Raw genomic sequence first — 112,201 nt, forward strand, 5'->3', positions numbered from 1 at the left:
GGCCCTGGAAATGTGTGGGCGATGTCCACTCCCTGGAACTGCCAGGATGGAGAGCCCTGCCTCTGGTGGCCCAGGGAGAGACCGTGGGGGGGTGGGGAGGCAGCAGTGGAAACTGCTTTGGAAGGTCACCCTTTTTTGCTACACAAAGGTCAGTCACAGACTGTTGCCAAGGCAAAGGTCAGCTAAACATGGAGGCTGAAAGAGATCAGTCAGTGGCCCTGGGGAAGACACTGGGTGGGGGTGGGGGGGCAGGGACAGGACTGGGGCAGAGCGAGGCAGGCCCCTGGATTGCCTGGGGGCCTGGAAGGGAGCGTGGAGCCCGGAGGCTGTGAAATGGAAGGCCGCCCGCTCCACAGTGGGACCCAGGCGGGACCCAGGCTGGCGCGGGAACCACAGGTGTCGCAGGGAGACCTCTGGGCCCGCTGGGCCTACCACCGTGGACAAGCAGGGCCTGGGCTCGGCTTCTCCAGCCCCTCCCCGTAGGCTCCAGACTAGAACTCAGACTTGGAGACTGGGGATGGAGAAGACCCCTGGACCGGAAGGGAGGGACTGGGGCCCCCGGGTCAGTAGTGGCCACTCCTCCTACCAGAAATCGGGACTCTCGTGGCTGGCTGAGGCTGGACCCAGGCTCTCCGTGGATCTGGGGACCCGAGGCTCTTGCTGTGGGGACTGGCCAGCTGTCACCACCTGGGGCCACAAGTCAACGTGAGGAAGGCAGCTTTGGACGGGAGAGAACTCGCAGGCAACGGGGGCACCCGCCCCGTCAGGCAGGCAGCTGTGCACGTCCACCTGCAGAACATTCCGTCACCCAGGCCTGCTCCCACCAGTCCACTTCCTGTCCTGGAGTCACACTGAACAGGAGCCCTCAGGTCCGTCACCCCGCTCCTGCCCACAGCTTCAGGTGGACGTAGGGAGGCGTGTTGATGAGAACCTGTGCTGGACAGGCCTCCTCATCACCCTGGCCCCTGGTGAAGGGGGTCTTCCGGGGGCGGGAGGCCCCGGCTGCTGTCCTGGCCCTGCGGGTCTGGGTCCCCACCCGGGGGGTCAGGAGCCTCTCCGGCAGGCTGGCCCTGCCAGGGCCGGGGCTGAGGTGGGTGAATCAGAACCACGGCTGTCCCCAAGGTGGCTGAGCTCCTCTGGGAGCTGGTCTTCAGCTGGGCCCGGAAGGCCAGGGCAGGCAGGGCTGTCCCCTCCAAGGCTCCAGGGCCCTGCCCCTGTGCCAGCCCTGGGCTTGTGGCCCCTTGGCCTCAGCCTCTGCCCTGCTCCACAGTTCTTCCTGCTGTGTGCCTGACCGCCCTCTGGAGAGGAAGCAGAGCACCGGACTTCGACGCCCACTCCAGCATGACCTTGTCTGGACAGGTCACCCGGCAGCCCCTGTCCCCAAGCAGGCTTGAGCTCTGGCTCAGGGATTCAGGACATGGACAGGTCTTTGGCAGGACCATCAACCCAGGATAAGAAAACCCACACTCCCGAGAAGAGAACCAAGGTGTCAGTGTAGTGGGGGGTCTAGACCCGGACAGGAAGCTCTGGCTGTCCGACCCGGGGACGGCGCCCCGTGCCTCCTGGGCCGATGGCTTTCCTGCGGCTATGTCCCGCACGCGTCACCGGGGAGGTGCCAGCGGCCAGCACTCAGGGAGCTGCGTGCTGGGGAATCTCCCGCTGTGTCGGCAACTCCCTGTGACTTCAGAACACTTCCAGAATGAAGCATTCGTCAAGAGATTCTTGGGTGTTAACAGAATCACGAAATCCACAGAAGGGATTTCAGCCGTGTGTTTAGAGACATGGTCTCGCTGAGCTGCTTAGGGTCTCGAAAACTTGTGGAGGCTGGTTTTTTTTTTTAAATCTTTTTTTAGTTGTTGAAGGACCTTTTTATCTATCTGTTAATTTGAGATGCTGAGAATTGAACCCGGTGTGTCACACATACTAGGAAGCGCTCCACCACTGAGCCACACCCCAGCCCCTGGAGGCTGGTTGTGAACTCAGGATCCTCCCGCCTCACCCGCCCTGGTGGCTGGGACCCAGGCGTGTGCCACCGCACCAGCTGCCCAGGCCTTTGTAACAGGCCCCAGGGGCAGCTCAGAGACTGGACCACTGGAGTTTGCGGCAAGTGAAGCGTGTGTGATACTTGGGAGGCACAATTAATATTCTCAAAAGCGATCCTCACGCATTGAGCAGCTGCCCAGGGCAGGACGGGTGCAGGGCCTGCAGACACTCCCACCTCGACGTGGGGTGTCCAGGACCCTGAGGGAGCTCCATGCCCACTCCTGCCCGCTGCCCTCTCTAGTGTGAGGCTGACATCTCTGTGTGCTTTTGCAGTCAGTGCCAGGCTGGAGCCCAGGGCCTCTCCCAGGCCATGCAGGTCCAGCCCAGGGCCTCAGCAGCCCTGATGGATGCGTGCACCCACTGCCTGAGTGGACCTTCTGTACCAACTTCGTGTCGCGCCAAGGCCCCTGTGGTGTGCTGGAGTGTGGGGCGCCGAAGGTGCGTGGTCCCCCATGGCCACGTGGCTGTGTAGGTGGCCCAGCTGGCCAGTCCCCCCCCAGGTTTGCAGACAGGCCTGCACTAGAACCCCCACTGTGGGGGTCTGGCAGAGCGCTCCATGGGCAGGCGTCTAGCAGTCCCCGTCACAGTCCTGAATGTCCACTTCTGTTGACAGGGCACATGCCCCTGGACAAGTCCAGGGGAACAGCTGGCCACACAGCCTCAACACTCCTGGGGCACAGCCCAGACACTGCCTTTCTCCCCAGGAAGTGACATGGGTGTGTCCAGGTGAGATCTGCGCAGATACGATCATGGCAGACACGCACTGGACACTACCCGAGTGTCTCTCAGTCCATCAGTGGTGAGGCAACCCGAAGGAGCTCGATGTGGCCTCGGGCACCAGTGGGATGTCCGTGTGAACATTGCTGGGAGCTCAGAGCGGCCCTCCAGGGCAGCCATGGTAGGCGCAGCTATGGGGTGCCATGGATGCTCTGCAGAGGCCTATGCTGTGTCCAGCACCTGGGTTTGAGGCTGTGCCCAGCTATGGCCAAGGGAGCCCCAGGGAAATTCATTGATGGCCTGTGTCTGCATGTCCTGCGGATCCTCCTTGGGACCAGTCAGTTTTCTAAATTAAACCAGCACAGGGGCTGGGGCTGGGGCTCAGACACATGCAAGGCCCGGGGTTCGATCCTCAGCACCGCATCTAAGTAAGAAGATCGGAGGCCGTTCCCAGGACCCTGGCGTGGGAAGAGCTCACCACGGGCTGGGCAGGGCCAGTCCACCGTGCGGCTCTCCCAAGTCAGATGACGCGGCAGCGCAGCAGCGGGGCCTCTCCCGTGGCAAAGCGTGGGCGCATAATGCGGCTGTCGGCCCGCGTTTTCTGCTGTTCCTGCCTCTGCCGCCCACCACCCCGGGCAGCTGCGGAGGCTGGGGGTGAGGCTCTCGAGGGCAGCCTGCCTTTGTGGGCAACAGCAGGGGACGCTTTCTTTCCACCCTCTGAACAAGGCCAGGGTGACAGCGCGTATCTGAGGGCTGTCACATCAGACCCGCATGCATCCAGAGGCCGAGGAAGCCGGGCAGGGGAGGCCTGTGCCTGGTCCTGGGTCCCCCGAAGCTCCCACTGCCTGCCGCGGCACCAGCCGTTCTCCTGCCCAGGAGACAGGTCAGCTGGCTGCGTCCTGAGCTGTGACCTGGCATTCATTTCCCCCAAGCCAACGGAGCATGGTGTGCCCAGTGCCCGGGGGGCTGTGTGGTGCTGGCAGCCCCAGCTGGGGGCAGATCACTGCTCCACGGCACGAGGCTCTGCTGGGACCCACGTGCAGCACGACGCGGCCGGACGGTGAGTATGGGAAGGCTGTGTGCAGCCCCCGAGTGGTGCTGAGAGGAGCTGGCAGGACCTCCAGGCTCCTGCCCAGCAGTGGCGACTTCCAAGGATGCTGTCGGAGGTGCGTGTGGCCTCATCGGGGGTCCGGGGCCTTCCCAGTGAGCCTGTGGGGGTGACAGCACCCTGGACCTCAGGCCACAGGAGGCATCTCCTCCCCAGGTGACCGCTGGCCGCATCCACCTGGTGTCGGCCTGGCCTCCCTGCTAATACCTGCTGGTCGCAGGAGCGGAGGCCTGGGAGTGAAGCCCGAGGCCTGGGGTCAGCCCTCCTGTCCTGCTGCGAGCGCCTAGTCAGGCCACACTGCAGGGATGGACGAGGTGCCACCAGGCCTGCAGCAGCCCCGGGCCTCCAGCGTCAGTTTCCTCCCTGGGGACAGCAGAATGTTGGTAGAGCTTGCTAACTAGGGAGTTTGTGGGGACAACTGGCTCCTGAATCAACACTTGACCCGGGGCCTTGAAGGCCCTGCAGAGCATGGCTGTTTCCTGCCCGTGGTCTGCAACGGCGGACTGGCACAGCCGGCCCGGGGCCAGGGTCCCCTGCCTGCTCCTGTGCAGCCCTGGATTGAGGAAGAGCTTTGAGGTTAAGTGACTGGGGGTGTGGCACCAGGGTGGAGCACCAGTGCGTGCCAGGGCACGGAGAAGGAGGAGGGAGAAGAAGAAGGGCGGGAGACCAATTTGTGACAGGGAAATTACATGATATGAAATTCAAGTTCCTGTGCCCTTCCATGAAGATTTTATGGGACTGCAGCCATGCCCACGGGTTCATGTGGTGACAGAGGCCATCTGGTGTGGCTGAAATATGGATTATCTGGCCCTTTGCAGAGACGTCTGGTGACGATGTCAGCAGCCCCTGCTGCCTGGAGGCCATAGATGCCCGCTGACTCTGAACTCCAGGCAGGAGGCTTCTGGTTCCCTCCTTCCCTCAGCGCCCCCTCACCCCGTCAGCCTCTGACTCACGGCTGGCAGGGCCTTCATGTTCTGCGTGCCGTGAGCACCGCACCCGTCTGCACCCACAGAGGCTCACCCTGCCTGTGGGGCCGGTCGGGCGCGGGCTCCCTGTCTGGGGGTGAGGCGTGTCCGAGGGCTGCCCGCTGGGTGCAGACACCATTTCTGTGTGTTCTGTTTTTTATTCCAAACACTTCCCATCGGTAGGTTGTCGGCTCAGCTGGGGACCCGGTGGCCCGGCCGCTGTGGCCGAGTCCCGCAGCCTGTGGCTCTGGAGTGGTTTCTCAGGAGAGGCAGTTTCCGCAGGGACCAGCGCCACGGCGTGTGGTATCAGCTGATGTGGAATTCAGTGTCCTGCTCGTGCTGCGCTCCCCTCGGCCCTGCTGGTGGCCTGTCCACGCCTGGGGTGCAGGCCTCTGACTGTGCTGGTTGGGGGCTGGTCCTGGCAGTCGCCCTGGGTGAGCGAGGGGGGCCACCCGTGTCTGTGGCACCAGGCTGGGCTGCTGGGAATGTCCTCTGCGCACTGACCGGAAGGGGCTGGTGGCACCTGACGTCCCTGCCAGGGGGAGCCAACCGCCAGGTGGCAGGGCCTCTGGAGGAGCTGCAGACTCGTGAGCCTTGGGATTTATACAGTGTGACATCGGCCATGCCTGGGCGCTGGCCCAGAGGGGAAAATGGGGCTCCCTCACCAGGAGCTCCTCAGGTTCTCAAATAGCTCCGGAGAAACCTGCTTCCCACAACAAACGCTGAGCAGAACCCATCATTTGCTTGGAGGTGAAAATGTAAATAGTTTCAAAATAGATGTGGGGTCAGCCTCAGGGACAGACACACATGGCGGCTGCAGGCTGGGGTGCAACGCTGTTGCCATGGTCACAGAGGGTCCTTGACTCAGGCCTGCCGGTCACTGCAGGGGAAGGGAAGGGAAGCCCAGAGTGGGGCTTTCAGAAGCCTCCCCGGCGGGGCCACCTCTCTGGGCTGGCCGGCAGGGACCTGGCCTGGGTAAGGCTTCCCTGGGAGAGGCTCCTCCCTTTGTGTTTGGTACCAGGAGATTGGACCCCGGGCCCTTAACTGCTGAGCCACGTCCCCAGACTTTTTTTTATTTCTATTTCAGAGACAGGGCCTCACTAGGTCGCTGAGGTGGGCTTCAGTCTCTGGTCCTCTTACCTCGGCCTCCCAAGTGGCCGGGAGGACAGGCGTGGTGGCCGCACCCAGCACCTTTTCTTTTTGTTGTCAAGTGACTGTTTGTTAAAAAGGGTTTCAGGGCAGAGGAGAGCTGCTGCCCTGGTCCCAGTGCTCGCTGCACCCTGTGCCTGTCACACGAGTGACCCCCACAGATGCGCTGTAGGGTTGATGACTAGAGCCACTCCTAGCTCGGGCTCCTCTGCTTCCCCTGAGTCCTTCACCTGCCTTGGACCCCTCAGGACGCTGAGTGATGGTGGTCATCACACCCCCCAGGGCTCCCCAGACGGTGTGAGAGGCCTGGAGGGGCTCCCAGGACGGAGGCCCCTCTCCCTTCCCTAGGCGTGGAGGATCTGAAGGCGTCTAATTGTGGCGATGGTTCACGGCTGGGCCTGGGCCAGGGGCACTCCTCGCGCCTCTGTTGGCTGAGGGGCTGGGGCCCCGCGGGCTCCAGTGTGAGAATCGACTTGGAGATATAAAGCCTGTATCTAGAAATCATATAAAACAAAATGTGCCATCTCAACCAGTCCCGGGCACGCGTGGCCACCCTGGTATCAGCCCCGCGAAATCCCACCTGAACCTGCTTCTCACTTGCTTCCGTGGCCTCCTCCTGGCCTCTGCCACGCGTCCTGACGCTCTGGAAAGACTCAGTCCTCGGGACCCAGTCACCGGCTCCTTCCTGGCAAGGGCTGCAGATGCCCCACAGAGGACCTGACCCTCTGCCACTCTCCCTCAGAGCGGCTGGGGCTTGACCCAAGGCTTCCAGGGACACTTGCAGCCAGGGGACAGGTCAGTACCTTAGACCAGCAGCCTTGCTCGCTGCATGAGGACTCAAGATAGAGGGGACGGCTCAGCGGCTGCTCTGACCCCCCTGTGCTGCTGGGAGCCTGGGGACCTTGAGGGGCCGCAGTCCCGGTGACGGCTCCCTCCAGGAGCGGGGGCTGCCTGCGCGCCTCGCTGCAGGTCCCCAGCGGGGCCGCGGGGCTGATTTCCTGCAGCTGCAGTGAAAAAATTACCACCGGCTCGTGGCTTGAACACCACAGATTTATCAAACTTATTTTTTTTTAAACTTTTTTTTTTTGAGAAAGAGAGAGAATTTTTTTAATATTTATTTTTCAGTTTTTGGTGGACACAATATCTTTACTTCATGTGGTGCAGAGGATCGAACCGCGTACGCCAGGCGAGCACGTACCGCTTGAGCCACCTCCCCAGCCCTGCCATCCTTATGATTTAGTTCTGGAGTCCGTAGTCCTAAAGTCCAGGTGCGGCAGGGTCAGGGAGGGTCCGCGGCCCCTTCCTCCAGCTCACGGCCAGCAGCGCAGCGTCTTCCCGGCTCTCTGACTCTGGCCCTCCCGTCTCCTCTCAGGAGGACCCGGTGGTGACCCTGGGCCCCCATGACCGGAGTGACCCATGCAGGGTCCTTGACTGATCTCACCAGCAGAGTCCCTCCTGCCACAGCAGGTACCATGTCCACAGGCCCCAGGGTTAGGGCAGGGCCCTCTCTGGGGACCATCTGTCATAGGGTGCCTGCTAAGTGTGATGGGGAACAGGTTCTTCTCCCTTTCTCTTTCCTGGTGCCTATCTCGCTGGGGGCAGGGGACAGGAACACACGGCCCAGGACAGACCATGTCACCAGGCGTTGACAGGCCGCACGGCCAGGGGCCTGGTGGATGCTGGCTCTGGGCACGAAGCAAACACAGGGCTGCAACTGGTTCCTCACCCTCCTTCAGGGACGCCCCCAGCCTGGACAGGGCCCTGGGCCCCTCAAAGAGGAGATCCTGTTTCCCGTTGGTGCTGTTGGACAGGCCCACAGTGAGGGTAGACGGGCATAGGAAGCCCCTCCTGGGCCTCCGTCCGCACCACCACTGCGCTAGAAACCCACTGCGCAGAGGGAACCCAGGAGAACCGAGGAGAGGCCGGGCCTCCCCAGGAGAAGGAGGCCCTGGGCTGCTGGGCTCCAGGTGGCCATCAGGGCTGAGCGGGGGCTCGGGTCCTTGTCAGTCTGCACAGAAACGGGGGGGGGGGGCACTGGGAGGAAGGGGTAGAACCCTACAGCAGCCTGGAATCCTCTAGTGGAAGACAGCCCCGTGCAGCAACCTGCCGGTCAGGGAGCCGCGAGCGGCAGGCGCGGCCAGGCCAGGGCGGGAGGTCCGAGAGGGATGCTGAGGAGTACCCTGAGAAGCGGTGTGGCCACGTGGAGCTGGGTGGCCGTGGGAGCTAGGCTGGAGAAGGGAGGAGCCCAGGCCCTGTGGCAGCTGCCCGGGTCCCGGCGTGTGTGCAGATGGGACCCCAGAGCCTGTGTTTCTAGGTGGGGGCAGCACTTCCAGATGGCCCCCGAGGGTGGGCCTTTCCTCGAGGACCCTTTCTTTTTTGGGGGTGGTACTGGAGACTGGGCCAGGGGGCTTCACCACTGAGCGGCACCCCTAGTCCTTTTTTATTTTGAGACAGGGTCTCACTGAATGACCAGGCTGGCCTTGAACTTGTGACTCTCCTGCCTCGGCCTCCCAAGTCACTGGGATGACAGGGTGCCCCGCCACTATTTCCGGTTCCCCCAGTCCCCCCTGTTCCGTGCACGGTGCTACTGAAAGCAAGCATCAGTTTAGGATTTTCATACGACAGAGGAAGGGAAGAGCGCGTCCCCTGAGACGCTGGAGCCCTGCCTATCAGCAGAAGCCCAGCCACCCAGGCGGGACTTGCGCCGAAGAGCACGCTGCTGGCGGCTGGGGCAGGCGCTGTGGCCAGGGCCAGCTCCAGGACGGGGCAGCTCCCAGATGGGGCCAGCTCAGGGACAGGGCAGCTCAGGACAGGGCCAGCTGAGGGACAGGGCAGCTCCCGAGGGGCAGCTGTTCGCCGAGATGCCTGCTGCCCGCGGCTCCCCGTGCCCGAGCCCAGCCTGCTTCTCTGGAGCTTGGGCTTTGACGTGGAAGCACCTTCTCCATCGGTTCAGACTCACAGCAGAGAATTCTGGATAGCAAGAGAAGGCGCCTCCTTAGGTTGTGTCCCTGGCTCCTGCAGGACAGCCCCACGGACTCACTGGGCCTTAGGAAGAGGTTGGGGAGCAGGACCCTGCGGTCCCAGGCATCGCCGTGCCCTCCTGATGGCTGCAGGAAGAGCTGCAGGTCTCACCCTCAGCAGGTCTGCAGGGAGCTGACCGGCAGCCCAGAGGACAGGACAGGTGCGCAGTCCTAGGAGCTGTGAGGCCCCAAGTCGGAGGGCGTGGCGAAGCCTGGAGGCTGAGACAGCAGGAGGCAGAGCCCGGAAGCGAGCTGCACAGGGGGTGAGTCCTGTATCTGAGTCTGTATTCAGTGCGGAAGGTGGCCAAAGGGGACATCTGTGGTGGGAACTTGACCACATTTTTAGAAAGTCTGATATCCAGACATGATTCCCTTCAGCAGTAAGATGAACTGTTTCATCAGGCCAAGGAAAGACGAGTGGAAGTGGGAGTGCGAATGCAAGGTGCACGTCTCAGAGCCTGTGTGCTGGACGGCCACCAGCAGCCCCATCCTGGAGGAGGCCGGACCCAGGAGCCAGGGAGGATCTGTCGCTGGGGTTGGGGGCAGGGCCGCCTGGGCCGGCAAAGCACAGGCCATTCCAGGGTTAGGGACCCTCAGGAGGAGGCCTGAGGCCTGTGTGGCCTGGAGGTGTTGGGGGCTGTGGGGGTGGGGCGGGGGGATCACCATCCCTTCCTCTCCACTGGACTTGGCCCACTGAGGCCCGGCTTCCTCACCGAAGTCCTCATGGGCGCTCTTTGTCTGGCGATGGAAATGGAGTGGGCTCGGGGTGACCCTGAGTGTTTGGGGTTCTGCAGTGATCCTTGGGCCGTGGGGGGAGACGCAGGAGTGGGCAGCTGCTTCTGGCAGGAGTTTCAGACCAACCAGAAAGTTATTCCTGAAACAGTGAGAGGACCTTGAAGAAACCCACAGAGGGGGTAGACCACAGTGTCTGGGGCAGAAGAGGAGCAGGGAAACAGAGAGAGCTGTTTTGAAATGCAGATGCACCGGGAAGCAGCCCTGAAATGCCCCATAGTTAAAATGAAAGGCTTTTAACAAATCAAAGGCTAACAGGGGCCTAATCCTTGACTCTTTGTGGCAGAGAGACCAGTGGAGGCCACTGCCCAGGAGCCTGGGGACAGAGACTGGCTCTCCAGGACTGAGGCCATGGTGGGGACACCCAAAGGGGGACACACCAGCGGGGTCACTTTCTGAGCCAGAGCCTCATCCCCAGCCCCTCTGCTCTCACAGTGAGGACCCCTGACTGGGGGCCCTGTGGTTTGAATGTGTTCTTACCAAACTGCTCAGTGTGTTCTGTATTTAATAAACAAGGATCAGAGATACACACCACAGGGACCATAGAAAGCTGGGGTATTCGTCCTCTGATTCCGTCGTCCACATGGATCATTACTTCATTGATTTTTGCGCTGTTGGGGAGGGAACCCAGGGCCTGCCGGTACGAGGCCAGTGCTCTGCCACTGGGCTGCACCCACGGCCTCGTGTGATCATGTTTTAGTGGTTTCAGATCACGGGCCTTGGGGATCTGACCTGGCCTCCTGGGCTCATGCAGGCAGAGTCTGCCCATGGCTCTTCACGTTCCCCGGATCCCTGCTGTGGATCCCCGTGTCTGCAGGGTCAGTGCTGATGGGTCTGGACACAATTTTGTTTCTGATTTCTCCTTTGAGATGGGATCTTGCAGTTGGTCAGGTTGGTCTCAAGCTCCTGCTGAAGCCATCCTCCTGCCCCCGCCTCCTGATGGCTGGGACGGCAGGCTGTCGGCACCACTGTGCCCATCCTGCCATACAGCCCTGTGGACAGCTGTGCTGACTGGGTGGACTCCTGGGGGTGCGCAGCCCCCTGACCTGGCCACCCCGCATCTGTTTCTGCTCTGGAGCCTCCTCCCCTCTGCTGCTGTCACCTGGCCATGCAGCCGCCTGTGGACGGCTCTTTCCCTCCTACCCCTGGTGGCCTCTGACCTCTCACAGGGCAGGAACAGGCAGGATCCAGTGGAGGGTGGAGGGTTCAGGGCCAAGTGACAGAGGCAGGTTACACTGTCCCTGCTCCTCCGGTCCTCCCCGGGCAGAAATGACCTTGAAGGGGGCCTGCAAGCACCTGCTAGGACACAGCAGGGCTTTCAGGGTGGCCCCCTGGACTGGAGGGTGATCCCAGAAAACAGGGCTGCACCTTTGGGAGGATTTGGGAAGGAGGTCCACTTGCTGCTATTTGCCTGCTAGGGCCGCCATCCCCAGGCAGCACATTGGGGGTCCATGCCACAGAGATCTACTGCCCCACGACCCTGGGGGCCAAAACCCAGAGTCCAGGAGTCCCAGGCTGCCTCCCCCAGGCCTCTCCTTGGCGTGCAGAGTGCATCTTCTCCCTAGGTCCGCACGTGGCCATCCCTCTGGTCGGTGTCCTGGTCATCCTCCAGATGGGAGCCCGCCCATGACCTTGTTGTACCTGAATCACCACCGGCCACCGTCTCCAAGCACAGCTACACGCTCAGGCATCAGGGCTGGGACTCAGCGTGGCAGCTTCAGGGGACCCTGATTCACCCCACAATAGTGGCTGCAGCCAGGTGCCACAAACTCGGTTGCTGAAGCCACAGAAGGTCATTCTTCTGCAGTTCTGAAGCCTGAGGCCTGGGTTTGTGCAGGGCCTGCTCCCTCTGGAGGCACCAGAGAGGGACTTCGTCCTCTCCCAGCTTCTGGGACTCCAGGTGCCCCTTGGCTTGTGGCCGTGTCACCCCAGTTTATGACTCCAACTTCACATCACCTTCTGCTCTTCTCTGAGCCAAATCTCCTGTTTCCCTCTTATGAGAACCCTGCGGTGACATTGAAGGCCCCCCCCAGATAACTCCCCATCTCAGGATCCCTAACTCAGCCCATCTGCAAGATCTTCTTTTCACATAAACAACATTCAGGGGCTGGGGGTGTGGCTCCAGCGGTAGCGCGCTCGCCTGGCAGGCGTGTGGCCCGGGTTCGATCCTCAGCACCACTTACCAACAAAGATGTTGTGTCCGCCGATAACTGAAAAATAAATATTAAAAAATTCTCTCTCTCTCTCTCTAATAATAATAATAAAAAAAGAATGCTTCTCCTCCCTCCAAATCTTACAATCACCATTAATAATGAAAGGTCTTTTTTTTTTTTTTTAGCTTAAACAATAGACATTTATTTCTTCCAGTTGGGAGGCTAGAAGTCCAAGACCAAGGTGTCAGCAGGATTGGTTTCTCTCTTTTTTTTTTTTTTTTTTAAAGGGAGAGTGAGGGGCTGGGGATGTAGCTCAAGTGGTAGCGCGCTCGCCTGGCGTGCGTGCGGCCCGGGTTCGATCCTCAGCACCACATACCAACAAAAGATGTTGTGTCCGCCGAGAACTAAAAATAAATATTAAAAATTCTCTCTCTCCTCTCTCTCCTCTCTCACTCTCTCTTCAAAAAAAATATTTCTCTCTTTATTAAAAAAAAGAGAGAGTGAGAGAGATTTTTTTTTAATATTTATTTTTTAGTTTTCAGCGGACACAACATCTTTTTTTTTTTATTGGATGTTCACAACATTACAAAGCTCTTGACAAATCATATTTCATACCTTAGAATCAAGTGGGTTATGAACTCCCATTTTTACCCCAAATACAGATTGCAGAATCACATCGGTTACACATCACATTTTTACATACTGCCATATTAGTGACTGTTGTATTCTGCTACCTTTCCTATCCTCTACTATCCCCCCTCCCCGACACAACATCTTTGTTGGTACGTGGTGCTGAGGATTGAACCCGGGCCGCACGCATGCCAGGCGAGCGCGCTACCGCTTGAGCCACATCCCCAGCCCAATGAAAGGTCTTTGTATAAAAAAAACCAAAAAACCCCAACGTTCCCCAGTTCCAGGGATTGAAGCGTGGATGTCGGGGGTGCTGCTCAGCCTCCCACCCTATCCCAGGAAGCGCCACTCCATCACGGGCAGGAGCAAGGTGACAGCTGCTGTGTGGAGGGACCCCAGGACCTGGCGCTCAGTGGCGGCCAAACAGGCCACAGTGTGTGGCCCAGTGACAGGAGGATCCAGACAGCAGGGTCCAGACCCAGGATGTGGGCCTGTAGGAGCAGGGCTGGGGTGCATTGGCTGGAGAGTACAGGATTTCTTTGTGGGGTAATGAGAATGTTCTAGACTTCAGTGCCTTGAGAGCTGGACAACTCTGAGCACACCGTTTGTCAGCCAACTGCATACTTTAAGGGGGTAGGCTGTATGGTGCCTGATTTACATGTCGGTCAAGCTGTGGGGGTAAATAAAAGGAGACGCGGGTAGCTAGCGCAGGGGACGGAGCGGCGAGCTTCGCAGGTCTCGCTCGTTTTCAGCATAAGCCTAGGTAACATCATCACAACTTTAACACCGTCGGTGGAAATTTTTGAAATACAAAACAAACAAACAAACAAACAAACAGAGATTGGCTTTAAATGTCTTCCTCTTCTTCACCTTGGTGACTGAACTCAGGGGTGCCTGATCGCTGAGCCACATCCCCTTTCATTTGATTTTGAGACAAGGCCTCACTAAGTCGCCGAGGCTGGCTTTGAACTTGTGACCCGCTGCCTCGGCCTCCGGAGCAGCCCCGGGCTCCTTTCTCACAGCACCAGCAACACAGGCCCAGGCCGTCAGTGAAACTAGGGAAGTCAGGGGAAGGCGGGTGCTGTCCCCCGGGCCGGCCGCCTCACTCTCCGGGCATCGGTGCTGTCAGGATCTGGTTGTTTCAGTTGCGAGCTGGGTGCTCCTGGAGCCCCTGGTGAACGCCGGGGACCTTCCCTAGTCACATCAGTGTCTTCTTGGGGACAGGCGTGGGGTGCACACCCACGATGCTGACTGGGGTTTGCCTGGTGTCACAGGCTCTGGTGGCTGGGCTTTGGGGTTGGCAAGCTCCCTGCCCCCGTCCATGCTCAGGTTCTGCTGTCCCTGCAATGCAGCCCAGAGGCCCACACAGGTGATGCGGAGGTCGCGAGGCCTGTCCCCAGGGTGCCTGGTCTTAACCTCGCAGGTCGCCACTCCTCACGCTGGCTGGCTCTTCCCTGGGCAGAAGAGGCTGCTGTCTCTGCGGACCCCCAGGGTTAACCAAGAAGAGTGTTCTCCTCAACAGCCCAGTGCATCTCTAAGGCGGGTCCTGCCGCAGCTGGTAAAGTGGGCCCCTGGCTGCCTCCCGGTGCGGTTCTGTGGGTGGCAGCAGTGACGAAGATCAGGGGTCACCTCTTACTCACAACATGTCCCCCTTCATGTCACTTAGCACCTCAGAATGCCACCTTATTTGGCAACAAAGTCTTTGCAGACGTAGGTAGGATGAGGTGGCCTAACCCAGCGACCATGTCCTTCTAAAAGGCCTCCAGAAGGCAGCCCCCGCACCTCCACCCCAGACGTCAGGCTCTAAGGCTGTAGGAGCGCGTGTGTGCCTCAAGCCCCCAGGTTGAGGCCCAGGAAAGGCCTCTGCCCACCACACCTGCTGGCTCTGGAACCTAGGCAATGGGGCAGCCACCCGCAGGAGCGGAATTGGGTCCCTTGCAGGAGGGCTGGGGGGAGCCGTGGGTGGCCATGGACTTTGCTCACACCTCCTGGCCAGAGCAAGTGCTCCGCCAGGCCAAGCACAGTGGGACAAGGACTGCCCCCAGGTGCCCGAGAAGAGATGACACAGAGGGGAATGGCCCAAGGGTCACCAACCATAGGTGTGAGCCAGGTGGGGGTTCAGAGGGATACCACAGCATCCAAAGCTGCACTCTCGGGGAAGGTCCCCTGAGTTGTGACTTGTGCTGGGCCACCAGAGGGGTGAGGTGTCCTAGAGAGAGAGGTGAAGGACAGAAGCTCTTCTGGGCAGGTCCAATCTGATTAGGTCAGGCCCACCCAAGTTAGTCTCCCTAATGAAAGGTCAACTGAAAGGAACCAAAGTCACATCTGGAAAGTTTCTTTGCAACCAGGGCAGGGATATTCACAGGGTCACCCATATTCCAGGACAGAGAGAACACAAGGCTGTGGGCACTGTGGACCTCGGTAGAGTTCTGCCTGCCACCGCCTCCAGAGGCACTGAGGAGGAGGGAGACGGCAGCAGGGGCGGCTGGTGCTTGCTGACAGCGCAGCCTGGCAGGCCTTGGCCGAGCAACTCGGGCACAGGGGCCTTCCTCCCGGGGCCTGTCCCTGCCTCCTGCGTCAGGGCACCAGACTTCCCCATTTCACAGGCCCAGCAACGCACCCAGGAATTGCAGCCTGGATCCTCGGGGCAGCCAGGCAGGGAGGCACCAGTGCCCAGTGGCCTCCTGACTCCTGTGCACAGGGCCCTGGCGGGGAGGGCTACTATCCGCCATGGCCACAGCACCAGCCTGCCCACTGTCCCTGACATCAAGAGTGGCTCTGGGAGCAGATTCAGCTACTGCCACAGCTTGATGTCCTGGGCTATCATCCCCAACTGATGGTAACAAGAGACTCAGGTGAGAAGTCCAAGGAGTGGGCAGTCACTGGCTGGGACCACTGGAGGCCCGAGATGTGACACACTTGCAGGGCAAGGTACAGACGGGTCTGGATGTGACACGGTTGCTGCTGTCCCCTGATATTCCTTCTCACAGCCCTATTCACATGTGGCCCTACAGATAGACAACCCTCTCAACCACCTGTCTCCAGGAAAAGCTGTGTGGATGTTTGACCCCCAGGTGTGGGGCAGGAGGGACCTGCCCAGATTTCTCTGAAGCCCCAGGCAGTGGGCAGAATGAATCCAATCCCTGGAGACTGCATACATCCCATTACATGGCAAAAGGGCCTCTGCAGAGGCAATTAAGGTCAGGGATCTTAAGATGGGAAGGTTGTCCCGGTGTATCCAAACCATGGGAGACTACTCAGTAATAAAAAGGAACCAACAGGCTAGGACTGTGAGGGATGTTATCTCAATCTGCTTGTGTTACTGAAACAAAACACCTAAGACTGGGTAATTTACAGAAGAAAAAATTATTTTCTCAGTTCTGGAGGCTGGGAAGTCCAAACAATGGGATAATTATATGCCAACATTTCAGGGGTTAACATTGCATTAAACAAGTTAATACTCATGTTGAGCCAGCATGAAGCACTTAAATGTCAGTATTTTATGAGATGTCTTCTCCACCAGGCTGTGAGCTCCCCAAGTACTGTCTTCCTCACTACTGCATGTCTAGCCCCTGTCACCAGGCACCGTCGTTCGAATGCTGTTTAAAGACTTGCGGCTTTGGGCTGGGGATGTGGCTCAAGCGATGGCGCGCTCGCCTGGCATGCGTGCGGCCCGGGTTCGATCCTCAGCACCACATACCAACAAGGATGTTGTGTCCGCCGAGAACTAAAAAATAGATATTAAAAATTCTTTAAAAAAAAAAAAAAAAAGACTTGCGGCTGCACTGAAGGGTCTTGTAAAGCAGCACCGGTGACGGGCAGCACTGCTGAGAATACACTTTCATGGGCTCCGTCCTGCCTGCCAGTCAGCCACAGCCTAAATTAAAACTCTACTCTTCCCTGGAAACAGCCAAGACACCCTGCTCCTGTTGCTTCCGTTGTCCTGCAACGAGCTCTACAGCACATTCAGGTAGCTGACCCTCTGCTGTTGGAAATCTTTCCCGGGATGTAAGCAATGCTGCAGGAAGTGTCCCTGCAGGAACATCTCTGGGTGCAGCTGACCGTGTGCTCAGGTAAACCCCTGGAGTGAAGACTTCGGGGTCCCAGGGTCTGCATTTAGTGGAGGCATTTGACAGATGTCCAGGTGCAGAAACTCCCATGCCCAGTTGCCTGCACTCCACAGCCTGTCTCACTGCACAAGGCCACTCCTCTCATCTTTGTTAATCTGATGAGGGGTGAAAAATGTATTAAGTGTGTACTGAACCATGAACGAAATCAAAGATTAAAGCCTACGTGCAAACCCACACCTAGCAAGATGGTCTGAGCCAGAAGTGCAAGTGTATTTTCAAACGATTGAGGTGGAACATCAAAATGACCTCTGAGCTGAGACTCGACCCCTGCTCCGATTCATCCAAGGCCCTAATTAGGCCGGAAGGGGATGGCTGTCCCTCGACCTTGTTAACACTGAGCTACATCACCAGCTTTCACGGCCTGTGTGTCCCCACTTGAGCCTTACAGATAGATGTCCAATTACAGGTCCTCCTTTGTCGCCAGCCCTGTGGGAAACTCAGAAAAACGGGAGGGAGGATGGCCACTTGGTGTCACTTTGCATTTCTGGAACCCAAAGAGACCCAAACCGAAATAGTGCCAGGGACCTGGCCAGCAAAAAGCTGCGGTGAACTAGCTCTCACCACTTCAGTGTGTGCCAAGTACCGGGTGATGGTTACTCACCCTCACCAGCACACGGGGGCTGTGAGTTGCCTGGGCCCCCAGCTGGGTCAGACCGCCTGGAAAGGAGATCCAGGGAGACCTGCAGGAACGCCTTGACCTCTCCATCCCTCGTCTCTCTTTAGACCCTAGTGACCTGGGCACAACCTGGGAGCCAGGCACACCTGGAGCACTGGCCACACTAGCAGACCAAAGGCCGGGGGCGGGACCTGGCCAGGGCTCCCCAGAGGGTCAGCGCCTGGACCCTGGGGCACAGGCCCAGGTGGAGCGCCTGGGCCTGCAGGACCCTCTGCGTGGCCAGATGGCCGTGTCGCCAGCAGTGGACGTCACTCAACTTCCCCCACGGCTGGCTGGGGGCCCAGTCGTGGGCACATGCGGGTGTGCTGGCTTTGGGGTGTGGACCGGATTGGCTGGGCAGCACTCCGAACTGGAAGGTTCTGTCGGGATCATCGCGAGCGCGGCGGTGACCCGTCCGTCTTCCCGCAGGGACCTGGGGTCGGCGACCGCGGCCGGACCGAAACACAAAGGCACGCGACGCGGGAAGGCGGGCGCCGCGCGCAGCGACCCGAGGGGCGCCCGAAGACGACCTACGCATGCGCGACGGCGTGGGCGTGGCCTGCGCCGGGCCGCGGCGGCTGGTGCGGGGGCGGGTTGGGGAGGCGGTGTCGGCGTCCCATTGGACAGCGGCGGACCTGGGGCGGGGCTTGGCTCAGCCGCGAGGCAGACTCCGCCTCCAGCCCGCGGGGAGCTGCGCGGCGGCGGAGGCGGTGAGCGCGGGGGCGCGGGCGGCGGCGGTTGGCGGGCGGGCCTTCCGCCGTTGGGGCCGCCGTGGCCTCCTCGCCTGGGCTGGGGCGCTGTGCTAGGCAGGCCGAGGCGCCTGGTGAGCGCGGCCCGCTGCGCCTCTCGCGTCGGCCGGGCGGGGCTGAGGCGGCGAGGCCCAGGCGGGCCTGGGGTAGGGGGCGGCCGGGCCCGGAGGCTCGTCCGCGGCGTGCGCCCGGCGCTTGCGGCCCGAGGCCCCTCCGGTGCCGGGTCTCTGCTGCCTGCACCCCACCTTTCCCTGAGCCTTGGCCTCTCCTGCCGGTACCGCCTCCTCTCTGCCTGCGCCCCACCCTCCCTCTCCTTCCCGAGCCCCCACTGCTGCCTACGCCCCCGCCGGCCTGCAGGCCGTGTGCGCAGCGACCCCCTTCCTGCTGCCCCTGGAACCTGCTGCCTGAACCGCCATCCCTCCACCTGAGCCCCGCTCCTGCTGCTTCCTGAGTCTCCCCTGCTGCCTGAGCCTTCTTCTCTGCTGGGTCCCCTCCTTTCCTCACTGATACGAACCCCCTCTTCTGCTTCCTGAAACCCTTCTGTCCTGCTTGAACGTCTGCTGTGAACTCCCTTCCTGCTTGGACCCCCTCCCTAGTGACCCCTTTTTTCTGCCAGAGCCCCCCCCTTGTGAAATAGCACCCCCCAAAAAAAACCAAAACAACTTTCCATTTCTTGTCAACAGCCAAGGCATCTCATCTCTTCCGTGGGTGGAGGGAACGGTCTGCAGCTGTCCCCGTCCTTTTGGGGATACAGCAGCTGAAAGAACATTCATTCTCTCTGGATTTTGTGTGCTGTGGTCAACTGTTAGCTCCCATACCCAGGCAGGGCTTTACGCATTTATTGCCTAAACCGTCCCTGTGTGGAGGTCATAGGCTGGGCTTCAGTGTAGAGATGATTTATTGAGAAGTTTTTTCAAAATGGTATGGGAAGAACTGCTGGGAGGGAATCTGCTGTATTTATGGAAAAAAAAAAACAACCCACAGGCACCTGCCTGGTGACTGAGGCCAGTTTGTGGGTGTGTGCTCAGTGCCAGGTTAGGGAACCCAGTGGTCTAGTGGAAGATAAGCTGAGCTAACCTGTGCCCTTGAGGATGGTGTCTGCATGAAAATTGCCAGCAAATGCCTTTATAAACCACCCTGCAAATTCTGTTGCAGGGCACGTGGGCATCAGACCTTGAAGCACTTTGTGCCAAATCACCACTAACCACATGAGCCTAAATCATGATGGATGCCAAGTACGTCCTCTGCAGATGGGAAAGGCGATTGTGGCCTGCAAAGGTGACAGCAGTTACTCTATAATTGCAGGAATTGGAAATGACTTTCAGGTGACAAGTAAAATCTTCATTAGGCACCAATACCTAGGAGTGCTTCCGTGAAATAATTGAACCTGAACAGTTGGCGCCTGGGTCTGTTGGCACGGATTCTCGTTCCCCATATAATGGGGTTTTGGTCTAATGCTTACAAGGTTCTACTTCCAGAAGTGTCATTTATTCACACACACACACAAAGGAAAGGAAAAGGAAAATAACAGCTTTAAAAATGCATACAGGGCTCCGACTCGGAATTCCTGGCAAGAGGCTCGTGGTGGTAATGCGCGGGGTGGTGTTTGGGGTGCCTTCCTGCCGCAGCATGAAAGGCACTGTGGATGGGAGCCTGAATCTTGGGCTGGGAAGCCCACTGGTCTCCTTGTCTGAATTAGAGGAAATTGGACTGGCATTTGAAATCTTTGGTTGCATACGTGAGAAGTACTTGGTCTCTTTGTAACCCTGTTACCTCTGTGTCTCATTTTGTCTTAATAACCAAGGATTGTTATTTTTTTCAAACATAGGTTTTGGCCAGAACTGAGACTTCAACAAAAAATAAGAGAAAAAAGGAATTCTTTCTAGATGTTCAAATACTCTCTCTAGAGGAAAAGTTAAGTGTTGTATGTTTTAAGTCTTCTTTTTTCTGTGTGGGCTTTCTGATCCCTACTGACAGTGAAGTCTGCTCTTGAGAGCTCATGAACTCCTCCCTCAGTCAGTATTAACCTTGTGAAGGAGTGTTCCTAATAACCTTGGAGGACAACTGGTTTTATTATATGCCTGTTGGGAAGCTTAAGTCTAAATGAGACCATGTGTGCCGTTTAGAAAGAGACGGCACAAAACTTGCGAGAACGTGAGCAATGTGCAGGGTCAGCTCTCCTGGGGGTCCACACGGGTATTTGTTTCCCACAGATCAGTGGGTCTTGTTGCAAACTCCAGAATTTTGGGTTTTGAACCTGTCACACCAATAGGAAACTTATTTTTCTGCATTGAAAAAGCAAATAAACGGTTGTGGGGCAGTGTGTTGCTTGTTGTGCTCTTGGTTACCTGCGGGTAGAGCAGTGTGGACCACCTTCAGGACGATGGCAGAGTCCGAGAGTCCTCTTCCTCTTCTCTGGGGAGGCCTCCCTGCCCTCTCCTTCCTGTGTCTGCAGAGCTGCCTCCTGAGTCTGCCTGGCCCCCAGCTCGCTCTGCCTGCGGCTGGGCAGTAATTGAATACTCCGACTTACAAGGAAAGCACATCCTTTTAAACTGAAGCGTGCCTGCTGGGCTGTAAACAGCTGTCAGTGACATTACCTACTCTGAAAACCTAACAAAGGAGTTATTTGTGCAGTTGAAAGTAGGATTTGCCTCATAAAAGTCACAATTTGAATTCATTTTTACTCTTAACTCCAGCCAACCTTTCTATCTTAAAAGATGGGGGGAAAAAAAAAAGCAAAAAAAAAAAAAAAAAACCTATCCACCAGGGTCCTCGCTGCCTCTAACCTCAGGCAGAGGAATTCCTAGTTGGCTGTTACTATTGGTGTAAGTGGGAGGTTGAGGAGGAAAATGAATTTAATTCTTTTGTCATCTGAAGAGAAGCATGTTTGAAAATGTCTTTGTGGCCTTGGCTGGTAGCGTGTAGCCGTCCCTTCTGTCTCTGCAGAATTCAGGTGAAGAGCACGGAAGTGGAAGCCCTGCAGAAGTCTCAGATTGAGAACATTGCCTCTTTCTTAGGTAAGCGCACATTTCAAGGGATGGTCAGCCTTAGTAAATGAGAGCATTTGGAGGACGCGAAGACCACTTGGAGTAAAAGCTCACCCCGGGCCTGTTCTCACAAGGCGGAGTATGAATGAAAGAGGGGAGACGTGGATCTGCTTTCTTTTCTTTTTTTTTTTTTAAAGAGAGAGAGAGGGGGGGACAGAGAGAGAGAATTTTAACATTTATTTATTTTTTCTTAGTTCTCGGCGGACACAACATCTTTGTTGGTATGTGGTGCTGAGGATCAAACTCAGGCCGCACGCCTGCCAGACGAGCGCGCTACCGCTTGAGCCACATCCCCAGCCCCTGGATCTGCTTTCTTAAACCTTTTCAGAATTTAACCCTAGGATCAGTTCTGTTCTTTCTTGTGTGTGATTTTTTTTTTTTTTTTAAAAACAAGTTGTGGTGCTGGGTTGGAACCAGAGCTTCACACAAGCCAGGTGAATGCACTGCTTCTGCGCCTCACCTGGCCTGGAGTCCTGTTCTTGACCCAGCTCAAGGCCCTCTCCATACAATGAGGTCTCCAGAGCTCAAGGACATAGTGGGCTTACTCCCACGAGGGGAGGGTCTTTTTCTTTGCCCATCCCATGACTGTGAGATGACTAAGTTACCACCTAGTCTGGTTTCAGCCTGGGTCTTGAAAAGTGGTCATTTGTGTGCTTAGAAATCTAGGACAGAGTCCAGGGGAGGAAGCACGGGCTGGCCTTCTCTACAGAGCCTCTGCAGCGTGGTGAGGCAGGCCGAGGCAGGAGTGGATGGGGGCTCTGCCCCTGCTCTCTCAGCATGAGCCTTTCGTGGCTGGGAAAGACTGCCTGAGCCTGGTGGAACTGGGACCTGTCGGCACATAGCTCGGGAGCATTGGCCTCTGTGCTCACCGAGTCACAGATCAAAAAAACAAATTTTTTTCTACCTAGAAATGCCAGTATTTAACCCAGTGGCAAAAGATTGTTTTGTGAAAAGATTGACCAGAATCCTTCCCATGGTGTTTGTAAAATAAGGCCTGGTTTCCTGGACAGCTGCTGTCACTGGAGCAGGGTGTGTGCCTGCCTGCCCCAAAATGCTGACCACGTCCTTGGGTGGCATCCTGATGGCTGGTTCAGGCTGTGTTGCAGGGCAGGTTACTTGTGGGTGCTTTTAATATTAAACAGGGCGGGGCTGGGGATGTGGCTCAAGCGGTAGCGTGCTTGCCTGGCATGCCTGCAGCCCAGGTTTGATCCTCAGCACCACATACAAACAATGATGTTGTGTCTGCCGAAAACTAAAAAATAAATATATTCTCTCTCTCTCTCTCTCTCTCTCTCTCTCTCAAAAAAAAAAAAAAATATATATATGTATATATATATATATTAAACAGGGGCAAAATGTGGTTTTGATTGAGGCATTACACCTGCTGAGCTGCGGCATTGCCTCCCTCGTCCTGTTCAAATAGCAGCGCTGGGTCTGTATGTTGGAATGAATAAGTAAAACCGTTGCCCGGGAGGATGGGCTAGAGTCGAAGGGCCCTCGGATAGCTTTCCTGGCTTTGAAATGCCCTTGTGAAGAAGTGAGGGAAATTTGGGGCTGGGTTTGGGGCTCGGTGGTAGAGCACTCACTAGCACGGGGAAGGTACTGGGTTTGACCCTCAGCACCACATAAAGGTAAATAAGGTATTGTGTCCATCTACAGCTAAAAAAAAAAAAAAAAAAAAGAAAAGTGAGGGACATTTACCAGCCCACAATGAGATTTCAGAGGGCTTCCTCACTGCCCCTCGCCCCACCCAAGAGTAGCTGCCAGTGATTTCTTTCTTTAGTTGGCATTGGTTTTTATTGACCCTGATTGAATTTGAAATTGTATGGTTGAGAGGATTTGCAAAACATTTGAATACATTTTGCTCACAGTATTGTTTTGTAACTTGGAAGAATTTATCTTGGTAGCGAATCAGGTTGAGGTCAGTGAATTTTTCTTTCTTTTTTTTCTTTTTCCTTTTTTAAAGATTGCAGCCCTGAATGAATAGCTGTCTTGTAGCTTTGTCCCCTTTTCAGGGAATCGTGGGTGAAGAACGTTAGGCCTGCTCTTGCCTCATTTAGGGCGAGTGCTAGCGACCACGGTGACTGTGGATGTGTGGCCGTCGAAGCCCCTGGGCACCTGAGCGTGACATTTGCTCTCTCTTGCCCCTGTAGCCTCACAGGAGGAGGTTCCTGCTGCACCCCTGGAGGAGCTGACCTACAGACGGTCACTGCGGGTGGCTCTGGATGTTCTGAATGAGAGAGACCGCATCTGTCAAGAAGGCCCTTCCCGGAGAGAGCAGCTGCCCACGGGCGTGGCTTCCCTGCCCCGTGATATTCTCTCTCCATCTTTTCTGCCTGAGAGGAGGTGGGAATATGCACAACATGACTTGTCAGGTTTGTTCACTTGTGAAAAGGCCCCCAACTGCAAAGTGGACCACAAGAAGGAGCTCAGGAAAAGTGAAAACCCAAGAGCCCAGTCGGTCAGTCCAACCAGCGATGGTTGTCAGGACGGTAGTAGGTCAAGGAACCACCGAAGCAGTCGAATGCGGGCAAGTAAAAGAAGAAGGAATTCAGCCCCGAAGTCCACCTGGTGCCAGGGGGTGCCTGCACTTCCAGGGGCAGGGCTGGAAGAGGAAAGCCAGGGAGAGCCTGGCTGCTGGATGGCCCTGTCCTCACCTTCCCGAGCCAGGGAGGACGATCCGTGTGCCAGGGCTGAAGGACGTGATCCAGGCTTGCCATCAGGCAGCCTCACAGTGCCCCCAGCCCAGGAGGGGGCCGGGGGATGCCTGATGAAGAGGCTGTGCCTAGATGGAGGCCGGAGGCTGCAGACTGCACAGCTGGAGCCTGCGGCCTCAGGGGCAGCGCTGCCTCCGCCCAGCACTCCTGCAGAGGAAGCGAGACACCCTGGTCTGCAGGCCCATGGCCAGCTGGAGCAAGGTAACCCCCGCTGCTGGCCCTGGGAGGCAGCACTCGGGCTCTGCCAGGATGGAGCAGTTGGCAGGCACTTGGTGTTTCTAACCAGATCTTACTGAGACTGTTACCAAAATAGATTCAGAGCAGAATTTCTCTTTCCTTTGTGTTTGTCTTCCCACTGAGTTATAATTGCTTTAGATTCTCCCAGATACCATGTCTGTACTACTGTTGGGGATGGGAGTAAGTGGGACCTGTGGCCCTGGTGGAGCGTGGCTGAGCAGCTGCGCCACGTCTCAGACACACAGGCTGGGAAGCGTGGTGCCCAAGGCTCTCGGCACCTCTTTATTCTTAACCTTGTAGAGCCAGTTGTCCTCCCATTCGGTGAGACAGGACTCATCTGGGGAATCGCTGTGTAGACAGCTACATGTAGTTCAGGCCCGTGCTGGAATCCCCATCCCAGCCTCCAGCACCTCACTTGCTTTTGAAATGTCGATTCAGGAACCCTCACTACCACAGGGTCCAGTGTCAGGAGTGACCTCCCTGCAGACGGCTGCACAGCTCTGGGTCTCCATTCTTACAGCCCACCTCTCACCCTGTAAAGGCTGAGGAGCCAGTTTGTGCCTCGGCACCATTTCCTGAAGTAACCATGCCTGCACCCTGCCTTGTCTCAAGTCAATTCTCAGGCTGGCAGGGGACAGTGCAGCAGGACAAAAGAAGCAAGTCCCTCTGAGTCCGCTCGGTGCCTGGCAACTTAGCCTGCTGCTGCCTGGAAAGGCATCTCCCTCCCTCTTGTGTTTACTTTTCTTTGAAATGAACCTGGGCTCCATGTGGTTGGGCGAGGAGCTGCCTAGCTCGCAGGGGCCCTGCGCTGACCCCTGTGCCGAGAGGAGTCGTGGTGACAGTCTAATCTCGCTATTGGCAGACCCTCCATCTTCTGAAGAGTCCATGGAGTGTGGTTCCATCAATTCCATCCTGGATGCAGATGAGGAGGACGAGGAGCCACCGAGGATCCTTCTGTATCACGGTAAGAAACAAGCACAGAGCTTGCTTTTGGGTGTAACAGGACACTCGGAAGAAATTGGGCCATGTTCCGAGACCGCTTCTGACATCTCCCCGAAAGGTCTCTTGCCATTGGATTTTTCTTCTACTAAACCAAGACCTGAGAGGGACCCTGAGAATTGCCTTTTTCTGTGTTCTTAAGAGTAACCAAATGGAGGAGGGGGTCTGACAAAGAGACCTTCGGCCCTCCCTGTCAGCATGGCTTCTGTCTGCTTGAAGCTCTTGTCCTGTTCCTTGTGGGAACCGGGTGGCTGAGTGAGTGGATGGGTCATATTGCCCTCCTTTGGGTGTAGCCGCATACTGCCTCCTGGGGGCACACCTCTGGCTGTGGTGTGGGGATGTTGGTCCTGGTGGGCAGTGTGTCCAACCCAAGGGAGCAGTGTGCACCCCCAACCTGTTTGCACCAGAAGTGATGTATGTTTTGTTGCCTCTGCATGCGGGGATAGAGGAGCTTAGCAAGAAAAGGATTTGATTTGAACCAGCAACAGGTGGCTTTGCTTCCGGAACCAGCTAGAACCTGCTGCATCTTAGATTCCTTGCCGCCCTGCACCTTTGCTCAGGCTTGTTTGTCATTGCTGGTTTGCAGACAGATGCTCAAGATGGTTCAGACACGGTGCAGGGAGGTCTGTGGGGCCTGCCACGGGACCCTGCAGGCCAGGGCCGGGAGGTCCTACAGGCGCCCACTTACCGGTTGTGCAAGCATGTGTGCACTCATGTGTTCAGGCACTCTTGGTATGTCACTCTTTTGATATTTATTTATTTATTTAGTTATCGGCAGACACAACATCTTTGTTTGTGGTGCTGAGGATCGAACCCGGGCCGCACGCATGCCAGGCAAGCGCGCTACCGCTTGAGCCACATCCCCAGCCCCTGTCACTCTTTTTTGGAAGGGTCCAAGAGTAGAGTCCAGGGTGCTTTAGCACTGGGGCACACCCCAGCCCTTTTATTTTTTGAAACAGGGTCTCACTAAGTGGCTCAGGCTAGCCTTGAACTTGCAGTCCTTCTGCCTTGGCCTTCTGGGTTGCTGGGCTCACTGGTGTGCACCACCATGTCCAGCTGTGCAGCTCTTTTTTTGTCCAAACTGCTTAGAGCTTTTTGTCATTAAGTAAGCATAATTGCAACCTTGAATTTTCTGTTTTCCCCCACATGATGCCAACTCAGACTTTCATGTCTCCACGTGATCTTCTGAGTGTTGGTGGCAACTAGCTATCATTCCCTAGGGGTGATGAGAGGTGGATATGGTGCCAAGGCAAAGCGCTTGCATGACATGCGTAAGGCCCTGGGTTCCAGACCCATTTCTGCAAAATGAAGGAAGGAAGGCAGCCCATGTGTGGAGTGATGACTCATGTCACCTGAACTGCCAGAGTGTCTGGTGGCCTCCAGCTCCCACGAGCAGGTTTGCTGGCTGGGAGGAGAGAGCTGTGCCTTCCTGGAGGGCCCGTCCCTGCACCTCCGCCAGCCAGAGCTGGGCTGGCCCCGGCCACACAACTTTTGGGGTACTCCTTTCTCTCAGGAGCTTGCACAGGTCTGTTTTGTTTTGCCTTTTTAAACCTTGTTACTTATTTGTTGATTGGCGGTGCTGAGGATGGATCCCATTCCTCAGCTGTGTGAGGCCAGCCCATCACAGCCCAACCACTGGGTCTCACCCAGCCCTTGAGTGGGCTTTTGTCCCCCATTGGTTTGGGTTTTCATGCGTCAGACTCTTGGCAGGGCGAGGTGTGCGTCCCTGACCCCAAAGTCTCTGGGTAGCTGATGAATGCCTCGTTTGGGTGGGGAGCTGTCGCCTCCTGACCATAGAAAGTGCCCCTGGCCTGTTACCCCAGCCTGGTTTCTGCCAAGCGGGCCCTGGTGTGTGCCGTGAGCTGCGGTAGCAGCCTTCCGGTCGTTGCCAGCCTGTGTGCCACGGTGTTCCTGGCACTGGTACTCTCACGTTTCTAATTGTTCACTCATTCTGGGAATTTCTTGGGATGGGGTAGCCGATGTAGTTGGGTTTTGTTCATAAACAGCTTATTAGTTATCTCATGATTTAAAGATCTTCTCCCCATTTTAAGACCTTGGTTTCTCAGGTAGGCGCCTTGAAAATCTCATTCTCCCGTGTACCTCCCTGTGGGCCGTTGGCCCCATTCCTGCTTTGTGCCATGGGCTGTATTTTGTGGTCCTGGGGCTGGGATGGAGCTGCACCCAGCCTGAACCACTGCTTTAGGGAAAAGTTCTCTTTTTGTTGTTGTTGTTACCGGGGATTGAACTCAGGGGCACTCGACCGCCGAGCCACATCCCCAGCCTGTTTTTGTTTTTTATTTAGAGACAGAGTCTCACTGAGTTGCTTAGGGCCTTGCTAAGTTGCTGAGGCTGCCTTTGACCTCACAATCTCCTGCCTCAGCCTCCTGAAGCACTGGGATTACAGGCAGGTGCCACATGCCTGGAGGGAAAAAGGTCTCAGTGTAGGAGACCTTAGGTGTACAGAAATTGCCAACACAGGACAGAACCCCCACTTGCCCCTGCTGCTGGTGCCTTCCCTGACCACAGTGTCTGTCCACTCTGAAGCATGGGCGTTGTGTTGCATGGTTCGTGGTGGTTCCTTGTGCCTGTGTTCACCTTGCCGGGCCCCTGGCACAGTTGGGTGGCATTGAGATGGCGGGTGCATGCTGACGGCTAGTGTCTCTGGAGTTGCTGCTCTGGCCGCTCCATCTGCCTGACTCTTTTTTTTTCTTTTTTCTAGAACCAAGTTCATTTGAAGTAGGAATGCTTGTCTGGCTTAAATACCAAAAATACCCCTTCTGGCCAGCGGTGGTAAGCACGACCCTGCCCCTTGTTGGCAGCCAGGCATGCATCCTGGGCGGTCAGCCCTTGACCTGGTTCTGCTGCTGGGGAGCTCCAGTGGGTTTGAGAAGCTGGAGGTGCCTTTACCTAATGGAAGGGACTAGTTATTTTGGCACAATTTAGTGTGGTTCATGGGTCAAAGTTCTATCAAGCAGAATTAGAAAAACCTTCTCAAAAGAAAGCGCTAGTAGAGCCGGGGTGGTGGCTCAGTGGTAGAGTGCCCGCCTAGCATGTGTGAGATACTGCATTCGATCCTCAGCACCACAAACAAAGATATTGTGTTCACCTACAACTAAAAAACAGATGTTTAAAAAAAAAAATGAGGCGCTAGTGCTTGCCCCCTAGTGTGTCACTTTGAGCTTGTCCCCATTAAAGCGCAGGGGTCAGGTTTCAGCTGGGGCCTTCGCAGTGTTGGGGGGTGTTTGCAGTAATGTGACTCCAAGTGGCCTGGGCGCCGCCCCCTGCCTTCTCCCGCCTCAGGCTGGGTGCTCATGGGCCCTAGGAGTTCTGACTCTTGTAGCTGTAGTTGTTCAGTTTTGTTTTGTTTTCTTTTTCTTTTCAAATACTTGTGTGGTCCTGGGGATGAAAGCCAGGGCCTTGGGTGCGCTAGGCAAGCACTCTGCCACCCAGCCACACCCAGCCCTGGCTGTTTCTTATCAAGAGACAGCAGTGTTTGAACTCACCAGGTGTTTGCTCTGCTGTTTTAATGACTCTGAGCTCACCCTTGCCAGCAAGACCGCCCTGCGCACGGCTGACCGTGGTCACAGGAAAACGGTCGCAGTCTGAGCAGTGTCTGCTAGGTGAAATAGGGCCTGAGCGAAGGCAGAGACTCGGGGTGGGGGCCTCAACCCCTTGCCCTGCTGTGCAGGGCAGTGTGGGGGTCCTCCTCCCTCCAGGCCCTGCCCCCACACCTCCTGGCACCTCCTAGGCCCTGCTGGGCTGACTGGTCTCCGGCAGGAGAGCTTCCTGGGCACAAGGGCAGGCGGCCATGGCCTTGTTTCCAGGTCTCCTGGAGATCCTAGGGTGGTTTGGGTCAGGTCCACATGGCGGTTCCTCTGCTGTCCTGAGCTGGCTCCTAGCCTCTCTGAGCTGCCTTTGCTTGTCCCGAGAGTGAGGACGGGAACCCGTGAGCTAGTGAGAGGAGCCACCCAATGCTCCTGGGTGGGGGGGGGGCTGCAGTGGTGGGTGCTGGTGTTCTCAGAATCCCAAGCAGAAGACCACCCAACCTGCCTCAGAGGGGACACGGTGGAGAGCAGTGGTGTGGCTGCCTTCTTGGCCTCTGTCTGGGCCTGTGCTGGCTCTCCCCACCTGGTGGCACCGCTCACGGGCAGTGTTGGAGCCACCACTTCTTGTCTGTTCCTGATGCCATTTCCTTGGCTTTGCCCACAGGTCAAAAGCATCAGACGGAGAGATAAGAAGGCGAGCGTGCTCTTCATCGAAGGGGACATGAACCCGAAAGGCAGAGGGTAAGGCTGCTGTTCTTGGCTGTCTGAGTGGTCAGGAGGCGTGCTGGCGGCCCTCGGAGGGAAGCATGGCCAGGGCCCAGGCAGGGTGCAAGAAGGAGCATGGAGGCTGTAATGGAAGAAACGGTTTTCAGAACTTCCCCTGCTAGCTGTGAAAGGTGGCTTGAGTGACAGGGCCCACCTGCCCAAACCGGTCAGAGCCTGCCTTGTGCAGACAGCATCCTGCCTCCACCCAGGCCTTGCTGGCTGCCTGAGGCGGGTCCCTTGGCCTTTTCCTCCCTGCTGGATCCTCACTTGTGAGCCAATAGCACAAGAGCATGGGATCTGCCCTCCGCTGGTGCTCAGAAGCCTCATGCTCCTCTGGTGGCACTCTGGGGCTCCTGGGTCCTCCAAGTCCCTTTTGGGGTCCGCTCTGGAGCACACGGCATCAGCGGTGTCCGGTCCCTTGGGCCTAGCTCTGCGCTATCGTGGGCAGCTGGAAGAGCAGTCACTGGTGGGGCTGAGGCCTGAGGAAGCTGGGGGCGGTAGTTCCTGAGGTGCTGGCTGCCCTGCTGACCGTCCCTCTCCCCATCCAGCATCACCGTGCCCCTTAGGAGACTGAAGCACTTCGACTGTGAGGAGAAGCAGGCACTGCTGGTGAGGGACGTGTCGCCTGCTTGCTTCCTGAGGGTGGTTCTGTGGCTGATCAGCGTGGCCTTTGTGGCTTTGGGGTCCCTGGCTCCTGTGTGTGTGTCTGCCACCTGGGTTGGGAGCAGGGCTTAGAGCCCTGGGTTCCTGGGACCCCAGGCCTTGCCTGGTGCCAGGAGCCAGCTGGTCAGAGGGGCTCCCCTCCCTGAGCTTTGCTGTCACGGCTGGGCCACCTGGGAACCTCACCTGCATGTCCTGTGCACTGTGCCTTGGCTGTGAGGGGTTGAGGGCCTGGGCTGTGTCCTGGTCACCTGCCTGGGCGCTTCTTTTCCCTTTTTCTATTCATGCTGGGACTGGAACCCAGGGCCTCCTGTGTGCTAGGCATGCGCTAGCCACCGATCCCCATTTCCTTTTCCTGATTTCCAGTCCTTTAGAAGGTGGGCACTGTACCCCGTGCCCGAGCCTGGCTTTCTTGGGAGTCGGCAGCCCCAGGTGGTGAGCTCGCCTCCCTGCAGCGTGGAAACCACGCCCTGTCCAACACCTGGAATGCTGGTGGGCAGGTGCTATTGACAGAGGGTGGGCCGGCACCAGGGGCCACGTTGAGCCCTCTGGCCTCCCAAGAGAGAAACCCAGGCCCTGACTCCCAAGAGCGGAACCAACACTTCTGAATGCAGGCGGCCTCCCTGGAGGAGTGCAGGGCACTCAGGAGGGCGGTGGGGGGTCTTCTTACCTTCATCCCTGGAGCACACAGGAATTGTTTCTCCAACTGGATTCCTGGTCATGGGTCAGTGGAGGCCTGGGCCCTTGGTGAGCAGCGCCACCTACGTCCTTTGCTCTGAGGAGAGTGGGTTTGGTGCCCCGTGTGGGTGGGTGGCAGGGAATGCTCATGGACCATTTAAGTGGGTGGGGCTGGTGTGACCCTGAGTAGAGGGGGCTTCATGCTTCAGGCTGAGAAGTGTCAAGAGGCATGGCTCCTGAAGAGCAGTTTGGGGCAGCGCTTTGTGAGGCAGGTACTGGGGGCTCCCCAGGGGCCAGCAGATTGCAGGTCTTCCACCTCCAACCTTAGGACATGCGGGTGGTACTCCTCTGTGGCTCTGGAGTCTTCTGTAGGCTGTCATGTGACCACCTGGCTTTGTGGGGCCTGTGGAGCTGCAGCTGCCTGCTCTCTATGACCCTTGCTGCTTGGCTGTCACCAGGAGTGTCTCCTGCTGCCCTGGAGGTGGCATGCAGGGCAGCAGATCACAGGCTGGTCCAGGGCACCCATCCTCCTGGGTGTGTCGGGGCCACTCTCACAGAGGGCATTGGCCTTGCATCCCACGAGGACCCTGAGGCCTGGTGAGACCTGGCACTGGTGGCTGGCATCCCTCCCTCCTGGGGGGCAGCATGTCCTCCAGCAGTCCTGCTGGTTCTGAGCAGTGTGTGGGCGGGCACACACACACACAGACATCCGATGACATTGGTGGGCACTGCAGGTGGCTGTCCACCTCTACTCCTGAGCACTGGCCCAAGACCTGGGCCCCTTACTTAGTGAATGAGGAGACTGAGGCTCCAAGGGACTATGGGCTGCCCAGGGCTGCCGGGCAGGTGCAAGGCTCTGCAGAGTGTCCTCTGGACGGAGGGCATGTGTGAGGTGGTCCTGCTGCCCTGCTAACATAACACCCTGCCATCCGGGTCTCGCAGGACAAAGCCAAAGAGGACTTCGACCGGGATATTGGCTCCTGCGTCTCCCTCATCACCGACTACCGGGTACGGTTAGGTATGTGGGGCCACAGCCTGGAAGTGCCTGCTGTGGGCAGAGCAGAGGGCAGGGCTGGCACTGGAACTTAACTCAACCCTGAGGGCTGGCTTGAGGCCTGGAGGCAGACACGCACTGCTCCTGGTCTGTCCCCCAGCCTGGCTGGGTGTGCCATGTAAGCAGAAGGCGAGGTCTCCAGGGGGAGAAGCGGTCTTGGGGCTCCTGCCTGGGGCAGGTCGAGCTGTGGGCTGTTCTGCAGCACCCTCTTGGGTAGGCTGGGGAGGCCCCAGAGGAGGCACGCAGGATGGGATGCCGAAGGTGCTGGGAGGACCCACTCTCACCCTCTCTCCCCCCTGCAGGCTGCGGCTCTTTTGCGGGCTCCTTCCTGGAGTACTATGCTGCTGACATAAGTGAGTCCTGTGGCAGTGTCGAAGTGCCAGCTGGCTGGGAGGGCGTGGCTCAGTTGGTGGAGCACTTGCCCCGCACGTGAGAGCCCTGGGTGCACCCTGGCACCACATGTCACACACATAAGCACACACGTGCTCCCATACTCACACATGTGTTTACACACTCACATGTGCACATACTCACATGTGCACACAGTGGAATGAAAACATGGAAGTGGGATATGCTTTTAGCCCAAGGCAAGCTGTGAGACCCCCCCACCAGATGCAGCCATGCTGCCCCTGTCTGCCGTGGGGCCTGCGTGGCTATTGGGTTCAGCTCGTCTGTCCTGGTGCCCCTCATCCCACAGACTGTGTTCGCACTCTTCCATGGGGGCGGGTACTATGTGTGGCAGGGACTTGGGGAATGCAGCCCGGGCACTGGAAGGCTGGACAGTGCTTTGCAGAGACTGTCCTGAATTTCCTTTAGGACAGGAGCAGGGTTTCCATTCATAATGGTTGCGAAAGGAGTGGAAAGAAGCTGGTTCTCTTTTAGCAGAGCTGCTGGGGGGTTGGGGATCTCTTCTCTGCTTGGGTTAAACATGGCTGAAGGGCCCAGTTAATAGAGGATAACCAGGATCCCATCAATATGAGGGTCCTCAGGAACCTTAAAACAAAACCGCCGTTCAGCCGCTTCCTGGGATCTGGAGGCGCCTGGTCTGCCTCCCCGTCCTGGCCACGGCTCCAGTTTGGCAAGGCCCGTGCTCCCTGGGCTGGGCGCACAGCAGTGTGGTCCACATGTGGCCCTCAAGGAGGCAGGGATCCTGCCCAGGCCCAGGAGGGGCCCCACAACATGTGCTTCTGTTGCAGGCTATCCCGTCCGGAAATCCATCCAGCAGGATATTTTGGGGACCAGGTTCCCTCAGCTGAACAAGGGAGACCTGGAGGAGCCCGTGGAGGGCAGCACTGCGGGGCGCAGGCAGCCCTGCAGGAAGGTGCTGCCTGACCGCTCTCGGGCTGCGCGGGACCGCGCCAACCAGAGGCTGGTAGAGTACATCGTGAAGACCAGGGGTGCAGAGAGCCACCTGCAGGCCATCCTGAGGAGCAGGCGGCCTTCGAGGTGGCTGAAGACGTTCCTGAGCTCCAGCCAGTACGTGACCTGCGTGGAGACCTACCTGGAGGACGAGGAGCAGCTGGACCTCGTGGTGAAGTACCTGCAGGGCCTCTACCAGCAGATGGACGGTGAGGTGCTGGCGGGAGTCAATGGCGACAGCATCAGGTTCATCCTGGACGTGCTGCTGCCCGAGGTGAGCCCTGGGGGCAGGCCGCATCTGGGATGGGGTGGGAGGAGCAGCTCCTCAGAGGCCCCTGCTAGGCAGGCGTGTGCACTGACCTCGCAGTCCTGACACGCTCAGGTAGTGTGGTAAGGCTGTGTGCCTGTACCCGTGGGAGGTGGGGAGACTATACTCACTTGACCTGTAGATACTCAGTTGTGTCCTCTGGAACTGGGTGAGGTCTGGGATATTTGTGCTTGTCATGACAGGGAACTCTCCTGGGACACCCGTCCCAGGGGACGATTCATCCCCCACACACTGGGGATTGAATCCAAGGGCGCTGATGGCTGAGCTGTGTCTTGAGCTCAGCAGGGTCTCGCTGGCCTTTAAGCCTGCAGTCCTGTGGCCTCACTCCGCCTCCCAAATGGCTGGGGTGACAGGCGTGCATGACCGTGCCCTGCCCGTAGGACTTTTAGATGCTATTGTTCTGCTTAGAGGAATTAACACTGTGGTCAAGGTCAGACACCCACTGCAGATCTCAGTGGCTCTCCTAGTCGTCAGCTCTTTTTTTTTTTAAGTTGTCAACGGACACAATGTCTTCTTTTATTTATGTTTGTGTGGTGCTGAGGATGGAACCTAGGGCCTCACACGTCCAAGCCCAGCTCTCTACATACAGCCCCGGCCCTCGTTTTGATGGTTGACTTAACAAATCTCCTGAGTGCGCGTGTGGTCTGGGCCTGCCTTTTACTTTTACCGTGTTTGGTGACCTGGCCTCTTATCTCTGGGCTAGAAGATGCTGTCGCTGACTGGGCTCAGTGCCTCCTGCAGAGATGCTTGGACTTCGGGCTGGCTGGAAACATGGGCAGTCTGGAGGGGAGGGGAGGGGCGGGGCGGTTGCCAGGGCTCTCTGCAGCTTTTCCAGCCTGGTGTGGGTTCCGTGGCTGCCCCGGCACTTGCTGCCCGGGTCCAGCTTACTCTGCCCTCTTACAGGCCATCATCTGTGCCATCTCTGCAGTGGACGCGGTGGATTACAAGACGGCTGAAGAAAAGTACATAAAGGGACCTTCACTCAGCTACCGGTAGGCGCCGGGTCCTGCTCCTTGTGCTACGCAGCTCCTGGGCCACCTCTTCCTCACAGGCAGCCTGGCAGGGGCACCCAGCCTGTCACTAGACGGAAGGCAATCAGCGGGTGGCCCTGGAGTCCCCGCCTGAGCCAGACTGCCCGGGGACCTGGGTGCTGCAGGAGGCTCTGGGCTGAGCGAGCATTCTGGCTGCGCTCCTCCCTGACCTCCTTGGGCAGAGCCTGTGTGCGCACGTGCCCCCCCCCCCACACACACACACACTGCACTCTCCCCACCTGCTCCCACCCCATGGCTCTTTGAGAAAAGAGATGAAGATGAAGCAGCAGCATGGCCCTGATCAAGATGTCTCCCTCTGGTTGGGATGTCTGGCCACCCTGGGACTTTTGGCTCCGAGAGCCCCTAATCCTCCTCTGGGCATTCTGCCAGGCCTTGCTGGGAGCCAGGCGGGCTGTGGGCAGTGACAAGCTGAAGGCTCAATGGAGTCACAGGCAGGGTCTCTGTCCAGGTCTTGCAGGTCGGCCTCCCAGGCCCCCTGTCCTGCACCCTGGAGGCGGCTGGAGCTGCAGCTGCTGGGGAGTCCAGGGAAGGAGCCTGGGCTTGGCTGTCGCGAAGGCCCAGAAGCCTCCTAGAGGAGGTCAGGTTGGGTTCCGTTGGCGGGAATTGTGACCCTGGGCAGACAGAATGTGGTTGTCACTGGCTCCTAGCGCCTGGCCCGTTTCAGTCAAAGCAAGTAGAAATGACAGTCTGGGAGTGAGGCAGGAGCCACAGCGACTCCGCGCCAGCCCGGCTCCTCCTTTGTCCTGCCTCCTGTCTTAGAGCCTTCGTGGCGGTCCAGGCGGGTAGGGCCTCCCTCACTCCCACGGCTCCCTTCTGAGGAGCTTCTGCCCTGCTGTGCCAGTATCAAAAAGTGCTACAAGCCGCACAGTGGGCACACCTGTCCTCCCAGCCACCTGAAAGGCAGAGGCAGGAGGATGCAAGTCCAGGCCAGCCTCAGCAAAGCCCTGTCTCAAAATAAAATGGTCTGAGGGTGTGGCTCAGCAGTGGAGCACCCCTAGATCGGCTCCCAGGGCCTCAGGGGGAGAAAAGTGTTGAGTCCACAGCTGGACTGACCGGGAGCCCCTCAGCTGAGCTGCGTAGAAAGGGATGCCAGTGCCGTGCGGGGGCATCTTGGGTGTCTGGCGAGCAGGGTCCAGGTTTTCCTTTGGCCTCCAGGGTGTTTTCTGCTGAGCGCCCCTCCCAGCACCATCTGCCCCATGTCTGCATGTCAGTGCTCCTGTCCCGTGGCTCTTCTCCTCTGTAGTCCTGTGGTGGAACCCGGGGGCTTCCCTGAGCTGCCACATCCCCTTCTATTCTGCTCTGAGGCGGGTCTTGCAGAGTGGCCAGGCTGGCCTGGACCTCACAGCCTCTCGCCCCAGCCTCCTGCGTCGCTGCACAAGGGTGCCCTCACTTGGCTTCAGGGCCCTCTGGGGCTCGCGGTCACCTTCGTGCAGCGGTGTTTCAAGAAGTGCCTGCCGTGGCAGCAGTACCCTCTTCCCACCTGAGGTTCTTTCCCGTGCTCTACCGTGCGCTGCAGAAACGTGAAGACCGTGTGGCCTGTTAACCCCACATTTGCGTTCTGTCCGAGATGCCCTTACTCTTGGCCTGTGAGGGTTGTTGCCTCAGAGGTGTGACTGAGGACACTTGCCACAATGTGTCACCTCGAAGTGTAGTTTATAGCCTGGAATGGTGCCACAGCTGGGTCTCAGCTCCTCAGGAGGCTGAGGCAGGAGGATGGCAAGTTCCAGGCCTAGGCAGCATAGCAAGACCCTGTGCAATTTGGTATTTCACAATTTTTTTTTAAGATGATTATTTTAAAAAATTATGCTGGGCTGGGACTATAGCTCAGTGGCAGAGCACCTGCCTTGCACGTGTGAAGCACTGGGTTCCATCCTCAGCACCACATAAAAAGTCAGGCTGTTCACCCACAACTACAAAAAAATGTCTTAAAAAATTATGCAGAAAATGTCCCTGGGCTGGGTGTGTAGCTCCGTGGTGGAGTGCAAAGCCCTGGGTTTAACCCCCAGCACTGCCAGAAACGTCCGGCTGCAGCAGGGTGCAGCGGCGCATGCCTGCGATCCCTGTGTGATCCCAGAGCCTGGGAGGCCGAGGCCAGGGGACAGCAAGTCCCAGCCTCTGCAGCCTGGCCCCATGTCCAGCTCTTTGAGTGTGTGTGTGTGTGCGTGCGTGCACGCAGGCGCGCACACACACACACACAGTGACTGGTTGCTGAAATGATGGACCCTTTTGTTTTCTGAAGGGAAAAAGAAATATTCGATAACCAGCTCCTAGAAGAACGGAACCGGCGCCGCTGAGGATGGTGCCGCTGCCAGGCCACTGTGGTCTGCGCGGCCTGGCACAGGGTGACACGTCTCCCTGCGGTGCACCCCAGTGTTCTGGAGGGTCAGGACCCCGAGTGGGGCGCAGGGCGGGTCCCCCTCCCTGAGGCAGCTCCTTCCCTGGTGTCTGGGGAGGGTGTGTCTCCCCACGGGTGCTGCCAGCAGGCGTGCCCTGTGCTGGGCTGCTCCCATGCTGGGCTGCTCCCGTGCTGTGCTGTGCTGTGCTGTGCTGTGCTGTGCTGGTGCGAGTTTGTCGTTTATATGACATTGCATCTAGTATTAAACGTGTTTTTAAAAGAGGCTTGTGTGATGTGTTTCCAGAAGCACCGCGAGTTGGGTCTGGTTCTCTTCTGTTCCTCTCTCTGGTCTCCTCCCCGCCCAGCTCTGGCATTTGCTCAGCGGCCCTGGGTGTTGTGCTGGAGAAGCCAGCACCAGAGAGGAGCTGTTCCCACGTGCCACAGCCTGTGTGGGAGGAGGGGCAAGCCCTGGCAGTGGCCACCCCTGAGGTCCTCTGCTTGTGTGCACCCCACAGCAACCTCTAAGAGCTGGGAATGACTGTCCACAGGGTCCAACATGGCCACCACCCCACCTGGTGGCCACTGCAGGAGCGTGCAGAAAAACCAGCTCTGTCCTGGGTTGGCCCTGGGAGGCTGGCTTCTGCAGAGTCCTTCCCACACGTGCCCAACAGCCCTGCAAGACGACCTGGTGGGGAGGGCAGCACCCCTCCTGGCCGTGGCAGTCACACACCCTGGGTCCCAGCAGACAGTCTGGGAGACAGTGACATCCTACAGAGGCAGAGCATGGGTGGTGGACAGCGACCCTCCCAGAGAGCCCTCAAACCCATGTCTGTGTCCCCTCCCCTGCAGCCTCAGCCTCACAGGGCATCCCATGATGATCATAAAGGTGGCAGTGGGTGCCATGACACCCGTTCCTGAGCCTCGGTGACCTGCACACCGAGGACCCTTCCTGGTGGGCCTGCCTGGAGGGTGTCCCTGGGGAGTCAGGGAGGCTCTTCTTCAATTCTGTGGACCTGGGGAGCAGCCAGCCTCGCTCCTGCACCTATTCCCCTGGGCTGCACCCAGGCCCCTCTTTTTTAACTTTTGGTACTGGGGTGGAAACTCGGGGTGCTTTGCGACTGAGTTCAACCCCAGTCTTTTTTGAAGACAGGATCTTGTGAGTTGCTGAGGCTGGTCTCAACCTTGTAATCCTCCTGCCTCAACCTCTGGTCTCTGGGATAACATTGTCATCCAGAGGAGAGCATCCAGCACTCCTCTTACGAATCCATCAAATGCCATCCAGGGCTTCTGGGACCAGCCCTGGTCATGGTCAAAGCTTGCCTCCAAACTCACCAGGGAGTAAGTTTCTCTTTGGTGACACGCCAACCTAGTAGGGGCTTGGGAACAAAGAGCAAGTCCAGTAGTACACTCTTCAGAAATGAACATGTCCCCGTTGTGACAAACTGCTGCATTAACACAAACCTGAATTGAAGAGCTGGGTGTGGCCTTCAGAGGATCTCTGAACTATCACCATAACTTGTATGACTCTGAAATGATTCTACAAGTTTCAAATACGACTTTTATAACAGCACTGCCTGTGTACAAGAGAGGAAAAGGCTTTTGTTCCAGCCAGTGCTGCAGATTCTGGTCAAGTCTACCTGTCCTTTTCCCCACCTCAGCCTGGATGCCAGGCTTGGGTGACAGCCCCTGCCCTGCCAGTGCACCTGCCCTGCCAGTGCACCTGCCCTTGCCTCTCATCCCCAGGGACCAGGAGGGTCTGCTGAGCACTGGGGCCCCAGCCCCTCAGAACTCAATCAGGTCCTGCGCGGTCCTCAGTAGGCGGCAGGCCTGCTGGAGCCCCAGTCTCCCACTAGGGAAAGGGGCGGAAAAGGTGGAGCAGGGATGCAGCAGGATTTGTGTGCAGCAAATGATGTGCACGTGGGAAGCGTTTTCCAAACTCGAGTTTGGTTATTTGTTTTATAATCTGTACTGACTGTAGCCCTACAAAGTGGAAAGTGTTGGGTGGATTTACAGCACTGCCAATTTTTTAAAAAATCTAAAATACTTACGAAGGTAGGTAAGTTTGGGAAGCAGTGGGAGAACTGGCGGTTGCTGGTGGAGTCAGCGCCAACTTCCTGGATCCCGGGCTGCACGACGGGGTGACGTGCCGGGGAGCAAACCGAGAGTCCGGGGTTGGGTGCCAAAACTTCTGCCGAAACCCGGGATCGAACCAGGGACCTTTAGATCTTCAGTCTAACGCTCTCCCAACTGAGCTATTTCGGCAGAGCGCGAGGCGGTCTCTTTTTGCCGGAACTCCGCCCCGCGCCGCTGCCGCTGCCGCCGCTGCTGCCGCCGTCGCCGTGCGCAGAGCGCGCATGCCTCGTAGGACGCCACTGGGCACCCGGCTACAGCGCTGTCTCTGTGGCGCAATCGGTTAGCGCGTTCGGCTGTTAACCGAAAGGTTGGTGGTTCGAGCCCACCCAGGGACGCGCAGGGTGACCTTTTGTTTGTTTCCAAGGGTACAAAGGCGTCGCGTTTCCTTTTGTCACCCTCGCCCCGAAGGCCCCGCACCCGGAGCCATCCTCCCGAAGCGCCCGGTGTTGGCACGAGCAAGCCGGAGGAAGCGCAGCGGAACGACGCGGACGGGGTTCCGGTTTCCGCCCGCACGCGGAGGCTTTTTGTTCACGGCCCAGGGGACCCGGAACGTTGAGGAGGACGAACCGCAAAGGTTGTCTGAAGGCCGAGGCCAAGATGGTGGCGCTAGCGGGTGAGCGCGCGGTGGGCGCCGGGGTGGGCCGGCCGGGGCTGGGCCGGGTGGGGCGCGGCCAGTCTGCGGTCGGCGAGGCCGAGGCCCGGGCAGAGGGCGAGGGTCGCCCTGTTCAGGCCGCAGTGCGGGCCGGCGCGCCGCGCTCTGCTGCCCGGGCTCGGAATAGGATGAAAGGCTAACTCCCAGGGAGACGCTGCGACCGCCGAGCCGCGCCGCGCCGAGTGTCTGCGCGCTCACCCTGCCCGGTGTGGTGGGAGGAGGCCGAGATGGGAGGATTCCCCGAGCCCGGGGTCCGAGGCCAGTCCAGGAAACGTGGAGAGACTCCGTCGCCAGAAAATAGTAACAGGGGCAGAGAGAGTAGCAGGGACAGTAACAGGGACAGAGTAACAGGGACAGAGAGAGTAGCAGGGACAGTAACAGGGACAGAGTAACAGGGGCAGAGAGAGTAACAGGGACAGCAGAGGCGGTGGGGGAGTTCCTGGGGGAGATGCCTGAGGCTGGACCCTGTTACTGAGCCCCTGGCACCTGAGCTAGTGGCCCTGGGTACTCACTGTCTGTGACCCGTGGCTCTCTCCACAGCTCTCAGCCCGCTCTGTGTCCGGATGCTCGGCCTGCGGTGAGTGCCTGACCACGCTGACTGACTGGACAGAGTTGTTGCAGGGCCTCAGAGTGGGAAGGGGCCTTCAGCATCAACAAGGGAGCCCCTTGGTGAAGGTCACCCACCAGGTCGGGGCAGGACAGGACCTGCTTCCTGTCCTGGGCATGTGGAGTGTGGGGCCCTGTGTGGACCAGAGCTTCCCTCACCCTCGTCTGCCTGGGGTGGCACCTCAGCACTCCTTGCTGCCTGCCGCAGGTGTTCTGTGGCAACTCAGGCAGGGCCAGGGGCTGTCCATCCCTTGGTCAGGGACACAGGACCTGTCCTCAGAGCGTCCTTCTGCAGATGACACAATACTGTCCTTCCTTCAACATTTGGGCCTGTTGACCAGCTGGGTGCATCCCTGAAGAAGCACTCCAAAAGTCTGGGTCATGGTCAGGCTGCTGGGTGATGGCCACAGGACCCCAGAGGCTCTGTCAGGGCTCTGAGTGAGAGGGCGGGAAGCCACTGGGTGGAAGAGCAGGAGGTCCCTGTGGGGAGGGAAGGGCAGGTCCACAGGGACAGGAAGTAGGCTCTTGCCCAGGGTCCTGGGTTCACCCAGTAGGGCCTCAGGTGATCACTGACCCTCGCTCCTCTCCTGGGCAGCTCCAATGTGGGTTCAGCCATGCAGGCACGAGGCGTCCATCGGAGCCTGGCCAGAGAGGGCCCCAGCAGGTGAGGCTGGCTTCTGGAGGAGGTCATATACCCCACATTCCTTGTCCTGCCTGCCCCCCTGCTGCCTGCACTGTGCTGCCTGGTGGTGTCTGCTGGGCTTCATTCTGTGTCCCTGCCCTGAGAGCTCTGCCAGGACCTGGCCTGTGGGTCCCAGCCCCACCTCCATGTCCCCACTGTCCTCCGAGGTGGCCTTCTTGTGTTTCTCTGCTTATTAGATTCTGTGGCCTCAGGCTTCAACCAGTGTGATCCCAGGACTGTGCCTGTGACTGTCTTTGTCCTTCCCTCCGAGAGACTGCTCTGGGCCAGGTCCTCCAGGCAGGGGTGCAGGGTGGCCACACCTGCCTCCCTGGGGCTCTACCAGGCTGATGCCTTCTCATGCCAGTGTGTCCTGTGCTCAGCACCCAGCCTGCTGTGTCCAAGGCCAGAGCCATGGTTCCTAAACCCACCGAGCTTCCCAGGAGCCGCGGCGAGTTTGTGGTGACCAAGCTGGATGACCTAATCAACTGGGCCCGCCGAGTGAGTCCCCATTGCACTCCAAACCCCCCCCCAGGTGCACACTCACACAGCGCTGCACACGGTGGACACGAGTGCACGCCTGTGTCCCAGCTGTCCTTGAACCCACCCTCCTCACTTCCACCCCGGCCTTCACAGTTCCCTGGGCCTCCGCCTTCCTGGGGTCTCTTGACAGAGCTGTGTGGGTGGTGCTGGGGGCTGAACCGGCCTGGTGCCTGTGGGGCAGCACTGGACCAGCTGGGCTACATCCCAGCCCCCAGAGGAGTTTTGCAAATGAGAACAGGCACACATACTGAGAGCAGTAGGTCCTTTCCCCTGCTGTGTGCAGGTCAGGACCAGGAAGCCTGCTCAGTGTCCAGACCAGCCCTGACCCCCAAGGCTGACTGTCGCCACTGGCGTGTTCCTGTGAGCACCCTGCCAGAGCTGCAGCTTCCAAGACGCAGGTGCCCTCTGCAGGGCCTCGCATTACCACAGAAATCGGGGGCTCAGGGTCTGTCCAGCCACAGAGGCCAGCCAGGTGGACATGGCCATCCATGCGCTCTAGTTTGGGCCTGGCCACCTTTGTTGACACACCTGCTGGGCATGGGGGACACTTTGAGATCTCCTACCCAGGGGGGGGCCAGCAAGAGCCACAGAGGAACAAAGCCAACAGTTTGAGGAAATGGCCAGGCCCAGGGCTCAAGGATGGCTCCTGGGGAGTCAGCCAGGCTGTGCAGGAGCTGCTGGGCTGCAGATCCTGGGGACGTGTGGGACAGGCCTGGAGATTCAGACCTGTGTTCTCACTGGTGCCTGCAGGATGTGCTGGGCCGGATGGGCTGACCCACGGGCAGTTCCTCTGATGTGTCTGGCAGCAAGTGCGCTCTGAGAGGGCCCCGGCCCGGAGCTCACTTGGTGTGAGGGGCAGCCCTCCCTCCTGGCCACTGCTCTTGGGATGGGAACCAGGGTAGTCTCAAGTGGGGCTGGCCATCTAGACATTTCCCCTGTGGACCCCACAGTGGCTGTGTGTGACCCTGCCCCCCGCCCCCCGCCCCCTAGAGCTCGCTGTGGCCCATGACCTTCGGCCTAGCCTGCTGCGCAGTGGAGATGATGCACATGGCTGCACCCCGCTACGACATGGACCGCTTTGGTGTTGTCTTCCGCGCCAGCCCCCGCCAGGCCGACGTGATGATTGTGGCTGGCACGCTCACCAACAAGATGGCCCCAGCACTCCGCAAGGTATGCCTTGTCCCCTGCCCGGCCAGCCGGGGGCCTGCCAGGGGCCACAGAGACGGCAGACCTATGTCTCTTTCAGGTGTATGACCAGATGCCAGAGCCCCGCTACGTGGTGTCCATGGGGAGGTGAGTGCCCACGGCTGCAGCCCCCTCCCTGCCCCCTGGTCTCATTTCTGGGGGCGGGGGAGCAGAGGCAGGCCACACCTCCCCAGCGGCCCAGCCTGCAGCAAGCACCTCCGTAGCACTCCGCTTCTTGAACTTGGGAGCAGTGGGTTAGTAGCCTGGCACTCACACTCCTGGGCATCGCCCTTGGTCCTCCCTACCAGAGCTGTCTAGTCACTTTTAGTTTTTTCCAGATAGAATTTGCGTACCATGAAGTTGACCATTTAAAGTGGGCAGCTCAGTAGCTTGTAGTTACACAGAGGCATGAGAATCTGTAGTTCCAGAACATCCTGTCACCCCAAAAGGAGACCCCATCACCATGAGTAGCCCCCGTCCCCCCAGCCCTGCACCCACGAGTCCACATCCCGTCTGTGGACTCCCCTGTCCTGGACTCTCCTGTCACTGGTCATATGCTGTGGCCTTGTGTGTCTTGATCTCATTAAGCATCAGGCGCTCAGGTCTGTCCACACTGCAGCTGTGTCAGCTCGCTCCTGCTGGTGGCCAAGGACGCCTCAGCATGTGGACAGCCCAGTAACCTCATTCGGAGCAATTGAGATACACCCTAGAGCTCACTTAGCCAGTCACCGTCGCCAGGCGTGGCTGTTCCTGTTCCCACAGCCCTGGGGCCAGTGGCCCGGAGTCAGGGGCGTTCCTGGCTTGCCCTGGGGTGGAGGCAGCAGGTTGTGGGTTTTGGCATGGCCTTGGCGACCTGTGCTCCTCCAGGGGCTTTCTGCCAGTCTTCTGACCCCACGCTGGCCGCCCTCGGGAATTGGCCATCAGCAGACCTGGGCTGTTGCCCCTGTGCTGCAGAGGGGCCCTGGAGGCTGCCGTCAGCTGGTGGGGGGAGGTGGGGGGAGGTGGGAGGAGGTGGGTGCTGCCCGCAGCCCTGTGCAGAGTTGCCCCTCCCCCAGCTGCGCCAACGGAGGCGGCTACTACCACTACTCCTACTCCGTGGTGAGAGGCTGTGACCGCATCGTGCCCGTGGACATTTATGTGCCAGGTGAGGACATGCTCCAGAGACAGACTTGTCCAAGGTAGCCCAGCCCCTGGTCAGCGAAGGGACTCCTGCAGGGAAGGTCCAGACACTGGACTGGCCTATGCTGGGACCACATGGAGCCATGTATAGTTACAGAAATGGGAAAATGTTCCTGGAAGCCAAGGAACACTCCTGGTCCTCACAGGAAGGCCCGTAAGACCCCCTCAGATCCAGGGGTGGCCAGGTGGCCATACTTAGCAAATAGAGTGCAGGGCAGGCTGGTGTGGCCCAGTGGTGCTGCGCTTGTTTGGCACTCGTGAGGCCTGAGTTCTGTCCCAGCACCACAGGAACCAGAAAGCGCAGGGCCAGGAGCGACAGCCAGTGCTTCCTCGGTGTGTGTGTCCCATGGGGGCTCAGGGCCTACTGAGCGCTGGCTGGCTGACAGCATGCCGACCTGGACGTCCTGTTTCACATGCAGGCCCACGGTGTCCCCTTCCTTGGGCAGTCCCAGTGAGTGGCAGATGGGCACTGTGGGGTGGCTTCCTGGGCATTTGTTCTGATTACAACCAGTAGTCATCAAGGTCTGGAAGCAAAGCTCCCTCTGGACATGGGGGACAACCATGCCCAGCTCTAGGCTGTCTCATGCTGTAGCCTGGGCCTCCAGCAAGCAAGGGATGTCCCTGGTCAGGAATGCTGGAGGCTGGTGCCAGGGGACTACCTCCCTGTTCTTGGCTCAAGCTGTCTGCCCTGGGCTCCCTGGCCCCAGGTCCCATGCCTGTGAATGTGGGCCCCCGTACCCAGAGGGCAGTGGCTTCTCCCTCTTGGGAGTGCCCGAGGGCCAGACCAGGCAGCGCAGGCACTGCCTGGGTCCTGTCTCAGGCCTGCAGAGTCCAGGAAGGAGTAGCAGGAGGGGAAGATGAGTCAGCCCGGCCCACTCTGCATAGGGCTTCTACCTGTCCTGCCCACCTGCCTGGGCCCAGCAATGTGCATTTGGTAGACCTTTGTGGGGCTGGACTGCAGAGGGAAGGGCAGGCTGGAGTGGCCTTACTGCTCTGGCCAGAGGTCACCCACAGGAGGGAGCTGAGCTCGTGTCCCCCACAGGCTGCCCGCCCACAGCGGAGGCCCTGCTGTACGGCATCCTGCAGCTTCAGAGGAAGATCAAACGGGAGAAGAGACTCAAGATCTGGTACCGCAGGTAGTGCCTCTGCAGCCACTGGAGCCCTGTGCACCCTGCCCCCAAGAGGGAATAAACTTCAGTCCTCGTGCTATGTCGAGTGTGGAGTGCGAGGTGCCCTGGGGTGAGGGATAGCAGCCCCCAGACAGATGGACAGTGTGGGACAGAGCTGAGGAGTGGGTAAGCTTGGTGTCCTGTGCCTGCTCAGTAGGGCCTCTGCCAGGCAGGGTCTCTTACTACTCTGTGGATGAAGGTGCCAGGGTGTGAACTGCCTGGCCCATCACCCAGATGACCCCTGCTGGGAGGCTCTGGCCTGGGGCCCCTGACCCTGTCCCTCTCAGGCCCCCTTGGTTTAAACAGCTGCTGGCCTTTTGGGTGGCTCAAGTGGCCACTGTCTCCTGAGCCCATGTCTGAGTAGTTTGGACCTGTAAGGACACTGAGAGGCTGAAGAGAAAGAGTCATATCCCCACCAGCTGACCCCTACCCTGGAGACACCAGGCACAGGCACCCCCTTTGGGGACCATCCCTGGAGCACCCCTGGGTGCGCAGTCTCCAGCCCGGTGGCCTCAGGAAGGCCTTCACCAGAGGCTGCCTTCCTCAGGTGTGTGTTCTCAACCATGTTTGGATGTCCCATGTTCTGCTGACCCCAGCTCTGCAAGTCCATAGCGAGTGCCACCATGGGCCAGGGATGGTTTTGGGACAGGCAGTTCCCATCAATCAGGGATAGGATGGCGGACCCAGATCACTAGGGTGGAGGCAGTGGATGCCTGGCCCAGTCAAAGGACAGCTTTTTTTGGTACTGGGGACTGAACCCAAGTGTGCTTTACCTCTGAGCCACATCTCCACCCCTTTCATTTTGAGACAGGGTCTTGCTAAATTGGTCCCCAAATTGCAGACGCTGACTTTGACCCTGCAGTCCTCCTGCTTCACAGCCTGTCACTGGGATTGCAGTGTTGGCCATGTGCCCAGCCCAAGAACAGCTTTTGGGACAAGACCATGCTAAAGTGGCAGCTGTTCCAGTCAAAGGGAGTGTCCTGCACTGAGCCCTCGGCCTGGCCTTTATGCTCAGCGTGTGGAGGGAGCTGGCAGGAGTGTCCCTGCAGAGGGCACAGCAGCACTGAGGGCCTGCATGTGAATGGACAGGCCCAAGAGCTGCGTGGGTAAGGCCAACAGCTGGGGTGACCAGTTGGGCCCAGAACAAGCTGAGCCAGTTTGTCCCCTGGGCGGTGGGGTCCCGGTCAAGACCCTGGACAACGGGAGCTCTGCAGTGGTGGAGCCGTACTCAGGATGACACTGCTCACTGGGGTGGGCAGGGCAGGGGCCATCCCCCCACCCTGTGAGGCCCTAACTAGCCCCTCAAGACCTTCTGCTGCCATCAGAGTAGTGGTCTCGCCTCCTGCCACCTTGGTTGGCAGAAGCTGCTACAGGCATCAGGCATGGACAGGGGACATCCACCATGGGCAGGCTTCTGACCTGGGGCTGCTGGGAAGCTGGGCTGCACACACCACTGTACACAGGCCCACTGGCCAGGCCCAGTGGCCGCCTTTATTTCACTCTCAGCCCAGCAGGTTACCTGGCAGTGGTCAGGAGAGCTGTGACCACTGCTGGGTCAGGCCCAGCAGAGGCACCAGGTGGGGCACAGAGGCCTAGTGGGCGGGCCGTGGCCCACAAAGGCACAGAGTGTGTGCAGATCTGGAGGCGGGTGGCTCAGTGCTTGGTGACCAGGGGTATGATCATCTGCGGGAAGGTGTAGTAGCGGCAGTCGGCTGGCGGGACCAGAGCCATCACCTCCGTACGGATGTCTTCCCTGCGGAAGCCCGCCTCCTGCAGCGCAAGCACCTGTGTCTCCTGGTGGGGGGGGGGGGGTTTGGTCATAGCCCTGCCCCTCAGGCCCCAGGTGTGTGCCCAGGTGGGTAGAGTGCAGCTGTCCACATGCCCTGGGTGTCCTCCCAGCAATCCCCCAGCCAGCATCCCAGGGCCAGCAAGGCACTAAGGCCCTCGGTGGCCCCACCTGGGGTGGTTCTCCATGTCCTTAGGAGTGCACCCCAGAGCAGAAGGACGGACGTGTGGGCTGCGGACACACGTCTCATGAGGAGACCTGCCTTTTGGCCCTGTGGTGGGCAGAGGCTCTGATAGGAACAGCTGGACAGGCAACAGGGGGACATAGGGCCAGGCTGTATCCTCAGGACACTGGGGAGCCATGGCAGACGGCTGACCCAGTGAGGGGTCTGGATGGACAGCCAGTACAGTCTAGCCCATCCAGGACCTCAGCCCTGAGGCCTGCAGGAGGGGAGCCCTCCCAGAGGTCCCCAGGGCCTCTGCCTGGGAGAGTCGCCACCCATGCCCTCCCGTGGCCCCACCTGGAACATGGTGGTGATGTCTGAGTACTGGGTCTTCATCAGCTCCCCCCAGGAGGTGAGGTTGCAGTAGGTGAGCACTCCTCCAGGCTTCAGCAGGCGGAAGGCGTGGTTCTGGGGAGGAGGTGGGTTTGGACAGGGGCTCCCCACAGGCCTGCTGCACCCCAGCAGTCAGGAATGGGGGGGAAAGCCAGGCGCCCTGCCCAGCCCGCAGAGTACCCAGCGCCGCCGCTCCCTACCCTGATGAAGGTGAACTGGTGCGTGTGCCAAGTCTCCTCTGACAGCGGGTACGTGTCATACAGGATCCCTGCGTGGCAACAGGGCTCTGTCAGGGCTGGGCTGCAGGTGGGCCTCATGTCCACTGGACACCACCTCTGCACACACCAGGCTCTCCAGTAGGCTCATGTCCTTGCCCACCCAGGCCGTCCCCAGGTGCGGGCCACACATGGTGTACTTAGAAGACCCCTCCATGAGCAGAGGCTGGGCAGGAGCCACCAGAGAGGAACTGGAGCTCAGCACACCCCCATGACACCCCCATACCTAGCTCCCGGGGCACCCTCACCGTCAAAGTGACTGTCTGGCAGTGTGGGCGCCACCTCTTCCCACAGGCCTTTCAAGGGGACAACCTTGGGAGAGGGGAGGAAAATGAAGACGGGGAAGGAGTCCCCCAAATCTCCCTACCTGCTGAAAGGGAGGGACTCCCAAGGGAGACCGCCATCTCCCCATTGGCTGCCCCAGGCCCCCAGCCTCCTCTAGGGAGCACCTGTGATCACAAGTGGGCTGCCTGGGCTGCCAGGGCTGCAGGCAGAGGGGCACCTTGTGCGGCTGCCGCGGGGCCCAGTCCTGGAGTCGCTGGAAGACGCCATCATTGCACTCGATGATCCAGTGCTCATCGATGGGAGCCTCCTGCACTTTTGAGGCCGCGATGGCCATGCCGAAGCCCACCTCCAGGACCCGGCCTCCTGGACAGACAAAAGACACCAGGCATCACGTGTGGTTCCTCTGGGGAGCTGCCTGGAGGAGGGGGTGGAGGGCAAGCACTGGCCGAGAATCACATTTGCCACAAGGACAGGGGAGGGGTGCTGTGGGTGGACAGAACACAGCAGTCCAGAGAGGCAATAGCGTGGGCCCTGGCCAGTGTCCAGAAAGGGTGGCCCGCCGGAGAGGCCTTGGACAGAAGCTTTTGGCCAGAGCCCCTGGGGGGAGGTTAGAGCCTTGGACTTTGAGACCAGGCCCATGCTGTTTGTACTGGTGGCCCTTATCTCTCTAACTGGTTACTTTCCTGTCCCCTTCCCTCCCTCTGCTCCACGAAGTTTGCAAGGGCAAAGCTGGGTTGAGGCCTAGGACTTGGAATGCTCTGGGAGGAGAGGGTACAGTCCTTCTGGACCGCGTGTCGAAGCCCCTCTCCACTGCTCTGCACAGAGACACTGGATGTGCTCATTGGCCAGGTGGGAGCATTCAGGCTCAGCACCCAAAGGCCACGTTGGACCTCTGAAGGGCTCCATTTGGGTCTTGGGAGTCTGGAGCACACGGCCTTCCACCAGGCAGTGCAGGGCCACAAGGGACAGCTGTCTCCTAAACTCAGCTTTCCGGAGCTATTCTTAGCCATTGCCAAGCGCGAGGAGGCTTCCCCCGTCCTGAGAAGGCACCTGCTCCGCGTCCCACAGCTCCTATCACAGACAAGCTCCACCCCGGGTAGCGGTCCGAGGACCCATCCCCTGACCTGCCCCAGGGAGCAGGGACCTCATTTCTTGTGGAGGGGAAATTCCTGCTACTTAGCGGGCGCCTACTGGGTGCTGGCCTCGTTCCCGCAACATCCCCCCTGCCTGACTCGGTCGTCCCACTAGCAAGCAGCCCCACTCCACCACGAGGAAGCCGAGGCGCGCAGGGGCGCTAGTGCGCCACGGGCAACCCGACCGTGGGCTGGCACGCCCCGGCCTCGGTTTCCCCGCCGGCGCCCGGGCGGGGGCTACCTCTGGAGGTGGCGGCGGCCGCCAGCGCGTGCATGTACGGGGTCTCCCAGCGCTCCATCACCGGCTTGCCCAGGATGCGCAGGTGCGTGTCCGCCGGGTCGTAGGCCGCCGGCGCCGCGCGCCACGCAGCGCCGCAGTCTTCTCCGGGCGTAAAAATCGGGCTGTCTGCGGGGCGGCTCATGCTGCAGCCGTGCCGACACGGCTCAGTGCGAGGCGGGCGGGGGGACCGCAGGCGGCAGGGCCTCCGGGGCCAGGGCGCGCCCGCCGGGCGGGCGGGGCCTGCGGGGCGGGGCCGGGCCGAGAACGCCGCCGCGCGCGCCTCCCCCTGGGCCTCCGCGGGACGGCGCCCGCCCGGCAGCCCCGCGCCCCGGGAAGCCAGCCCTACTCCGGTGGCCCCCGGTCCCCACCTTGCTTCAGTTTTCCCCTCTACCACCGCGCATAAGGACCAGTTCCCCTCAGGGCCGTGGGGATTTCCAAGTTTCTGGAATTTCTGGGTGCTATTGGAAAATGCCTGGAGTATTTAACATTATTCAGTCTTCAGAACGTGCTTCAGGGGTTTCTGCAGGGTATCCCCATGTTATAGACGGGGAAGCCAGGAGGGTGGAGGCGGGTCGCTCAGGATCACAGCCACCACTGCCACTATGCCGGGCTCCCTCTCCCCTCTGATGAGCTTAGGTCACACCTCGGGGTGCTGGGGTCACCCAAAGACCTCTAATTCGGGACACCATCACCCAATCCCAGCTCTGTTCTGTCCCTCACACTGCGCAGTCAGGCAGGCATCTTTTTTTTTAGAGAGAGAAGAAAAAGAGAGAGAGATTTTTTTTTATATATATATATATTCTCGGCGGACCCAACATCTTTGTTGGTATGTGGTGCTGAGGATCAAACCCAGGCCACACTCATGCCAGGCGAGCGCGCTACCGCTTGAGCCACATCCCCAGCCCTCCCTGTAGGCATCTTGCAGCTAGGGAGGCTGAGACCTTGCCCTAGTCCAGGGCAGCCCCTTAGGGTCAGCTCGACCTCTGCCTGCTTCCCTGGACCCCACACCAGGCCGGGTTGCCTTCCTGGCTCTGATACATGATTTCCTGTTTCCCATCCAGACCACCTCAGGGGTCCGAGCATTCTGTGGGTGCTCAGTGCTTTGTCCAGTCCACAGGCGGGGCTGTTTCATTCCCGCGTAACAGTAACACACAAGGAAACTGAGGCAAGGAGAGGTGGAGGGCTCGGTGCTGCAGAGCTAGCCTCTGCAATGGCTGCATGCCAGGCCTCTGCCCTGCACTTTCCAGGGTGCCTGTCTGCTACAGGCCTGCCCGGGCCCTAGGCCTCCTCCTCAGCAGCCTCAGGAGCACTCTGTCCCTCTGCCTGACCTCTGCACATACTCTTCCCTTTGCACATTTGAAAGGCTGACAGGCCCGGCACACAGAAAGCTTCATGAATACCTAGTATGGGTTGGGTAGAATGAGGTCTGACCATGAGGGTAGGGCAGGACCCCCAGGAGGCAGGGCGCAGGGCCCAAGCTGCATTTCCCTGTGCTGTTCTCTGGTCCTTCATCCTGTCTGGGCTCTCACTCCTGGCTGCCAGCCTATGATGGGCACCTTGGCTGGTGTTGCAGTGGCCCTGGGATGCGTACAGGGCATGGTGGAGCCTGCTCCCCTGTGTGTGTCCTGCACAAACAGATGATACTCACTAAGTGTCGCCCAACCCAAGGGAAGCCCTGGAATGCACAGGAAGGAGGAGACCCACCATTCATCAGCTGTTGCTAGACCTCCTGAACAGCAGCAAACAGGCCAGTATCTGTGGTCAGCAATGCAACTGAGTATGTCCTCGGCCTACCATCCCTCCCAAGGCTGCAACTAGTATAGTCAGTGCTGTGGTCCCCACGTGAAGCCCCACCTGGGGCTGGATCTGCTGCCAAGCTCACCCATGGCCACTGGCACAATGCAGTTTCTTTTGGGCTCTTGTACAGGGTCTTGCCAGCATGGCAACTTGCCTCATCAGAGCCCGCAGAGGACAAGAGGCTTCCATTAAGATGGCGGGGGTGAGGCTGGGGATGTGGCTCAGGCGGTAACGCGCTTGCCTGGCATAGGGGGCGGGGGGGGGGGGCGCTGGGTTCGATCCTCAGCACCACAGAAAAAAATGATAATAAAATAAAGATGTGGTGTCCACTGAAAACTGAAAAATAAATATTTAAAAATTCTCTCTCTCTCTAAAAAAAAAATTCTCTCTTAAAAAAAAAAGAGATGGCGGGTGTGTGAGGGGGAACCTTTCCGTGGTAGCCCAAGAGGCCACCTGGGCTCCATGTCCAGCAGCAGCAAGAGCAGGCACATTCTGCTGGCGACTTGGCCAAGTTCAAGCTTCAGCTTTTTCCTGTACTGTGACCACTCCCACCTTTTCTAACTGTCTGCTTGCAAAGGCCTGGTTTGTGCCTTTGTCCAAGCTCTACAGCCTATAAACCCAGACTCAGAGATGGCAGTGGCTTCCAGTAGCTCTCATGCACTGAGCTGCACCCCCTCCCATTTTTATTTTAGGACAGTGTTTTGTTAAGTTGCAAAGTCTGGCCTCCAATTTGTGATCCTCCTGCCTCAGCCTCCTGAGTTGCTGGGATGACAGGTGTGCACACTGTACCTTCCTGGCCAGTTCCTTCCCAAGTATACACAATAAATTGGTGTCACAGGAGATGGGAACAGGTGTATGTGTGATTCTGGAACCATACTTTTATCAACTAAGCCACATCCCAGCTGTACAGCCATAATTTTAAAAGAACAAAACAAAGGAAAAATACTTATTTTCTGATAGGTAACATATTCAACCAGAATAATGAGACATGGTGAAAAAGGAGTCTACCAGCGACAGCCCAGAAGTCAGACCCTGCTGCTTGTTTCCTGAGGTGCTAAGAACCATGTTGATGTTTTTATATGATAGAAAAAAATCTCCATTGTTCCAATTTCAGTATTTTGCCACAGTGAGCACTACAAAATCAAAAGTAGAATATTTCCTCATGGGCAGAAGTTACGTGATTTTTTTTTAAACTTCCTGTGCTTTTAAGTAAAATTTTATTGGCACACAACCACAACCATCACCTACACATCTTGTGGGTGCTTTTCTACTCCAAGTTCACAGTGTAGTATTTGCTATCTGAGCTGGGTGTGGCTCAGGGTGGAGCCCTTGCCTAGGATGCACAAGGCCCTGGGTCCCACCCCAGTCACCCCCACTGCTGTTTCTGCAGAGGTCTGCAGTGCTGTCTACCATGGCAAGCACCCTGCTGTGCAGGCTCTGAGCTGCACCCAGGGTCCCAGCCATGAGCCATGAGCAGGGCAGGCCCACACCACCTCCCTGGGAGTTCATCATCTACTGGGCTGGACGATTAACAATGAGCCAACACCACAGCTGGGGTTGCCACTGTACAGTGAAGAACAAAGTCCCCAGGGTCCCTGTCCCACACCCAGATAGCTGTTTTATCAGGCAACATTCACATTGCTTTGCCTTTCTGTGTATGTAGTGACACTATGTATAGTTATAATCATATATAATAGTATGATAGTATTTAACACTATATATAATGCTATCATATGTAATAAAGAGGTCAGACAGGCGTTAGCTATAGTTGATGGCTGGAAATGCTCAGGGCAACACTCTTCACAATGCCTGGAAATGCCTGGGGTGGAGGGAACAGGCTCTTCTACTGTTTTTTTTTCTTCTGGTGGAAACAACCCAAACGTCCATCAACCAATGAATGGATATACACAGTGTGTCTGAATATTATTCAGCCATGAAAAGGACACTTGCTACAATGTGGATGGACACTGAGGACTTTGTGCTTAGTGAGAGCCAGACACAAAAGACTACACACTGCAGGACTCACAGGAAATCTGTAGTCATAAGATCCAGAGACAGCAAGTAGCATGTGGGTGCCAGGGGCCAAGCTGGGTGTGGTGGCACATGCCTGTCATCCCAGCCACTTGGAAGGCTGAGGCAGGAGAATCACAAGTTCAAAGCCAGCCTCAGCCACTTAGTGAAATTGTCCCAAAATAAAAAGGGCTGAGTATGCAGCTCAGTGGTGGAATCCCTGGTGTCAATCTCCAGTAACACAAAAGGCAGGGGGCAGGGAGAAGTGTATATTTTGGCATGCCCATTCTCACATTGAAAGTAAATTCAGAGAAGTGTCAAAACACCTATTTTGTTGCTGTATCTGCCCTGGGGTGGGAGGGAGGAAATGCCTGGGGAGGAGGGAACAGGCTCTTCTACTGGTTTTTTTCTTCTGCACCCAGGAGATTGAACCAGGCCTCATTCAGCAAAGCACAGCTGCCCTTGGGCCACTTCCCAGCCCTCTGCTTCATTTTTAAATAAATATCTTGAAGTAAACGTGGCAAAAACCTAACGTTTTCATTTCAGTGGCAAATACATGGCTGTTATTCATCCCTCATAGGTGGCAAAAACCTAACGTTTTCATTTCAGTGGCAAATACATGGCTGTTATTCATCCCTCATAGGTGTCTGTATATTTTAAAATATACTATTTTAAGCAGTTTGTGCCTGGCTTCCTCCTTTCAACCACATCCTGTGCACTGTATCTGCTTGCCCCTGTCACTGAGGGATTGACATGTGGACTGTGGGCATCCTGGGCCATCTCTGTCTACACACTTAGCTAGCGTCTGAGGGGCAGATTCCTTGATGTAGAGCTGTCCAGCCTCTGCAGTTTGGAAGGCCAAGCCAGCCTGCCATCAATTCCTGCTCACCCTGGCAGCCATACCCAGCCCAGCCCAATCTCAGGAACTAGCCTTCCCTACACTTACCTCCCACCCTCAATGAGAGCCTGATCACTTTCAAAACTGTTAACAGCCAGGCGTGATGGCGCACGCTGAGACAGAAGAGTGAGTTCAAAGCCAGCCTCAGCAAAAGCGAGGTGAGAAGGTCTCTAAATAACATACAAAATAGGGTTGGGATGTGGCTCAGTGGTTGAGTGCCCCTCCCTGGTACCGAACAAACAAAAAACCTGTTAACTAATTTTAACTTCCAAAATGTTACAGTGCAGTATAACCCCTGAGAGGTGGACAGCCACCTGGGACTGCTTGTCCCTTCTGCTGGGTCTGTTTCCCTGTGGCTGAGAACCAATGACAGTCACTTCCTCCAGAGCGTGCTGAGAGCAACATGTTTTGCAAGCAGTAAGGGGGGCTACAGGAGGTGTCCCACACGCCCTATACTGGTGATGGAACCCAGGTTATCAATGGGGATAAAATCTATGGGGAAAATCACAAGGCAGCAGCACATTGTACCATGTGACAAATCAATACAGATCGACTATCCATCTGTCCGTGTAGACTGGTGTTTCTCCACCTCCTGTTGACAAGGTGGGGGGGTGTCGTTCTCTGTGGTGGCGCGATCCTGTGCGTTGTAGGGTGTGGAGCAGCATCTCTGGTCTTCACCCTCTTGAGGTTTGTAGTACTCCCTGCAACTTGTGACAAAGAAACTGAATCTTCATTCACTGCCAAGTGTCCCCAGGGGAACAAAATCGCCCTGTTTCGAAGAATCATTAGTAGACAATCCACAGAACTAAAGTACTATCTCGCGGGGTGGATACTATTTTTTCACAATTGTCGAATTGGCTTTTGCTTTAATCCCAATCAGACCCATAAGTGATCTTGGGCAAGTGACTCAGCCTCTGTGCCACTCAGTACCCTCTTCTGCGAAACAGGGACATGAAGAGGACCCATGGCCCAGGACTAGAGCGCCGTGTACCGCCAGAGGACCGCGAGTCGGAGCTTTATCCACAGCGGTCAACACGCGCGCACGGGAATCCCCAGCCGACTTAGAGGAAGCTGCAACTGCGCCTGCGCGCGCCGCCGCACACGCGCACGTACGCACGTGGCTCGGCCTGCGCGCCCTCTCCTGGAGGCGGGGCCAACGCGAGGACTCTCTTTCCCAGCGTGCTCCGCGGCTACCCAGGAGCCGCAGAAGAGGAAGTGTGACGAGCGTCGACTAAGACTGCGCCGGCGCGGGCCTTCGTGCGGCCCGCACGCACGCGCGGCGCACCCCTGGCCCCGCCCTCGGAGGCCCCGTGCGGGAGCGCGCCCGGGCGTGCGCAGGGCGGCGGCGCGGCGGCGCGGGGACGCGCGGTGACCGTTGGCGCTGAGGGGAGGAGGCAGTAGCCGCCGCCGCCGCCGCCGCCGCCGTTGCGCAGATCCGGGCCGCGGCTGTGGGGAGGGCGACGGAGCGGGTGACCTTCCGGAGGCGGGAGCGAGCCAGGAGGCCCGGGGACGCCGAGCGCCGCCGCCGCCATGAACAACTCGGGAGCCGACGAGATCGGGTGAGGACGGGCGGGCCAGCCTGCGCCGCCGCCCCGGGCCCGCGCCCCCGCCCCGCCGCCGGCCCCGAGACGCCGCCCCCGGGGCGGGCCGGGCGGGGGGCCGGCCCGTCAAGGTCACGCCGGCCGGGGGGCGGACGCGGGCGCGGGCTGCCCGGCGCCGGGGGCCGCAGGCCGGGGCGGAGCCGGCGTGCGGGCGCCTCGAGGGGGCCCGGGGGACGGGCGGACGTCCCGGGCGCGCCCGCCGCGCCTCGTCGGCGTTTCGGCCGGGGGGACCCTGCGCGGTGCCTTGAGGGGCTCGGGTGTCCCCGGCCCACGCCGGAACTGGGGTCGGCGCACATGGCGGGGAGGCCGGGGTCGCGCGGGGCCTCGGCGGCCTCCGGTGAGCCGCCCGGGTCTGGGCGCCGCGGGGCGGGCTCGGCAGGGGCGGCGTGAGGCGCCGGACCCCGGCCTCGGGCGGAGCGCCTGGGCTCGCCGGGGACGCGCGCCTGCTGAGGCGCCCGCTGGCTTCGGCCTGGTGGCGTGGCCAGTGCCGCCGGGAGCCGGGAGGGGGCCGCCGCGGAGGCTCCTCGCGGCCGGCCCCGAGGCTGCTGATGGATGGCCGCGCAGAGGCCGCGGCCCGCAGCGGCTGGCAGCCGGGAGCCCGCGGAGTACGGAGGGACCTCGGGGACTTGGGACCTCGCCCTGGTTCCCTCCCCACGCGTGGTCGGGACTTGGGAGGGGTGTGCGTGTCACCCAGCTCCGCGGGCCGTGGAGCCGCGTCGCAGCCCTGAACTTGGAAGCCGCCGAGAACCCGGGAATTCCTGCTGCTCTGCAGGAGGGCTCGGTTGCCAGTGTCCGCCCGGCGCTGAGCGACCCCGGTGTGCGGCCTAGGGAGGCTCCCGCGGCGCCTGGGACGGAACCTGCTGCTGACTGGGGGCGAAGGTGGCAGTGCCACGCTCAGGGTGAAACAGGTCTTGCTTCTTAAGCAGGTGGCAGGGTGTATCCGAAGTGTCCAGTGACATGCACTTCCCTCAGAACTCACCCCCGCTGTGGCCTCCAGGCCCCTGAGGTGGGGTGGACAGGAGCCACTCATGTCGCTCTGACATGCATGCTTCTGGCCTGAGACTTGGCAGTGCCCCTCAGCAGGGGTTGGCCCCAGGACCCCGTCCCCTCGTGTGCTGACACCTGGGATCGCTGTTTGGGAAGGCTGGCAAGGGATCATCCTTCTGTCAGTTCCACTTTCATGGATTGAGCCCAGAGGTGTTCTGCCAGTGAGCCACATCCCGGGACTGGGTCTCCCCAAGACAGGGCCTTGCTAAGTTGCCTGGCTGCCTTCCAACTTGAGATCCTCCTGCCTTGACCTCCCTGGGATTAGGGGTTTGAGTCTTTGAAGGAAGAGGTTAGTTTGTCTGTGAGCAGCCTGGTGCAGTAGAAGTAGAGTGAGGCACCCAGAGTTTACTTAGCGTTGTCTGCGTCCTGATTCTCACAGCCTAAGGACTGGCAGGAAGGAGTGAGGAGTTTCATGTGGGCCACTCCCCTTCCCTTACTAGAGGTGCTGAAGTGCCATGCTTCTGAGGCCTGAGCACCAAGTGGGGGAGTGTGGAGCTAAGAAGCCTGGGTGGGAAGGTCTGAGCCTAGGATGCCCTGCTCTGCCTGGCTCTGGGAAGTCATCCTAGCCTTGGTTTAGGTCCCTCCCCTTAAAATTCTGAAACACAGGATTACAAAGAGCATTGTTTTCTAGAGTCTCATCATGAGTGGCTGATGGGTGACTGGTGTCTGATCATTGTTCCCAGGTATTGGGGAGGCCCATGCCTACATTGCAGGTGGACAAAAAGGTTTTGAATTGTCACCTCAGGTGCACAGACCACTTAGTCCTGCCAACCTTCAAAGTGACAGACTGTCATGGAACTGGAGGGAAGGAAGTTGTGGAAGATTTTATGTGATGTGTTTGTCACTGTCTGAACTCCTCAGAATCACAAGAAAGGGACACTGGAGACCTTTGAAGAAAGAGTCACAGAGGAAGGAAAGTCACAGATAGTGGAAAAGACCTTGGAATTTGGTGTGGGTACACTGGCCTGCTAGGCTGCAGCTGGACAGGGAGGATGGGCAGCTGCTGAAGCTGGGTGTTAAGGAGGGTCTCTGAGTCTGTTTTGTGCTGCTATGACAGAGTTTCTGAGACTTGGCAGTTGATAAAGAACGAAGTTTGATTTCTTCCAGTTCTAGAGGCTGAAAGTCTTAGATCAAGGGCCCATGATGAGTGAGGGCCTTCATGTGGTATCATGTGTGACAGAGGCACATGGGAGAGAGGGGAGGGACTGAACTTATCCTTTAGGTCAGACTCAATCCTGTGCTAAGGGTTGGGAATCCAGTCAGAACGGCTCTGTCCTGTGATCCAGAACCATCCTGAAGGGTCCCACCTTTCAGCTCTTGCACTAGGGATCACCTGTCTAATTTTGGTGACTTTGGGGGATGTACTCTAACCACAGCAGAAGCAGTGCTGCTGTGGAGTGGTCCACACACGAAGGGCTTGGGTTCTTCTGAAATAATTTATTGGAATGGCTTTGGAAAGTAGACACCCAAGAGTTGTGCTCCCAGCTGGACCCAGTGCTTGCTCCCTGTGAGCAAGAGCAGGACAGGTTGAATCAGAGGAAGCCATGATTTGAAGAGGAGGCTGTTCTTCGAATGTTTAGAATCTAGTGTGTGGGGAGCACAGACAGCCCTTTAGGGGCTTTTCTTACATGTTAGAAGTTACTCTGAGGAAGGTTTCCCCCTGGGTATTGTGGGGTGTCCAGGGCACTGCAGAGTGCTGAGGAGCATCTCTGGCACCCATTCCTTGTTGGAACAACCACACATGTCCCAATGTAGGGCCCAGTGTCTCCTGGGGACAGAATTACTCAAAGTGAGAGCCCACAGTTGGGGATTATCTTAATGCTTCCTGCATTTTGAAGTCATCCCTGCACGCAGCGACTCTGCTGACCTTCTCTATTGCTCTAGCTTTTTTTGGGGGGTGGGGGGTGTTGCCATAGTAAGCACAGTCTTACTCCTTGTGGCCTGGTTCCAATGTGTGCCTTCATTTATTCTGTGTGGATTTAGGACTTATTTCCTGTGTTGGGCTGGTCTAAGTCCTGCAAAATTGGCCACAAATTTGGAATGTGTTTTTAACTTGCATTTGATTTCAGAGGTTTAGTAGGCCATCTGCAGAGCTAGCACTGTCACCCCTGACGAGGGCTAGTAACTTCGTGCTCTCCACACCTCCTGGGAACACAGTGGTCTTGATGCTAACCCTTCCCTTTGCCAGAGAGATTGAAGCTCATGAGGTGTGGGAATTTGGCTTAGGGTCACCCAGGGAATGGACTGGCCAGATGGGGAGTCCCAGGCCCTTCCACTGTCCTGCTGGCACAGAGAATGCATGTGGGCTGGGCCCCACTGTTCTCCCATGTTGCAACTTTGTTGTCTCTGTGTGTAAGACCTTTTGTCCCAGGCAGGCCCAGTCCTGTGGCACAACTGTTCCTTTGGAAGGTGCTACAAGCAGTTGTGGAACTTTACCATGTCATTCACTATAATTGATGTGAATGGTGCTTTAGGCAGGAGGCCACCTCCTTGACAAGTGCTTTGCTTTAGTCTTTTTTTTTTTTGGCAGTGCGAAGGATGAACCCAGGGCCTCGGACATGCTAGGCAATCACTACCTCTGAGCCACATCACAGTCACATCCCAGCCCTTAACAAACATGCTTATTGAGGATCCTGGAATGTCTGGGAAGGTGGGACACAAATGATCTTGAGGGGTAGGGTGTGGATGTCACCAATAAACTAGGGATGAGGGCATGTAGAGGCTGTCCATGAGCAGCATGTCACTGCCTGTGAAGTTGTCGGGCTTCTCCTGTGTCACGTTCCCTGCTGTCAAGGGGAGGAGCTGAACTGGGAATGGACCACAGGCTCACAATTCACATGGGGACTGTGATGTGGGTTCCCATCTGGCCCTTGTGGTTTCCCAAGGTTGGGCAGGAATGTATGCCTTTTCAGGGTCTGCGTCCTTCCCTATGGGAGAATAAGGACCCAAGGTGATTGTGGAGGTCATGGTTTAAGGGAGGACAAAACTCCTGGAGATTAGGCCTAGGAAGCCCTCATCTGAAGAAGCTAGAAATTCCACACATAGGCTCTGTTTGTTTATAGGGTTTTTTTTTTTTTTTTGGTGGGGAGGGGTACCTGGGATTGAACTCAGGGGCACTCAGCCACTGAGCCACATCCCCAGTCTTATTTTGTATTTTATTTAGAGAAAGGTCTCATTGAGTTGCTTAGTGCCTCGCTATTGCTGAGGCTGGCTTTGAACTTGCGATCCTCCTGCCTCAGCCTCCCCAGCCGCTAGGGCTGGGCTTACAGGTGTGTGCCACCACTCCTGGCTTGTTTGTTCTTGAGAAGAAAAAGTCCTCATTACAAAACAGTCGAGATTGGTCCTGGCCTTCTGCTTCTTGCCCTGTGAACTAAGTCCAAGAAGAACCTGACTGTGACGGAGACTGGGCCAGTCAAGTCAGTTGATGGCTCAAATGCCCTGCCCGAGGTCATCTGCCTGCTGACTGCTACCTGTGAGGCTGCTTGCTGGATCCTGAAGCCAGCCAGAAGGCCATAGCGCTCTGTGGTTACCCAGGACCAGGGGAAGCCCTTTGAGATTTATTTTGTGGCATAAATACCTTGTGGTTGCCCTAAAGCACATAGCAGAAGCTGGGAAGTCCTCCTCAGACAGGTTTTTTTTTTAGCAGGCAGGCCACTTCTGCAGAGCCCCTTCCAGATTGAAGCCATCTGCAGTCTTGGGCTAACACTCAACGTTGAGCATGCACAGAGCCAGTGGGATTTGGGACCTTAGGCTTTTTTTTTTTTTTTTTTTTTTTTTTTTTTTTTTTTTAATGTTGCTGGGGATGGAACCCAGGGCCTTGTGCATGCAAGGCAAGCACTCTACCAACTGAGCTATATCCCCAGCCCAGCTGGTGGGCTTTGGACTGGATCTGAACCTGGGTACGATGCTTGCATGTCACAGAATACATTGGTTTGGACAAGTGGAACTGGCAGTCCTCCTGGCTCTGGGCCACATAGAGAAGCCATATGAGAGGTGCCATTGTTGGGTAATGACCCCTACCCATGAGCCCTGCAGAGGCAGAGCCTGGGAGCAGAGCTTTGTGCTAATCCTTTACTTCACACCTTCTAGCCACACTGTGCTGGGGGAGGCATAGTGTGAGCAAGCTGGGCACAGAAGCACCTGGGCTACCGATTAATGCAAAGCAGTGTCTTGGCCCCTAAGCGAGCGATCCTGGTTAAGAGAACCTTCTGAGTCTTTGCCTTGAACTCCTCTTGGCTTCTTGCTCACTCCTGGTGGGTTGGCTGCCAGGGGCTTTCTTATTTTATTGATTGAAAAAAAGGGGGAAAAAAAAAAACAAGGTTCAGAGGTTAGGACTTTGTGCCAGATTCCTAGAGCTGACCCCTGCAACTGAGGAGATGCAGCCTTCTTCCCGGGACCTTCTAGAACCTTCCCCCTGTTGACTGGGGGAATGTGTCCCCTTACCTGCTATCCCCTTCCAAGCAGGAGTAAAGGAAAGAAACACACAAGGTTTTCACACACGGGCGAGTTTTCTTCCCCTCAGCAAGTAGTGTAGAGAGCTTACTGTCTGTCAGATTTCATGAGTGATGAGACTGTTTCAGAAAAAACTTAAATTACATCATTTCCTCAGTAATGAAAGTTTTCGTAACTTATAATTGTATTTCACTTCAGGCTTACACAGAAATTACCAACATAGTAACAAAATTTCCCATGATGTACTCTGCCCAGCCACTGGCTAGCAATGGCTCCATATCTGCACTTGATAGTTTTGCTGTAGTCTCCCCCAACATTGTTGTTTTGTTGTTGTTTTTTGTTTTGTTTTTTAGTATTTTGAGAGTAAGCCAGAGACCTGATTCTTCTTTCTGTGGACACCACAAGGTATCCTGTTTCCCAAAGTAGAGTGCCATCTTGAGGCACATTTATGTGATCTGCAGGTTCTATTCCGGTTGTGTCATCTGTGATGATAATGGCCTGTCTAGCCTTTCACCCTTAATACCTAAGTTTTGGATTTGGAATTTAAATGAGGCTTAGAGCTTAAACTAGTCTGGCCAGTTCTGTCCTGGCAGTGGCAGCCCTGGCAAAGATTGAGTTGCTTGGAGGAGGACACCTGCTTATCCCCTCATTGTTTTGCTTGGAGACTGTGCTAAATAAAGACTGGTATTTTTTGGTAAGGTGGGATTTGCTTTGATTTGGTTTCTGTGGATGTCACTAGCCTTCTCACCTATGGCCTACCACAGGCTTGCCCTTGGTCTGTGGGGAGTGAGGCACAAAGAGGCCTGCTGTCTGCCTGCTTGGCCTGGCCTCACCTCAGCACTCTCTGGCCCCATTCCAAGGTGTGTAGGATACTCATGGTTTTAAGTTAATGAGGCCTAAACCTGAGCCTCCTGTGGCTGCTTGATCAGCAAGCACATCTCCCCTGGAACATGTCTTTACAGATCTGTCTCCAGGAAGGTTCTGCATCCTTGCCCTTCTCATCCCCCCATGCAAGAACTGGGCAACACAGGGCTTGCTTATTGGCACTTTGAAGATGGTGGTGGGTACCTTTCTGGTGGTGGGGAATTGTTTTTTACACTAAATCTAAATTACTTTTCCTTGGAGGAAAAGAGTAGGAACAATCCTTGACAGAAGGGCTGACAAAGGGAAGCTGGCATTTACAGAGGGTCATGGTCATGGGATTGAGCAGTGATGGGTGCATCATCCGCTTTGCAAGGGTTGCTCCTGGGGCAGCTGTCAGGAGCTGTCAGAGGAAGCTTCCTTTTGGCTCTAAGCTCCCTTGATGGCTGATGGGACATTGCTCACTGGGGAAGAGTCTTTTCTCAAAGTCGGGTATGACTGGGCACACTTGTCATCCTGGCCACTTGGGAGGCTGAAGCAATAGGATCTGCAGTTTGAAGACAGTCTAGGCAACCTAATGAGATCCTACCTCAAAATAAAAAATGTTTAGAAAGGATTGGACATCACGAGGTGTCCTGTTTCCCAAAGTAGAGTGCCATCTTGAGGCACATTTATGTGATCTGCAGGTTCTATTCCAGTTGTGTCAGCTGTGATGATAATGGCCTTTTTAAAAGCCTTTCACCCTTAATACCTAAGTTTTGGATTTGGAATTTAAATGAGGCTTAGAGCTTAAACTAGTCTGGCCAATGCAGGGCTTGCTTATTGGCACTTTGAAAATGGTGGTTTGTACCTTTCTGGTGGTAGGGTTGGGCTCAGTGGTAGAGTGCTTGCCTAGCATGCGTGAGGCCCCCCCCCCTGAAATGAAAATAAACAAAATAAAGGTATAAAAAAAGAAAAGTATTAGGGGTATAGTTAGTGGTTCAACCCCCAGTACTAGAGTGCCAGAGGTGGGGGGGTTGAAAAGAGCCCAGTGTAGTATGGTGATCTGGCATTTTTAGTGATGCCAAAAGATTTCTTGTGTCTCAGGTGGTGACCCTAAGCCTGAAGGGTGCTCTGGTCTCTGAAGATGGTCTAGTTGGGAGGGTGACGATGGGGTTGGCACAGCTGAGGCTCAGATGAAGGACCTGATGAGTGTGTGTTCTTTTTCCTGATGTAATGGGCAGGACATGCAAGCTATAGCTGGTTCACCTGGCCTGCCCCCTGAGTTTGGGGGACTCTTGAGGCCCCATAGGCAGGTGAGCTCTGAGGCCCCGTGTGTCTCAGCTGTGCCCAGTGGGTGCTCTGGGCAACAGAAGATAAGCACAGCCTTGGCTCCACCCAGGCCTTCAGGGCATTTGCCTCTGGCTGCTTCTGTTCAACCTGGGTCCTGCCAGGCCCTTGAGAACTGGGAAAGCTGAGACCTTGGAGATGGGATTCTTCATGAAAGCCCCCTGCATCTACCCAAAAAGACTGCCTTGAGGTGGGGATGTGGGTATAGGGCTCCAACACGGAATCCACACCCTCTACTGTAATTCAAAGGCTGGGTGGGACAAATATCTTACGTGTCAGTTTCTTTTCCAGTTAAAATCAAATCTAAGCTGGCGCCGTGTCGCACACCTGTAATTCCAGAGGCTTGGGGGTGCTGAGGCAGGAGGATTGCGAGTTCAAAGCCAGCCTCTGCAGTGGCGAGACACTAAGCAACTCAGTGAGACCCTGACTCTACATTAAATACAAAATAGGGTTGGGGATGTGGCTCAGTGGTCTAGTGCCCCTGAGTTCAATCCCTAGTTACCCCCCCCAAAAAAAATCAAATCTAGATTCCTTAATTCCTTTTCCTGATTATAAAATATTTGCAGATGCTGGAATTTCCAAGCCCCACTTGGAAGTAGCATGATTTCATGTAGTCAGTGGGTTCTATGACACACCTATGGTACAAGTTGGAATCATTGCTCATGTCTGAACAGTGTGGACAAAGCTGTAGCTGTGTATGGTCCAGAGGGGACATACATGAGCCCATTTGCAATACTCCTTGTTTGAATTACATTCTTGGCATGGTGGGATGGGAACAATCCTGAGCTGAGAGTCAAGTTGATCCTGAACATTTTCTGTTGAATTGCAGGAAGCTCTTTGTGGGCGGCCTTGACTGGAGCACGACCCAAGGTAGGTGCTGCAGGCTATGAGGCTCCCTGACCTCATCTCTTGCTACTGCCTGAGATTTGTTGAAGTCCTTGGACATTGTCTGGGTTTCTGGGCAGGAGACATTTGACTGGGCGCTGTCTAGGGGCAGAGATAGTGGTGTTCCCTTTGAATCTGTTAAATTGGTTTCTATCTTTTTGGTCAGAGCCACAGGAAGACTGTGGCCCACAGTTGCAAGCCACAAGAAGGTTGTGGAGTCAGAACTATTCACTGTGGGGTAGAGGTCTAGGGTTTTGCTAGGGCAGTCACTGTGTTCAGAATCAAGTCAGCATTCCTGGGTTGCTGGTTGTCACTCAAATGTTGTCATGTTTGCATCCCCTTACGCTTTGCTCTCTTATTCCTATGAAGCAGAACAGAGCTATCTGCTATTGCTATGGTCACTTGTCCCTTTTCTAATTTATGAGGATGTAATGCATCTGTCGTGCAGAATTTCCCTTGCCCATCTCTATGTACCTCTTCTGGGCCCTCTTCCTCCCCTCAGCAGTTAGTTGCTAAGCCAGTTCATGTGTTGCTCATCCCAGACTTGTTCAGGTAAGGTCGATGAACTGGAAGGGAGCAAGTGAGTGTGCATGTGCACCCTCCAACTGTTAGATGTGTTTGCTTAATGCCCTGGTTTGTGTGTGTTTGTGTTTTTGTTCCCAATCTCTGAGCAGAGACTCTGCGCAGCTACTTTTCCCAATATGGAGAAGTTGTTGACTGTGTTATCATGAAAGATAAAACAACCAACCAGTCTCGTGGTTTTGGATTTGTCAAATTTAAAGACCCAAACTGTGTGGGGACAGTGCTGGCCAGCAGACCACACACCCTGGACGGCCGGAATGTAAGTGTCTTCTCATTCTTTCCTGCCCTGTCTTTTGTTTGCCATTCCTTCAGCTTAACTCTGTGACTGAACTTTGACTGATGTTTATTTTAGAGTCTTTTAATGTGGGCTGGATTTAAAGGGGTTGGGCCTTGGTATTTGGACTAGCTGTTGGAGGATTGGGCCAATTGGGTGGCCTGTGTGGGCCAGTGTGCCGTGAAGCTGGCTGCTGTTGGAAACACCTTCTTTTCTAGAGAAAGTAGCCTGTGTTCACAATGGGCTGGTTTGAAACTTCCTACAGATCGACCCGAAGCCATGCACTCCTCGGGGAATGCAGCCAGAGCGAACACGGCCAAAGGAAGGATGGGTAAGAGGCTGGGGTTGGGAGGCCTCCTTGAGAATGGTTGTTTTTTTTTTGTTTTTTTTAAACTGGGAATTGAACCCAGGCATGCTTTGCCACTGAGCTGCACCCATATGCATTTTTATTTTATTTTGAGACAGGGTCTTGCAAAGTTGCTTTAGGGCCTTACTAAGTTGCTGAGACTGACCTTGAACCTGCAACCCTCCCGCGTTAGCCTCCCAAGTCACTGGGATTGCAGCGTGTCCCTCAGCGCCTGGCCTCCTTGTGTGTACTTTGGGCAGATTTAAAGGGAAAATATGTTTTCCTCTGGTGGTGTTGCTCATTAAGCAGGAGAGCAGTAGAGGTCTTTAGATGACCCTGGAGCAATTGATAATTGCCCAGTTTTAGCCTGTACTGCATTTTATCTTGTAACCAAGAAAATTCTAAATGGTCTTAAGTGATCATGGGTAAGGGAGGACTGTGGTCAACTGAACTTAAAACCCCATCCTGTGGTGAAGGGTTTCTCATGAACTGTGGTCCCTTTTGCTCAGGTACAGTTATCATCCTTGAGTGGTGTTTAGTTGTTTTGTTTTTTTTTTTAGAGAATTTTTTAATATTTATTATTTTTTAGTTCTCAGCGGACATAACATCTTTGTTGGTATGTGGTGCTGAGGATCGAACCCGGGCCGTACGCATGCCAGACGGGCGTGCTACTGCTTGAGCCACATCCCCAGCCCCTGTTTAGTTGTTTTTGGGTTTTGCCAGCATACATACTGCCTTTGCCTGGCCCAGCAGTTGCATCACTAGAACTTCATGGGGCAATGCAGATGGAGAGCACTCCTGTCTTTATAGAGTGTTCTGGATAGCGCTGAGCTGACCCCTCCAGGTGCCCTTGGTCAGAGGGCTGGGTGGAGCCTGAGAATCTAGCAGTATTCTAGCTGCTATGGAGGATGAGACCTTAGACCCTTGCAACATTTTTTTTTTTCCAAAGTTATATTTCAAATTTTTTAAGTACAGGAAAATTGGAAGACTAGTACAGTGAATATCTAAATATCCCACTAGATTCATCAGCTGTTAAATTTTGCCAAATATTTATGTGTATTTATGGCTATGTCTGACTACATGTATCCCTCCTAACTAGTGGTGTGTCCTCCTAAAGTCAGATCCCCCACCCTCACCATCGCCACACCTAAGGATGTCGTGTGTCTGGTCTGTACTCCTGTTTCCAGAATTGCTTCACAAATGTCTCTTGTCTCCTGAAGTCCAATCAAGGGTTATGTTCTGTCTGGTTATTAGTTAAGTCTTTTTTTTTTTTTTTTTTTTTGACATAATACTTTATTCTATTTATTTATTTATTTTTATGTGGTGCTGAGGATTGAACCCAGTGCCTCACACTTGCTAAGTGAGTGCTTTACCACTGAGCCCTAGTTAAGACATTTTAGTCTCTTAGCCATTTTATAAGATGTATTAGGCAGGTAATAAACTGCGTAACTTGATGACTTGACTGACCTGTGCACCCATGAAATCATCACCCATCATGGCAGTGAACTCTCCTTCCCCAAAGTCTGGTCTCTTAATCCAAAGCAGTTGGGGCAACATAAAACATGATGTCCTTGGATAGGGAAAGGAAGTCGGGATTGGAAACAGAGGGGCAGGAAGAAGGAGCAAATATGTTGCAGTTGCTTCTCATCTGTCTAAGCTATGATCCTCAAAGCTGCCTTCTTCTCACTCCTTCAAAATCTCTAGCTTTGCATTGCAGAGCTGTGGGAGTTTTCGAGACAAAGTCTCACTATGTTACCCAGGCTGGTCTTGAACTCCTCAGCTCAAGCCACCCTCCTGCCTCTGTCTAGCGGTGACAACAAGCGTGCACCATCAGGTCGGGCTTGCAGAGCTTTTAATGGTTGTGGCTGTTGTCGTTTAGAATAGCTGAGGTGGGACGTAAGGTGTGCTGTGTTCACACTTACCTGAAATACAGCCTTACAGAAATGCCATGATTACTGTCTCCATGTATGTCCAGAGAAGTGGGTCATCTCAGCTCAATTTTTTGTGTTCTTTTTTTTTTTTTAACCTTTATTTTATTTATTTAGTTTTGCGTGGTGCTGAGGATTAAACCTGGGGCCTTGCACATGCTAGGCGAGCACTCCACCACTGAGCCCCAGTCCCAGCCCCAGTTTTTTGTGTTCTTTTGATTCTTTGGATTTTTAGAGTGTGTTTGGTCTGGCTTTCAGCTGACTCTTAGGACAGATGCAAAGATGATGTCACACCTAACTAATGGGAAGTGTTTGAAGTCCTACCACAAGCTAATCCCCTTTTCCTCCTCAACACAGCAGAAAGGACCCCGGAGCGATAACAGTAAATCAAACAAGATCTTCGTTGGTGGAATTCCTCACAACTGTGGTGAGACAGAGCTCAGGGAATACTTCAAGAAATTTGGAGTGGTAAGTTCCTTGTGCCTCAGTGTGCTGGCTGGTCCCAGCAGGTGCTTCCCATCCTTGGCCTCCTTAAAGTTGGAGGATCTGCTGCACATTCCCATGTCCTCCATCCCCACCCCATCCCCCCCCCAAAAAAAAAAAAAAAAAAACAAGACCCAGCCTTTCTCTTTATGATCATTTGAGATCCAGCAGAATGTTCCTGTGACTTTTCCAGCAAGTGCTAAATTAGATGGACTTCACGATTGCCCTTCTGATTGTCTTGTGACCATCATGGTTTGAAGCATCAGATAATGGTAGTGAAGAGGATGGTGTATGGCTTGGCTGTGGAGCCAGCTGTGCCCAAGAAGTCATGCTGCCCCTTGGTTGCTGGAGGGATGGCCCTAGACCAGGTCCACACTGAGGTTAGCATCTTCCCCTCCCCGAGGCCCAAGACCAGGTGCCCGTGAGGAAGCAGCCTTCAGGTACAGTGGGCTGGTCTGGTGAGGTGCTTTCCTGGGTCCTGCATCAACAAAACAGCCCAGGAGTCTGGAAGCAAGCTCACTTATCCTCCAGGCCTCTCTGGCATCACAGATATTTTAACCCATTTCCTCCTTGATGTTTTCTCTGTTGGCAAAGCTACCCCTAAGTGGTTTTTCTGGGAAAGACTGAAATCCTTGAGAATTCCTTTGGAAATTTAGATTTTGAGGAGTCATGTAGGGAACTCAGAGCCCTGGTGGAGCAGCCTATGAGATGTTCAGCCAGCCCTGGGACTTGACACTGGGGAGGGCCCGTGGTGGGACACAGCTCTGTTTGGGGTGAGGTGTATGGGCTTGGCCGGCGGATCAACTGTTGACTGCCCTGTGAGCTCTGGTTGCAGTCTGTTTATCAGGTGTTCCTAGGGGTGCTGCAGGCTGGGCCAGGGAGGAAGGAGTACTGGGCAGGGGCAGAGTACAGAACCATGACCTACTTGGTGCTGCTGCCTGAATCCTGGAGTCCACAGCTGCCTGTAATGATGAGGTCCAAGCTTACTTCACCTGACTAAGCCTCACTTCCCTCAAATATGAGTGGAAGGGTACCTGTGGACTCTCCTAGGTCACATCCCCTGCTAGGACATGCAGTTGGGATCGTGGTCGCCTCACCTTTCTCTGCAAACACTTTGTTAGGCAGTGGGCTGAGCCTGGTGGCTGGTGTCCCTGTGCCTACCCAGGAGCCTTGGGGCCAAAGCAGTTTGTTCTGTCCACCCCATCAACGTTGGGCTCTCATACACTAGACCCTATAAAGCTTACCTTGGCCCTAAAATTTCCCAAGCGTGGTGTTTACAAAAGTTGAAGCTTGGGGCTCTTACTAGAAAGAGAAATAGTACCTGCACCTCACTTTGCTCTTTTCCTCTCCAGGTCACCGAGGTGGTTATGATCTATGATGCAGAAAAGCAGAGGCCTCGAGGTAACGGCTAATCTAGTTTGTCCTGACCTGTGCCCCTTCCCCCTCAGATGGCAAACTATCTCACCCCCTTAGACACAGGCTAGGTGGTGGTCGTAGGGAACATTGCTCAGTAAGGACAAATTGGAGACCTAACCGCTAAAATGTAGGCTCTCCCCTGCGCAGCTCCATTCAGCCTGTCTGTGCTTCCCAAGGTCAGACATCACACATTGTTTTTGGCTCGTTCTTGTGAAGTTTTTATGACCTGACATGAATTTTGATGTGGTTTCTGTTTTAAATGTCTCCTGGAGGAGTGTGGTTCTGCAGACTGAGCTTCTCTCTCACACCTGTGTCATCCCATCCTCACCAGTGTGGCCAGTCCCACTCATGTGCCAGCTGTACCCACCCAGCTCAGCTTGGAATCCGGGCTTCCCTCTGTCCATCCCATGCTTTTCTCCCACCCCCTCGTTTTTATCCCTTCAGCCAGAGGGGCAGGTGGGAGGAGGGGTGAGGCGCTGCCTCATGCCCTCCTGCATCCTTCCCCAAGCTTCCCACACCTGTGTGTCTGCGCTGGTCTGAGTGGGTGAGGGTGCCCACTTTCATCCCCCCGCCTTTTTTTTTTTCTTTCTTTGTGGCTGCTGCTATTTGTTGCTGCCCATGTTTTTGGTTCATCAGCTGCTTTTGGACTAGCCGCGTGAGCAGACCTGCCAGTTCAAGGTCTGCGCAGTGGCTCCATGTCACACGTCCCCTCACGCACCATCTGCCTGAGGTCAGGCGGAGGCAACCCCTTAGAGCCAAGCGGCTCTAGCCCGCAGCATGTGCCCGCCATGCTGGAGAATAGTTTGCCATTTGAACCTCCATCCTCCTCTTATCCATGGTTAAGGAACGTGTTGCTCACTTGGTGATTAAGCTGTTAAGTCTTAATTTAACGTAGACATATGTGCTTAGCGATGTACTTAAGTGTTTCATAGTAAAGTACAGTAATGTTAAGTAAGCTGTTTTCCTTTTCTCTCTGTGAATTGTTTGTGATTAACGATATCTCTTTAGATTTCTCTTCTCCAGGTGCTAAATTATATCACACAGGTACAGGCCCGTCCCGCAGTCAGAGGAGGGAGCGGCTTTGCTCCAGTGGGGTGTAAACGAAGTTTCAGTGTGTTTCTGTCCCGCTGCCGCCTCTTGACAGACAGATCGTTCCTAGAAAGCCTGCTCTGGGCTCCCTACCCACGGCCCACCGCCTCTTGTACTGTACACGGACCGAGCCAGCCCTGTGGCTTCAGACACTCCTGATGTTTGAGAAAATGTCAACTTTCTAATATGTCGTTCTTCACCTATGTTGTGTTCCAAATATCGCCTCTGATCTTGTGAACCTCCAGTGCTTGGGAATCTGAGGGCTGCTCTTGGGTGCTCCTGGTCCCAATGCAGCTGTGCAGAGCTGTCCGCCTGCTCTGACTGTGCTTGTCCGATCAGGATTGGAAGTAGCTAGGGTCACTGAGCCCAGCTGGTGGGAGGCAACAGGGTCTGACATTGAGGAAGCTTCTGGCTGGCATGGGACCCATGTTTCCTGCCTCACTCAGCCATCAGGCTTGGGACTTGTCCCTGGGGTTGCCAGATTATCAGAGGTCAGGTTAGCAGGTCCTCCCAGACAGCAAGTCCCTGTCTTCTTGGCTTTGCTGAATCTTTTTAAGAACTAGTCTGCCTCCCTTCCATTCTCCCTTCTCCCTGTTCCTTGTCTCGGTTTACTTAAAATAGTGGACATGTATGTCCCGGTATGCGAGACCGTCCCTGTGTTCCCAACACACCATCTCCTGGTGTGAAAATTCCTGCTGCTGCACAGTGGTTCCCACTTGGCCCTCCCCATGTTCCTGACTTCTGGCCTCACACTCGTTCCAGCCTGCTGCATCCGCTCACCTCACACTCCCTTTGTTCTTGGGTTTTTTTTCCTTTCCAACCTGTGCTCCCTCCTGTGTGCTTTGCCCTCATGGTTTCACTTTCTCTCCTCTCCTGTTGTGTCCTGACCCCTGCAGGTGTGTGCGGGTGTGCATAGTCATGCTCAGATGCCCATGTGCACACATAGGGCAAATCAGAAGACTCCTGAACCTGGTTCCTTTGCTATGGTCTTTTTCACCTCCAATTCCTGAGCTGCCATTTCTTCCCCATTTCCCTCCTCTTCCAACCCACAGTTTTTGCTTAGAACTTCTCTACCTAGTGCTCCAGCACCACAGTCCATAAGCTTGAGAAGCCCTGTCCACAGTTGCTCCTTACCAGGGCCCCTTGCCTGCTCAAACCCTGTGTCCCTTCTCCACCAGCTCGTGCCTCTCTCCTGGTGCACAGTGCTGCCTGTATCACGCTGTCCCTCTGCCATTCGATGCTCTGTAGCAGCCCTGTGACCCTGGCGTAGATGACAGCCTCTATAACCTGGTTCTTGGCTTTCCCTTGTCCATCTTTGTTCTTCTGAGGTCTTTGGGTAGCAGTTTGCTGCTCACTTCTCAGTGCCCAAGTACCAGGCCATTGGGAGATAGTAGTGCTCATCAGGCCACCTCAGAGGCCAGTGTGCTCTGCGGTCTCATTCTACTCAGACCAGACAGGAGACTCTGGTCACTCCTACCCATAGAAGAGGAGACACACTCTATTAGCTGGGTGGCTGTGCTCACCCCAGACCAACCAAACTTCGTTTATACTGCCACTTTCTTGTGTTTGGGAAATGCTAAATTTTTTTTTTTCCTTTAAAATTTTCTTTTTTGATTACATGGTGCCTCTTGCTCTTGCTGCTGACAGCAGAATTTGACCTGCTGGAACCCGTTGTGGCCTGTATCTTTGTGTATTACCTATTTATTTACCTGTATACATATATGCATATAAACATACATATGTTACCTCTGGTAGGACTCCTTGGGCTTACCCAACAGTGTTGGATAAGCTTAGTGAGGCACTCACTGTGGTAGATTCTGTACTTTGTTTAACGCTTTAGAACGATATATGGCTGCTGTCAGCACTAGCTGCAAAGCAAATTGCAAGCCAAGGGGGAGAATCCTGGGTTTCAGAAAAGCAGAAATGCACCCACGCGCACACCCTTGACTGAGGTGGGTTCCTGGTAAGGTCTCCCCTCTCTCAGGGGCAGCTCACAGTCGTCTTCATGGACGAGAGCCAGGACAATGGCCCAGGCCTTGGACAACAGGGGTCTGTTTGCCTCACTGGCTGAGGCTCTCTGAGATGTGCCTCTCCTCCCCAGAGTGTGCCTGACACAGAGCCTGCGTCTACTCAGCCTGCCCAGTGTTGGGTGGAGACCTCAGTCAGGTGGTGCAGAGTGCAGACGTCGCTGTCTGTCCACTCTGTTGGGTTGATGGCTCCCTTGGGAGCCGTGGCCCTTGGCTGTAGCTTCTCTACACGGGGCTTAGCTGAAACCCTGGGCCGATCCCTTGGTCCCTCCCTAATACTGTTCATCATCCTGTTTTGTGTCACAACACCCTGCTACCTTGATTCACTCTTCGTCGTTGGCTAGGTTTTGGATTTATTACTTTCGAGGACGAACAATCAGTGGACCAGGCTGTCAACATGCATTTTCACGACATCATGGGCAAAAAAGTGTGTAGTTGTAGTTTTATTTTACCTTAAGACCAAACCAAGTCTTAGGCAACTGAGGGATTTCACTGGAAAGGAAAATTCCTTAGTAGAAAAGAGGATCGGACAAGTTCATCTGGGATTGCTGACTGTGAAGTTGGACCTGGTTCTACCATGGGGCCTCATGCTTCCTGAGAAGGGTGGCCATCTGGCTTCGCTCCTGGAGCCCCTTCCCTGGGCGGCCTGGGTGGTACTGGGGATGGGAGCGCCCTGATGTGTTTGGGCTGGCCTCCAGTGAGATCGCAGTGTTGCCTCAGGCTTGGTTTCAGCGACCACTCCTTCAGATGTCTGCCCCAACCCCCTTTGTGTAATGCTGACCTGTAATGTGATGAGCAAGGGCCTCTGAGATCCGAGGTTCCACTTAAAACTGAAAGAAACATGAAAACATCATGAAGGATTGGTTTTTTAAATTGGGTCACTTACTGTGAAACTCCGGGACCAGCCACATGCTCTCGATAGTACTTATTTAACCACCGTGCAGTCAAGTGACCTCTGGTTGTTTCATCTTCATACTGTGTTGCTGCCACAGCAGAGCAGGGACAGGACGCAGGGGCCCCAGCATTCTGTTGCACAGCCAGTCCTCATTGGGTGGTGTCAGAGTGGCCTCTCACCATGGTTAACCAGGACCTTTAGCGCTTTCTGAGAATACCTGGTAGGACTCCTGTGACATGGAGTGGGCTTCTCAGGGCTCACAAAGGCTCAGGGGCCTGCATCTTTACAGGATTGTCTTGTTGCTTGGAAAGCCTACTCCTTGTGATGCCAGGCCTCCTGGCCTGTGGTTCTGATGTGGCCTTTCATGCTGCATAGCTCCTACTCTCTCAGGTTCTGCCCCCAGGTGAGACCACAGTCACCTCTGGGGGTTTCTGCCCTGCCCGCTCTGAAGTCTCCCTTCCAGAGCCTTGGTTAGCAACAGAGGAGTGAGTGGTTGTTTTTGTGTTCCCAGTGGCTTAGCTTTGGTTGCAGACTTCATGGATTCCATTTGGACCTAACTAAAGAAGGAGACAAACCTTGTTCTGACATTTCTTGCAGCTCTTAGTTTAAAATTGGCATGCAGATTGCAAGGGGCATGACTGCTGTGAAAAGTTTTAAAGGATTCTGCGTGCAGTGTTTTAAGGTCCTGTGACATTGAGAATTTGGAGAAAGTATAGCCTTGATATGTAGGGCAGGAAGGGCAGCTCAGTACATATCCCTGTTCGGTCCCCAGGCACCTCCCCTGGGTTCCCCCCAGCCCTGTATGACTTGGCTGCGGTGACCTTGGTGGTACTCATTTTACAAGCTAGATGGTTGCACAGGAGTCCAGGTTGCTATCTCTGACCTTCACTGGTCACCATTGAACCCTTGGTGGGGCTTTCCATTTGTAAAGGGTTTGGGATGCACAAGATAATTAAAGCCCAAGTGCCAGGTGACGGCATCCCTTGTTCTGATAGGAAAGGGTAAAGGAGTTTTTTGAATGACAAGGACTGCTTTGCTCTGTAGCAGGAATCAAATTCCCATAAGGAGCACGTGTGAAGACTCATTAACTTGAGTCTTTTGAAGCGGCCAGGGCCGGGTGGCCCTGTCATCGCCTTGCCTTGAGCTAACAGGATCTGTTCCCATCACACAGAGCGTCCTTGGGGCGGTGGGCAGGTGGGGGGACTTTGTGCCTCTGCTGCGCTTCCTGTTTGTTATCTCTGAAGGAATTCTGAAGGCATAATGCTTATCCCTCCAGACTGAAACCCTCAAGGTGGACTCATTGTCTCTTCATTATTATTAAAATTTATCATAAAAATAAGAAAGATTTGGGATCCTGAGAGCTGAGGCAGCCCTGGAATTGAGGGGGGGGGGTGTTTTTGCTATTGTCGGTCTGCCCATATTTTAAAAGATGCATGAAGCAGGTCAGCCCCTGTGCTCAGAAAAACTAGGTCAAGCACAGTTAGCTCATGCTGTTCTAGCCCCTTGTCCTTGTTTCAGAGGCTGTGGCTCCAGCCAGTTCTGGGGAGAGGTCTGGGTTGCTGCCTAACACAGTATGAAGATTGCTTACTGATTCAAATGTCCATTTTATTGCATGTTTGTTTACTTTTTTTGTTAGATGTAATGTAAGATTCTCTTATCACATCCATTCCCTCTGACATTCCTTTGAGTTAATTGAGATTCTTTAAGCATTAGCCTGGGGAAGGTAAGTCTTTATCTTCCATTAGACATTTTAAATAAAAATTTAAGTCAAAACCAATTGTGTTTCTCAGGTATGCGCTAAAGTTGCAATGGGGTGGGCTCTAAGAGGCCCTCGTGGCCAGTTGGGCCCATGACAGGGCTGGGCATGTGCTGGTCCCTTATTGTCCTGTCGAGGGAGGTGCTACTGTCTTAGCTGGAGTGAGATACCTCTGTGTACACAGATCTCCTGAGGGTTCCTGGCTCCTTCTGCTGTTCATAGCGGGTGGGGCACAGGCTGTCTTTACAGTTGTATCTGTTGTACCTGAGAAACATTTTTTTAAACAAAAAAAAAAAAAAATTAAAAAGGAAAAAAATTAAGAAAAAAAAGTACTGGCCTAAATAAGGTTTATAGTTAAGTACTTAGTCTTAAGTTGTAAGATGCTAAGTGTAGTTGTAAGTTACTGAGGGTGTGTCTGAAGGGAAGGGGCGCTGGGCTGTAGCTTCTCCCTAAACCACAGCTTGGTTTGTTTAGGTGGAAGTTAAACGGGCTGAGCCTCGGGACAGCAAAAGCCAAGCGCCCGGACAGCCAGGTGCCAGCCAGTGGGGGAGCCGTGTCGTGCCCAATGCCGCGAACGGCTGGGCAGGCCAGCCCCCGCCCACGTGGCAACAAGGATACGGCCCGCAAGGTAAGGCTCTGAGGGCCCTGGAGGGACCAGACCTGGGCTCAAGGATCAACTGGCTACTGTTACGTTGCTTAGAGGGCTATGGGTCCCTTGGGCCTTGGCTTCATGCAACTACCTGATGGGCAGAGCTGTGGGACGAGAGCAGCATTACTCTCTGGGCACTGGCAGGCCTTGCCAAAGTGGGAGAGCTCCCCCTGCCCCACTCACTGTCAGTGCCACATGTTCTGAGCAGCTGTTTCAGAAGCCCTGCCGAGGTGCAGGCATAGGTATAGTCACGGTCCAGAGGGCACAAAAGGCTCTGCCATCTTCCTAACCCTCGGTGGTGTGGTTGACTATGCCTTAGGTGCTGCTTGCAGTTTGGGCAAGTGGGTCTTCCTTCCTTGGAGTATCTGTTTTGAGATTCCTTGTCTTATTGCCCATGTGCAAGGGTGTAGGAAGGACTGTGGTGGATCTGAGTGGCAGTCAGAGGGTCAGATGTGGCCTACTTGGTGTGAAGAGTTCTCTGCTGCCTGCAATATGGCAGTTGGGCAGCACTTCCAGGGGCACCATGAAAACCTGCCAGACTTGGGTCTGTGCATTTGCTCTCACCTCTGCCAAGCTGTGTGCCCTCCACTTCAGGGCCCACCAGTAGCTGGTGCTGCCGATAGTTTACAGGAGGTGTTGAGCAAGTGAGCTTACACATGCCTGCCTGGGGGACTTTGTTCTCTGAGCCATGGTATCAGGATTCTGTGTGGTCTCCTCCACACCTTGAGCCTGAGGGTTTCTTTGAGAATTCTCCCTGTTGGAAATGAGATGGAATAGGCACACTTTTCTTTTTCTTTCTTTATTTTCTCTTTTCTTGTGTGTGTGTGTGTGTGTGAGAGAGAGAGGGGGGGGGGAGGGAGAGGGAGAGAGAGAGACACATGTGTGGTACTGGGGATGGAACCCAGGCCTTGGGTGTGCTCTACCACTGAGCCCCAGCCCAGCCAGGGAAACCATTTTTTTATGCCCAGGCATGTAGACTGCCATGGGGACTGTCCCTGTGTTCCTCAAGGCTCAGAGGCCATAGAGGCATGTACCCAGTCAGGAGACTGCCACCAGGTGGTAGGGTGCCAGTGGAGAGGCACTTGGGAAGCATACTGATCAGGGAGCTGTGTTGAAGACCCAGGAGACAGGCTTCACCTGGTGTCACCCATGTCCCTGGACTCTGAGCCTCAGGTGGGGCCGGGGGTCAGCCCCAGTTGGTGGCGCTTGCTCGTGGCAACTACTTGGCATCAAAATACTGGGAGGACTCGGCACCAACCCTTCTCTTCTGTTTTCTCATCTAGGAATGTGGGTGCCAGCAGGACAGGCAATTGGTGAGTCCTTGTTTTTAGAGAAAGGGAAAGAGCAGAATCCGAAATCCTAGGCCGACTCTCAGAGCTCACGTCTGGTCTTGTCTATGGCCGGTAAAGCCGTTGTCAGTGTCTCTCTGGCCCTTGAGATCATTTCTTTTACTTCCTCTCCTGGTGAGGAAGAAGGGGAGGGGCCCGCTACAGGCCCTGGCAGGCCTGGGTCTGGGCTGTGGCCAGGGGTTTGTGTCTGACACTCTTTGCCCTTCACCCTGCGTTGTGTGTTCCAGGTGGCTACGGACCACCCCCTGCGGGAAGAGGAGCCCCCCCACCACCCCCTCCGTTCACCTCCTACATCGTGTCCACCCCTCCTGGCGGCTTCCCCCCTCCTCAGGGCTTCCCACAAGGCTATGGTGCCCCACCACAGTTCAGTAAGTTTTGGCTGGGCCCCCTCGGGAGGGCTCCTCTCCCATCAGAGCTGTCGCTGGAGCTGACTAGGCCTGTGCTTCATGGGACATTGGCCATGACACTTGCCCCCAGTCCCTGTTTGGGTGTAAAGCACAGAGACTGCACAGGTGGCTTCTAATTGCCTTGAACCCACTCCTGGCACTGATGGAGCTCGGGTTCATGCAGAAACTGAGCCTTGCACCTTGCACCCTTGCTCTCATTCTTCATTTCTCGGGAGGTGAGGTGTCTGGACTTCCTCCATTCTTCTTTATTTAGAAGTGAGGGAAGCTGGGCACAGTGACACACTCCTGTAATCCCAGCAACTCAGGAAGCTGAAGCAAGAAGATTGTGAGTTCAAAGCTAGCCTCAGCAATTTATCCAGACACTGCCTCAAAAAATTTTTTAAAAAGGCTGGGGTGTGGCTGAGTGGTAAAGCATCCCTGGGTTCATACACCTGGTTTAAAAAAAACAAAACAAAAAAACAGTAGTGACGTGTATTTGAGGTATAAAACTTTAGTTCTTTCTTTTTTTAATTTTTTATTTATTTATTTTTTTGGGATTTTTTTGTTTGTTTGTTTTAGGTAGACACAATATATTTATTTTTATGTGGTGCTGAGGATCGAACCCAGTGCCTCGCATGACAGGCCAGCGTGCTACCACTTGAGCCACATCTCCAGCCCAAAACTTTAGTTCTTAATTGATTTTTCCATATACTTGGCTTTTTAAATCAAAGATGTAGGTGTAAAATCAGTCGCTATGCCTAGAATGTTAGAGCACTTTGCTCATGTTCTCTAGGTATGGTGACTTGGCACCTTACAAAGAAGGGCACTGAGGCCCCCTAGACAACTGGATTTTCTAGCACCTATTTCTCAGATTACGTCACCTTATCTGACCCTGTCATCCAGCATGAATGTTCTATAATCTGATTTTTGTGTTGAGTCCTTTATACAGTGTATTACATACTTGGGATATATTTCAGTTTGGACCAGTCACATCTTGTGGGGAATCAGAGGCCACATGTGGCCAGGTCCCAGGTTGGATAGTTCAATGCTACAGTTTAGCCGTTGGAAGAAGATTTGTCAATTCTTGATATAGAGTAATCTAACTTATTTTTAATGACAGGAATTGGGTAGTCTAAACTGGGCATGGTAGCACACTCCTGTAATCCCAGGGGCTTGGGAAGCTGAGGCAGGAGGATCTCAAGTTCAAGGCCAGTCTCAGCAAATTAGCGAGACCCTACACAACTTAGTGAGGATTTGTCTCAACATAAAAAGGGCTGGGGAGGGCTGGGGATATAGCTCAGTTGGTAGAGTTCTTGCCTTGTATCCACAAGGCCCTGGGTTCAATCCTCGGCACCACAAAAAAAAAAAAAAAAGAAAAAGAAAGAAGGAAAAAAAGGCTAGGGCTGTGGCTCAGTGGTTGAACACCTCTGTGTTCAATTCCTGGTACCAAGAAATTAAAGAAAGGAAGTATTGGGTGGTCTGAAGCCCAGCATCAGGGTGTGGGATGGTAGTCCTCTCTAGTACCCTTCCCCCTTTTTTTCTTGGTGCTCTGAGGGTTGGACCTAGGCCCTTGTCCATGTGAGGCAGGCACTATACCACTGAGCCACATTTCCACCCCTTTGCTCTGTTCTGAAAACTTGCCATTGGCCCCTACCTTTGAGACAGCTCAGATGACTTACCTTCCCAAAGCTGTGTCCAGCTGTTTCTAAAGAAAGATCTGCAGTGGAATTCCTTGCTGCTTGGATTCCTGCCTAGTACTCTGTCCTGTGGTCACACCATATCGCCTCGACAGTCATTGTTTCCTTAGGGTCATGTCCCAGGAGAAAGGATCCATAGTCCCTTCTGTAGGTTTTTAGATGGAAATCCCATCTTGCAGCTCCTGTGGGGCTGGTCTGTGGGTCTCCATCCAGCTGACCCTGTGGCCTTACCCTGTGTCTTGTGCCTGTGCTCTCTCCTCTGTCTGCAGGTTTTGGCTATGGGCCTCCACCTCCACCACCAGATCAGTTTGCCCCTCCTGGGGTCCCTCCTCCTCCTGCCACTCCTGGGGCAGCTCCACTGGCCTTCCCACCACCTCCATCTCAGGCCGCCCCAGACATGAGCAAACCCCCAGCAGCCCAGCCAGACTTCCCCTACAGTCAGTATGGTGAGTGGTCTGCGCGTCCCCCCAGCCCTGTGCCGGTCTTCTTCCCTCCATGTGCTTCCCACCAGCACACTCTGGAGGAAGCAGCAGCAGGGCAGATAGCCAGTGTGCAGAGGCTGCTGGAAAACTGATGGCAGCAACGGGGGCCTAGCGGAACTTAGGGGGGAACCTGTCAAGAAAGATGGTGGTCCCACAGCAGGCGGCCAGGGCCTGTACTTTTGGCAACCAGAGGCTGTGACAGGGTCAGGGGGAGGTGCCTCCTGGGGTCACAGAAAGATGGTGTGTATGTTGTGATCATTGTCCGGGCTTGAGGCTCTCCTGTGTCCTCCCTAGAGGTCATTAGTCAGGGCTATCCAGGCCCTCTGCCCCGTGATTATTTGTTTCTGGTGTGTCATTAGGTACCCTGCAGGCCAGACCCCATTCCAGGAGCAGGCTTGAGTCAATAGCAAGCCCTGGCTTAGACAGAGGCATTGTGGTGGACTCCACGGCTTGTCACTCCTGTGGGTGGCTTCAGGGGAGGACACTGGGTCAAGACAGGACTTGGTCTGTGCTTTTCTCACTCTCACCCTGCATGAGCTCAGTGCCAAGACCAGCCTTGTTTGGTACCGTGACCCTCGTGGAGGGAGCTCTGCTCATCATTGGCTCCTCAAGGGACATTTGCACGGTTGGATCCCAAGAATGTGGGCCTCCCTGTCCCAAGGTGTCTAAGCTCACATCCTGAGGAAGGCAGGCCCTGGCTTCTAGGGCACCTGAAAAGGTGCTCCCTCCAGCCCTGCTTCTCTCAGCCTGGACTGAGCCAGAGCAGTCTTGTCTGAGGCACTGGCCCATCTTGAATGACTCTGGAGGGCCCAGGCCCTGGCCTGCATTCACACCCCCCACACACACACACACACCCCTCCCCCCGCCAGCGCTGGTTCTTGGCCCACCACAAGGCCCTGATGTGTCACAGCTGCAGGGGGAGCACGAAGTGCCCGCGGGGTGTGCAAGTGTGCGTGTCTGCCGCTCGCTCCTTGCCTGGCCGCAGTGGGTTAGTCACCCTGGTCTCGTCTCTCGCCAGGCCTGGGTACCTATTCTCGAGACCCGTCGGGCTTCGGGCCTATTCTTTGTTTACACTCTTATGGTCAGGCTGAGCAGTGATGTGGCCTAGGTAGGTGCCGCCTCTTTCTACACGGTCCTCCCACCTGCCTGCACCTGGGAAGCAGACATGGCTTCCTTTGCCATCCTGGGCGGGGGTGGATACTTGGAGGTACCCTCTGGGACGGGCCCCTTGCCAGTTTGAGGATCTCAACTGACCACAGCTGGCCCCAGGAGCACCCAGAGCCAGAGGGCCCACCTGTGTCCATGTGCACCCCTGTTTGGGAACCCAGAGGGCCTGGATGGGTCTTCAAAGTTCGTGGTGGGGTGGGCAGGAGCAGGGCCCATCTCTGTCCGCTTGAGGATGCTGTGTATCCCTTTTCCCAGAAGAACCTCCTACACCCCTGAGGCCAATAGTGTAGGTGTGTCTGGCTCTTGTTGAGGCTTAAACACTGCCAAGTTAGTCTGTAGCTTGGAGCTCCTGGCTGCCCTGAAGGGAGGACCGTGTGGGCGTGGGATGTGGGGACAGCCTCACAGGTGTGGTGAGGGTTACCATGAGGGAGGTGAGGGCTATGCTCTGCACCATAGGCCTATCCTGTGTTTTAAGTTAGACACACACCTGCCCCCTGACTTCCAGGTATGTGGGGATAGGGCCAAGGTAGAAATGGGGCGGATCACCAGACCCACGAAGGATCTGAAAGCTGCTTTTCTCTCTTGTGTGGGTCCTGCTCACGTGGTCTTGAAAGATAAAAATTCCCAGGTTTTGGGTCCCTGCAGGGGTGGCCCCACCTGGGTCAAGTCCCCACTGGTGCCCATGGGCTCCAAGGCCCAGACATCATCACCCTTCCTCAGAAAATGGAGCAGAGTTGCTCAGAAGCAGAGCAAGCAGGCTGGGCTGTGCATCTTGAGCTGACACCCTCTCTCCCCCAGCAGGTTACGGGCAGGACTTGAGCGGCTTTGGACAGGGCTTCTCCGACCCCAGCCAGCAGCCCCCTTCCTACGGGGGCCCCTCAGTGCCAGGGTCAGGGGGCCCCCCCGCCGGTGGCAGTGGCTTTGGGCGAGGTCAGAACCACAACGTGCAAGGATTCCACCCCTACCGACGCTAACCGCAGCGCCACACAACCCGCCCCGGCCGAGACCAGGATTGGAGACTCGTGGACTGTGACAATCACAACCTGGGGGGGAGGGGGGAGGGCAGAGGCTTCGGAGCTGGCTGTGGGTGACTGGACTGAAGTTTTTAAATATATTTCTTTCTCTGACCCATCAGCACAATAAAAAAAAAGTCACTGGTTCAACAACAGGGTTTAAAAAAATGTCTTCAGCTTTAATTAAAAACTTCAGGTTTCTTTTTCTTCTTCTTCTTCTTTTTTTTTTTTTTTTTTGAAATTATTTTCCTGAGCCTTTTGTTTTACCGTATATTGTAAACTTTTATGTTAAAGAAAAAATATACATTTACAAATTGTGAGATTTTTAAGAGAAAATTTTCTACGATGTATACTGGCTTATTTTTTAATTTAAAAACAGGGTTCGGTCGGCACTGGTGGGAGGGGGGTGTTTTTAGGTCCCCTTGCTCCTGGCTTGGGGGTTGGGACTTGTTGGTCCAGAAACTCTGGGAGCTAAAGAAATCTACTGAGTGTGTTTTGTTTTTTGTTTACTCCTTGCTTTTGTCGGCCGGCCTGCCTGGTAGCATCTGCAGTGGGCTGTGGAGGTGGGTCACTCTTGGCTGGCCGCGTGGCAGCACTGACTTCTGCAGCCTGGACCCTGTGCAGCAGGCACGGTCTTGCTGGAAGCCCACCTCCTTGGCACATGGCTTTAGGGTGTTTCCCACTGACCAGTTTGACCCTGGTTTGAATAAAGAGAAGTGCGTTTGGATTAGAAACCCAGGTTGTGTGCTTTCTTTCTCCATCACCTGCGCCTCCTTCCCCATCCGGGAAAGATCTGGAGCCCAGACGAGCCCTTGGCCTGGGCCCCAGCTTCTGGCCTCCTTGTGGACTTGGGGGGCAGAGAGGCCTGATGCAGGGATCTATTATTCTGGTGTGGGCCTTGGGCCCTGTGGGTTCTGGCAGATGTGACTACAGATGTCCCTGGGCTGTGGGTTGTGAGGCACCTGGCACCTGCCTCACACCAGGAGCCTGGGGCTGCAGCTTAGGTCAGGAGCCATCTCCCTGCCTTGAGTTTTGTTGTATCCTGTCTCTGGCCATGGCAATTGACGTCCATTAGTTCTGGCTAAGAATGAGGTTGCCTTTGGGGGCCTATGTAACAAGGCTAGCTGGGATATGATGGCCCATGCCTGTCATCCCAGTGACTCAGGAGACTGAAGCAGGAGGGTCAGAAGTTCAGAGCCAGCCTTGTCTCAGTAAAACAAAGGGCTGGGGATGTGGCTCAGTTGTACAGTGTCCCTGTGTTCAATCCCCCGTATCAGTGGGGAAAAAAATCCAAATACACTGGGTACCGACAAAAATGACTGAGACCGCCAGAAGCCCTCATCCCCAACTCGGTTTTTGCAGGCAGGGAAAGCTCGGCTTGGCTTGGAGTAACCCTGAGCCCTCTAGGGCAGCTGCCCACTGAGCCAGCCCCTACATGAACCTGGGGACCAGCTTCTGAATGGCCCTCCGTCTACACCACTTGTAAGCACATGTGTGAGCACCTTCCATTGAATTCCTGCAAAATTCAAGTCCCTTAGCAAGGAAGTGATGTGCAGAAAGTCAAGAGGTTTCAGGCAGGGTCATGGCTCAGTGGCGGAGCGCATGCAAGCCTAAGGCATTGGGTTCAATCCTCAGCACCACATAGAAATAAAGGTATTCTGTCCATCTACAACTGCAAAAAAAAAGTCAACAGGTTTCTACCCAGCCAAAAGAGCTCCACGGTGCCACAAAAAAATCTCTGTAGGTGACAGTGCAGCTTCTGCTGTCCCCAGACAGGCCCTGTGCTCCCGTGTAGTTGCATCCCCTGCCCCCATGGGCAGAGCTGCAGGCTCACCCAGCCAGGGCTCTGGGAGGCTTGTATAGGCGGAGAACCCAGCCACAGGCCTGGAGCGGGCACCTTCCTCCACACACGTGATCTGTGCCTGAAGCTGGGGACTGCTGGACTCCCGGCTCCTTGCCTTGACTGCTGTAGGCAGTGCCTTCTGTCAAGCCCAACCTGTATCCTGACCTTTGCTGGCTGCTGGCCACAAAAACCAGTACCAAGTGGACAGAGGGTCCAGCTTGCCCCAAGCTCAGGTGAAGGCAGGGAAACAGGCACCATAGAGTCAGATGGGGGAGACCAGCCTCTCATTTGAGCTATAGCCAGGTTGTTCCGACTGCCTGCCTCTGGAATGGATTCACACCTGCCATTTCCCTTGGCCTTTTGTTTTCCTCAGTTAATGCTTCCTCTCACATGGTTTTGATTGAGTGGATCCTCAGGGCTTACCACTGAGGTATATAGGTAGATACATACACATACACATGCGTGCCTGTCATCCCAGCAACTTGCAGAAGGATCACACGTTCAAGACAAGCCTGGGCAACTCAGCAAGACCCTGTCTCAAAAGTTTAAAAAATTTAGGGGATGTGTCTCACAGAGTGTCCGTGGATCAAGCCCCAGTACCCCCCCCCCACCTGCCCCATCAGTAAAATGCACACATAACACTTACCGTCTGTGTGTGTGTGTGGTGCTAGAGATCAGACAGAGCCTCATGCTACACCTCCAGCCCGTCACCTTAACTATGTTGGGGGCACAGTTCTGTTGCATTGACCACATTCCTGTCATTGTACACCTGTCACCACCATACCCCAGAATTTCTCATCTTCTCAAACTGAAACTTTCTCCATGAACACCAACTTCCCAGTGCCTCCACAGCCCCGTATCCACGGATCCACCTCCCATCTCAGAACTCTCCTGTTCTGGAGCCATACCCTGTGTCCTTTAGTCTCTGGTTCTCACAGAGCACAAGGTTCTCGAGGTCCATCCACGCTGCAGCGTGTCACCTTGCGTCTGCTCCTGGCCAAGTGACCCTCTAGGTGAGCATATCCCATGCTGTGTGTCCATCCATCCACTTACCGCTTAGAGGAGCTTGGGTCGTTCCCACATCTGGGCTGTGGTGTGGTGTGCTGCTGTGAACAAGGGCGTAGAAGTACCTGTTCAAATCTGATACTTCTGGGAATATACCCAGCCTCCAAAGGCACATTAACAAGCCAGGCCTGGTGGCCATACCTGTAATCTCAGCAACCCAGCAGGCTGAGGAAGGAGAATCACGTTCAAGGCCAGGCCTATTTTTGCAAGACCTTGTTTCAAAAAGTAAAAAGAACTGGAGATGTAGCCCAGTGGTAAAGTACCCCTGGGTTCAACCCCAAGTACCAAAATAACATAACACATACCTACAGGGGCTGGCGATGTGGCTAATGGTCAGAGCACCTTTGGGTTCAATCCCAGTACCAAAAAATTCACAATAGCGGGGCTGGGGATGTGGCTCAAGTGGTAGTGTGCTCGCCTGGCATGCGTGCGGCCCGGGTTCGATCCTCAGCACCACATACCAACAAAGATGTTGTGTCCACTGAGAACTAAAAAATAAATATTAAAAATTCTCTCTCTCTCCTCTCTCACTCTCTCTTTAAAAAAAAAAAAAATTCACAATAGCAATTCCAGTGAAAGCCAGGGATGGTGGTACACACCTGTAATCCCAGCTGTTTGGGGAGCTGAGGCAGGAGGATTGGAAGTTCGAAGCCAGCCTCAGCAGTTTAAGGAGGCCTTAAGCAACTCTGCGAGACTCTGTCTCTAGATAAAATATTTTAAAAGTGGCTAGGGGTATGGCTCAATGGTTAAGCACACCTGGGTTTAACCCCCCGTTTAAAAAAAAAAAAAATCCAGCAAGACGGAAACATTGTTCCTGCTTATCTCTATTCTCTCCTCCCCTTTCTTCAGTCTCCAATTCCTGGGCCTCAAGCCTGGACCTCCCCAGTAGTGGGGACAACAGGCATCCAAGAACATGTTAATTAAAGCCTGAGTGGTTTGTTTTGTTTTTTTTTTTTTTTTTAAAGAGAGAGTGAGAGAGGAGAGAGAGAGAGAGGGATAGAGAATTTTTTAATATTTATTTTCTAGTTCTCGGCGGACACAACATCTTTGTTGGTATGTGGTGCTGAGGATCGAACCCGGGCCGCACGCATGCTGAGCCACATCCCCAGCCCCTGAGTGGTTTCTTTCAGGGAGGCAAGAGCCAATCTCTTCTCCTTCTCTCAGCTGACAGGTACAATGTCCATGCCTGTGCCTCCTGCCACAGGGCCCTGAACCTCTAAATCACACCTGTTCACAAACTGTAGGCGCTGCATTCTTTTGAGATGGATCCTATGGCGTTGATTACAGAGCACGCACCTGAGGTTCAAACAAGACTAGCCTTTTGGAAAGGGCAACTCCGGCCCAAGGCGGCGGCCCCTTTGATACCCATAGCCGGTGTTCTGCCCTCCGGACGGCAGGGGGCGGCCTCTGCCGCGGGAAGGCGGAAATGCGCGCACGGCCAAGGGGCGGGGCCCGAGGCGGCCTCGCGATAACTTCGCGGGCGCGGGGCGGGGAGGTCTTTTCCGCAGAGCCGGCAAGATGGTGAGTGCTGCTCGTCCCGGCCCCTGTGGGTCCCTATCCAACTCCATCCGGCCTCCGGCCGTCCCGCGGGGGCCAGGGTGTGGCCCCGCGCTGTGACGGCCTGCTCCAAGCCTCCGGGGCTGCGGGTGGGGGCGCGGGACGGTCCCGGTGTGTGAGGACCACTCGGGGCGCGGAAGGCCCCGGGCCCGCATTTCTCGGCTTAGCCCCGGTGACCCGGGTCAAACGTGTGCCCGCGGGCTTCCGTACCGGGGCCGGACGCCCTGTGAGCGCGTTCGTGGGGCCGCGGGGTGGGTCTCGAGCCCCTACTCACCCCGTCCGCGCCCGCGCAGGCGGAAGTGGAGCAGAAGAAGAAGCGGACCTTCCGCAAGTTCACCTACCGCGGCGTGGACCTCGACCAGCTGCTGGACATGTCCTAGTAAGGAGCCGGCGGGGGACGCCTTTGATGTAGAGGGCCCGGGTGGGCGTGGGCCGTGGCTGCGTGCCCCGGGCTCCGATGGCCCGGTGTTCCCAGCCAGGCCGCCTTCCCCCGCCCGGTGTCCCCTAGACCGCCTGGTGCAGTGGACCCTGAACTAGAGGGATTCGCCGCAGGGAAGGGCGGGCTGCTCCGGGGCCTGGCCTGGGTCTGTCCCTGCTGTCCTTGCGCTGTAGGGACCAGAGGAGGGGCGTGCAGCCCCGGGCAGCTGTGTGGCGGGGCAGGCCACCCACCCGCCGCCTTGTCCCCCGCAGCGAGCAGCTGATGCAGCTGTACAGCGCACGCCAGCGGCGGCGGCTGAACCGCGGCCTGCGGCGGAAGCAGCACTCGCTGCTGAAGCGCCTGCGCAAGGCCAAAAAGGAGGCGCCCCCGATGGAGAAGCCAGAGGTGGTGAAGACACACCTGCGGGACATGATAATTCTGCCTGAAATGGTGGGCAGCATGGTTGGCGTCTATAACGGCAAGTCCTTCAACCAGGTGGAGATCAAGGTGTGTATGGTGTGCCCTGGGTCTGGGTGCGCCTGATGCGCTGTCTGCGCGCACACCCTGACCCCCTGCTCTTGACCTCCACAGCCCGAGATGATCGGCCACTACCTGGGCGAGTTCTCCATCACCTACAAGCCCGTGAAGCACGGCCGGCCTGGCATTGGGGCCACCCATTCGTCCCGCTTCATCCCCCTCAAGTAGTCTGTCTGGGCAATAAAGGCACACAGCTCCTGTGCAAGTGCCGTTCATCCTTGTAGTGCCAGGGGTTGGGGGAGGCTCTGTCTTCCATGGATTCTTCCCAGAAGGGGCCTGAGCTGGTGCAGATTTGTGATGTGCTTTGGGTTGGATATAAAGGACTGGGTGGGTATGGGCAGCGTGGGCCCCTGGTTTCCGTCAGTGGCTCCTGACGAGAGTAGCCCTGTTCACTCCACCTGGGCCATCACCTCAGGGCCAAGGAGGGTAAGAGTGCTGATTGGCAGCTGTCCCAGCCAGACTCAGGCCCTCCACTTGGGAGGTAGCTCTGCAGGTGAGCAGCAGGACCTCATGCCCTCCTAACCACCTACATTTGCCCAGAGTCCTCAGATGGTTCTCGGTGGGTGCTCATCGTGCTATTGTCCGCCCCTCTGATGGCCCAGGTCAGACTAGGATCACACCATCCCTTGTCAGGCCCCAGCCATGCTCAAAAAAATGCCTCATAGGACTCTGGTGGGGGGGGAGCGGGGACAGTCAGGGCTGTGGCGGGGCCTCTAAGCTGGGCTAGTGGGTGCCCTGTGATGGGTGCTGTGGAGAGTGAAGGATGCTCAGACCTTATCCTAAGCAAGCAGGAGGTAAGAAAGTAGGTAGGAGGATATACTGGTCTTGATTCCTCGAAAGTGTCCTGCAGAACAGTTCAGGTGGCCAGTTAGCCAGGCCTACGACTTGGGCAGACTCCAAAGGGCAGTGGGTAGGAGGCCAGGACCATCCAGGTGGCGAGGGCCATTCAACCAGCATTTCCTGCTGCTGTTTGCAAGACAGACTAGACACTTGAAAATGCTCTTGCACCCCCCTCACTGGGCTTCATAGGGACCAAGAGCACAGTCCCACCTGCCAGCACACTGGCCACAAGCAAGGAAGGCCTTGTTGAAGTGGAAACTGTCATGTGATCCAGCTTCACTCATCTACTGCGGCCTCCCTAAGAAAAGGGGTATGTGGAGGGTTTTTTTTAAATTATTATTTCAGTATCTTAGAGGTTTAGTTTTTTGGTACTGGGATTGAACCCAGGGGTGCTTTATCACTGTACCAGTCTTTTTTTTTTTTTTAAGAGAATTTTTTTTTTAATATTTTTCATTTTTCGGCGGACACAACATCTTTATCTTTACGTGTTATCACTTGAGCCACATCCCCAGCCCTGCACCAGTCTTGGGCTTATGATACTCCTGCCTAAGCCTCCTAAATTTCTGGGACTACAGGCCACCACACCTAGCACTGATTTGTTTTTTTTTTTTTTTTTTAATGAAATGGCTAAAATGTTAGAAATAACCCTTTTTTAACATTTTTTTTTTAGTTGGAGTTGGACACATTATTTTTATTTCATTCTTATGTGGTGCTGAGGATTGGAACCAGGGCCCCCCACGTGCTAGGTGAACACTTTGCCACTGAGCCCAGGTAGGGTAGGTAGAAGATCCTGCTCCAGCACGTTTTTGTGGAAGTTGGTTGGCGTTGTATGCTTCTGGGGATCCAGCCCGGGTCCTGTACCTGCTGGGCAAATGTCCTACCACTCAGCCGCTCTCCTAGAAGGCTTTTTGGGGGCCAGAGCTTTTGAGCCACCAGGCTGCAGGAACAAAGGTGTCTGCTGCAAGGACGGGCTGCTTGTGCAACAAGTCCAGGGGCTCCCTGTGGAGTTGGTGGGCCATGGGCACAGCTGCACTTCACTGCACCAGGAGACAGGGATGGTGAGGGGTTGGTGAAAGGGGGCGGAGAAACAACACAGACAAGAGTGAAGGTGCTGAATCCCCATCTTGTGAAGTTAATCATATATACTTTTCTTTTTGGCAGGCTCAGAATATTTTGTGGTTACAAAACAGGAATCCTGATTCAAAGAAACAAAGTAGCTACAATTAGATAAGAAGAATGTATCTTGGCTTATGCATAAGCAAACATTTTTACTTTAAGTTTGCATTTTGCTTTGAGCTGTTTCTGCTTAGTTAGCTTTTAATAATAGTTAGAAATGTCCCAGACTATTGGCCTACACCTTGACTATTCTTTCTTGACTTACTGATTACTGACTAAAAGCGGCGCCACAGTTATGGTAACTGGTTAGCTTGAAGAGAGGCTTCTAATTTTAATCAAACAAGAGTAAGAGCACCAAACCATTGTGCACAGGTATAAGAACAAGTTGCCCAGTACCAAGCACTAATCTCTCTTAATTTTTTCTTCTCTAGATTTTAATTTCTCAAAAACTTCCCTGTTTTTTCTACAGGGGGTTTCTCATTAAACATTAACAATTTATGTTCCAGCTGGATCCTTGTATTTAGAGCAAACAGATTTATTTGTTAGAAGTAGTTGCATCAATTGGAAAATTCATGTTTTTTCCTTCATACTTAATGGTTATATGAGAATTCGCAACTAATTAATAGGAATACAGAAAACAAGCCAGCCCATTCCCAGAAACATACTGCGCTCCTCCAGAGGATGGACGCCTTGTGCCATCCACCTCAGTAGGCCTTGCCTTTTGGGGAGTCGGGAGGGGCGCAGCACCATCCCACCGTCCAACCCACACTACTGAAGACTGACAGTATACTGGACCCTACAGGCCCTCCGTGGCCCAAGTACCTTGCACACTGACCTGGAGGTGCTCCAGCTGGTGAGCACATGGTCCCTGGGTTGGTTTGGGAGGGCTTGTGAAGGTCACTTTCCAAGAATGAATCACATGGTCAGTGGGTCTGGGGCTTGACTCTGCTTGCCTATCATGAGCAGTAAGGCCATCCTTACTGCCCAAAGCTCCGTGCTGGGAGCAGAGAGTCCTGGGGTCAGCTTGTGCCCCTGTAAGTGGCTTTCCTGCTGCAGGAGTTCTTTCAAGGTTCCTGGGGGTGGGAAGGAGCTTTTGTTAGTTACAAGGAGGCATGTTACTGCCCAGAGCCCTCCACCTGCACACTTCAGCCACAGGTAGTGAGTCTTCACGCAGGTGAGGCCTCGCAGCCCTACCCTGGGTCCCAGTCAGGCACTGCTCCTGTGGGGCTCCGATGTTGAGTCCCATGAAGCTTCTCACCTGGTTCCATGCATGGCCTTGGGAGGCTATTCCCAGGGCTCCTTGCACTGCTTGAGAGGCCCGTCCTTGCTCATGTCCTGCTTGTCGGGCACTTGTTGCTTTCCTAAGAGTGCTGTTCTGAGATGTGCCCTCTGTGCCCATCCTCCCTGCCTTCCTTCCCTTCATGGGAGCCTGGCTTGTGCAGCACCCTGCTCCTGCTTCCCTCCGCTCGGTGGGAGGCCTGGGTTCCGTTCCCAGCCCTGCCGCCCAGGCGTGCTCCTTCCTCCCTAGACATCCGGACCCTTCCCTCCCACCCCACTCCTGCTCTGCTCCGGGCGCTCTCTGTCCATTGCCAGCTTCCTTGGGCAGGTGTCTACCTTCTGTTCATCGCACTTAGGGGAACTGCGCACAGCAGCTGGGGTGGTTCTGTTTCCTTTTGGTACTAGGGATCAGACCTCCGGGGCACTTCACCTGGTTTGTCCCGGCACGCTGCGATTACAGGCGTGGGCCACTCACCTGGCACAGTGGGTGCTTAACAGTTAAGGGACTATTTCTCCACTTGTGGTGTCGCCCCCGTCCGGCGGGCTTTCTCCATACCAAGCGCCGGTTTTCCCAGCCTGGCAGAGTTGGATACAGCAACTGTTTGCTGAATGACTAATGAGCTTGAGCGCTGGTCAGGGCCTGGGTGAATTTCTGGACTGCCCAAGCTTTTGTGCGGCGATTGTCCACGGCTGGACAGAGTAAAGCCACTGGGCGGCTCCTTCTTCTGCCCCTTCCGAGACCTCCAGGCGCCATAGAAGCCCTCCTCCCTGAACCCTCCAGGTCCCTGGCCCCCCTCAACACTGAAGGGCTCCTCGGCCCCATTGGACCCTGCCCCTCAGCCCTCTGCCCACGAGGGTCTCCATCCTCTCATCTTCCATTGGGAGGATGTCAGACAACCCTCAGGAGGTATCCTCAGAGCTCACTGGACCCCCTCCTTCGCCGCCTTTCGGAGGAGCCCCGCCCTGTCCCCTCCGAGTGACCCCTCCCAGGCCCTCCCTCGCGCAGGCGCAGGGCTCCCGGCCGCGGCCCCCGCCCCCACCTTGCAGCCGAGGGGCGGGTGCGCGCTGTCTAAGACGGCCACGGCTCCATGGGGCTCCTGGGGCTCCTGAGCCTGCTGCACTCATCCTTCTTCGGGGACCAGGTAGGGTGTGGGGTCCGGGCCGGGTTTGAGGGTCCTGTCCTGGGCGCGACCAGGGTGGGGTCCGACCTGCGGAACCGCAGTCCCGCAGCGAGGGGCTAATGGACTAGCGCACAGACTTGATGGGTCGGGGGTCTCACGCAGTTACCCAGAAGACGGTTGTCAGGGAAACCGCAGTGGAGTTCGCGCCGCGGGGAGCCCCTCCCTTGCACTGCAGGGAACCCCCAACCCCGATCTGCGCAAGCGCAGGCTTTGCGGGGCGGCGAGGGGGGGGGCAGCCCCTCAGCCTCAGGAAGACCCTCTGACCCCTCCCCATTGCGCGCACACGCTCGCGGAGAAGGGCCCATCAGGGTGCAGCGGTGGGAGCGCGCCATATGGAGACAGCCAGGTGCAGGATGGAGGGGCTTGGCCACGCCCTGCACCTCCCTAGTCCTCAGTTTCCCCTCTGGGCGCCCAACTTGGGCCCACTTGGACCTTCACCAACGCTGACGTTCAGAACATTCCATCCTACCAGGCCGAGCTTGCCGGCCTCCGTGGTGACCCGAGTTCTAAGGTTTAACATCCCCATCTGAGGGGAAACTGAGGCTGGGGTACAGCAATGAGTCCAAGGTCGTAGGCCTCGAGCAAGGCCGGGGCTTGAGAGCGGGCACTGACCCTGGCAGGGGACACAGTCCGGGGAGCTGTCCGCGGTGCTGACGAAGCAGTCGATGTGGGCTCGCCCCTGGGAAACAGACCACCAGCGAGGTCCGATGTCAGAGGCGTCTTCACCAGCTGGCCCTCCTCCAGGGCAGCTCCTCATCACTGGTCAGGGCCCTGTCCTGTGCTTGCTGATGTCCTCCCTCGGCCCCACTTGCCATCCTGTCCTCAGTTCCTGGCACAGAGGAGATGGGGGGAAGTACTGGGCACCAAGGGGACAGGGACAGTCCGGTCAGACTCAAGAGGCCCCATGACATTCTGAGACAACCCCTGCAATATCCTGGACTGGGGCTACTAGTTGGAGTCCCAGGTGGGTGGGGAGAAAATTTCCCTCAACCCTACAAGCATTATGGAGAAAGCCTGGAGACAGCCCCCCAGTCCCACCCACTGTGCAATTGAGGGGGGCCTTCTCTGGTCCCACAGATGCTGGGCCTGAAATCCCTGGGGACCGTGGGGGCCCCAAGACTCCTGTGGTTCTAAAGTGTCCAACGATGCCCACATCTGGCTGTGGCTCAAGATCTATAGGGCCAAGCATTGTGCGAGGGTGTTCTAAAGATTCAGGTCCAACAGCATCTTGTCTTGGAGTGTCAGCCCCTGTATTCCCTCAGTCTTCCAGGCCCTGGCCACACCCAAAGAGGGGAGGAAGAGAGGGAGGGAGGGTTGCATGAACTGTAGTAGCAACTGATTCCTCGCCCCAGCCTTAGTTTCCCAGGATGTACCAGGAGGGGACTGGCCACTGGACATCACTACCATCCTCTACTTGAGACAACCTTGGGGAGCTGTGACTTCTGAGACAGGGTAGAGGAGGTGGGACTTTTTCCCCCCACAGGCAAGAGAGTGACATGAGCTGGCACAGTGGTGCACACCTGCAGTCCTAACAACTCAGGAGGCTGAGGCAGGAGGGTCACAATCAGCAGACAGCCCAGACAACCTAGCAAAACCCTATCTCAAGATTTGAAAAAAAAAAAAAATCTTTTTTTAAGGGCTGGGGATGTAGCTCAGTGATAGAGTGTCCCTGGATTCAATCCTCAGTCCTAGAAAAAGGAGAGAGAGACAGACACATCCAAGGACACAGCAGGAGCGGGAAGCAGAGCTAAGCCAGGGGCCTTGGTTCTGGTCTCACCCACCCAGCTCCAGCCCAGCCCATTCTGTTGTGGGCTCCTGGGTCCCCCATGGTCACCCAGGGGGTTTCCCGCTCTCTCAACCCTCCATGGCTGGCCCTGGTCAGGCCCCATTACCCCTCCACTCTGTGGTTCCAACAGCACTTAACCATCCCCTGAATGGGCACTGATCTTCCCCAGCTTGGGATGCCCCTCCCCCTGCCTTGAGCTGGCCAACTCTTGCCCAAGGCCCTGCTCAGGGCAACCTACCCAGCCTTCAGAAGGAGCCCCTCTTCCCAGTGCATGCCCCTGCCAAAGTCCAACTATCTGAGACAGGTGTGTTCAGCTCTGGAGGCCCCCATGCACCTGGGCCTGGGCCTGCTTGGCTCCTGGCATTGCTGGCCCAGGGTAGGGTACTCAGGGGCTTCAGACTCAGCAGCTCACAGCAGAAGTTGCCCAGTGCCCTTGGTTGCTGCAGCCTGCAAAGGTGCAGACCTCTCTCCTTGCCTGTGATCCTTGCAGAGGAGGGACCTCACAGAGGAGAAAACTGAGGGATGCGGTCAGTAGTTCCCCCTGGCACCCCAAATCCACATCTTCTGGTGCCAGCCGCCTCGTCTTTTCCTGTAAGCGCTGTCGGCACTAGGAAGGACTGTGCTCAAGTGGCAGGTCTGGCTCTGGTGTTAAGCCCTCAAGTAGCCTCCAGGGACACATTGAGGGTCAGCCACAGCTGGGGAGGGGCCACTGGGACCTCTGGTTCCTGCCTCCTTCCAGTCTATGGGGTAAATTCAGTTGGGGGAGGGACAGAGACATAGAAAGATAGAGACAGCGACGGAAAGATGTGCAGAGGGGGCCATCCCAGAAGATGACATACGGAGACCCTGCACTCTGCTGAGAGGAGGAATGGGGAGGAGTCCCCAGGATTCCTCAGCATACCTGCCCGTTCCCAGTCCCGCCCCCACCCAGCCAGGACCCTGGGGGAGCTCCAGCCGGAGGTCCCCATCCTGCCCATACACATCTGCACGAGGCTGGGCTGGCTGCTGCCTCTGTCCCAGGACACTGCCCCCAACACACACACCAAGATTCTGATATAATGGCCAAGCTTTGGTGTTTGACTCAAACTCTGCGAATCCAGCAGCTGTGAGGTTTGAGAGGCTGCTTCTCCCTGAAATGCGGGGGACACTGGAGTCCTGGTACTCGGGATGCCCCCTTCCCTTGGGAAGGGATCACCCACCCCACCCTTCCTACACGCAGTCCCCGAGCCAGAGTGGAGGCCCGAAGCCCCGCGGCCATCACGGGTCCCCGCCCCAGGCCGCCATTGGCTGTTGCCATGGCATCAGCCCGTCTTCCCGCGCTGCCATTGGCCGCTGCGCCTGCATCCCGCATCCTCCCCCGCTTGCGGTGGTCTAGCCCAGCGCTGGGAGCCGCGGCACCGCCTGGCCAGGCCTGGATCAGGCTTTGTCCGCCCGGGAGCCCCTTGACCGTGCTGCGGAGACCCCGCTGTCCCGGAGCCCACGCCCTGTGGCCACCCCAGCACCAGATTTCTGGCGGGGCCCGCGGAGCTGTGCGAAGGGAGAGGCCCCAGGCCCAGGAGCCCCACCAACCCAGCTACAAGTAAGCGGTGCGTGTTCCAGAGGAGGGCAGGTTCCGCGATCCCGCCTGGCGTGGAGTCCCCAGCCTTCCCTCTGCCCGGCCTTCAGGGCACACTCAAACCTTCTACTCCCGAGTGGGAGCTGGAGGGAAAGCGGAGTCCCAGAAAGGCGCGCGCAGCGGCACACCCACTCATGGGATTCACAGCGGACCCCTGACGTGACAAGAGGCCAGGGTGGGCAAGGGTCTGAGCAGGCTGCTGTGTGTCCTGGGGGTGTTGCCGCACCTTTCTCTTTGGGGTTTGGATTAAAGAAGGGAGATGAGCCCCTTTGGGCCTAGCTTCTGCACTTCTGTGGCCCTGGCCTGAAGGTGGCTCAGTTGCATCCACCCTAGTTACTGGTGTTTCCCTGTGGTGGTCTCAGGCCCCAAGGAGGCCAACTGACACAACCTGGTGGTGAGGGGCAGGCAGGAGGGCTTCCTGGAGGAAGTTGTGCCTGGGGATGGCAGCAGTCAGGAAGCATGTGTGCAAGTGAAGGAAGAAGGTAGAGTGTCTCCTGGTGACGGTGTTTGTGAAGGTCTTATGGGGGCCCAGGAGGGATGGCTTAGGGTCTGTGATTTCCAGAGCTCCCTCTGGACGTGCAGGAGTGGACGGTGGGAGGCAGAGAGAGAGGAGTGCTGGGGTTGGGGCAAGAGCCCAGCTGTGCCAGGCTTTGTGCTCCTGGTTTCTGCTCGGCTGGTTATGGCATGGTGGCTGGAGCCAGCCCAGGCTGGTCCACAGCTGACCCTCATGAGTCTGGGACGCGCTGGGCGGCAGGGTGAAGCTGTCATCCCTGGCTGTCTCCATTCCAACTGGCCCTTCTGCCCTCTGACCCTGCCATCAGCCCGGGCTCCCCTCACATGGAACAGGGTCTTGTCCTGCCTCGAGCACTGCTGGGACTTCTAAGCACTTCAGGGACAGGGTCTGGGCTCCAGTCACCTGCCCACTGCCTCACTGCTTCTGTCTCCCCTGGGAACAGCCTAACAATGGTCCCCAAGGTGTGGGACCATGACAAGGAAGAAGTCAAAGAATATGGCCAGGCACACAGTAGGCCCCCCACAGGCTGGGCGCCTGAGCACAGCCCTCTTCTGGGGCTGAGGCACCGGCCCCTCGTCCAGGCGGCTGTACCCAGGGTGACGGGGGTGGAGGAGAGGGAGAATGAAGAGGCATGGCCAGGCAGGGCCACAGGCACAGCGGGCAGAGCGGACGGGGGCTCGGCTGGCAGGGGAGGGGTTCCAAGGAGGGGCTGGTGGAAGGGATGGATTGCCATTGGTGCTCCTCAGACAAAGGCGGAAGGAGGGGCAGGCGAGCGCTGATGGGAAGGGAACAAAGAGGGAGAGGGAGCTGCAGGAGGGGGCACTGGGCAGAGAGGGGTGGCCAGACCAGCGTGGGGAAGACAGCCAGAGGCAGAAAGGAGCAGATGGCAGTGGCAGAGCCAGGGGGAGGGACTCTGGGGCCACTGAGGCTGGCCAAGGGCAGAGGGGAGGGTGCCCAGCCAGGGAGGTAGCTACCACTGAGGGGGGTGGGTGGCCTGCAGGGGTCCAGGTCCAGACCCTTGGAAAGGTCACGGAGGGCTGGAACCAATTGGCCCTGTGGTCCGGCTGCAAAAGCCTCCCCACCAGCACCTGACTATGGCTTTCTTATGTATTGCTCATTGACCTTCATGGTATTCTCACTGTCCATCAGCTGGGCCAGCTAATCTGTCCACCTATCGCTCTGGCGATCAGCCTCTGGGCAGGCTGCATTTCTGCAGAGGAGAGTCCTGTCTGGAAGTCTCTCTGGCTGCATCTGTGAGCTTGTGGCCTCGGGCTGGCTAGTCCATCTACTGGTTTAGTCTATCAGCACCTTCAGTGTCCATCTGTCCATCTGCTTAGCTGTCAGCACAGGTGTCCAGAAGACTGCAGTGGAGGGGCAGGTATTCTGGGTGTCTGAGCACCCATGGAAGGGCCCTGCCCTCCCTCTCCTCTTCTCACCCTGTGTGTGTGCCCCCAGATGCCCCAGCGCAGCCCCTCCCACCAGGGATCCACACCCCCATGGGTAGGAGGGGCTCAGTTCTTGGGCTGTCCACAGGGCACAGAGGCTGAGCCCTCTGATGCTGTGGCCCCAGGTGCTGCAGGAGCTGAAGATGACCAGCTCGATGGCGTCCTATGAGCAGCTGGTGCGGCAGGTGGAGGCCCTGAAGGCCGAGAACAGTCACTTGAGGCAGGAACTTCGGGACAACTCGAGCCACCTGTCCAAGCTGGAGACGGAGACCTCAGGCATGAAGGTGTGGGCTGGACGGAGGGCATGGCTTGGTCACAGGAAGAGCAGGAGCACTAGAGCCAGGAGGCAGGTGGGCCTGGGTGGCCTGGGTGGGCACTCTGCCCAAGGCTGTTGTCCCTGCCGCAGGAGGTCCTGAAGCGCCTGCAGGGGAAGCTGGAGCAGGAGGCGCGGGCCCTGGTGTCCTCAGGGCAGACGGAGGTGCTGGAGCAGCTGAAAGGTGAGGGTGGTGCCGGGGCCCGCCCACAGGGAGCTGGGGCTGGGGGCAGGAGGGGCTCTGACCTTCGCCCTGGTGCTCCTGCCCACCCAGCTCTCCAAATGGACATCGCCAGCTTGTACAACCTCAAGTTCCAGCCACCTGCCTTGGGCCCGGAGCCCACTGCCCGGACCCCAGAGGGAAGCCCGGTCCACGGCTCTGGGCCATCCAAGGACAGCTTCGGGGAGCTAAGCCGGGCCACCATCAGGTTGCTGGAGGAACTGGACCGCGAGCGGTGAGAGGCTGCGGGAACCTGGCCTGGGCACCGCCAACACTCTGTCCACTGCCCCGCCTGCAGAGCCCCACGGCTTCTGTACCTGGCCTCCTCAGAGTCGCTCCTCCAGCCCAGCTGACCTGTGTGGGAGGACAGAGGCTGTGGGACTCCTGGCAGATGCCCCCAGGGTCCCCGACAGTCAGGCGTCTCTAGGAACCAATGTGTCCAATGCCAGGGCTCAGAATCAGGCCTGCAGCCAGGGTGCGTCAAGGCAGTCCTTGTAGAAAGAGGGATGTGGCCCAAGAAAGCTGGGCCCAGGCCCAGCTGGCCTCGCTGGGTTGGGGGAGTCAGGTGGAGCACTGTCCGAGCAGCCTTCAGATGAGCTCAGAGCCCCCAGCCCGCCCAGCTGCAGACTTCCCTGTAAAATGGGAACTGGAGGGAGATTAGCAAGCATCTGAGAGGTGCAGAGCCCGGTCAGCCCCAGGCAGCCCCAGCCGTGTCCCCAAGGCCAGGAGTCTAGAGAGGACTTGCCTTCTCTCCTCTTAGCCAGTTTTCTGCACCCCAACCCAGTCCTGGGAGCCCCTCGGGGAGATATTGCCATACTGCCTTAATCTTAGTGCCCAAGAAGTGATGATAAAATCAAAAGAAACGGGGCCGGGGCCGGGGCCGGGGCCGGGGCCGAGTGCAGAGCGCTTGTCTGGCACATTCGAGGCCCTGGGTTGGATCCTCAGCACCACGTAAGAATAAATAAACTAAATTTGTGTCCATGTATAACTAAAAAAAATTTTTAAAGATTTGTTAAAAAGTTAAAAGAAACACCTCAAGTACAGCGGCAGCCCCCTCTGCCAACCGCCCCCAGGTGCTTCCTGCTGAGCGAGATCGAGAAGGAGGAGAAGGAGAAGCTCTGGTATTACTCACAGCTGCAGGGCCTGTCCAAGCGCCTGGACGAGCTGCCGCACGTGGAGACGGTGAGCGGGGCTGGGGTTGGGGTGAGGGCCACCCGGGGCGGGCCGGCAGGGGGAGGCCCTGGCTCGGGCACCCCTCACGGCAGCCCGCCCACCCTTCCCAGCAGTTCTCGATGCAGATGGACCTCATCCGGCAGCAGCTGGAGTTCGAGGCGCAGCACATCCGCTCGCTGATGGAGGAGCGCTTTGGCACCTCGGACGAGATGGTGCAGCGCGCTCAGGTGCGGCCGGGCCACCTGCCGGCGGGCGGATCCAGGGCAGAGATGAGTGGGCGGGGCTGCCAGAGGAGGAACCCCAGAACTGACTTCTGAGGGCGGGGTCTGGCTCAGGAGGCGGAGTCAGGGTCAGGGTCCTGCCAGGGAGAAGGCGGTGTCAGGGCTGGAGGCGGGGTCGCCCTGTGTGCCGGTGGCAGCGTGTTCTCTCCTCCCCTGCAGATCCGCGCTTCACGCCTGGAGCAGATTGACAGGGAGTTGCTGGAGGCACAGGACCGGGTGCAGCAGACGGAGCCCCAGGTACCAGAGGAGGGAAGCCGGGGTCCAGCGGGTGGCGGGGCTCCAGGCTGCCTGGGGACCCCCAGCACCTTTCTGGAGCAGAGGAATCAGTCTGCACCCCACCCACATTATCATGGGGGAAAAGACAGCATCAGCAGACTGGGTGCTTTGTGGGGGCACCCAGGCTGAACCCCGGCCTGGTGTGCTCCCTGCAGGCGTTGCTGGCAGTGAAGTCAGTGCCAGTGGAGGAGGACCCAGACACGGAGGTCCCCACGCACCCTGAGGACGGCAACCCTCAGCCAGGCAACAGCAAGGTGAGTCGGAAGAGGAAACCAGAGGGGTGGGCAGCCAGTTGGGGTGAGGTGGACCCAGCAGGTGGAGCCCTCCCTGTGTCCATCCGTCCCTCTTGCAGAGTCGGGAGAGTGGCTCCGTAGTGGCACTTGAGGTGAAGCTGGAGGGCCAGCATGTGTGCTGCAGGCCTGTTGAGGTGGGGGCAAGACTGCCCAGGGAGGCCCATGGGGTGGGCATTTGGCTCTCCTGGACCAAGGGCATCTCTGCAGTATGTGTGTGCCCCGCATGTCCTCCATCTACACCCAAGGTCGTGTTTGGGTGCCTGCAGGGGAGGAATGTGGCTTTGCCAGCAGTGCCTCTGGCCGGGGTCCCAGGACTCCAGCTTCTTCAGGGGAGTCATGCAGCAGAGAGTGGACAAGTGGACTGTCTGGGGTGCGGGAGGCAACTGGATCTCCACCATGACGCTACCCTTGCCCGGTCCTCACCCTAGGTGGAGGTGGTCTTCTGGCTGCTGTCCATGCTGGCCACCCGAGACCAGGAGGACACAGCTCGAACGCTGCTGGCCATGTCCAGCTCGCCCGAGAGCTGCGTGGCCATGCGCCGCTCAGGCTGCCTGCCGCTGCTCCTGCAGATCCTCCATGGCGCCGAGACAGCGTCCGGGGGTCACAGCGGGACCCCTGGGGCGCTGGGTGCCAAGGACGCACGCATGCGAGCCAATGCCGCGCTGCACAACATCGTCTTCTCACAGCCGGACCAGGGCCTGGCGCGCAAGGAGATGCGCGTCCTGCACGTGCTGGAGCAGATCCGGGCCTACTGCGAGACCTGCTGGGACTGGCTGCAGGCGCGGGACGCTGCGCCCGAGGGAGGCGGCCCCGGCAGCAGTGAGTGTGCGCCCTCGGGTTTCCACAACAGGGAACCACTGGCCGGGGCCCTTCTTGACTCATGCTCTGCCTTAAGGGGCCTGTTACAATTTGTTAAAGAAGACTCAGACTCTGGATGGAGACGCCAAGCGGGCGGAGGGTGGATAATCCCCCAGGTCAGGGGCACATTTTGATTGCTATTTTCTGCAGCTGATAGGACAGCATAGGACAAAGGCGCAGCTAAAACGTGTGGCGAGCGCCAGGCATATCCATCTTCCTATGCAAGGCCTGGGCGACCTCCTCGGCACTTGAGAGTGGAGGCCAAAGGGACTGCTGCTCTGGCAGCGCCCAGCATGTCCAGCTTGCCAAGCTCCCAGGATTCTTACAGGCAGGCGGGCACCTTCAGGGGTCACCTGGGGGCGTTTCTCTGACCCATCCCTCTTCTACAGCCCCTGTCCCCATCGAGCCTCAGATCTGCCAGGCCACCTGTGCGGTGATGAAGCTGTCTTTTGATGAGGAATACCGCCGTGCCATGAATGAGCTAGGTGAGTGTCCCCTAAGCCTTGTCTGGGAGCCTCGTCCAGCCCCGGCATAGCTGTTGGACCAAGGCTGGGTCATCTAGGTTTGTCTACTTTGAGTGGACAGTGAGGTCCAGAGAGGGACAGAACTCCCAGATTCACAAAGCACCTGCTGTGATTGAGCAGTCATCCTGGGTCCTTGTCCCATGAGGTTGCACACTGTCACACTGTTCTTCCCTTTAGCCGGTGGCCTCTCAGCCTCCTTCCCAGAGCAGGGTCTCAGTGGGAACTGTCCTGGGGTTCACATCCGGGTCTGGAGGAAGTCCAAAGGTGAAAGACCCCAGTTAGTGCACACAGTGGGAGCTGTCGGGCAGCTGTGCTCTGGACCCAGGGGGGTCTTGACCGTGTGCAGTTTTAGCTTGCTTGCTTCTTTGTCCTGATTTGTCGTGCTGGGAACCAAACCCAGGGCCTCACATGTGCCAGGCAAGTGCTCTACTGCTGACCACGTCCCCAGCCTGCGCGTCAGCTCTGGGGCATCACAGCTTTCTCTGTCAATAGCAAACGAATTAGAGGGCTGGGGCTCAGCTGGACAGCATGTGCCCAGCCATCGCGGCCACTCGGGAGACTGGCAGGAGTGCAGAAAGTTCAAGACCACCCATACAACTCAGTGAGACCCTGTCTCCAAATAACATGAAAGCTCAGCAGTAGAGCATCCCTGGATTCAGTCCCCAGAAGCGCAAAAAAAAAAAAAAAAAAAAAGAAGAAGAAAGGAGAAATGAAAGAAAAAAATTAAAATTAATGGAAACAGAACAGAAAATATCAAAGGTCAGAAATCCCAAGGGCCCTCTCAGTTATACTCTGTTTTACAAACTGAGATACAACTTTACACCTGCAGATGGTTCAAACATTCAAGTGTTTCATAAAATCTCATGGTTAAAGGAAATTGGGGTGAGATTTTTGGAGGGGTATTGGGCAACATTAGACACATGATAAAGTCTGTTTACCCTTTGAATCACCATCCCTTTCCCAGCCAGGATGTACAAGTTGCCGAAAAACAAAGGTAACACCCAAGTTAAACAAAATCAGAAAACCAGAAATAACAGTGTCTAATGGTAGGAGATTGGCTAAATACATGGCACATAATTCAGCTGTTAAAATTCTCGCCAGGTACAGTGGCACACACCTGTACTCCCAGCAGCTCGGAAGGCTGGAACAGGAGATTCAAAGCCAGCCTCAGGAACTCAGTGAGGTCCTTAGCAACTCAGCGAGACCCTGTCTCAAAATAAAAAAATAAAAAGGGCTGAGGATGTGACTCAGTGGTTAAGCACCCTTGGGTTCAATCCCTGATACAAAAAAGGGGGGCATTTCTCAAAGTGGGGTTCTTTGGGGTTCCTGAGACCATTCTGGGAGATCCATAGGCCTCATTATTTGGGAAGTAACCTGGAGATAGGACTTTTCCTTTGCATTCTTCTCTCTCGCTGCGACGGTGTTCAGCAAGGCTCTCTGGGAGCTCCTGATAACCGCTGGGCTGTGAGTTCTGGGGTTTATTAAAATCCACTTTCATATTTAGTACCGTAAATATTGAGGGTTATAAACCACATAACAAATTTGTTTGGATCCTCAAAAAATATCATGAGTCATAGGGGTACTGAGACCAAGACACTTGCCTGCCGCTGGGGCAAGTGAGAACCTAGCCTCTTGTTCTGTTTAGGACTCCACGTATGAGGCTAATCCCCAACAGCTGGATGTTTAGGTTAGCGCCAGCAATAACACTGCCACCCACAGCCCAGATCAGAGGCTTTTTCCATATCTGTATTTTCTTTCCTTCATATGAGTTCCCTGGAGTGAGATTTGCAGATTAAATATCATAAAGGCTTAAGAAGAAGCTTCCCTGTTCCCAATTTCGAATACATATATCGTCTTTTGTAAGTTGTGATACCTAGCATAACATGTGCCATTTTCCCCATTTCTAAGCAAACAACTTGATGTCACGCACATGCACAGGGCTGCAGAGCCACCCCCCCCACTGCTCCCTCCCCAATGGGATGCAGTCCCTTTCAACACCAAGGGCCCCTCCCAGCCGGCCCCTCCCAGCCATTCCTCCTGTGGGTCTGAGGGTGCGCAGTTGCCCTGTGGATGGCGGCCTGGCGCCGCCGCCCGTCCTTGCGTTTGGACAATGCTACCGTGTACACGGGGCACACCTTTCCCTTCAAGAGTTTTTATTTAACTTATTCCCTCAAAGGCTGTCCCCGAAGGCTGGAGAATGCCCAGAGCTGCCTGTCACACCTGCTGGGCACTGGGGAAGGGCTCTGGGTTTCATTGCAAGGCTTTCTCCCTACTTCCCAGGGACTGCCCCCCATGCCCACTTACTCTCCTGTGAAGAGGAACCTGCTTTCCTGGTGAGGGGCAGTGTGGCTGGACAGTCACCCCACAGGGGTCTGGGAGGCAGCTCCCCACCTGCTGGTCTGGGTCTTCTCTGGGAGAAGGAGGCTCCCTTCCTTCCCAGGGGCAGCTGGGGACCTTGGCAAGCAGGCAGGAAGGAGTGGTCCCCGCAGAGGGTGGCTCTGTCTCAGGGGCCAGCCGCTGGGGCATCTGTGCCCTGAGCTGGGGGCAGACAGGCAGGTGTGGCACTGAGCCCCAGGACCCACCAGCCTGTCAGCAGGGATGGGAGGGGATGGGGGTGCTGGACCTCCAGCCAGGTGGCCTCACTGGCCAGCCTCGCTGGGTCCCCGCAGGTGGGCTGCAGGCAGTAGCAGAGCTGCTGCAGGTGGACTATGAGATGCACAAGATGACCCGGGACCCGCTCAACCTCGCCCTGCGCCGCTACGCCGGCATGACCCTCACCAACCTCACCTTCGGGGACGTGGCCAACAAGGTACCCAGGGATGGTGGGCGGTGGGGTCCTTGCTGCCCCAGCCAGGGTTCCAGGGACCATCTTGGCCTCTTCCCACCTCTGGCCAGCCTTAAGAAGGGTAAGGATGGTCACTCCCAACTTACAGACGCAAGACAGAGGCCAGAGAGGGCCAGGGCCGAGGGGCATGCTGACCTAGGCAGTGTCCTCTCCACTCCAGGTTCCACGCCTGCCGGAGGCCTACGCTCATGGCACAGCAGGGGCCTCTGGCTCGGGGAGGCCCTTGCCTGCCCCTGTCTGGGCCCCAATTTCGTGGCCCCAACAACTGGGTAACTCGTCCCTAAAGTGAGGTACAGCTAGGAAGGGGGCGTCTTCCTCAGGCCTCTGCCCTGTCGCTGTGATGGTGACTGTCCTATGTCACCCCCAACAGGCCACTCTGTGTGCGCGTCGGGGCTGCATGGAGGCCATCGTGGCCCAGCTGGACTCGGACAGTGAGGAGCTGCACCAGGTGGGTGGAGCACGGCGGAGCCGGGGCTGGGGCTCTCTGCAGGCCCCAGGTGCAGGCTCTGACCTGGCTTGGGGTGTGGGGCTGCTTGGGTTCCACCACCTCTGCCTTCATCTGTCCCAGGTGGTGTCCAGCATCCTGCGCAACCTGTCCTGGAGGGCGGACATCAACAGCAAGAAGGTGCTGCGGGAGGTCGGCAGCATGTCCGCACTGACGCAGTGTGTCCTGCGGGCCTCCAAGGTGGGCACTGGGGAGGGCCCCTGCGGGGCAGGGAGCCCCTGGCCTGGGCGGGGTGGGTCAAGCCAGACTTGCTCAGCAGGTGGTCCAGCCGCAGCTGGACCTGGAGTGGCCAGCCCTGTGGTTCGCAGGCCCATGGAGCTGAGTTTAGGAATCTTACTGTTGCTGGAAAACGGCCCCTTCTCGCCCTGGCCGTGCTGACCCCGCTCCCTGTGCCCAGGAGTCCACCCTGAAGAGCGTGCTCAGCGCCCTGTGGAACCTGTCGGCCCACAGCACCGAGAACAAGGCGGCCATCTGCCAGGTGGACGGCGCCCTGGGCTTCCTGGTGAGCACGCTCACCTACCGGTGCCAGGGCAACTCCCTGGCGGTCATCGAGAGCGGCGGCGGCATCCTGCGCAACGTGTCCAGCCTCATCGCCACCCGCGAGGACTACAGGTCAGCCCCGCCCTGCGGTCCGGGGGTGCCAGCCGGGGCGGGTGGACAGAGAACCAGTGCAGGTGAACCCCGGCGAGACCTGGGTGTCCTCCCGCTGTGACGCACTGAGCTGGGAGAGCCCGGGCGCTGGTGCGGCCCTCAGCACCGCGCAAAAATGAACGTTTGAAATCTCGTTAAAGTTAAGGATGGCATTCCTCGTTAAGGAGGGATGACATTCGTTTGGTACCGGGGATTTCCACCAGCGGTGCCTGACCACTGAGCCACGGCCTCAGCTCCTATTATTGTTTAAAATTTTTTCTTTTATGGGGCTGGGCGGTGGCGCAGCAGCAGAGCTCGCCCGGGGTTCCATCCTCGGCACCTCATAAGAATGAATAAAGATAATGTGTCCAACTGAAAAGTAATGAATACTGAATTCTCACTGAATTGCTGAGGCTGGCCTCAAACTTGCATCCTCCTGTCTCAGCCTTCAGGTCACTGGAGTTACAGGCCTGCACCACTATGCCAGCCCAAAATATTTAATTATTTCAAAATATTTATTTCTGGTGCTGGGAATCAGTCCCAGGGCTTCTCACATGCTAGGAAAGCCCTCTATCACTAAGCTTTACCCCACCCCAAATATGTTTTATTTAATAAATAATATCTATTATTTATGAAAATAGAATATATATTTAGTTATGTTAGTATATCTCAAATACTGCATGGGATATACTTGTACTAAAATGCTCAAATATTCATTAAACTAAAAATTATTACTTGTTAAGTAATATTAATAAGTGACATTTCCATAACATCAGTATTTAATAAATAATATTAATAAAATACCTATTATGTATGAAAATCAAATTTAATTTTAGCTACATTAGTACATCCTGAATACTGGATGGTACATATTTACACTATTATTAAAACCAAAATGTATTATTTGGGAGCTTGCGGGGGGCCGAGGTGGGCAGATTGCGAGTTCAAAGCCAGCCTCAGCAACAGCAAGGCACTCACTGATACCTGTCTCTAAATAAAATACAAAATAGGGCTGGGGTGTGGCTCAGTGGCCCAGCGCTTGCCCAGCACAATGTGGGTCACAAGGTGTCTTGTCTATCTACAACTAAAATCATTAAAGGAAAAAACGGGCTGGGGTGTGGCTCAGTGGTGAAGTGCCCCAGGGTTCAATCTCCAGTACCCCCCTCCCCAAAAAAGTGGGGTCCCGAAGGCGTGGCGGGTGGGGCCTTCAGGGCTGACCTCCCTCCCCCTCAGGCAGGTGCTGCGGGACCACAGCTGCCTGCAGACGCTGCTGCAGCACCTCACCTCGCACAGCCTGACCATCGTGAGCAACGCCTGCGGCACGCTCTGGAACCTCTCGGCTCGCAGCCCCCGTGACCAGGAGCTCCTGTGGGACCTGGGGGCCGTGGGCATGCTGCGGAACCTGGTGCACTCCAAGCACAAGATGATCGCCATGGGCAGCGCGGCTGCCCTGCGCAACCTGCTGGCCCACCGGCCTGCCAAGTACCAGGCAGCGGCCACGGCCGTCTCCCCCGGCACCTGTGTGCCCAGCCTGTACGTGCGGAAGCAGCGGGCGCTGGAGGCTGAGCTGGACACCAGGCACCTGGCACAGGCACTTGGTCACCTGGAGAAGCAGGGCCTGCCTGAGCCTGAGACGGAGCCCACCTCCACGAAGCCGCTGCCGTCCCTGCGTCACTTGGACGGCCTGGCCCAGGACTATGCCTCGGACTCCGGCTGCTTTGACGACGACGATGCGCCCTCCCTGGCGGCCACGGCCGCCGCCGCCGAGCCTGCCAGCCCAGCCGTCCTGTCTCTGTTCCTGGGCAGCCCCCTCCTTCAGGGACAGGCCCTGGCCCGCACCCCACCCGTCCGCCACAGCAGCCGGGAGCCTGAGAAGGAGGCTGGGGGGGAGGCCGCGGTGGCAGCCAAAGCCAAGGCCAAGTTGGCGCTGGCGGTGGCCCGGATCGACCGGCTGGTGGAGGACATCTCCGCCCTGCACACCTCTTCGGACGACAGCTTCAGCCTCAGCTCTGGGGACCCAGGGCAGGAGGCGCCGAGGGAGGGCCGGGCCCCATCCTGCTCCCCTGGCAGGGTCCCCGAGGGTGGGAGGAGGGTGGCCAGCAGCCGGGCCCACCCGTGGCTGCGGCTCAAGGCGGCCCACGCCAGCCTCTCCAACGACAGCCTTGACAGCGGCAGCACCAGCGACGGGTACTGCCCACGGGAGCACCTGCAGCCCTGTCCACTGGCTGCACTGGCTGAGCACCGTGAGGACCCCCTGAACGGGCAGGCACGGCCCAGCCGGCTGGATCTCAACCTGCCAGGGAGCCAGGCTGAGCCACCTGCCAGGGACATCGCAGCTGCTGATGCCCGCATCAGAACCATCAAGCTGTCGCCCACCTATCAGCATGTGCCACTGCTCGAAGGGGCAGCCGGGACGGGGTCACGGCCCCTGGCCCAGCCTGGGGCCTCCCCGGGGGCTCGAAAGCAAGCCTGGATGTCGGCAGACGGCCTGAGCACAGTGCCCGAGAAGCTGGCGGCTGCCCCGGTGCCCATGGCCAGCAAGGTGCTGCAGAAGCTGGTGGCCCAGGAGGGGCCACTGTCCCTCTCGCGCTGCAGCTCACTGTCCTCACTGTCCTCAGCCGGCCACCCTGGCCCCAGTGAGGGTGGCAACCTGGATGATAGTGACTCTTCCCTGGAGGGGCTGGAGGAAGCTGGCCCTGGGGAGGTCGAGCTGGATGGGTCATGGAGGGGCCCTGGGTCCACCTCGCTGCCAGTGGCCATTCCCGCACCCCGCCACAGCCGCGGCCGGGGCCTGGGGGTGGAAGATGCCACACCATCCAGCTCTTCAGAGAACTGCGTGCAAGAGACACCCCTGGTGCTGAGCCGCTGCAGCTCAGTGAGCTCGCTGGGCAGCTTTGAGAGCCCTTCCATCGCCAGCTCCATCCCTAGTGACCCCTGCAGTGGTCTGGGCAGTGGCACGGTCAGCCCCAGTGAGCTGCCCGACAGCCCCGGGCAGACCATGCCACCCAGCCGTAGCAAGACACCGCCGGTGCCGTCGGGCCAGCCCGAGGCCAGCCAGTTCAGCCTGCAGTGGGAGAGCTACGTCAAGCGCTTTCTGGACATTGCTGACTGCCGCGAGCGCTGCCGGCCGCCCTCTGAGCTGGACGCGGGCAGTGTGCGCTTCACAGTGGAGAAGCCAGACGAGAACTTCTCCTGTGCGTCCAGCCTCAGCGCGCTGGCTCTGCACGAGCTCTACGTGCAGCAGGACGTGGAGCTGCGGCTGAGGCCGCCCGCCTGCCCTGACCGGAGTGGGGGCGGGGGCCATCGCCGCCGAGACGAGGCCACTGGCCGCCCAGAAGGACCAGCACCAGGAGGCTCTCGAGCCCGTGCAGCTGCTGACCAGGAGCTGGAGCTGCTTCGAGAGTGCCTGGGGGCCGCTGTGCCAGCTCGGCTCCGCAAGGTGGCCTCGGCTCTGGTGCCTGGCCGCCGGGCGCTGCCAGTGCCCGTCTACATGCTGCTGCCTGCCCCAGCCCGGGACGATGACTCTGGCACCGACTCGGCTGAGGGGACACCTGTCAACTTCTCCAGTGCTGCCTCCCTCAGCGATGAGACCCTGCAGGGTCCCCCCAGGGCCCAGTCCCGGGAGGCGGCAGACAGGCAGAAACCCACAGGTCCTGCAGCCCGCACCAGGCAGGCAGCCGGGCACCAGACCAAGGCAGAGGGCATTGGCAAGAGCATGGAGCAGTCCTGGCGCACAGGCAGGAATCGGGCAGGGCTGGAGCTACCCCTCAGCAGGCCCCTGAGTGCGCACTCTGACAGAGAGGCCTCGCACCAGGGCCGGTCCAGCGGGGACGGAGGGCTGCAGTCGCTGTGCCTCACGACGCCCACCCAGGAGGCTGTGTACTGCTTCTGCGACTCTGATGAGGACCTGGAGCCGGCGGCCACAGCTCCAGCCCCCCAGAGGGCATCTGCTATACCCCGCGCTCTAAAACGGGAGGGCCTGATGGGTAGGAAGGAGGCCCGAGCCCCATCCAAGCTCCCCTCAACTGTCCCGCCACCTGCAAGGGCCCAACCCAGGCTGATCGCGGATGAGACTCCCCCCTGCTACTCCTTGAGCTCCTCGGCCAGCTCCCTCAGTGAGCCTGAGCTCTCCGAGCGGCCAGCCAGTGGTCCACGAGGTCAGGAGCCAGCAGTCACCAAGGACCCAGGCCCGAGCAGTGGACCTGAGAGCTCACCAAGCCCCCGGGCCGAGGAGGAGCTACTGCGGAGGTGCATCGGCTCAGCCATGCCTAGGCGGCGGCCCCAGGCATCCGGCCCTCGGCGTCGCAAGCCCCGAGTCACCCGGCTGGACATCCAGCCAGCAGAGGTACCTCAGGGGTGCAGTGAGGAGGTGGCAGGCTCAGACCCAGCCTCGGACCTGGACAGCGTGGAGTGGCAAGCCATCCAGGACGGGGCCAACTCCATTGTCACGTGGTTGCACCAGGCCGCAGCAGCGGCCACCATGGAGGCCTCCTCAGAGTCTGACTCCCTCCTGTCCTTGGTGTCTGGGCTGTCAGGGGGCCCCACCCTGCCGCCCTCCAAGCACAGGAAGGGGAGACAGCCCGGAGCAGGGGCCAAGGTGGGCAGTGCCCAGCGGCCAGAGAAACGGGGCCTGGCCACCAGCAAGAGCATTGGGAGCCCCCGCTCACCTGCAGGCCCTGAGAAGGGGCACCTCGCTCAGAAGACTGTGCCTGAGGGGCCTGCTGTACTTCGGGGTCGCACAGTGATCTATGTGCCCAGTCCTGCCCATCGAGCCCAGCCCAAAGGCATCCCTGGCCCCCGTGCCACACCCAGGAAAATGGGGAACCCTGGCCCCACACAGCCAGAGGCCAAGGCCAAAACCTCCAACCCTGGGCAGCAGCGGTCGCGGAGCCTGCACCGGCCTGGCAAGAGTTCAGAGCTGGCGGAACTGAGCCGCCCACCTAGGAGCGCCACACCCCCTGCCCGCCTGGCCAAGACCCCATCCTCCAGCTCCTCCCAGACCTCTCCCGCCTCCCAGCCCCTGCCCAGGAAGTCCCCTCTGGCCACCTCGGCTGCAGGTCCCCTGCCTGGCCCCGAGGCGACCTCGCTACCCAAGACGCCTGCTCGGGCCCTTCTGGCCAAGCAACACAAGACACAGAAGTCGCCCGTGCGGATCCCGTTCATGCAGAGGCCGGCTAGACGGGGGCCGCCGCCGCTAGCCAGGGCAACGCCAGAGCCGGGTCCCAGGAGCCAGGCGGCAGCCGAGGGAGTCCGGGGGACGCGCGGGGGCCGCCTGGGCCTCGTGCGCGTGGCCTCGGCCCGCTCCAGCGGCAGCGAGTCCTCTGACCGCTCGGGATTCCAGCGGCAGCTGACCTTCATCAAGGAGTCGCCCGGCTTGCTGCGTCGACGCCGCTCCGAGCTGTCCTCAACAGAGTCCGCAGCCTCCGTCCCCCCAGGCGCTTCACCCCGCCGCGGCCGGCCCGCGCTCCCGGCGGTGTTCCTCTGCTCCTCGCGCTGCGACGAGCTGCGGGCGGCCCCGCGGCAGCCCCCAGCCCCTCAGCGCTCCCCCGCCGCGCGCCCCGGGCCCAGCCCCGGCCCCGGCCCCGGCCCGCGCGCGCCCCGACGCACCAGCTCCGAGAGCCCGTCGCGCCTGCCTGTGCGCGCGCCCGTCCCGCGGCCCGAGGCGGTCAAGCGCTATGCCTCCTTGCCGCACATCAGCGTGGCCCGAAGGTCCGACGGCGGCGTCGCCGCGTGCCCGGCCCCCGCCGACGCCACTCGCCGCAGCAGCGACGGGGAGGCCAGGCCGCTGCCCAGGGTGGCGGCGCCGGGCACCACGTGGCGGCGCATCCGGGACGAGGACGTCCCGCACATCTTGCGTAGCACCCTGCCCGCCACCGCCTTGCCGCTCAGGGGCGCCTCGCCCGAGGAGGGCCCGGTCGGGACCCCGCAGCGCAAGACCAGCGACGCTGTGGTGCAGACGGAAGAGGTGGCCGCCCCCAAGACCAACTCCAGCACCTCTCCGAGTCTGGAGAGCAGAGACCCACCGCAGGTCCCCGCGGGCGGCGCCGCCGGCCTGGGCAGCGAGGTGGACGGGCCCGGCTCCGCCAAGGCATCTGCCACGGCCCCCTTCGTCCACGAGGGCCCAGGGGTCGCTGTCGGGGGCTTCCCCGCCAGCCGGCACGGCTCCCCCAGCCGCGCCGCCCGGGTCCCACCCTTCAACTACGTGCCCAGCCCCATGGCCTTGGCAGCTTCCAACGACTCGGCTGTAGAGAAAGCGGCGGCCACCGCCCCTGCCAGCCTCCTGGAATAACGGCCTGGGCCGGCGTCCAGAAATCTCTCCTGGCCCTGTGGCCGGTCTGGCTGCCCCGCGGCCCGCTCTGTAGATGCTCTGAGCAGGCTGTGCAGGGCCACCGCCTCGCCCTCAGAGCTTACGCCCGAGTTCACAGCAGCCTCGCTTAGAGCAGGACCTGGCTTGTGCACCGCGGGGCTCCATGGGAAAGGCTCGCCCCTGACCACCGAGCGCACGCTGGGCCCTTCGGCCCAGGTGGGGCGGGAAGGGAGAAGCTCTGCGGGTCACTAGCACAGCCCTCAAGCTGCCTCCGCGCAGCCACGGGCCGAGGCTCACCTGGGGGCTAGGTGGGACAGCCTCTGGGTCACCTTGTTCTGTGCACCTGGGCGATCCTCAGGAGAGTAGGCAGTGTCCCCCAAGTTGTGGGGACCAGCTGGGGGAGGGTGGCTTGACTGCCTACCAGTTGGGGCCCAGGCATCTGCCGTGCAGGGTGAGGCTTTAATCACTGCTTCTGGTAATCTGTTAATGACGGCTTGGCTGGTTTGTTTGCCTTCCGAGCCCAGCTGTGAGGGAGCCCGGTGAGGGTGGGCTGAGCCCCACAGACTGCAGCTCTGGAAGCTGGGAGCAGCCATTCTGGGGGCTGCCACGAGAAGACAGCCAGGTCAGCCTGGCCCTGGCACCGCGGGGCATGACAATGGGGGCCAGGCAGGCCTCTGTAGACAGAAAAGGTGCCGGGGGAGGGCTGACCTCTTGTCTCCACCACTGCCAACTGTCAGGGGTCCTTTCCACTCCTCAAGGAGGAGCTGGCCACCAGCTGAGTGGCCCTGGTGGTCAGAGGAGTCAGAACCAGCCCTCATGGATGAGGAGGGGAGAGTCCCTGGAGGCGGCTGTGGCTTACAACCTGTGCTTTAAAGGGGGGGGGGGTCACTGGGAGCTCTTCCTCAAGGATGCTGCTGCCCTTGCTGGTTCTGCCTTCCATTTCCTCTCCTGCACTATGCATGCAGGGGTGGCCCTAGGCCAGGCCAACGTCCAGGTGGGCTTTAGGGTGGGGTA

General features: G+C 57.0%; 7 protein-coding genes across 31 annotated transcripts in view; 6 read left to right on the forward strand and 1 right to left on the reverse strand.

Annotated features, from left to right (window-relative positions):
- Window positions 1–5,527, forward strand: part of LOC308645405 (uncharacterized protein) — a 10,473-nt gene extending 4,946 nt beyond the window's left edge. For 2 of the 5 annotated variants that reach the window (XM_081287504.1, XM_081287506.1), the window contains exons 3-4: window positions 2,317–3,820; window positions 5,017–5,527. In XM_081287504.1, coding sequence (XP_081143630.1) covers window positions 3,285–3,820; window positions 5,017–5,524 — 1,044 coding nt within the window. In that variant the 5' untranslated portion in view covers window positions 2,317–3,284 and the 3' untranslated portion in view covers window positions 5,525–5,527. The other 3 variants (XM_081287505.1, XR_014021197.1, XR_014021198.1) reach the window with 3 other exon arrangements.
- Window positions 5,528–18,027: 12,500 nt separating this feature from the next.
- Window positions 18,028–37,073, forward strand: PWWP3A (PWWP domain containing 3A, DNA repair factor). Of its 4 annotated transcripts, none has more exons than XM_081287501.1 (15): window positions 18,028–18,072; window positions 19,267–19,389; window positions 19,940–20,025; window positions 21,058–21,128; window positions 23,312–24,076; window positions 24,975–25,076; window positions 27,831–27,901; window positions 29,321–29,397; window positions 29,970–30,030; window positions 31,702–31,777; window positions 32,116–32,166; window positions 33,010–33,446; window positions 34,404–34,492; window positions 35,001–35,134; window positions 36,800–37,073. In XM_081287501.1, exons 2-14 carry the CDS (start codon window positions 19,333–19,335, stop codon window positions 35,122–35,124), a joined length of 2,067 nt encoding a protein of 688 aa, XP_081143627.1. In that variant the 5' UTR covers window positions 18,028–18,072; window positions 19,267–19,332; the 3' UTR covers window positions 35,125–35,134; window positions 36,800–37,073. The 4 variants fall into 4 exon arrangements, with proteins under 4 accessions (XP_081143627.1, XP_081143626.1, XP_081143629.1 ...); XM_081287500.1 differs by having other exon boundaries at window positions 18,062–18,185; XM_081287502.1 differs by lacking the exon at window positions 18,028–18,072 and adding an exon at window positions 18,192–18,385.
- A 2,369-nt stretch (window positions 37,074–39,442) lies between these two features.
- On the forward strand, window positions 39,443–45,069 carry NDUFS7 (NADH:ubiquinone oxidoreductase core subunit S7). 2 transcript variants are annotated; one of them, XM_081286712.1, is made up of 8 exons: window positions 39,443–39,633; window positions 40,213–40,249; window positions 40,874–40,942; window positions 41,325–41,458; window positions 42,491–42,670; window positions 42,747–42,793; window positions 43,741–43,829; window positions 44,907–45,069. In XM_081286712.1, the coding sequence occupies exons 3-8, from the start codon at window positions 40,879–40,881 to the stop codon at window positions 45,002–45,004; spliced, it is 612 nt and encodes a 203-aa protein (XP_081142838.1). In that variant the 5' UTR covers window positions 39,443–39,633; window positions 40,213–40,249; window positions 40,874–40,878; the 3' UTR covers window positions 45,005–45,069. The 2 variants fall into 2 exon arrangements, with proteins under 2 accessions (XP_081142838.1, XP_081142839.1); XM_081286713.1 differs by having other exon boundaries at window positions 39,469–39,633; window positions 41,341–41,458.
- A 1,440-nt stretch (window positions 45,070–46,509) lies between these two features.
- On the reverse strand, window positions 46,510–50,115 carry GAMT (guanidinoacetate N-methyltransferase). Its single transcript, XM_081286711.1, has 6 exons — window positions 49,310–50,115; window positions 48,153–48,298; window positions 47,899–47,962; window positions 47,576–47,643; window positions 47,340–47,450; window positions 46,510–46,827 (listed from the first exon to the last, which is right to left on the reverse strand). Exons 1-6 carry the CDS (start codon window positions 49,488–49,490, stop codon window positions 46,687–46,689), a joined length of 711 nt encoding a protein of 236 aa, XP_081142837.1. The 5' UTR covers window positions 49,491–50,115; the 3' UTR covers window positions 46,510–46,686.
- A 5,261-nt stretch (window positions 50,116–55,376) lies between these two features.
- Window positions 55,377–82,501, forward strand: DAZAP1 (DAZ associated protein 1). 16 transcript variants are annotated; one of them, XM_081286148.1, is made up of 13 exons: window positions 55,377–55,612; window positions 64,173–64,213; window positions 64,903–65,069; window positions 65,350–65,415; window positions 67,716–67,826; window positions 69,194–69,242; window positions 72,718–72,800; window positions 75,499–75,652; window positions 76,957–76,986; window positions 77,250–77,390; window positions 79,375–79,551; window positions 80,606–80,695; window positions 81,556–81,585. In XM_081286148.1, exons 1-12 carry the CDS (start codon window positions 55,584–55,586, stop codon window positions 80,683–80,685), a joined length of 1,128 nt encoding a protein of 375 aa, XP_081142274.1. In that variant the 5' UTR covers window positions 55,377–55,583; the 3' UTR covers window positions 80,686–80,695; window positions 81,556–81,585. The 16 variants fall into 16 exon arrangements, with proteins under 16 accessions (XP_081142274.1, XP_081142285.1, XP_081142286.1 ...); XM_081286157.1 differs by lacking the exon at window positions 55,377–55,612 and adding an exon at window positions 56,088–56,469 and having other exon boundaries at window positions 81,556–81,609; XM_081286159.1 differs by lacking the exon at window positions 80,606–80,695 and having other exon boundaries at window positions 81,553–82,501.
- Window positions 82,502–86,058: 3,557 nt separating this feature from the next.
- RPS15 (ribosomal protein S15) lies at window positions 86,059–87,387 on the forward strand. Its single transcript, XM_081287330.1, has 4 exons — window positions 86,059–86,196; window positions 86,526–86,611; window positions 86,923–87,157; window positions 87,242–87,387. The coding sequence occupies exons 1-4, from the start codon at window positions 86,194–86,196 to the stop codon at window positions 87,353–87,355; spliced, it is 438 nt and encodes a 145-aa protein (XP_081143456.1). The 5' UTR covers window positions 86,059–86,193; the 3' UTR covers window positions 87,356–87,387.
- Window positions 87,388–91,509: 4,122 nt separating this feature from the next.
- On the forward strand, window positions 91,510–111,169 carry APC2 (APC regulator of WNT signaling pathway 2; the record flags this gene model as incomplete). Of its 2 annotated transcripts, none has more annotated exons than XM_081287277.1 (15): window positions 91,510–91,563; window positions 97,088–97,246; window positions 97,369–97,459; window positions 97,550–97,730; window positions 98,569–98,677; window positions 98,779–98,895; window positions 99,109–99,186; window positions 99,381–99,479; window positions 99,947–100,337; window positions 100,766–100,861; window positions 103,570–103,709; window positions 104,116–104,193; window positions 104,314–104,430; window positions 104,648–104,862; window positions 106,114–111,169. In XM_081287277.1, the coding sequence occupies 15 exons, from the start codon at window positions 91,510–91,512 to the stop codon at window positions 111,167–111,169; spliced, it is 6,981 nt and encodes a 2,326-aa protein (XP_081143403.1). The 2 variants fall into 2 exon arrangements, with proteins under 2 accessions (XP_081143403.1, XP_081143404.1); XM_081287278.1 differs by having other exon boundaries at window positions 98,782–98,895.
- Between the last annotated feature and the right edge of the window lie 1,032 nt (window positions 111,170–112,201).

Source organism: Spermophilus citellus (assembly GCF_964194105.1).
Source record: "Spermophilus citellus genome assembly, chromosome: 3".
NCBI lineage: Eukaryota > Metazoa > Chordata > Mammalia > Rodentia > Sciuridae > Spermophilus > Spermophilus citellus.

What these genes read in the sequence shown, in the direction of transcription:
- PWWP3A (XM_081287501.1), top strand. Translation starts at nt 19,333, where the DNA reads ATGATGGATGCCAAGTACGTCCTCTGCAGATGGGAAAGGCGATTGTGG. An exon ending in CCATGGCCAGCTGGAGCAAG is followed by an intron (nt 24,077 to 24,974) that starts GTAACCCCCGCT and finishes CGCTATTGGCAG; the next exon opens with ACCCTCCATCTTCTGAAGAG. An exon ending in TGGACGTGCTGCTGCCCGAG is followed by an intron (nt 33,447 to 34,403) that starts GTGAGCCCTGGG and finishes GCCCTCTTACAG; the next exon opens with GCCATCATCTGTGCCATCTC.
- NDUFS7 (XM_081286713.1), top strand. An exon ending in GTCCGGATGCTCGGCCTGCG is followed by an intron (nt 40,250 to 40,873) that starts GTGAGTGCCTGA and finishes TCTCCTGGGCAG; the next exon opens with CTCCAATGTGGGTTCAGCCA. An exon ending in GCCAGAGAGGGCCCCAGCAG is followed by an intron (nt 40,943 to 41,340) that starts GTGAGGCTGGCT and finishes TCCTGTGCTCAG; the next exon opens with CACCCAGCCTGCTGTGTCCA.
- GAMT (XM_081286711.1), bottom strand. Translation starts at nt 49,490, where the DNA reads ATGAGCCGCCCCGCAGACAGCCCGATTTTTACGCCCGGAGAAGACTGC. An exon ending in CCCCGCGGCAGCCGCACAAG is followed by an intron (nt 47,963 to 48,152) that starts GTGCCCCTCTGC and finishes CCCTCTCCCAAG; the next exon opens with GTTGTCCCCTTGAAAGGCCT. An exon ending in ACCAGTTCACCTTCATCAGG is followed by an intron (nt 47,451 to 47,575) that starts GTAGGGAGCGGC and finishes CCTCCTCCCCAG; the next exon opens with AACCACGCCTTCCGCCTGCT.
- DAZAP1 (XM_081286146.1), top strand. Translation starts at nt 56,207, where the DNA reads ATGGCCGCGCAGAGGCCGCGGCCCGCAGCGGCTGGCAGCCGGGAGCCC. An exon ending in ACACCCTGGACGGCCGGAAT is followed by an intron (nt 65,070 to 65,349) that starts GTAAGTGTCTTC and finishes AACTTCCTACAG; the next exon opens with ATCGACCCGAAGCCATGCAC. An exon ending in CACGGCCAAAGGAAGGATGG is followed by an intron (nt 65,416 to 67,715) that starts GTAAGAGGCTGG and finishes TCCTCAACACAG; the next exon opens with CAGAAAGGACCCCGGAGCGA.
- RPS15 (XM_081287330.1), top strand. An exon ending in CAGCTGCTGGACATGTCCTA is followed by an intron (nt 86,612 to 86,922) that starts GTAAGGAGCCGG and finishes TGTCCCCCGCAG; the next exon opens with CGAGCAGCTGATGCAGCTGT. An exon ending in TCAACCAGGTGGAGATCAAG is followed by an intron (nt 87,158 to 87,241) that starts GTGTGTATGGTG and finishes TGACCTCCACAG; the next exon opens with CCCGAGATGATCGGCCACTA.